Genomic DNA, 144,179 nt, shown 5'->3' with positions numbered 1-144,179 from the left:
CAGGGCGATCGCCCCCTCATGGTCTGGAGGAGGCACAAGCCCTCCTCTGGTCCTCCTGGGCATTCCGGCCGGGCTCCAGCCCCGGCCGGGGACCACAGTGGTAAAGGGACTGCTAAGAAGCTTGGTTGTGATGCAGTGTGAGCATAATGAATCGAATTAACAATGTAGAGTAATTAACCAATTGATACCATGTATTATACTGAAGATGGAAAGGAGAACACAGATCCAAAAGTGCAAAATTTTAAGTATAAAAGAGAAAACAGAAAAAGAGGACATACATGATGTAGAACAATCAATTTGCTCCAGTCCACTTTTTGCAATGGGAAACATGTGTCCAAGAGGGAAGTCCTTCCACTTTCACATCATGTGGAGTGCTAAGCAGTATCTCTGATGAGTACCCAAGTCCCAATTGGTATAAGTATGTGCGATTCAGGTACCGAAGTAGTTCTCCATGTTTCCCACATGTATTCATGCACTGTCTGTAAGGCACTTTGCAAACCTGAAAGAAAATATGCAAGATCATTATCAACTGTATGGAGAGTGACTTTACCTGGCAGCAGGTACATTCGCATGGGGCAGCTAGAAAGAATCTCAAAAGGAGAGAGTCCTATTTGACAAAGACTCCTTCCCCGCAGACTGGCCAGAGCCAAAGGCAGCGCCATGATAAGCCTGTTTGTTCACAGATTTTTGGCAATTTTAATTTCAAGGTGGCGTTCACACGCTCCACCATACCTCCACTCTGTGGATGGTATTTGCAGTAGTGGTGAACATCAGTCTGCAGCCGCTGAGAAAGTTCCTGTAACAAAGTATTTACAAAGTGAGTGTCATTATCAGTTTGCAATTTCTTAGGCAAACCCCAACATAGTATGATTTCTTTAACTAGCACTTTGGCTACTGACTAGGCATCTGCATGTCGACATGGGAAAGCTTCCATCCAGCAAGAGAAAACATCAATGATTACCAAGCAATATCTGTACCCATGAGATGGGGTTAGTTCAATAAAATCCATCTGTAGATGTTCAAAAGGGCCCTCCAGCATTGGTGTTACAGCCGGACTTACCTGCAAACCTTTTCCTACATTAAATCTTTGGCATAGTGTGCACCTTTTACAAAACTGATCAACCAAAGTGAAAAATCCCGGGGTGTGCCAAGATTGTTGCACCTGTGCTATCACTGCATCTTTGGAAGCATAGTCCACTCCACGTGCAGCCTTTGCAATACCTGGAAAGGAAGCTTTTGAGAGAAAAGGATTTTCGGATCTTTTTCTGCACCGTCTTTCTGCCACATCTTTATCTCCTTTTCTGTTGCTACAGTTTGTAGAGATAAAAACACATCCTCGGGTGACTCTCGTTCCTCCTCTTGTAGAAATAAAGAGGTTAGTGGTGAGGTAGGATCCCAGGCTGCATTCTTTGACCACATGTCTGCTTGCACATTTCCCCTCACACACTGGATTAGTTTTTCCTGTGTGAGCTTGACACTTCACTACTGCAAGTGCGGCTGGTAGCTGTATGGCATATAACAGGCTTTCGACCAGTGTGTGATGCTGGATCAGTTTTCCAGTACTAGTTTTATAACCCCTTAATTTCCACAATGAGCCATGGTCATGGCAGACCCCAAAAGCATACCTAGAATCGATGTAAATAGTCACTTGTTTGTCTTTGAGCAGTTGACAGGCCCATATTAAGGCATGCAATTCAGCAGCCTGTGACGATAGATTTGACTTTAATCTTCCTGCTTGCAGCAGGTGCATATTCTGGATAATTGCATAACTAGTATACAGACTTCCATCATTCAATCTTAAGGAACACCCAACTACAAACACTGTTGCTCCTTTTTCTAGCGGGGTCTCTTTTAAATCATCTCTATGTTTAGTGACTGCTAATATTTCTTGTTCACAAATATGTGGCTCCATGTCTATTCCATTGGTAGGAGCGTCGCAGGGTTCAATGTATTACATCGTTTGAGCATAACGTTAGCAAGGAAAAGCAACACATTTTGATAATGAGTTGCCCGAGCAGCTGTCATATGAGATGTTCTTGCCTTTACTAAGATGGAATGTACAGCATGTGGCACCTTAACAGTTAATGGACTCATGAGAATAACATCTGAGCATGCTAACACGGCCTCTGTTGCTGCAGCAACTGCTCTCAAACAGGCCGGAAGTGCAGCAGCCACTGGATCCAGTTTCTTAGAATAGTATGCGACCGGTCTTTCTCTATCTCCATGTTGTTGAGTTATTATTGCAGTCAAATACCCCCTTTCTCATCCACGAACAGGGTGAAAGGACAAGAGTAGTCTGGAAGTCCTAACGCAGGCACAGACATTAAAATTTGTTTTATATCAGTAAGAGCCTTCTCAGCCTGCTCGTCCATGATATTTTTCAGTCAAGACCAAATTAGGAGAGGTCGCTAAATCTTGGAGTGTCTGTGCTCTTTCAGAAAAATCTTGAACCCATTGCCGGCAGTACCCCAACATTCCAGGGACGGACATAACCTGCCACCTTGTAGTAGGACGAGGTAAGTTTTTAATTGCCTCGATCCTATCATTAGACAGTGCACGTTCCCCTGCAGTCAAATCATGATCCAGGTATTTCATTTTCCTTTTAATCAGTTGCAACTTTTCCGGGACTCCTGCCCATTTTCACTAGGAAGACCAACAAAGCCTTTGTGTCTACTTCACATTGTTCCTGAGTCTCAGAGCATAACACCAAATCATCCATATACTGCACCAGGACACTACCCCTCTTTGGCCAATAACCTTCCAAATTTTTGCTAATTCTTGTCCATACACACACAGAGCCTTTGTATATCCCTGCAGCATCACAGTCCAGGTCCAGTGCTTCCCTTTAAAAGTGAATGTGAACCAGAACTGGGAGTCAGGGTGAACAGGAATAGAAAAGAAAGCATTTGTGAGATCAATAACAGAAAGCCACATAGCAGTGGACGGGGTCAGTTTCAGAGTGCCGAGTAAGGAGGGAAATTGACCCGGAGACTTTCCCTCCATCCTCACAATTTCCTAGGCTTGCCATTCACTATGCTGGGCAGGAATAGGAGGCCATAGGTAAGATTGACCCTGACTATCAGCAGGATGCGGTAGTAGCTGCTGGCCTTGGCGTTGAGGATAGTCACAGCGAAAATGTCCTGGTTGGCCACAGTTATAACAGACATTAGATGACAGGCTTTGTCCCGGTCCCTACGCTTGGAATCGGGTGCGTATACATGGCCACCATGACCGCATCCACAACCTCTGCCTCAGGGTGCCATGTTCACAGAGTAAAAGTGGACCTGTGCCGCCAACAGCTTTTGGTGTGTTTTTCAACTTTATCTTTCATGTTTCTTTCAGAATGTTCTGCATGGCATTTAACTTCAGCAAAATCTGCTCTTTCCCAGCCCAGACAAGTAGAACGTACACCTCTCTGGAAATCAGGTATCAGTCTGTTTACTTTATAGGGGAACCATTGCTTTGTCACGTTCGTTTCCATCTGGTAACCCTGAATGATTTTCCATCAAACCTCAGAGGCAATGTTCCCATTCCAATACTTACTCATCCTCCTTTTGCTTGGCATATGTCAATCGGGACCAGTCAGTGCTTTTCTTATATTTTTAATTTATCTGTCCCTGTAACTGTGTCCACTGGGTATTAAATTGTTCACCTTCATTTCCCTGCCGACCTTGGGTTTCATTCCATTGCCCCTAATGTCATTCCAGCCTTGTCCCAACTTTCTCCTAAGAACTTGAGTCCATTCTGCAGCATTCGGTTTATACATATCATCCAGTTGTTTCACCGCCATCACAAACTTCTGTCCCCCTACTTCTTTAGGATTCTGTAATTCCTGCATCACTTCTTTTAACTCTTGTAAGTCCCAGTTCCTATGTACCAACATAGTGAGACGATTCTGGTCACTAACCAGCTGTTATGAGTTAAACCTTATATTGGGTACTTCTATTAGTGGTGCCTGAAACAACGGACCCTTTCCTGACCAAGAAGGAGAAAGTGTGAGTGAGGACTTGGAGCTTTTTAGGTGTTTTTGTTTGGCAGCAACGGACGAGTGAGTCACACAGTGTCTCTGTTGTTCTACTTCACTTCCCTCATCCTCTTCATCTTTAATGTCTTTGTCTTCCTCATCATCACTGCGTCCTTCATCAGCCCCTTGAGGTGGTAGCACATTCTGTTGCTAAATCAGGGTACAGTCTATTCTTTTTCTTCTTATTCATATTATTTTTATTTACTTGTTCTTCCTTCTTTTGTCCTGACATTTGGGGTGGTTTTTGCATTACCAAGAACAGTTTTTCTTTTTCTGCCATGATTTTCATTTGGCTCTGCAGTCCCTCATTGCGTTTCTGCATCGCTTTCAGAGCTCTATCTTTAATGATCAATTCCCATCTATCAAACATTTTTATTCTATATGGCCCTCGACCAGAGCACTGTCGTGCATGTCTACATAAAATCTTCCTAACTTCTTGTATTCTGTCACTACACTGGTTACCTGTGTCATTCAGAATTGACTTTAAAATTCTTTTTATGGTTTATAAAGCCTTAAATGATCTCGCCCCATCTTATATATCGGAATGTCTGACACCTTATATTCCATATCGTAACCTCAGAACCTCAAATGAGTGTCTGCTTAGAATTCCAAGAACAAAACTTAAAAGAAGTGGTGAGGCGGCCTTCTGCTGCTATGCACCTAAAATCTGGAATAGCCTGCCAATAGGAATTCGCCAGGCTGATACAGTAGAGCACTTTAAAACACTGCTGAAAACACATTACTTTAACATGGCCTTTTTATAACTTCATTTTAATCTTAATTTAACTTAATCCTCTATATGTTCAATTTCCTCAAAATAACTATTCATGGTGGCTCTAAAATCCGTACTGACCCCTACTCTCTTTTCTGTTTCTTTTTCCGGTTTCTTTGCAGTGGTGGCGCAACTCAAAGCTTCATGATGCTCCAACAATGATGGACGGATTAAAAGGCAGAAGTCTACGCAACCATCATCATCATCAAGCCCTTCCGTGAGAATCCTAAATCCAAAGAGGACTGTTTCATTTATGCCCAGAGGGGACTGGGTGGTCTCATGGTCTGGAATCCCTACAGATTTTATTTTTTCTCCCGCCGTCTGGAGTTTTTTTGTTTTTTCTTTCCCCCCTGGCCATTGAACCTTACTCTTATTCGATGTTAATTAATGTTGATTTATTTTGTTTTATAATTGTGTCTTTCATTTTTCTGTTTCATACTGTTTGTATGAAAATGTGCTATATAAATAAATGTTGTTGTTGTTGTTGTATTTCACTCATTATCATCATTAGAGCCTTCTACTGGCCACCTGCCCCCGCTCTGTTTATTCCACCGTTTACATTATTTTTTAAAATCTAACCCTGTTTTCTGTTCGTCCCCAGCTTTCCTTTTGGTACATTTTCCGAAAATAATCCTCCAAACAGAGGCTCCTTTTTCACACCCTGTTTTTTAATACATTCCCCATCTTGACATTCCCAATGTCGCTTCACTCCAAATCCCTTCCTTTCCCCGGATCACTCTCTGTAGTTTAGCTGACTATTTTAACAGTCAAACTGGTTACCGCTCCTGGTTTCCACAACAGACTTAACCTGTTGTGTCAGGAATATAACCAGACTATCAGAGTGAAGAATCTCGCCCTCCCACTTAACGGTGCTTTGCCTGACTGTGAGGTGCTTACCAACTATGTGTTCTTCCCACTCCCCCCCTTATTATTAAAAGCCTTCTAAAAAGACTCTGTCTCATTCCAGGGAGTGTACTAACTTAGCATTCCCAGAACATCTCTCGGACGGTAAAGCAGTTGTACTCACAAGTCACCGATCTTGTTCCTGTCTGCAATTTGCACCTTCACTTGGGTTCTCCGGCAGGAGGGCGACTGAGGCTCATGGCGTACAGCCCTGGGGACGAGCCAGTTCTAACTTTTCCCAAAGCTGGTCTCACAAGTCGTAACTACTTCACTGGCCCTTTGTGGATCCATCCCTCGTGCTCAGACCCGGAGCCTGCAGCCACCACCTGTCCCCGTTCGGGTGCCAAATAACTGTGAAAGTAAAAAAAAACTTCCCTGAGGAAGACAGGACACGTTCAATCAATTAGATTTTTATTCAGTCTCAGATGAGTATGTGGATTCAACCTTGCAAGGTAGAAGAACAAAATTAAATTTTTTTTCCATTGGTTTTTATACTTTTTTTCTTCCTCTCCCTTCCCCTTATTTCTTTAAAGATAAACAAAATATCTTTTACTTAAACATTTTATTTAAGTACGCTAATCGGCCATCTGTTCTTATTTTTTTTAACTTGTCAGATAGACCCTAAAGAAGGAAAGGTCAGCTCTCTTGTGTCAAATACAGTGGTGTGGAAAACTATTTGCCCCCTTCCTGATTTCTTATTCTTTTGCATGTTTGTCACACAAAATGTTTCTGATCATCAAACACATTTAACCATTAGTCAAATATAACAAAAGTAAACACAAAATGCAGTTTTTAAATGATGGTTTTTATTATTTAGGGAGAAACAAAATCCAAACCTACATGGCCCTGTGTGAAAAAGTAATTGCCCCTTTGTTAAAAAATAACCTAACTGTGGTGTATCACACCTGAGTTCAATTTCCGTAGACACCCCCAGGCCTGATTACTGCCACACCTGTTTCCATCAAGAAATCACTTAAATAGGAGCTGCCTGACACAGAGAAGTAGACCAAAAGCACCTCAAAAGCTAGACATCATGCCAAGATCCAAAGAAATTCAGGAACAAATGAGAACAGAAGTAATTGAGATCCATCAGTGTGGTAAAGGTTATAAAGCCATTTCTAAAGCTTTGGGACTCCAGCGAACCACAGTGAGAGCCATTATCCACAAATGGCAAAAACATGGAACAGTGGTGAACCTTCCCAGGAGTGGCCGGCCGACCAAAATTACCCCAAGAGTGCAGAGACGACTCATCCGAGAGGTCACAAAAGACCCCAGGACAATGTCTAAAGAACTGCAGGCCTCACTTGTTGAAAGTTGAACTTTTTGGAAGGCAAATGTCCCGTTACATCTGGCGTAAAAGGAACACAGCATTTCAGAAAAAGAACATCATACGAACAGTAAAATATGGTGGTGGTAGTGTGATGGTCTGGGGTTGTTTTGCTGCTTCAGGACCTGGAAGGCTTGCTGTGATAGATGGAACCATGAATTCTACTGTCTACCAAAAAATCCTGAAGGAGAATGTCCGGCCATCTGTTCGTCAACTCAAGCTGAAGCGATCTTGGGTGCTGCAACAGGACAATGACCCAAAACACACCAGCAAATCCACCTCTGAATGGCTGAAGAAAAACAAAATGAAGACTTTGGAGTGGCCTAGTCAAAGTCCTGACCTGAATCCAATTGAGATGCTATGGCATGACCTTAAAAAGGCGGTTCATGCTAGAAAACCCTCAAATAAAGCTGAATTACAACAATTCTGCAAAGACGAGTGGGCCAAAATTCCTCCAGAGCGCTGTAAAAGACTCATTGCAAGTTATCGCAAACGCTTGATTGCAGTTATTGCTGCTAAGGGTGGCCCAACCAGTTATTAGGTTCAGGGGCAATTACTTTTCACACAGGGCCATGTAGGTTTGGATTTTTTTTCTCCCTAAATAATAAAAACCATCATTTAAAAACTGCATTTTGTGTTTACTTGTGTTATATTTGACTAATGGTTAAATGTGTTTGATGATCAGAAACATTTTGTGTGCCAAACATGCAAAAGAATAAGAAATCAGGAAGGGGGCAAATAGTTTTTCACACCACTGTAGACGTGTTCCTAAGAGACTGAAAATTGACTTTGGCCAGCTTACTGGACCCTGTCTTATGACAGACGCCTTTATGAATAACCTGCCGTTATAGCAAAACTTTATATCAGCTATTAACCCCAAACAGCATGCAGGCAGTTAATTTTTCTTTCACAAGTACAAACTGTGATTTAGTGGTGTCCTATTAAGGGAGGTGAATATTTATATAATCAGTTATTTTGTATTTTCTGTTGGTCAGTGTCAAAAAAGCCAGATTAATCCATTGTGATGCAATGCTGTATAAAAATAAAATGTAAAAACTTCTAAGGGGGTAAATACTTTTTTATAGGCACTGTATACCTCTGCCATATTTCTCATGCTATTCTTTGACGGCATAAATTTTATCTTAATTTTCAGGTAATTTGGTTTAGTATTTACTAACTGATATACACGGCGTTGCCCAGGAGGAAAATAAAGTGTTTTTTTTGTAATTGTTTGGGAAAAATATAATTAAAAAAACAACTTTAAAAATAAAAATAAATTAACAAACAATGAAGACTCACTAATGTGCTTGTCTTGCGGTCTTGTATGTATGTTATCATCTAGTTGACACTCAGAACTGGCCAACTCTGTTTAGTTTCAAAAGCAACAGGCATGCTGTGGTGCTCAAACATAAAGAATGCTGGCAGTGTCCTCCAGTTCTCCCTCTGGTGGTCAATCCGAGTGTCAACTGGATAATAACATGCATACAAGACCGCAAGATCACCCGCCACCCTACCAAGAAGGGGTGGATTAGGGTTGATTTCACCCTACAGTATTTTTAGTCAACCAATAAGAAACGAGTACCAAGTTTCTTGAAAATCGCTCCAGCTGTTCGGAAGTGATGCTGGAACATACATACATACACACATACATTGACTTTTATATATAGAGACTAGCAAAATACCCGCGCTTCGCAGCGGAGAAGTAGTGTGTTAAAGAAGTTATGAAAAAGAAAAGCAAACATTTTAAAAATAACGTAAGATGATTGTTAATGTAATTGTTTTGTCATTGATATTGAGTGTTGTTGTCATATCTATCTATTTATATATATATATATTTATATATATATATATTTATATATATATTTATATATATCTATATATATATATTTAGCAAAATACCTGTGATTGGCAGCGAGAAGTAAAAGAAAAGGAAACATTTTAATAATAACGTAACATGATTGACAATGTAATTGTTTTGTCATTGTCATGAGTGTTGCTGGCATATATATATATATATATACACACACACACTGACACATATACAAACATATATATATATATAAATATATATATATATATATATATACACAGTTATATATATATATATATATACACATATACACACATACATATATATACATACTGTATATATACACACACACATATATACATACTGTATATACACATATACATATCTACATATATACTGTATATACACATATATATACAAATCTACATATATATATCCACATATATATATATTAAGGTGGGACTCGATTAAAAAATTAATCCAATTAATTAGAGGATTAATCGTATGTAATCGCACACGTAAATTTGCCCCAAATCGCAAATGTTTTTTTTTTTTTATTTAAAAGTGTTTTAGTGGGCGACAGAATCAAATAATAGACATGTACATGAATATTGTAAACTGAAGCTGTTTTAATTTCTGAAAAAAAAGCCTTTAAACTGCATTTGAATTCAAAACAGAAACAAAAATATCATCCCTGGTTAAAATTGGGCAGACTTAAAAATAAAGTGGTAGTTTAAGTACTTTAAGTAGATTTTCAGAATAGTATTGTCTTTAAATAATAATAACCAAAATTTCAACATAAAGTACAGTTTTCTTCTTAAAAAAATAAGTCAGAAACATAAAAGGTAATTTGACCAACTTAATCTTTAAACTCTGAGTAACCTTAGCCAAAATTATTTTGTACATTAGGCTAAAACAGTGTGATCATTGAACATTTTGTAATTAGATGTAATCAGAATTACTAACGGTCACGGAAGTCCAATGATCCCCAGTAAGAGCCACAAAGTCCGCTTTCTGTAATGCATCTAATTTTGCTTGCTTTTCAGTGTGCACAAAACCATGCTTTTATCAAGGCTTTCGGGAAGTCGAAATGATCAGTCGTGAAGCGCGCTTTATTCCGACTCTAACATTTTTGTAGCTGTGATGTGTGCATCAGTGTAATGGATGTACCAGGAAATCATGCATTGACAAAAGTTCCCGTTTGCTTGGAATTGAAAGTGTGATTAAATGCGTTATTTTTTTAACGCGTTATGGAGGACATGCATCGAAGCTCCTCAGCTGTGCTTGTGCTAATAAAGGGAAACATTTTAAAAACAATGTAACATGATTCTGCGTTAACCGAATATTTTTTCATACGTCCCAAACCAAGAAGATGCGAAGGTAAAATGAATCGGATAGCGCGCGTACATACTCAGTGCATCCCCTCTCGGGAATCGAACCTCGAATGTCCGCATTAGAGGCGAAGACTCTACAATTGCGCCACAGCGTGTGGCTTGTCTATGCGAGAGTATGTACTGTAGATCGGGATTTATATATACATTTAAATATATACCCGCGTATCGCAGTGGAGAAGTAGAAGTTATGAAAAGAAAAGGGAACATTTTAAAAATAATGTAACATGACTGTCAATATACAGTATTTGTTTTGTGAGTGTTACTGAGTGTTGCTGTCATCAAGGATTTGATTATCATTATTTCTTTCAATCAGGTTCGTATTTGTAGGATGTGTTGTGTTCAAGTTACATTCCGTGTTTGTCAATCGTTGTAAAGATGACAGGTTTCATTCATCGATTCGTTTCTTACTGCATCAATAAACAGCTCGTCTTCTTCTTTATCGAGACCTGACACACTGCATGCACGGGTTTTTTACACTGTCTTCCTTGAACGCGACATTGACTTTTCCACCGTGTGCTTTGTTTCCACAGTAGCAGCATTTATGAATATGCCTGTATGTATCAGACGCTTCATATTTTTTGCTGCCTTTTCAATTGTGTAATTCGGTTTTTGTTCAGCGCTCTTTGGAACTGTTGCCTTTTATCTGTGCACTGCGTCAGTTCACGTGAGCCGCTCGGTGTACATGCAGCGAAGTTCCCCAGTTGTGCTGGTGCCATCTCGTGCTATGTCCATGGCTGTATTTAATGTTACCAGTCCTGACACTTAAAACTTTCTCTCGCAGTTTCGCTGAGTTTGTGTCAAACACCACCCTGACCATCTCATCTTCCTCTGCATAAGCACAGTCCTTAACCCGTGAATATTTAGTGGGAGTTTGCTATTGGATTGCGCTGACGGACGGCCTTATATGGGCAGGCACTAAATTACAAACGCCAGCGCAGCTTGTCTATGAACTTAATTTAAAGTGTAGGTTTACATCGTGCTTTGTTTCCGAAGTAGCAGAACTCATCAATATAGTTGTATATGTCACTCGCTCGCTTCTTATTGTTTCGCTGCCTTCTCAATTATATAATGCATGTTTTCTTCAGCGCTTTTGGAGGTCTTCCTGATTTTCTACGTACTGCGTGATTACGTGGGAGGCGTGATGATGTCACACGAAACTCCGCCCCCACGGCGTTCAAGCTCATCTCCATTACAGTAAATGGAGAAAAACAGCTTCCAGTTATGACCATTACGCGTAGAATTTCGATATAAAACCTGCCCAACTTTTGTAAGGAAGCTGTAAGGAATGAACCTGCCAAATTTCAGCCTTCCACCCACACGGGAAGTTGGAGAATTAGTGATGAGTCAGTGAGTGAGTGAGTGAGTGAGTGAGTGAGTGAGTGAGTGAGGGCTTTGCCTTTTATTAGTATAGATTAGAATGGTTAACAAAAATAAGTATTTTTTATCATCATCGAAAACTGCATTTCACAAAATTCTTTACAAAGGCAAACTCAGTCACTCAATCATCATGCACAACCAATTTTCTCTTTAATTCAGTTTAGGATGCCGGTGGCCTAGTGGTTAAATCTGGGAATATGGGTTCAGTTCCTATGCATAATCATTGATAATATGGAGTCTATACATTTACACCATGTCAGTTCAGTTAAACTCATTCTAGTATGCCACTGTTCACTACATATATGCTCACATTTATGTATAAAGAAAATATTATTAACCATACGCCATCTGCCTAAATTGATGCAAAATGAAGTTAAGTAAATACCAAAGCAGATATTAATCTAAACCATTAGAAATGAATCTCAAGGATATGTCCTGCAGTGAACTTGGACCCCTCCAAGTTTTAATCCTTCTCTGTGACCAGTGCTGCCATGATAAACTTCTGCTAACTGTGAGGCTTCCTTGAATCAAGCAGGTCAGAAGATAGAAGGGTGAATGTATGTAGCCAATAAGAGTAGCTCTTAGAAACCTGGGATAATAATTGACTATCTCTGTAAACAAAGAGAATCTGTGGCCTCATGTTGTACACCCCAGGAAATGATCCTAGATGGAAATGGGCTTATTAGGGTCGTGCTCCAACCTAGAAGGTGCAAAGATGTATGGTACTGTGTTATTAGTATCCCTAGTCATGGGTTTTGGCCCTTACACCATACAGAATGTTAACCCCCTGCCCCAATTATACCAATGAATGGTAGCTACAAAGTGCCTATGAAATTAATGATGGGGAGAACCTTCTCTTCCTAGCCTTGAATCAACTACTTGGTGTCTAATAGTGTAGGCTGCATCCAACAGCATGCTACCTTTATTCATGTTAATAAAACTAGTCTCTCTGAGATAACTCTGAGTTTCTTCTTCATCAAACATATCCCATTATCAATAATAAAATAATTTACTCCTTTTGTGCAGATGTTACATTTTAAATTGGCTCCCTGTGTGGGCGAAGATTGTAAAGGAGAACTTTCTTCTGGAAATTCACTTAATGTACAACATAAAAGCGTGTTGGAGATCACCATTATTAAAAGGCTGAGAGTGGATTAGAGCTGCAGGTGCATAGCAAAATCACTAGTGGTAAATTAACACTGAAAGTGTATACTGTATATGGAAACACTCTTTCTATATATACATTTTAAGGGATCCTTCAACATTGTGAGAATTAATTAAATACTGGCATTTTTGCTATATAGGAGGTAAGGAAGGCTACAGCAGCACACAAAAAAGGTGATAAAGGGTGGTAAAGAAGTATGAGCTGTGGTTAGAAACTACAAAGTACAAGCCATGCTAGAAATAAAGGCAAAGTGAAGGGGAATGGTGGGCAGTGTGAAGACCACAGCCTAAGGTGCAGGTTTTTGATGGAAGCTGAGGGGAGTGTACTAAAGCAGGCTGCTGCCAAACTTCTATACATTGTTGAACTCTAGGTATCTTGTATAAATGAGTGTTATACAAGAAATATATTTTGTAGAAAAACTCCACTCATGTTAAACGTTTCTTAATTTTGCCAGGAAAATTACATGGCTGTGTAACTTTCCTTATATTAGAAATTTCTGTCAATTCAGAATACTAAGAGTGGGAAGGTGAAAGGAGGTTTATCATGTGGGGAATGACATATGGGACAGCGTATTAACACACCAGCTACAAAGTGTGAGCCACTTGGAAGCAATTTTCTTAGATAAATGTGAATAATAAGAATAATTAGATTTCCCACTGAGTCTCATTCACAACTTATGTGAATTGCCGTGTTCTTCTTGTGGGCAATGCAGCAGCTATTCATCTTTCCTTCTATGAGATATTTTAAGATGTTGCTAGGAATACAATGTTTCATGAGATTTTGATCTACTTGCCATAGATTTTAAACTAATACATTTTGGCTTAAATGTATCTAATGGGTAGCATATACAATTGGTAGCAAATAAAAAACAATTAGGGCTATTAGAGCTCATTAAGACACTAACAGCCCTGCTTTGCTATCAGTATAAAGATATAGAAATTCATCCTTCAAGATGAATGGTGAAACTAATATGGTTAAGAGGTAACTGAAAAATAAAATTCAGAAATATTTGCTTGAATATTAATCCTGTAGATATTTAAAACAAATGTAACCTATTAAATGCAATAATGCTCATTAGGAGAAAGGGCCAGAGCAATTCAATAACATTTACGTGGTGTTACGAACTTGCAATGCTTTAATTAAATTATACAAATCAAAAATGCTGCAATACATATGTTTAACATTAATCACAGTGATTGTTAGTTAAGCAATAAGATTTAGCTCAGATAACTTCCAGTTAAATTACAAGATGAACAACAGGCCTAATGCAGTTGTTATAAACAGAAGAAATTTGGAAGTGTTTGACTTAAAAGAAATCTATTGGGTATTTAGAGCATGAACAATTTAACTTAATTTAAGTCTTTAATAGCTATTCTTGAGTAAAAGTAAAGATATCTTGCTGAAAACTAAATCAAGTACAAGTTGCCAATGAGAAAACAACTCAAATAGGATTTTTAAACTGTCTAATATTAAATGTACTTAAGTATTAAAAGTAATTATAAATGTAGGATTCTTATTTTATATATAAACATCTACACGTGGAAGTGTGTGTGTCTGTCCGGCCCAGAAGTAAGAGGTGGAGTCGGGGTAAAGGCTCCGCCTACAAGGAAACAGAAAACTAAACATCTACGCATGTAAGTGAGTGTGTGTCTGTCTGTCCGGCCCTGAAGTGCGAGACTACTACAGCATAAAGCTCAGAGAGCCGGCAAGGCGATCCCAAGTTAACGAGTCGGAAGAAGAAAACAACTCTGTTACCAAAGTAAAACTGCAGAGAAAAGAGAGAAACTCTTAAGCAAGGCAAAAACGGTATCCCTTTTACTTTTCCTCCCACAGCTAATACACAAGCGAGGCGAGCACGTCAGCAAATCGAATCCTCCTAGGAGAGAGATGCCCAAAGTAGTTCCTTTCAATTACCTGACATCTCTATATTTCAATTTTTTTTTCTGACGATTTCAATAGTTTCTAGGACCCCAGGTTTTTTACAGCACTGCCTTACACAGTTAGTTTTATATATTGAAATAAAAAGACAAGAGACAGCATAAGGTTTTTGCACACCCATAGTCAAATGCCATAAAACTGGGGGAATAAAATAAGAAAAAGATTAACATTTGTTTAGTTGTGAGGTCTTTTCAGACACAAGACTAGAAACAGACTGCCTGTAGATGGTGGTGGAGCCAGATAAGGAGAGAAAGAGGCAGGTTTAGGTGACCGGAAATTGGAACTAATTTCATGACTTGATCATTGGATCTGCAGAGGAAAAAGAGGAAAGACATTAGGTGACAGCCTTTGATCAGGGTGGAATTACAGACAAATGAGTGGTTGGGTTGTTTCCCAATTGCACATATATGGCAATATAGTCAAAAGTTCTTCCAAACTAATGTATTCCAGACACTAAGTATGATCCAAGTAACTGCAACTTGAAGCATTGACATTCAGAATGAGAAGACATCTTTATGATAATATCCTAACTGTGGGAGAGCAAAATAGGAGTAGCAAGCAGCCTTCTTATGCTTTAAGAAGGAGGTAATCCGTTCCTGAAACCCCCTTGGTATAGTGAATTTTAGTCACACAAATACCTAATCTCAATTAATTTAAATGGAAAATATTTGCAGGCACTCCCTGACCCCAAAATGAATTCAATTTTAATTCAAATTACACCAAACTACATGAAAATTGGTAGAATTCACTTAACACTAGTCTGAAACAAAATCATACCAGGTAAAAAAAAGTCACTGCACCTTATAGATTTAGGTGTGCTGAATCCATTTCTGAAAATAAAATCTCTCTACCATATTCCCATACCTTGAGATATCGGATTCAGGAAAAAATGTAGTTTTGAAAAGAATTGCCAATTCTTTAAAAATGTGTTACATTTGCATGGCAAGTATTTTTCCACACACAGAATATTTGAAATATACTGTAGGTTGAGCTGAAAATGTCATCTTTATTTTGCTGACAAAGAGCACCCTTAAATCTATAAAGAACACCTAAAATTATATTTTTGCACCTTAAATCTATAAAGAACACCTAAAATTATATTTTTTTCAGACCATTGTAAGAACAGTAATCATCAAAACAAACTGTAAGATGCTGCTTTTCATTAATTATTTAATAAAGTATTTGTCCAGACTTTATTTCTTTATGTTTTTCCTGGGCTTTTCAACTAGTTCATGATCTGTTTTGTAGCTGTGATGCCCAGCAAAATGTGAGGACAGATGTAAGCAACACATGTAACAATGTGAGTGAATCACAGCCCGTGAGCACACAAGTACACCTCAACGCAGCCTGTGGCAGTGGCAGGCTGTAGTGAGGATGGTGTCTGAATGCAGTGGCACCAGTTGTGCACTCCCAACCTCCAGATCTGCCCGGGTTCGGAGCCTTCCATGAGAACAATATCTGAACTCCAGATCAGCTCTGAGAAAGACTGAGACTGAAACTGTGCATCACTAGCAGAGAGCCTTTCCCCAAATATCCAGCCTGTCCCATTCTGCGGGCTGCAGCAAGGTGACTTGGAATGACTACATAGATTCATAGATTACTAGGTTTAATTGCCAGCAGTGCATATTTAAAAATCGTTTCTATCGATTCTTTTCATACACAAATTTACTAAGACAGGAGAAGCATGTATTATAGATAACTAGCTGAAGTATCCGGCGTTGCCTGGGTACATTTGCAGAATGGTGTAAGGAAAAAAAAGGAAAGGTTTATTTGCTTTTTTAAATGGTGACCCCGTTGTTATTGCCAGCTGTCCCATCCATCATCCACATTGCCTCTCTATCAATTTCTGCTCTTGTGAGTCAAGAATTTGTTCTTTTTGGGTCTAATTGGATTCCAGAATTGCGGTAACTCCTGCAGTAACCATGAATACTGTCATTCCTAACTCGTCCTCTTAGTTCAAGGTAGATAGTTAGTCCTTAAATTATAAAGAAAAGCAGAAAAAACAACAACCCTTCAATTCTTCTTTGTGTTGTGCTGCACGTTCACTCTTGATCAAGCCTCATCCAACACCTCCTGCAAAATTCATGATACTCCTTGATGTATTACAGTAGATAGAAGCAACATGTGGCATTGCCTGGGTAAGTAATGCTAAGCTTGGTACCCCAGTCAAAAGTTTGGGTTCCTATGAGGTGTATTTTGTCCATATGTTCCTAGAGAACAACTATGCAAAATTTGATCCAGATCGGTCAAAGGGTGTAGGATTGTATAGGAACCATAAAGACAGACTTTCTTATTTTCAATGTATATGTGTATACTAGCTGTGTAAGCCTGTACTGTAAAACGCCTGGGGTCCTAGAAACTATTGAAATCATCAGAAATAAAAATTTAAATTTTGAGATGTCAGGTAATTGAAAGGAACTACTCTGGGTGTCTCTCTCCAAGGAGGATTCGTTTTGCTGTTGTGCTCACATTGCTTGTGCATTAGCAGCTGGAGCAAAAGTAAAAGGGATACTGTTTTGCCGATGATAGCAGCTAAGCAACTTTGTCTTTCTTCTGAAGTTTCATTTTGCAGACATGCTGGCCTCGCTTGTGTTATTAGCTGCTAAGAAAGTTTTCTGTTTCCTCGGTGGTGGAGCCCATACCCCTACTCCACCTCTCACTTCCAATCCGGTCAGAAACACACACTTCCACATGAAGATGTTTATATATAAGATATGTATATGTAAGTATGCAAAGAGAAGTCAAGAAGCAAAATGACACCTTTCATTGGCTAACTAAAAAGATTACAATATACTAGCTTCATGAAGATATAATACAGAAACTGGAATCCCTGTGTTAATATAGACACCAGGACAGGTGCAGCATTGGAATACCTTTAAGTGGGTCAACTTAAATGTAAAAAATTAATAAACTTCTCCAGGCTAAGCTTCATTTAACAAGAGAGGAGAACAATGTATAGCCAATATCTTTTGGAAAGATAACTGTCCATAAAAGTCTTTTGAAGATTTTGATGAGTTTTCCATTCAATGTGGATCTGTAGTCGGGTTAGCTGGGTCAGTCAGGGAGATGTAAACAATCCTCATATCTTGTCATAAAACTCTTATCTCTATTTAAACAATGTTGTAATGTGTTAAACTTTAACATGTTTAACTTCCCATTCCTTTTTCTCTTGCTGAGTTTTGAAGTTGCCCATAAGCACTGTGACTTTAAAGTCCTTCTCACAGTGTCTGTAGCTGCTGAAATGACCTCCTACAGAAACATCCCTATTGCCATGCCTAAGGTGGAACCTGTGTAAATTCATTCTTTTGTCCAGTTTTCCCACATAGAGGGCAGTGTTGGGACATTTCGTACAAAGAATTAGGTAGACCACATTAGATGATCTGCAGTAAAATGATCCCTTTATGCAGTGTTCTGGTTGGCAATGTGGTATAACTACACACTCTGCATTATAAATATGAGCGCACATTTTACATTGTTTCTGTAGGTAGGGAGATGTACCATCATCTGTTGGCTGACTCAGGGAGCTTCGGAAAATTAGTTGCTGCAGGTTTGGTCTGTATACCAGAAGGGGAGGTTCTGGGAATACATCCCTCAGTGTGTCATCATTATTAAGCATTAAGTTCTTTAATAATTTTTCAAAGTGCTTCAAGATGTGGGTTATGTGTGACAACAAGGGGCATGTATGTATATATGTATGTTTATATGTATGTATATATGTGTGAGATATATGTATATATGTTGTGGCTAGGAGTGGTAATGAAGGATGAACAACACAGGAATATTTGGGTTCAGAATTTTTAAACAAAGCAAATTGCCACTCTGGCAGTATTTACGTTACTTCCAGGCAGCCATCAATCCTATACAATATATCACTTGGGAGCTCCATCTCACAGTAGTCAACTGCCCAGTTTTCTCCAGCCAGATGACTTCGTATGTCAGTGAGCTCCTGAAGGGGTCGAGCTAGATTCTCTCATTGGGCGGTTTCTCTGAGCTGCGGGAAGAGAAGGAGAAGAGTATGTCAGTGACAGCGCCCCCACCTGCCATGGTGGGCTAACACATACCTTGTCCAAACCAGTGAGGAGGTCCTCTAACACGCATGCATGACTAATATATATATATATATATATATATATATATATATATATATATATATATATATATATATATATATATATATATTGTCACAAGAACAAGAAGACATCATAATGTGCCTTGGCTGCAAAAATGGTTGAAAATAATTGTGAGTTGTTCACAAGACACAAAACAGAAGTCCAAAACAGAACTGCCAGTAAGGAGAAAAGATGGCAGCTTTAAAGGCTAGGACAGGAAATGACATCATCGGGGCCAGAACCAGAAGTGATGTTGCAGGGACTGGAAGTGACGTCATCAAAAGCGGCAGACACTGGAGTGACGTCTTCCAGACCGGAAGTGACATCATCGGAGGCGCCAGAACCAATGCGGGATTTCCAGAGAATGATTTGCAAGAGATTGAGAAAGGTAGTTAGTGCACCTTGCCGCCCTCTGGTCCGGCGTGAAATTATTATTACTCAGACCCTTTAGCTGTCTCCTTCTCACACATGTTTGGCAATATATATATATATATATATATATATATATATATATATATATATATATACCAACCCCCCAAATCAAATAATGACTTTCTGAACGACTTTGCTGTTTTTCTTACACACTTATCTACTGTTTCATCAAACATAATACTTCTGTGGGATTTCAATATACTGTACATATGGATAACATCAATGTCCCTATTACTAGAGACTTAACATCCTGCCTTGAGAGTTTTGGATTCCAGCAGCACACTGATGTTCTCATTCATTCTAAAGGACATATCTTATACTTGATTTGTAGTTCTGGAGTTACCCCACTTGATTGTACTGCAGATGAACTCCCCATAACTGATCGTTTTCTTATTTCATTCAATGTTAAACTTGCACTTTCCAACACTAAGCTTTCCCGTCTCATATCTTTCCATAATATTAAGAATATTAACTTTCTTTCCTCTAGTATTGACTCCCTTATGTATATTCATAATTTATCCACTCCTGAAGAACTGGTTTCACACTATAACACTGGACTTAATGGTATTCTTAACTATCTCACTCCGTTAAAAACTAGATCTGTTTCTTTCTCATTTTCTGCTCCCTGGTTCACACCTGAACTTCGGCTTTTGAAAGCCAAAGGACGGCAACGGTTGTATAAAAAAATGGGACTCTTTGTTCACAAAGAGATGTACAAAAATGATATATTTTATTACAAGGACTTTATTGCCCAAACTAAATCTAACTATTATACTCACATTATTTCTTTCAATAAAGGTAACAGCAAGTGATTGTTTTCAGTGCTTAATAATTTCACACAACCCCCGAATTCTTTACCTCCTCACCTTTATTTAACTGATTTTTGCAATTCCTTTATGTCCTTTTTTTAATGAAAAAATACAGAGGATACACCAGTTTTTCGGTTCGGATTCCTGCAGTACTTCATTTGAATTTCATCCACTTACTCACTCATTTTCTTCTTTTCAGCTTCCTACTTTCTCAGAAATCTCAGTTCTGGTCAAAGCCTGCCTCCCTTCTCTGGTCCCTCTTATTTCTGCTTTAATCCACTCTTCTCTTACTACTGGTACTGTTCCTTCATGTTTTAAAATTACTGCAATAACCCCATTATTGAAAAAACCTGGTGCCAATCCTACTAATTTCAGTAATTTTCGTCCTGTTTCTAATCTACCCTTCATTTCCAAAATTCTTGAAAAAATAGTGTCTATTCAACTTCACTCTCACTTATCTCAAAATAATCTGTATGAACAGTTTGGTTTTTCGCCCCCTCCATAGTACAGAAACAGCATGTATCAAAATTACTTATGGCAGCTGATTCTGGTTTAATTGCTATTCTCATCCTCCAGCACTGTTACTTCAGTTGTGCCCCAGGGCTCTGTTCTGATCCCCCTTTTTTCATTATTTACCTCCTTCCCTTGGCCATATCTTTCGTAAATATAACATTAGCTTCCACTGTTATGCTGATGACACCCAGCTCTATCTCACTAGCAAACCTACTGCTTCCTTTCCACCCTCCTCCCTTACTGATTGTATAGCAGAAATCAAATCCTGGTTTTCTTCAAATTTTCTTCAATTAAATAGTGACAAAACTGGGGTTCTCCTCGTTATTGCAATATCAACATTACCAAAACTGATAGGGGAATTATCAATAACAAATGAAAAACTGTCTCCCCTTCCCCACAGGTTAAGAGTCTGGGTGGCATCCTTGACAGTACTTTATCCTTTCAGTCCCACATCAATAATATCTCCCGGTCTGCATATTTCCACCTGCATAACATAAATCATATTCGCCCCTCAATCACTCCCCACACCACTGCTATCCTTGTTCATAGCCTGGTCACTTCTCATCTGGATGATTGCAATTCCCTTTTCTTTGGTCTTTCTTGCAAATCTCTTTATAAGCTTCAACTGGTCCAAAATTCAGCTTCCTGCATCATTATTAGAACCCCGTTATTCACCATATCACTCCCGTCTTGCAGCAGCTTCATTGGCTTTCAGTTATGTTCCGCATTCAATTCAAAATTCTTCTGTTAATTTTTAAGGCTATCCACAACCTTGCCCCTCCATATCTGTCTGACCTCCTCCATGTTGCCATTTCCTCCTGCAACCTTAGATCCTCTTCATTCATCCACTTGACTGTCTCCTTCATCTGTCTTACCACCATGGGGAGCAGAGCATTTAGTTGCTCTGTTATCCAGCTCTGGAACTCACTATCATCTGAGCTTAGAAATATTGAATCATTTTCACTTTTCAAACCTAAACTTAAAACTCATTTGTTTAAGACTGCTTTTTCTCTTTGACTACAATTGCTCTGTCTGATTTCAAATGTATTTTGCATTTTAGTTTTTTTAAATTGTGTGTTTCATCTATTCTTCGGTGTCCTTGAGTGTTTAGAAAAGTGTTTAAAAATGTATTATTATGTGTGTGTGTGTATATATATATATATATATGTATATATATATATATGGCCCCGGCCGGGCTGGAGCCCGCGGGCGCCCAGGAGGACATGAGGAGGGCTTGTGCCTCCTCCAGACCGCGAGGGGGCGTCCGTCCTGGTTCTATTGGGAGCCACGGGTCGAGGGCATGGAAGCCCTACCCTGTAGGGGCCCGTGGTTGCCGCCAGGCGGCGCCCGATGCGGTTTATCCCGTCGCGGTTGCGGTTGGGGCTGGAGCCCGGCGGGGACGCTTGGAGGACGGAGGAGGCGAGTGCCTCCTCCAGACAGAGTGGGGCGTCCGTCCTGGTTAGGCAGGGGCCTCGGGTACAGGGCTTTGAAGCCCAGCCCTGCAGGGACCCGTGGCCACCGCCAGGCGGCGCCCAGTGCCTAATTATCCGGGAGCCGACACTTCCGCCACACCAGGAAGTGCGGGGAAGACTTTATGTGGCGCCGGAGAGCTGCCACGAAGGCAGCCGACACTTCCGCCACGCTGGGGCGTGGCCAAGGAACAGATGGCGGAAGCACCTGGGGCTCATCCGGGCATTATTTAGGGCGCCTCCCTCCAGTCATTGGTGGAAGTCGGGAGGCAGAAGGACTGAGCAAGAGGAAGGACTGGAGGCGGCCAGGAAGGCACAAGAGACTGTGGGCCTGGACTTGGGAAATCGGTGCAAGAAGGCACTGGGGTGCACGTGAGCCATTTTGTAGATAATATTAGTGACAATAAATAGTGTGTGGTGAAACAATGTTGTCCGTCTGTCTGTGCCGGGGCCAGCCTTCACAATGGCGCCCAACGTGGGGCCATCCGTCTGGTGCAAGGCGGGGACCACATAACGATAAATATTTTGTGAGCGGCCCGGCAGCAGCGGACCCACACACTGGCCGCGGGAGCGGCCTTGCAACCCGCTGGGCGTTTACCCGAAACCGCCGCGGACTGAAGAGAGGCCATCCCGGGTGCGGAGGGAGCGGGCCTCGCTGGGCGCAGCGGGCTCCGAGAGCGCTGTTGAGATGGACAGCCAGGCGGCGTTGCCGCTGAAGGCCAAACCGAGGCAGGGGCCTCGCACGGCGGATTCGGGAGGTGAGTACCCTGCCCTGCGGGTTGGATGTACCTTGTTCTCCGCAGGAAGGGACGAACGGATCCGCGTCTGTGGCAGGAGCACGCCGGCCACGGGCTGTCGACAGCGCCGGCGGCCGCTGAGGAGGCAGCGAAATCGAAGCGCAGCTGCGGTGCGGCGAAAGGCACGTCTTCGCAGCCAGAACAGGGAGACAAGATGGCGCGGGCGGAGGTCCCGCCCGCTGACAGGCACGGGATTGGCGGTGTGTCTTGTGTGCCCGCCGATGATTGGATAGAGGCGGGCCCAAGGAATGCCAGTCTCGTGTCAGAGAAGAACCCGATTGGGCCAGAGGGAGTGGCCCAGAGGAGGCAGGCGTCGCGTGGAGCTGATGAACAGGTAAGCCCACCGCGTCTGTCTCTCTCTCTCTCCACCAGCGGCTCGGCGTGTGTCGGAGGAGTCCCTTCGGCCCGCCAAGCCGTCCTTAGAGGAGCTGCTACGTGTTCTCGCCGCTCAGTGTGAGCAGCTGATGGAGATGGCGGTCGCGTCGGAAAGACACCGAGTGAGGCGGAGGATCGGCGCGGCGCTGGAACCGGAGGCAGGCAGAACACGGCGGGAGTGGTGAGTGTTGCCGTTCCCGTAGAGCAAGTGGGGGGTAGCGAACATGGCGTGACCGACACGGACGACCGGCTCCGGTAGGCGACCTCCCAACAACGGATGCGGCGGTGCAGACAGCTAGCGGCGAGGAGCTTGAATATGCAGGGGCTGGTAGGATCGGGGCTGCTGAGTGCCCTGGGTCCTAGCGCCCTGCGCTCAAGCCTGCAGCTGTCTCCTGTCGCTCTGCCTGGACGCAGACGGGGCTGGATTTGAGCTTTCGCTGTGCTCAGACCCAGACCGTCAGCGCGTCCAAGAAAAGAAGGAGGAACCGAAGGGTGAATGCGGTTCCTCCGATAGGAGAGGACGGCGCTGGGTGCGCGTCCGAGAAGGCCGTCCTCTGTGCGGGCAGAGGAGATCCCTGGGCGGCTGGGCGAGCCGCCTGCGAGAGCGTGCCGCGGACAACAGGCGGACGGGCATGGAACCTGCGACGGAGGACTTCAGCAGGCAAGTCAGGGGCTGTCGGAGGGGCAGGAGCACTGCGGTGCGGAGACCGGCAGGGCACTCGGGTGAGTGTCCTGGCAGTGCTTCTGGCCCTCTTTTCCTTTATTTTATAGGCCGAAGCCCCGCGAGCGCTGGGGCCGGCGTCGACGGGACCTGCCCGCCTGGAACGGGCCGCTCCGCGGGAGTGCTCCACGCCGGGAGGCCTACAGTGACCCCGCTGGGGGGAACAGCGGGGGCGAGAGCGGCGCAGACCACAGGGGGACGTTTGCGCCGGCGAGGGTGCGAGACAGATGTCCCAGGGTGCCGTGTTGGACCCTGGGGACATAGTAGGACCCTCGCTGGGGACGTGCTGCCCTTCGGGTTGTGCCGTTGGACCCGTGTCCTCGCTAGCGGTGGGGCACTGTGGCCCCGGCGGGCTGGAGCCCGCCGGGGCCAGGAGGACATGAGGAGGGCTTGTGCCTCCTCCAGACCGCGAGGGGGCGTCCGTCCTGGTTCTATTGGGAGCCACGGGTCGAGGGCATGGAAGCCCTACCCTGTAGGGGCCCGTGGTTGCCGCCAGGCGGCGCCCCGATGCCGGTTTATCCCGTGCGGTTGCCGGTTGGGGCTGGAGCCCGGCGGGACACCTGGAGGACCGGAGGAGGCGAGTGCCTCCTCCAGACAGAGTGGGGCGTCCGTCCTGGTTAGGCAGGGGCCTCGGGTACAGGGCTTTGAAGCCCAGCCCTGCAGGGACCCGTGGCCACCGCCAGGCGGCGCCCAGTGCCTAATTATCCGGGAGCCCGACACTTCCGCCACACCAGGAAGTGCGGGGGGGAAGACTTTATGTGGCGCCGGAGAGCTGCCAGGAAGGCAGCCGACACTTCCGCCACGCTGGGGCGTGGCCAAGGAACAGATGGCGGAAGCACCTGGGGCTCATCCGGGGCATTATTTAAGGCGCCTCCTCCAGTCATTGGTGGAAGTCGGGAGGCAGAAGGACTGAGCAAGAGGAAGGACTGGAGGCGGCCAGGAAGGCACAAGAGACTGTGGGCCTGGACTTGGGAAATCGGTGCAAGAAGGCACTGGGGTGCACGTGAGCCATTTTGTAGATAATATTAGTGACAATAAATAGTGTGTGGTGAAACAATGTTGTCCGTCTGTCTGTGCGGGCCAGCCTTCACAATATATATATATATATGTATACAGTAGTACCTGGAGATACGAGTGCCCCAACGTACAAGTTTTCTGAGATACGAGCCATCACTAGGTCAATTTTTCGCCTTGAGTTACAAGCCAAAATTTGAAATACGAGCCATCAAAGAGCATTCCGAGGAACTGACGACAGAGGAGTTAACGGAACTATAGATGCTGCAACATACGGAGGTTCTGCAGGAGATCGGTATCGCGGAGGAGGTTTCCTCATAAAGTGGGATAAAGGAAGTGTTTGCAATTTGGGAAAAAGTTTCGAACTTTAAAGAAAAGAAACACCCTGAAAACGTTGCAACTGGTAGGCAAGTGTCATTAAATAGCACCGCTGCACTAACGCTTGACTTTATTGAAAAGAAACCCTGAAAAAAATTGCAACTAATAGTACAGCGGAGCTATTTAATGACACTTGCCTAACACTTGACTTTATTGAAAAGAAACATCAATGAAAAAGTTACAACTGATAGTGCAGCGGAGCTAGTTGAAGGCACTTGCCTAATGCTTGAGTTTATTTAAAAGATAACCCTGAAAAAAACTGCAACAGATAGAGCAGCAGGGCTATTTAATGACACTAGCCTAACACTTGCCAGTATTGAAAAGAAACATCGTGAAAAGTTAAAACTGATCGTGCAGCGGCTCTATTTAATGACACTTGCCTAACACTTGACTTAATTTAAAAGATAACCCTTCCGTACAGACTTTTTTCAAAACATGGCAGGATCTAATCAGTAATATTTTAAAATAAGTTTATAAAGCACAGAGAATTTATTAATTTAGGTATATTTACAAGCCTTAAATTTTACGCCGTTTGGCTTGCTCTCTCTCTCAGGGGTGGGGATCGATCTGTTCTTAACATAATTCTTCTTTTTGTAAAAACTTGATTACTATGTATGGATTGTAATAAAATTAATAAAAAAAAAAAATAAAAGATAACCCTGAAAGAAAATTGCAACAGATAGTGCAGCCACGCTATTTAATGACACATGCCTATTGCCTGACTTTATTGAAAAGAAATATCCTGAAAAAGTTACAACTGATCACGCAGCAGCTGTACTTAATGACACTTGCCTAACGCATTTTAGAAACATTCTGAAAGAGAGGATGAAACAGACCTCATTGGACAGGCTTTTATCGAAAACCCCTGCAGATGAAAGTGAGGAAGATGCGGCGAAAAGGGCAAAAATCAGTGAATAACATTCAGTTATTCAGTTCAACCTTTCTACACCACCTCTGTTAGCATCTTCAACTTGTCCGATCTCCAAGGTAAATGCTGTACATTATACTGTACTTAATAAAACCAGTTTATTGCAGTACATTCGATTGTATTGTGTTTTTATACAATATTCGTTATTTATAGGTACATTTTTCTTATTTAAAAACATGTAGCAAAAAATTGATGGCATTTCAGTTCATTCAATCGGGAAAATTGATTTGAGATAGCATTTTGACTTAAGAACGTGGTCATGGAACAAATTAAACTTGTATATCAAGGTATCACTGTATAAACAGTATATATATATATATATATATATGTATATGTATATATATATATATAATATATATATATATATATATTGTAATAAAATAAAGAGTCCTTTCAAATAGAAAAAGATTTGGGGTTTTATCCCCGTATATTGTCGTCCAGACAGCAATGAAAAGAATGATTCAAATATGACTTTTCAGTACACAATGAATGAAATACTGTTACAAAATGGCGTTTATATAGCAGATGGGATGATGGGAGGAAGTGGTTGGCAGGAAGTGACGATTGGAGGCGGGACCACGGAACCAACGTCACCAGGAGTAGACTGGAGTAATCGAGTGGGAACCGGAAGTGACGTCATCGCGGCCATTTTAGATTTGTGAGTTTGGAAATGTTTTATTTGTCTTCCGGTTTTCTGTAGATACAAAGAGATTCAGGTAAGTACCACGTGATAAACCCTTGTCTCGCGAGATTTCACTCACCTTTAGGCTTATTGACTGCCTCCAACACACACGTGTGTGACAAAATATATATATATATATATATACTGTATATATACTCAGCAAAAAAGAAACGCCCTTTTTCAGGACTGTGTATTTCAACAATAATGTTTTAAAAATCCAAATAACTTTATAGCTCTTCATTGTAAAGGGTTTAAACAATGTTTTCCATGCATGTTCAATTAACTATAATCAATTAATTAACATGCACCTGTGGAATGGTCGTTAAGACCTTAACAGCTTACAGAAAGTAGGCATTTAAGGTCACAGTTCTAAAACGCAGGACACTAAAGAGACTTGTCTACCGACTGTGAAAAGCACCCAAAGAAAGATGCCCAGGGTCCCTGCTCATCTGCATGAACGTGCATTAGGCATGCTGCAGGGAGGCATGAGGACTGCTGATGTGGCTAGGGCAATAAATTGCCATGTCCGCACTGTGAGACGCCTAAGACAGCGCTACAGGGAGACAGGAAGGACAGCTGATCATCCTCGCAGTGGAAGAGCCCGGATCTCAATCCCATTGAGCACGTCTGGGACCTGTTGGATCGCAGGGTGAGGGCTAGGGCCATTCCCCCCAGAAATGTCCAGGAACTTGCAGGTGCCTTGGTGGAAGAGTGGGGTAACATCTCACAGCAAGAACTGACAAATCTGGTCCAGTCCATGAGGAGGAGATGCACTGCAGTACTTCAAGCAGCTGGTGGCCACACCAGATACTGACTGGTACTTTTGATTTTGAGCCTCCCTTCATTCAGGGACACATTGTGAAACATTTTTAGTTTATGTCTTATGGTGTTGACTCTTTTAGTGTTCATACAAATATTTACACATTAAGTTTACTGAAAGTAAAAACAGTAGAAAGTCAGAGGACGTTTCTTTTTTTGCTGAGTATGTATATTGACTGAGCAAAGTGTTATGTTGCGTGATACTTCATTTCATAAATACACACAAACTTTTTCTGTAATGGTGCAGAGTATCCAAACACTCATTTCTTTATTGCATTTACCAACAACAACTCAATGCATGGAATTGGGTACTTATCCACACAAAGAGCTGGGTCGAGTGTGACCTTGAAATCCCCACAAAGTCTAATTGTGCAATCCTTTTTGCTTACGTGCACCATGGGTGTGGCCCAGTCACTGTGCTTCACTGGTGAAATCACTCCCAGCTCAGTCAGGCATAAGAGAGCATAAGGGACGTTTCGTGGTGGACAGAATTTGGGTGCACTGATAGGTCTGAGAGTCAGTCTGGCTTTAATTCCTTTCATTGTGCCTAGCTTTTTAGAGAAAACAGCTGAGTGTCTTTAACACAGAGTCCAAGTTTTCTTTTTCTCTTTGCTCAATCGCATGCACCATTTTTAAGTCTTTCCAGTTCAGTTTAATAACTCTCAGCCATTCTCTACCAAACAGTGGGGGTGCGTCTACTTTCACTACATACAAAGGCAACTTAGCACACTGATTATTTAATTTGACGTGCACTTTGATAACCCCTTCAGGTGCCAGCGGCTCCCCAGTGTATGTCTTTAGCATGACATCCGTGGGTTGCAGAGCCATGTGGCTCAGTGTGCTTCTGTATTGCTCCCAGGGAATCTAAGACACTGCAGGCCCTGTATCCAATTCCATTTTGATTTTCTTCCCGTTTACTATAGGCAGCACGGAAATTCGTGAATATTTGCCTTGTTGACACAAAGAATACAGTCCTAACTCATTGTCAGTATCAGATTTATTTTCTTCATTCTCACTTTCATCTTTCCCTGCCTCGACATGATGAATTCTCTTCTTATTTTGCATCCTTCGCTTAACTGCATTATCCTTCTGAGTAAGATTTCCCTCTTTCCATTTCTTTTCTCTGTCCTGATAGCTTTTGGTTTTGTTCCTACACATGTTCTTAGTGTGGCCTTTTTTCCACACTGGTGGCAGTCACGGTCTTTATACCAGCAGTCATCATCAGTATGATTCATTTTCCCGCAACGGCATTTGTCACAGTTTTAAGAAAGCACTGCATTCACTTTAAGGGAAGCAGTTAATGTCTGCTGCACGTCACGCGCTGCCATCTCCGCAGAAACTGCGTAATCAACTGCTTTCTGAAACGTGAGATCTTTCTCAGTCAACAGGCGCTTCTGAAAAGTTTCACACTTTAGTCCACACACAAACCTGTCTTGTAGTACATCTTCCAAATATGCACCAAACTCGCAATGTTCCGAAAGACTTTTCAGCGCCACTACGTACTGTGCTATCGTTTCCCCTTCCCCCGATTACGCTTGTGGAAACGGTATCTCTCCGCTATCATGAGTGGTTTCGGGGCGAAATGGGCTTGTAAAACCTCCACAACACGGTGATACTCCATCTCCCCTGGCTTCGTAAGGCAGTACCAAACTGTGTAGTAGTCCGTACGTTTTAGGTCCCATTACACTAAACAACAGAGGCAATTTCCTCATGGCCATAATGTCATTAGCCAGTATGTAATGTTCAAAACGTTCAATATACGTCGTCCATTGCTCACCAGCGTCCTTGAAGGGATCCATCCGTCCGATTACTCCAGCCATGTCGTCGGCACCTTGCACTCCACATTAGACTCAGAGGCGGAAAAGAAGCTCCTTTAAACAGTCTAAACCAGCTCACTCGCTAGCCACTACACAGCACGGTCGGTTCTTCTTGTTGACACAACTCATCGCCAATTTATGTTATGTTGCGTAATACTTCGTTTCATAAATACAAAGAAACTTTTTCTGTAATAATGCAGAGTATCCAAACACTCATTTCTTTATTGCATTCACCAACAACAACTCTAGTGTGCACCAACATATACTGTATCTTGCTTGGTGCCACCTACTGGTTACTATCGGCACTGCGAAACATGTAGTTTAATACAATACATAACACAAAGAATTGTGAGTATTTCTGCAGTCATTTTATTTTCTAGTTTATTATTGCCGTAATGAATGTGTCTAGCAAAATATATTGGAGTAAAAGAAGCTATTTGCATTTGAAAATGCAGTGAAGTGAAAATAAACAGAAAATTAAATACTCAAGTAAAGTGCAACCAATGGTATGACATGGTGTGTAGGTGCCTCAGTTCGGCTAATTGACTTGCTGAAGCCAGGCCTGTATCCAGTACAAAATAACTTCCATATAGTCAAACACCATCAATTTCTTAAACTATCCAAATTAAATTTATGTGTTGTGTGAAATATAATTACCAATACCCACAACTGTATTTTTACATGGGGCATTGATGACCAATGAAACATCTAGTCCACAGAACAAAGTGCTCAAGGTTTTATAGAGTAACAGCAAATACAGACCCTGTGTGCATTCAGTATTCCCAGATTATAAGTGTCTTGTCTTTTAATAGCCATCATGTTTTGAGCCACAACTCTTCATTAGGGCACAATATGCTAAAGAAAAATGTACTACACTAAAAATCTAATAACATCAAACATAATGTTCTTCACTTATACAACAAAAATAATTCTATCAGTATATTTTTTTAATCCTCATTTTATTTTGCTTTAAAAGGAACTGTTTGCAAGGAATAAAAGAAGACTGAATAAACAGTAAATCTCTACTCAATAAAGAGGAAAGGTAGAATATCAAGTGCATTACAGCTTACATCAATGCAACAACTGTATTTAAAGGATATCTCTGCAAACATCACAAGAATAGAAATGAAAAGTCATTTTTATGAATTATGTACTGAAAAGAAATATAACCTTTTTTAAGCTATTACAGCTTCTTAGGAAATAAAGTCATGTCCATACTCTGTTTATCAATAAAATGCAAAAAATTACAGAGCCACAAAAATCTGGTATATGTTAGTTGAATGATGGGCCAAATGTCATACCCAGTTATTACCTGTGTGTTATTCTACACAGTTCAAAGTGTGTATACATTATTTTTTTTCTGTGAGTAGTCTGGTTCTCCTACATCAGAAAGATGCCTGTATTAAATTAACTGGCAATTATGATTAGCCCCATGTGAGTGTGTGTGTGTGCAGGTGATGATGAACTGACGCCCCAACCAGGGCAGCTTCAGGTCTATTGACATTCTGTAATATTCAGGGTAGGCCTATCCTAATTAAAGTGAAAAATTCACATTAGGAAGAGAACAACTTGATATTTGGAAAAATGCTGAGACTGATGCTTTATTAAAATATATATAAATCAGACATTTTAAAACATGTGTTTGGATATTCATCACTCTGATATTTACAGAAAATCTAAATGAATGAAGAATAATGGATTCTCTTATGTGGTAAGAATTTAGAAAATTCATATAAATTTAGATTAGAACAAGGAATACATGACACTTAATTTGGGAATCCAATATAAGTGGCTGTCATTATCTGTGTGCTATAAACCATACAGTTAATTCATAAAACATTTAGATCCCATGAATTTCTGCACTCTTTATTGTATTGTAGATTTAAATTTAAATTGATAAATTTATCATTTTTGTCTTTTAGTCTACATTAAATGATCCATAGTGAGAAAGTAAAAAAAGGTATGCAAATGTATTTTAAAAAATCAAAAACTGAATTCTCACTCCTCTAAGCATTCATACCCTTAATTCAGTTTCCAGAAGGCTGGAATTACACCTTTGAGTCTTCTTGAGCAAGTGCTGCATGCCAAGATTTGGACAATTTATCCACTTCTTCCTGTTAGATCTTCTCGAGCTTCCTTAGATTGGATGGGAAGTAAACTGCAATCTTTGGGTTTCTCCATAAATATTCTATGGGGTTAAATTTAGCCTTTTGGTGGAGCAACTCATTGACAGTAAAAGACTTATCCTAAAGCAAGTCCAGTGTTATCATGGCTATCACCCTAGTCTGAGGTCATAAGCACTCTGGAGCAGTTTTACTTCAAGGATTAATGTTTACTTGAATGCATTCATCTTTCTCAGTTCTGACAAGTCGCCCTGTTCATGCCACTGAGGAGGGCCTCTAAAGCGTAATACTGCAACCAGTAAGCTAGGGATGGTATTAGGCAACTAATAAGCGGTGCCTGTTCTTCATGCTTAGAGACAGTGCTTAAAGTTCTGTCAACATTTGTCTTATCAGATTAAAGAATCTTTTATCCTCATGCTCTTATTCTTGGGCTAAATTTATATGATAGTTTATGTGCCTATCATAAATGCTTGACTGATGGAGTACTGCTGTCACCCTTTCAACAGGTACTCCAATCTTGGTAGAGGATTTCTGAAGATCTGATGGAGTGACCATTGGGTTTTTGGTCACCTTGCTGACCAAGGCCTGTCTTGCCTGGTTACTCAGTTTGGCTTAGTAGCCAATGTCAGGAAGGGTCCTGGTGATTCCACACTTGTTCTATTTTACAATTATTGAGGCAAATGTGCTTCTGGAAACACTCAAAGCTTTTAACAGTAGAATTCCTGAAGCCTACGAAAAAACTCGTAATCCTGGCACACCTTAAATCCCTTCGCACCTCTCCCATCAGCGTCTTTTGTTTTGTAAATGCATCGATCAGCACAAGCAGCAAACAGCCTGCTGTCCCATCTCCCGCCTTGATGGTGTTCAGCTCAAGCAAAACGTTCTCCCAGCTCAAGCCATAGTTTCTTATTTGCATGTGATGTGCCTGGAGTTGTATAGGGTAAATAATACTATATATAGTTATTTGGAATACTTGCATGTCATGTGTGTTTCATGTCTACAAAGATCTGGGCAAATGTAGGATGAAAGGAAATGCGAGAAATACAAGAATTGCTGAACACATACCTAAAGCAGAAATGTTTTCCATGTTATACTAACAATGACAAAAAGTGAATAATGTGTGGATGTCTCTGGGATAGACCATTGAGAATGTAGTTTATATGGCATCTAGATAATGCCATGGGGGAGGCAGGTACAGCAAGGGCTGTTTAGAAGCAGAATGGGTGCCATGACATACCACAGTGTGATTGTGCAAATTACTGTGTTTGAGACCTCAAATCGAAACAAATAACTATGGAGAAAATATGGCTTCATCCCTTTTGGTGCTATGACAAATAATGAAGAAATAATCATTGATTAACTCTAGAACTGCAATGCTTTACCAAGAGGCATCTGTATAACTTTGTTTTTACTAATAGTCCATCAACTTGATACCCTCAAAGTACATCCAAACAGCTCTGCCCCTACAAACCAGCAGCAGCAGTCATTTCTTGGCACACCACTATTTTACTTGCACATATTTTGAATTAACATATTAGAAAATAGCTTTCAATCAAAAAATATATATATATGAGAGTCGCAATGCTTCTCAGTGTAAAACCACTGCAGTATTTTTTTATGAAAAGCAAATCAATTATCATTCAATAACCACTGAAGTACAAACTAACATTCTTTGTGTGTAGATAGTTTAAATTGAATTGGTTTAGCATTCTTTACTTGTTACTCCATGTTATGTGAAAAATAGTGTAATGCCATTTCAAATGAGTTTATATGAGTTTTTTAGGCTAACTGAAATAACATATATTAGATTTGTCTGTAATCTTTGTCACATTTAGTGAAACAATGTGATTGATTATAAGAGCGACATTTGTTTTCTGTGATTATTGTCTAGTTAGGTGACAGCAATTCACACTTTGGAAGCAAGGTTCAATAACACAAATAACAGTATCAAAACAGAGATTTACCTGGGTAAAGAAAATGTGTAAATTCTATCAAGTGTACGCTGGAAGAGAGAAGAAGCAATTCATGTTTTGGTACTGATATTCAATAGCATTACAGTACTTGAGGTGTTAAATAGAGGTCTTTTATGTAAGAAAAATATCCGTATCCTTTCTCTTATTAGAACTTTAGACTTTTGACAACATGGTCGTTTTCAGTGTAAGGGGGGCTGGAAAATGATCCCAAGTCTAAAGCTAAAAAAGAACATTAGAACAATTGTGAGAAGAGCAGAACATTCATGCCAATAAGCTTGTTCATCGTATTCACCTAGACTGTCTAAAATAATATCAAGTTAGGCCACTAAAGTCTTGCTCTCCACAACACTACCTGGTCATTTATTCCATGTGTCTATGGTTCTTTGAATGAAGAAGATTTGTTTAACATTTGTGCAAAATCTGCTTTTAACAAGTGTTCAACTGTATCTCTGTGTTCTTGTTCAATAATTTATTTTAAAGCAAAAGCTGGGATCCACTGTGCTAGCTTCCTTCATAATTTTAAACACTTTACTCATGTCATCTCATAATATGTGTTTGCTTAAACAGAAAAGGTTCAACTCCTTCAATTTCTTCTCATAGCTAATACTTATTAGTCCCAGAATCATCCTAGTCACTTTCTTCCAGACTTTCTCTAACTGTATGTTTTTTATTTGTAATAAGTAGACTATATTTCCACATTTACCTGGAAAACAGTATTTACATATGTCTTTCTTGTTGGAGTTTATGTACTGCCTCAATCAAATGTTGACTGCTGAAACATTTATTCCACTAATACCTGTATTTTACAGTTATTATCTTGGGTGACTTTAATAATTCCATCTTTGTACCTGAACTCTTCAAATACATACAGCAAGTAAAATGTGCAACTAGAGAGGGGAAAACACTGAACTACTTCTAAGACACTGTATCTTACCATGCCATTCCACAGGCTTCATTGTGCAACTCTGAACCATGCCCTGATATTTCTTGCTCCTTCATATAGACAGAAATTGGAATCAGCTAAACGAGAACTAAGAACAGTGCCTAAGTGGACTATAAAACATTGGAAAGACTACAGGATGGATTTGATTCTTCTGTCTGGGAGGCTGTATTATCATGGTATTCCCCTTGAATTCCCCTTACTTACTCTCTTCAGGGATAAGTGAGCTTAAAAGATTTGTTATCAGATTGGTCTACTCTTGCATCTTGCGATTAACAGATACACATATAGATATACACATACACTGAGGCCCTAACTACAAAAGTGGCATATGTAGGATGTATACACCACTCTCTATTACTTTAACCACATGACACTCCACTCTGTAGTACTTAAAAAGACTTGCTTATTTTCGGCACGAAAAACGTACAATATCTTGGATATTTCTTAAACCTAAATATTACCTTTGGTCTCCAAGAATATATTCATAACATACAAAGGCTCAACATCCTTGGTTACAGGCCATTTATCAACCAATGGATGTCTTACTTTACATTCTATTCAGCTCTTATCTGCAGCCCGATAAAACTTCACATTATGGATCATATGGCACTCCCTTACTGCTCCAGATGCTCTAAATATTTACTTTATTACTTCAATCACTCTAAATATAAAGACAAAGTATAGAAATTTAAAAAGCAATGTGGTATTTATTAAAGAATTATAATACTAGTAGGATAAAGTATAAAAGAAAATATAGATAGTAACACAGTATATAGTCTTAAAAAGCTTACTGAAAGAAATAAGAGATTTCAAAGATGAATGTCCCAGGGCAGCTTTTTGTTTCAGCAATTGGTGAAATGCATGAGTTATGTCCTCCGATACTAAGTTGAAATTGTCACACGTGTCTTGGTCTCTTCTGCTGATGTTACCTGTTTGTTGTCAATGTTTCTTCTTCTAACGTCACTCTCAGACAAGGCATATTTATTTTAAAATTCCACATGGGATTCCGGAAACGTGATGTAGCACACCTTTGATTGACTGGTTGTTCGTATGATAAATGGCTTCACTTACAGTCTTTCATCTTTAAAGTATGTCTGAATTCCTTCATTTCCCAAGCTGTAAACCAATTTGGCGATTCCTAGTCCCGGAGCACCCATTTGTTCGAAGGTTATAAAATAATCAATACAGCCTGAGGTATCATCCTGGTCTTCTACTTTGTTTGCACAGATGTTTTAAAAGTGAGGTACACTTCAGGAAGAGGAGATGCCTTGATGTTAATTATCTCCTTAAGTGTTACGTTCATCCTGTCCATCTTGAGCAAAATATTTGTTTTAATGTGATACAATTCAGGAAGAGAAGGCACTTTGATGTTAACTGTCTTTGTAAGATTAAGTTTATTTTTGTGAGGGCAAAAAATAAAATAAAATATAAAATATTAAAATCCAGGACACTACAGAGATATTCAAAGATGTCATTAGGTGAGTACAGTTACTTCTTACAAATGTTTGTGTGAGGAAATCAGTAACCAACTAAAGCAGTTATCAAATACAATAATTACAAACCATTAATTTCTAAATATCGAAAAAGGTTATGAGGAAGTAAAGAGGAAGCTTATAAAGGTAGAGACAAAGATGTGTACAAACAGGGTAAATATCAACTAAACAAAGACATTTAGGATGTCAAAAGCAAATATAAGGCCAAGCTGGAACAGAGTTTCTCCACAAATGAATGATTGTCTGCCTGGAATTCTTTAAAAAGTGATTACTGGTTACAAACACAGCATAGAAGAGGGGTAGTAACAGTATTACTTATATTTTTGAAGACATATTACAAACAAACAGATATGCATTATTCACAGCTAATCAGCAGCTCTTGTCAGGGTATGCTAGACTAAAATAGTGAATATTCAGACTGAATTGGTATCTCTTATAATAGCAGGCAGATCATTCCACAACTTTTGGGCCCAGGAACTTAAAACTTGACCTCCCAGTGGTATTTTATTAATTCTTAGAATCTTAAGTATGCCATTATGGGTGCACTCTGGTTTATAAGTATTAATAATTTCAGGTTTATTTATTTATTTATTTAAGGCTTTATATACAGCAACATTTATTTATATAGCACATTTTCATACAAATAAGATGTCAAAGAGAAAGTTACAAGAAAAGAAAAACAAATAAGATTAGGCAATAATATTAAACATAAGTAACAAGGAACAATAAAAACAAATCTAAATGACCTTAAAAAACAGATAATTGTCAACTTGAAGAGTAGTGTCCTTACATACAAAGTAAGTTTCTGTGGATGAGTCTGGTGATAAGTTCAGATGGGTGGGAGAAAGCAAAAAACAAACAAAAAGAATTACAGTAGCATTATAATTTGATGTTAGTTGTTCCAAATTGTTTTCCACCATTACACATCTACAAATTTTGATTCAGAGTTACAATCTAAATGTCACACATTCATTGTTCTAAATCTATAATTGTACCAGTGTTATAATACATTTTTACATTTTACATTTACATTTCTTTAATATTTATGTCACTATATCTGGACAACACTGTTAAAGGATCCATTCACATGTGCATGCTAAGTTTTGCACACAGGGGCTCAGCATTTAGAATTGCCAACCAAGCATTGGATTAGATAGCCAAAGACAACTGGAGGATTGTATAGTCAGCCTAAACACAGAATAGTATTTCTGGCCTCTGTCAGTACAAAATCTTCTTTCCTTGTTGGGAGAATGAGAACCGGCATGTAGGCATTATGCTATTTCTGAATTTTGTGGAGGTGGAGTTCAGCCCTTTCCTGCCCTTGTTTGGAGACCAGAGAAAGAGCATGCGCGTGGAGCAACCAGTATATAAGGATGGACCTACTGCCAAACCCTTTGAAGCTGTTTGAACCTCCGTTTGAAAATCCTCTCAGCGTGGTAACGAAAAAATGGCAGACTACATAGATCAAGATTCCCACCTTGATAAGTCTGTCATAAAGCTTCCCGTTTGTAACCGCATCAACCGTCAGTAAATGTAAGCTAAAGTATATTTTTCTCATGTGATTCTTATACCGCCGTAATCACGATGGGAGGGATATCGCCTTTTCTGTCATATTACTATATTGTTAAGTTACTTAATGTGCTGCAATTTCAAAAGAACACGTTTCCGGAGTGCTAATGCCTCCAAAGGAAACAACCAGTAAGAGCGGAATCAAACATAATTAAGTAGTGATCAGAAATAACTTCATTTAATGGTGTAATTTTTACATTTTGAACTCCATAATTAATAATTAGATCTAATGTATGTACAACATTTGCTAAAAATGACAGTTTCTACATCAATGTGCATAGTAAAATCCTCAATCAACACTACTTGGTCATAATTTATAACAAAATTGGATAAAAGGCTGGCAAATTACAATCACTGTCTTATTAGAAATGCCAGACATGTCACACCTGGATATTATCACAGTTCAAGCCCTGGATGAACCCTGAATGGACTTTGCATGTTCTTCCAGTGTCTGCTTGGGCTTCCTCTGGGTCCTCTTTCCTTCCACAGTACACAGTGGGTTAGGTGAATCGCTTTCCTGTGAACCTGTCCTGGATAAATGAGTTAGGAAAATGAATAGATGGGTAGAGTTATAGTGCAAATTGTGAGAAAAGTGTATTGTGTTTAAACTAAATATTTATACATACACACTCACTTAACATATTATTAGGAACACTTGTACAAATGCATCTAATCAGCCAATCATGTGACAGCAGCACAATGTCTAAAATCATACAGCTACAGATCAGGGGCTTCAGTTAATATACACATTAAACACCAGAATTGGCAAAAATGTGATCTCAGTGATTTTGACCATGGCATGATTGTTGGTGCCTGACAGGATGGGTGGAGTGTTTCTGAAACTGCTAATCACCTGGAATTTTCACACACAACAGTCTCTAGAATTTACTGTGAATAGTGTGAAAAACAAAAAAAAAAAACATTCAGTGAGCAGCAGTTCTGTGGATGGAAATGTCTTGTTGGTCATGGAACTAGTTTAGAGGAAAATGGCCAGACTGGATTGAGCTAACAGAAAGGCTACAGTAACTCAGATAACAACTTTGTTCAACTGTGGTGAGCAGAAAAGCATCTCAGAATGCACAACACATCAAACCTTGAGTTTCATGGACTAAAACAACTAGAAGACCATGTTCCATTCCATTTTACTCGTATCAGCCAAGAACAGAAAGATGAGGCTACATTGGGCACAGGCTCACCAAAACTGGGCAGCTGAAGACTCAAAAAATGTACTCTGGTCTGATGAAGCTCAATTTTTGCTGAGGCACGCAAATGTAGGGTCAGAATTCAGTACCAACAGCAAGAATTCATGCAACCAACCCGTGGTGGTGTAATGGTTTGCTGAATGTTTTCTTGGAACACTTTGAACCTTTTAATTCCAATCAATGATCATTTGAATGCCACAGCTTCTTTGAGTATTGTTGCTTACCATGTGCATCCCTTCATGGCCTAAATGTACCCAACCTTCTAATGGCTATTTCCAGCATGATAATGCACCATGCAACAAAGCAAACAACTCGAACTGGATTCATGGACATTATAATGTGTTTATTTGTCTTCAGTGGCCTTCCCAGTCATGAGGTTTGAATACAGTCGAACACTATTGGAATGTGGTAGAAAGGGGGATTTGCAGCATGACTATGAAGCTGACAAATCTGCAGAAATTACTATCAGGTCAGCACAAAATCTGAAAGGAGTGTTTCCATCATCTAGAAGACTTCATGCCATGAAGTATCGATGCTGTTTAGAGAGCAAAAGTAGTCCCTTCCCAGTTTTAGCATAATGTTCCTAATAATTTGTTAAGTGAGTATATATACTCATTTATACATTTGGAGCTTAGGTTCACATAGTTGGTTTAGTCTATTCACTTACCCAGTACACTACCAGCTGGTATATAAACAAATAAAATAAATAAACAAATGGCTTTCAATCTTAATAAATGAGTGGATTAAAATGGAGAAAATAATGTACCAACTGAATTAACTCCTGTGTACTAAAAGCTATGCATCTAATTAGCATGCTTGAGAATGTGGTATAGATGAAAAGCTCAAATTATAGGTCATTTTTAACTGGGCATGCGAAAACATACACAGAATGAGCTGATGAAATGATGTGCTCCATAACAAAGATAATTATTTTCTTTTTCTGAAGTTGTCTTACATTAAATCGTGAAGTCCTCCAGACATTTGAAACCTTTGTAGTTTTTTTTGGTTATTCCACTTTCACTGTAAAAATATTATTTAGAAATTAGAATAACATCTATTATTAATGTGAAACAAAATCTGTTTGCTCGATCTGAGATGTACTGAGTTGATGCTTTTAGTTTTAATGTACAATTTCACATGTCCCCGCTGTGTTTCCTTAGTTGAGATTTTTCACATATGTGCAATGTGACAGTTTGTTATTGGCCGATGAACAATAAAATGGCAATATAAGATAACTTCCCCACAGTACAGTACCTCACACTATCAAGCAGGGAAATGTTTTACTGAAAGAGGCTTTGAGTCACCAAAGTCTATGCAAGTAACTAGGCTTTTGTGATTAAAGTCATAATTTGTGGGTTACTGTGTGTTCTGCTGTGAAGAGGCACAGCTACAAGGAGTATTCAAAGCTTGTAATAACTGAATGATTTTTGCTTAAAGTCACACCAGGGAAGACCTGGGATCAATTTTGTACAACAGCTTCACATTAATGAGTTACATCATGGGGCCTGAGCAGCAAAGACCAGTTCAGCATTTTAATTTCTAAGTTGGCATGGATTCCCTGTACAGCATCAGTCTCCATCCATTACTATCTATTGATGTGCAACAGGAATTAAGAAGGCGGCAGGGGCTTCATGCTTCATAAATGCTGAAAACCCCATGAAAGGCAATGTGTGTAGAAGGCACCATGGGAGTATTGTGTTTATGGAGTTTCAAAAATGGAAGATGGGTGCGAGGTCTGCAGAAACCTCAAGAAAAGACAGGCCAGGACCTTCACAGGCTAGCCCAGAAAAGGCTCACCTTGTCCAGCTTACTCAGAATTGCTTCCAGCCTAGCACACCCCAGAAATAAGACTTTGAAAATAAATTTAAAAAAAGAATATAAAAGTCCCAAAATGTATAAAATGCTCTACATGAAAGGGGATTACTATAAACCTCTGGTTTGGTAACAAAAGGGTAACAAATAATATTTATAAATGGAACATTTACTAACAAAAATGGAAAATACAAAAAAATGATCAAAAAGAGTAAGAAAAGAGTTGTCTAAAAGAAAATCCTAAAGCAGGCAAGTCCAAAACCACAATCTGTGACCAAAAAGAGACAGGCGCAAAGTAAATTAAAGAAACCAGTAAATTCAACAAATAACAATACTCACGAGAAAACAAATCTTCACAAACATAATGCTCTACATCTAGATCATAACATAAAATACATAAAAATATGAAAAATCATACATCAAAAGTTATAATAAAATATACATAAAATCAGACCATTGCATAATGGGGGGAAACAACTCATTTGTGTATCAGCTTCAAAGACTCCATTAAAGCACACAGAATGTTTCATGTGCTTTACTATCCAAAATGTTTCTGTCTTCAACAAATATTAGTAAATTAAACATTTATCTAAAGAGCAGAGTCATGAGATAACTGATAGCATTTAACACCATTTCTGTCTATTATTTTATACACAAGGGTCCAGCTCTCATCTCAGGGTAATGTCTTTTTGTTCAGAATCTTATTATTAGTAATATTTAAAGGAATACAATATGAAGCCAGTAACATGTTGAATTTTAATGTGACAATATGTTCATTCAACTGTTCATTATAAATTAATGTAAAAAATAAACTAGACACATATTGGATTTGTAATAAATAATTACTAGCTACAAAAGTTGTTTACCTTGTACTAATTTCTGACCAGATAACCACAAACCACTCATCTCTATAAAAAATGCATGAAAAGATATCAGAGGTGGGACAGGCATGGGGGCTTCAGAAACATTTTGTTCAGGACATTAAATTCCTCCGTAAAGAGCAGGGTGAAAGAGGTAAGGGTTAAATTGAGGTTTGTTGGAGCCAGGGTGTCCAGACAAGGAGTATAGTGGAGTGAAGGTCAGGAAAAGACAGGAAGGTTGGGCCCACTTTCTTATTTTAGAACAGTGTTTAGAACCTGTGGGCTTTTCAAGTTTGCCTTGGCAGACTCCAGATGAAACGCTGTCCCAATGATTGTGCTCCATTCACAGCAGCAGCATCACAGGAGGATCGTCGCCAGTCGTGGGCCCATTCTGATGATCATGCTGGATTCACCAAGGAGGACAAACATTGACAATTGCTTTGACAACAGTGTTCGATTCAACAACGGTGACAAATCCACTCCCCCAAATCAGACCACTAGGACAGCATTTTTTTCTCTTAAGAAAAATAGCAAAAGTTAGGCCTCTTATATCATTGAAAAATGCTGAGAAATTAATTCACGCTTTTGTTTTCAGTCGACTAGATTACTGTAACGCACTCCTCTCAGGACTACCCAAAAAAGACATAAATCACTTGCAACGAGTGCAGAATGCAGCTGCTAGAATCCTAACTAGGAAAAGAAAATCCGAACTCATTTCTCCAGTTTTGATGTCACTACACTGGTTGCCTGTGTCATTCAGAATTGACTTTAAAATTCTGCTTATGGTTTATAAAGCCTTAAATAATCTCGCCCCATCGTATATATCGGAATGTCTGACACGTTATATTCCAAATCGTAACCTTAGATCCTCAAATGAGTGTCTCCTTATAATTCCAAAAGCTAAACTTAAAAGAAGTGGTGAGGCGGCCTTCTGCTGTTATGCACCTAAAATCTGGAATAGCCTGCCAATAGGAATTCACCAGGCAAATACAGTAGAGCACTTTAAAAACTGCTGAAAACACATTACTTTAACATGGCTTTCTCCTAACTTCACCTTAACTTATTCCTGATACTCTGTATGTTCAATTTCCTCATAATAACTACTCATGGTGGCTCTAAAATCCATACTGACCCCTACTCTCTCTTCTGTTTCTTTTTTCGGTTTCTTTGTGGTGGCGGCCTGTGCCACCACCACCTACTCAAAGCATCATGATGCTCCAACATTGATGGACTGAAAGCCAGAAATTTACGTGACCATCATCATCAAGTCCTTCCATTAAAACCCTAAATACAAAGAGGACTGTTTGATTTATGTTAGGTAGATTGCCCAGAGGGGACTGGGCGGTCTCTTGGTCTGGAATCCCTACAGATTTTTTTTTCTCCAACCTCTGGAGTTTTTTTTTTTTCTGTCCACCCTGGCCATCGGACCTTACTCTTATTCTGTGTCAATTAATGTTGACTTATGTTTATTTTTTATTGTGTCTTCTATTTTTCTATTCATTTTGTAAAGCACTTTGAGCTACATGTTTTTTTGTATGAAAATGTGCTATATAAATAAATGTTGTTGTTGTTGTTGTTGGGTCATGAACGTACTGGCAAGGGATAGCACTAGGTTGTAACACCACATAGGGTTGAGAAACATTTTTTTAGTAGTGACACCACAACTCGGACAAAGAGCAAGTGGTACGGCTTCATTTTGTACAGTGCCGCCATTGGAAAACTATACACAAAGAGCACTTTCTAGATCAGGATGGGCAAACTTTTTTGGTGATAGGCCAAAATGTCAATAATGACACATACAGTGGGCCATATAAAATCTAGGTGTGCCTATCAACCAAGGTGATCTATTGCATGTCAATGCTTCATGAAGTGGTTTAATTATAAAATATTTAATATTAAAATCTATTGAAAGCAATACTGAAACACAAATAAGAGGGTCATTTCAAAGTATGTTTTTATGACATGTTCCTGGCAATGAACCCAAAACTGGTCAAGCAAGCAAGTAATATTACCTGAGAGGCTAGATGTTGTAGAGATTTGTATCTGTTAGTGCAATTTTGCATATTTCTTAATAATTTTCATTTATGAAAAGACCTGTTTTCACTATATGTGCTTTCAAGTTTATAGTCATATACAGACAACAATGGAACATGATGTTTGACATGTATGTATGTATGTATGTATGTATTTTCCAGCCTATTTACAGAATGTAAGTGTAAAAGTGACTAGTATTTTGAAAACAACTGTTGTTGTCAAAGGGATTAGTATTCAGTAGTTCAGTGGCCTGATAGCATGTCCCTGAAACCACTGGTGTAGGTCTGGATGCACATGTACTGCCTGCCAGATGGCAGAAGCATGAAGAATATGTAGCTGGGATGGCTGCTGTGTCTTCCTCCTGCAGTGCAGTCTGTAGAGGTGCTGGATGGCAGCTCAGTCCAGGTGATGTTGACCACCCTCTGTAGAGCTTTAAGGTCCAGAGCATTACAGATGCCATACCAGGTTGTGATACTCTCTATGTTACATCAGTAGAAATTAGTGAGTATTCTGGGGTCTATGCTAAACCTCCTTTAGCTTCCGTAGAAAGAAGAGCTGCTGCCTTGCTGCTTTTGTGATCACACCTATATGGTGTGACCAGCTTAGATCCTCATTGATATTGATCTCTAGAAATCTGAATCTAACTCTCACCATCTTTATTCCAACAATGTGAATTGGGGTGTACTCACCATCCCACAATCTCCTATAGTCCACGATGAGCAGCAGTTTGTTGTCCTGACACCATGATGTTGGGGTTCTTACCTCTACTCTATAGGCAGACTCATCTCCATCTGATATGCAATATTGGCTGTGTCATCTGCAAATATAATGATAGTGACCAGTCCTTTCCACTTGTAATCTGCCTGTCAAGAATTCCAGGATCCAGTTGAACAGGGAGGCACTGATGTACAGATCATGTAGCTTCATAACTAACCTGGATGGAATTATGGTTATTGAAAGCGGAGCTGTAACCGATGAACAGCATCCACACATAAATGTTTTTTTGATCCAAGTGGAAGAGGGCAGTATGCAGCGCAAATGCTATTGCATCGTCTGTGGATCAGTGTGGCCTATAGGCAAACTGCAATGGATCACATGTAGCAGGTAGTAGGAATGTGATGTGATCTTTAACCATACACTCAAAGCACTTCATGACGATGGAAGTGATTGCTCCTGGATGATAGTCATTAAGACTATCATAACTCACGTTTGGTTTCTTTGGAACAGGAATTATGGTGGTCCTCTTAAAATATGTGGGGATTACAGAAAGACGCAGGGAAAGGTTAAAGAAGTCTGTAAAGATATTTGACATTGCGTGGGTGCATGCTTTTCAACCACAGATGTTTTCGTAGGCTTCAGGGATTCTAATGTTAAGGAATGGGGGAAAAAAGAGTATGGCACAGCTAGAGCAGGCCATCCACAAAAACTGAGTGGTCATGCAAGAAGACTAGTAAGGCAGGCCACCAAGAAGGAGTTGCAAGTTACAATGATTGAGATTGGACAGACTGTACATATGAATGCTGCTCTCACAGTCATACAGATTTATGAAAGAATCACACAGAGAAAGCCACTATTAAAAAAAAGCACATTTATGACAACTTGGCACAAGACACCTGGGTAATTACGAAGTCAACTTGAAGAATGTTGCCTGATGAGAGCAAAATTTATTTTTTAGCCATCAGACTAAACACCATGTTTGGAGTAAGCCAAATGCTGCACAACATCCCCACTGTGAAGCACGGTGGTTATACTGTATCATAATACTGGTGGGATGCTTCTCTTCAGCAGGCTCTGGAAGGCTTCTGAGAATAAAATGAACACAGACAAATATGTGAGAATCCTACAAAAAAACAGATGTACTCTGAAGGAAGTCTGCACCTTGAAAGGTTTGTTTTGCATCAGGAATACATCCCAAGAGAGGGAGAGACCTGTGCACACAGAATCAAGTCAGTCATGGCTGACAAAGGAGACCAGTTATTTTGAGTTTTATATGTTTATTCAATTTAGAAAACTTTGAAGGGATTTGTTTACACTTTGTCTTTGCAGTCTCTTTTGTTGATCAGTGTCAAAAAAAAAAAGCCAAATCAAATACAAGGTGATTCAATGTTGAATAAGAAAAAATGTGAAAACATCCAAGTGTGAATGTTTTTTAGGCAATGTACATTTACAAAATGGAAACTTATACATTGTCATAATCACAGATATATTCTAGATCTTAATTATTTGCTTTTTTTGTACTGAAGTGAGAGCACGTAACATCTGCGCCAGTAAAATAATGACAAGCAAGAAGGTTTTAATTAGTAAGGCTGATAACGAGGTATAAGGCAATTAATTTGTCAATGATAAACAAGAATAATAATTGAAACACAATATTAAGAAAAGTTAACTATATTTAAAACCTTTCTTTTAAAATTATGTACAAATAGTACATACTTAGTAAAATAGTAAAAAAAAAAGAGCTCATTGAACAAAATTAATTGGATTTTCTAACATAATTAAGAAAGTAAAAATGTTCACTGGTAGAGCACTGTAGTCAATTTGGAGCCTGGCACACGATGTAAAATCACCAGAAAAACATGAACAAAAGAAAGAAATTAGTGCTGGAAGCAAACAAAAAATTCCATAAAGATTTGGAAAAAAGAACTAGAAATATGTAAAATTATATTGCATGTAATTTATGTCTACCTACAACATAAGTGCACTTTACTAAAACCCACTTAATGCACAATATTGACCTTTATTATTAGTTTTTCTACAAGGGGAAGTGGTGAGACATATTAGAATATATTCTTATCTACAGTATACTGTATTGCAGTATTCACTTTATTAGTAATTTACATATTCCTTCCTTTATAACAATAGTACCACATGACAAAATGAAAAACCAGCAAATGATGCAACGTCTGCGGTGAGCTGGCGCACTGCCCGAGGTTTGTTTCCTGGCTTGTGCCCTGTGTTGGCTGGGATTGGCTCCAGAAGACCCTTGTGGCCCTGTAGTTAGGATATAGTGGGTTGGATAATGGATGGATGGATGCTTCAATGTCAGTCTGTCAGGCAAACTGCAGTTTGTGAGACTCAGTAACTGTGCATCTGTGTATCTGATATGAGCAACACTGGAGCACCACAAGGAACAATCCTGTCTCCTTTGCTCTTCACACGTTGGACTAATATAACATAATAATATATAATATAATATAAATATAACACCAGGTCATGTCACTTGCAGAAATTCTCAGATGATTCTGCACTTATGGGGTGTAATGAGCTGGTAACATCACTTCAGGAGAGGTCCATTGAATAAACAGGTTAATTAAAAGGGAAGACTCAGTTATGGGACACACTCTGGACCCCCTAGGAGGCAGAAGCAAAGGAGAGAATTAAAATAAAACTGAGTACCATTATGAACAATGCTGCAACACACCTGCATAATGCCTTACCATGAAAAGTTTTTTTTTATTTCCTTCCTTTTTAGCCATTCTGGTGTGTACATCTTACATAGAATTAACACCATTCTGAATAAACTTCCTAACAACAACCATTTTAAACATGCAGAATTATTACAAAATGAAATCCAATGATATAAACTGCCTGGAATTCTACAGCCTTCCAAAAATCCATAAAACCCATTTGAAATTAAGACCAATGGTCTGCATAACAGGTGGGCCAACATATAACTTATCCAAAACACTTTTTCCAGTGGTCAAACATTTAACTTACAATTCGAATGATTCAGCCTGTAATAGTGCCAAGATGAAGAATATATTTTGACAGATAGGGGGCGCTTTCACTCCCTTGAACCCTCAGGCTTGACTCCAGACACCAGGTAAAAGTCCAATAATCGACTTTATTAATACAGCACAATGCACAAAGCACTCTCCTCCCCACTATATTCATAAATCACAATACACAATACTAATAAACAATGATCCTCCACTCCCAGACGCGTTGCCACCCTTCCACCCAGTTCAGCTCACTCGTCTGGGATTTCCCACAGTCCTTTATAGTCCTCGACCTGTAAGTGTTTCGCCCTCTCTCTTAATGTGATTAGAAACACTTCCGGTCAGATAAAAATCCTTTTTCTTCACCCCGGAAGCACGTCATTCCCCTTGTCCATGTGATTCCGACGTACTTCAGGGGCGTAGGGCAAATAATATTCTTTGCTCCTCCCTATCCAGCAGGGCTGTGGATGAAAACTCCATTGTCCAGGATTCCCTGCTTGTCTTCAGGGCACCTCCATGCTGCAGGGAGGGCTCCATCTGGCGGCCTGGGGGTATTGGCCGGGATAAACGACTAGCCGTATGCCACAATATCCATTGATGATGATGAAATCATGGTGTCACTTGATGTTGTGTCACTATACACCATGATACCAATTCAATTGGCCACCAAGACATTACTCTTAAAATTAAATAATGACCCTACTGTATCGGCACAAACGAAGCTGACCACAAATTACTTAAATTACTTTTAGCATCATTTTGCCAGAAAACTCATTTCCTTTTTAATGGGTAGTACATGCCAATGGGAAAGGCATGCCAATGGAATTTCCATTACCAGGACTCCTAGCTGAACTAGTTATGCAGTGATTTGAAAGCTGAGCTCTAGCTCAGTTCATATAAACTTAAAGATACGCTACATCAATGATACATTTGTCATATTAAAAAGCAACCAGCTAAATGAATTCCACAGCCACATCAACTCAATATTTCCCGCAGTTCTATTCATCATGGAAATAGAAAGGTACAGATGCATCAACTTCCTGGACATCTGCACTGAAAGAGGTAACAATGCCACTTTGATTAGAAGTGTGTATTTCAAAGAATGGTATGCAGACAAAATATTACACTTTTGTAGCAGTTACCCATTATTGCATAAATTAAGTTGCGTTAAGACATTATTCAAAAGAGATATACACAAACTATAATACAAAGGAAACTAGAAAAAAATGAAAGACATTATCTTTATTGTTATCATCAAACTGCTACTCCAAAACATTTATCAAACAGTGCTTATGCTGCAGACATCCCAGACCTCGGCAAACAAATGGCACCAACCCAATCTCTTATTCTACCTTATCACCATGGTGTATTATCTTCTCCAGGTCAGGCATTAAAATCGCACATAAACTGGAAAACCCTCTGCGTACAATTCTCTTTACTGCCAAGAGCAAGAAGTCTGCAGCAGAGACACAAAATGCAGTATACTATGCAGTACATGCCCAGCTGTATAAGTGGGAAAAACATCCAAAACACTCGCAACAAATATACAAGAACATCACAATGCTATATGGTTGGGGAACATGCACTGTACAACACATTGCCACACCCACCACACAACGAAAAAGCACATGATCCTGGTGGGCAACCCCCAAGGCAGACACGTGATCCAGTCCCACATTCCAGAAATTACCATATACAGCATCTGCTGCAGCCAGGTGTTACATGGGCATTCCCTTGGCTTAGTCCAACCACTTGGCCCCTCGACAATGAGGATCCAGCGAACTGGATCACCCTCGGGGGAATCGCGCCAGATGGCCGCAGTGTTATAACTGACGCTCCCTCACAATGCAGGTAATGTATCTTATTCTGGACTTTGTGAGCAACCGCTATTTCGACACAAAGTCAATCCAGTGGTACCCAAGGATTCTCCGAAGAGACACAGTACCGAAAGAGTCCAGTCTTCATCTCAGGTCACTGGGTAGCATCCATGTCTCGCAAACATATAGCAAAACAGGAAGCACTAGGATTCTAAAGACTTGGACCTTTATCCTTTTGCAGAGAAATCGGGTGTGCCACATACCCCTTTCCAGCGACCTCATGACCCCCATGCTCTCCCAATCCATCTACTGACTTCATACGAAGAGTCACCAGAGACATGAATGTCACTGCTGAGGTAAGTAAACCTCTCGACAAGGTCAACAGTCTCTCCACAGACAGACACGCTGCTGATGGATGTGCCTAAGAGGTCAGTAAAGTCTTGATTCATGGTTTTTATCCAGGACACTTACAAACCTAAACACTCAAAGCTCCTCAGTCAGTCTCTTGAGAGCCCCACTCAGAGTCTCCATTGACTCTGCAAACAAAGCATATGCTATGCAGGTGTTGAAAGCTCACAAATAAAATACTACTTATGTCTTTCCTTTTGTGGATTTCTTTCTATCTGTCCAAAAGTGTATATATTCTTGACATAGTAAATTCGTAAATTCGTCATTAGATACGGGGGTCTTCCCAGATTGTCTTAAGACTGCTGTAGTTAAACCCCTACTTAAGAAAACATAATCTCGACCCCTTGGCTCTTGAAAATTTTAGACCCATCTCTAACCTGCCTTTCTTAAGTAAAGTTCTGGAGAAGGCAGCCATTATGCAGTTAAATGACCATCTCAATAAACATGCTATTCTTGATAAATTTCAGTCGGGTTTTAGAACAAATCACAGCACAGAAACTGCACTTGTTAAAGTAGTAAATGATTTGCGGGTGAATGCAGACAGAGGCCATTTATCTGTTCTCATCCTCTTAGATCTGAGTGCTGCATTTGACACCATTGATCATAATATTCTTAGAAATCGCCTTAGTCAATGGGTGGGCCTCTCTGGCAGTGTCTTAAATTGGTTTGAATCCTACCTGGCAGGGAGAAAATTCTTTGTTAGTTGTGGTAATTACAACTCAAAGTCACATGATATCCAATATGGTGTTCCACAAGGCTCTATCCTGGGTCCGCTGTTATTCTCAATCTACATGCTTCCGTTAAGTCAGATTATCTCAGTTTACAACGTGAGCTACCACAGCTATGCTGATGACACACAGCTGTATTTATCAATAGCACCTGATGACCCCGATTCTCTTGATTCACTAACACAATGTCTGACTTCTATCTCAGAATGGATGAATAGTAACTTTCTCAAGTTAAACAAAGAGAAAACTGAAATCTTAGTGATTGGCAATAATGGATACAATGAGGCTATTAGAAATAAACTGGATACATTAGAATTAAAATCAAGACGGAGGTAAAAAGCATAGGGGTAATTGTTGACTGCAATCTGAATTTTAAATCGCATATTAATAAGATCACTAGGACAGCATTTTTTCACTTAAGAAACATAAGTGAAGTTAGACCTCTTATATCACTGAAAGATGCTGAGAAATTAGTTCACGTGTTTGTTTTCAGTCGATTAGATTACTGTAACGCACTCCTCTCAGGACTACCCAAAAAAGACATAAATTGTTTGCAACTAGTGCAGAATGCAGCTGCTAGAATCCTAACTAGGAAAAGAAAATCCGAGCACATTTCTCCAGTATTGACATCACTACACTGGTTACCTGTGTCATTCAGGATTGACTTTAAAATTCTGCTTATGGTTTATAAAGCCTTAAATAATCTCGCTCCATCTTATATATCGAAATGTCTGACACCTTATATTCCAAATCGTAACCTCAGATCTTCAAATGAATGTCTGCTTAGAATTCCAAGAACAAAACTTAAAAGAAGTGGTGAGGCGGCCTTCTGCTGCTATGCACCTAAAATCTGGAATAGCCTGCCAATAGGAATTCGCCAGGCTAATACAGTAGAGCAGTTTAAAACACTGCTGAAAACACATTACTTTAACATGGGCTTCTCATAACTTCACTTTAACTTAATCCTGATACTCTGTATGTTCAATTCATCATAATAACTATTCATGGTGGCTCTAAAATCTGTACTGACCCCTACTCTCTCTTCTGTTTCTTTTTCCGGTTTCCGGTTACTCAAAGCATCATGATGCTCCAACAATGATGGATGGATTAGAAGCCAGAAGTCTACGTGACCATCGTCATCAAGCCTTTGAGAACCCTAAATCCAAAGAGGACTGTTTCATTTATGTTAGGTAGAATGCCCAGAGGGGACGGGGCGGTCTCATGGTCTGGAATCCCTACAGATTTTATTTTTTTGTTTTTTCTGTCCACCCTGGCCATTGGACCTTACTCTTATTCTATGTTAATTAATGTTGTCTTATTTTAATTTCTTATTTTGTCTTTTATTTTTCTTTTCTTCATTATGTAAAGTACTTTGAGCTACTTTTTGTATGAAAATATGCTATACAAATGTTGTTGTTATATATATACTCAGCAAAAAAAGAAACGTCCTCTGACTTTCAACTGTTTTTACTTTCAGTAAACTTAATGTGTAAATATTTGTATGAACATTAAAAGAGTCAACACCATAAGACATAAACTAAAAATGTTTCACAATGTGTCCCTGAATGAAGGGAGGCTCAAAATCAAAAGTACCAGTCAGTATCTGGTGTGGCCACCAGCTGCTTGAAGTACTGCAGTGCATCTCCTCCTCATAGACTGGACCAGATTTGTCAGTTCTTGCTGTGAGATGTTACCCCACTCTTCCACCAAGGCACCTGCAAGTTCCTGGACATTTCTGGGGGGAATGGCCCTAGCCCTCACCCTGCGATCCAACAGGTCCCAGACGTGCTCAATGGGATTGAGATCCGGGCTCTTCCACTGCGAGGATGATCAGCTGTCCTTCCTGTCTCCCTGTAGCGCTGTCTTAGGCGTCTCACAGTGCGGACATGGCAATTTATTGCCCTAGCCACATCAGCAGTCCTCAAGCCTCCCTGCAGCATGCCTAATGCATGTTCACGCAGATGAGCAGGGACCCTGGGCATCTTTCTTTGGGTGTTTGGCCTGGATTACTGCAGCAATGCGGCGTGGCATGGAGTCGATCAGTCTGTGCCACTGCTCAGGTGTTATGAGAGCCCATGTTGCTCTGATAGTGGCCTTCAGCTCTTCTGAATTGTTGGGTGTGGTGTATTGCATCTTCCTCTTCACAATACCCCATAGATTTTCTATGGGGTTAAGGTCAGGCGAGTTTTCTGGCCAATCAAGAACAGGGATACCATGGTCCTTAAACCAGGTACTGGTAGTTTTGGCACCTTGTGCAGGTGCCAGGTCCTGTTGGAAAATGAAATCTGCATCTCCATAAAGTTCATCAGCAGCAGGAAGCATGAAGTGCTCTAAAACTTCCTGGTAGACGGCTGCGTTGACCTTGGGCCTCAGAAAACACAATGGACCAACACAAGCAGATGACATGGCACCCCAAACCATGACTGACTGTGGAAACTTTCTTTTGCAGGTGTTTTGAGTTAATTAGCTGATTAAGAGTGTGGCACCAGGTGTCTTCAATATATATATATATATATATATATATATATATATATATATATATATATATATATATATATATATATATGACGGACAGCCGGGTCCCATGCCCGGCCGGGACACCTCTGCTGCATACGTCCCGGGGGAGCCATCATGAACAAGGCAGTACCTCCCCTGGGGCGCTTGGGGCAGTCTCCCTGGCCGTGGATCCCTCCTCAATCTCCCCCGTGGCTCCATGGGACTTTGAGTCCACCACAGCAGCCCGATTGGGAGATGGGGTGGCCGCTAGGGGGTGCTGCAAAGAACCAGCCACCACACTGGACGGTTTATCAGCCCCACCCGGAGGGGCAATTAAGACCAGCTGGTCAGGCACCTGGAACACTTCCGGGTGGGGTATAAAATGGCCCGCCTCCCAGCAATCAGGGCGAGAGTCGGGAGGAATGAAGACGGAGCTAGAGCGAGGACGGGAGGCGGCCAGGAGAAAGGCACAAAGACTGGAAGAGTGTGGCCTGCACGGTAGAGACTTGTAAATATTGTAAATAAACGGTGTGTTGGGTGATGAACAAGATGTCCGTCTGTCTGTGTCCGAACAAGCGTTCACATATATATATATATATATATATATATATATATATATATATATATATATATATATATATATATATATATATATATATATTTTTTTTTAATTAACCAGATTCCACAAAACATAAATAAGCATTTCATTCATTCCTGAAAGGCTGCAGTGTCTGTAGGCTTTCATTCTAACCCTTTCTTAATTAGTGACTAGTGTCCGCTGCTAATTAACTTCTTTTATCTTATTTGTAATTAACTTGCTATTTACGACCCAGACTCCTTAATTGTCTCTTTTTTTCCTTAATTAGCAGTCAAACAATGAGACACAAAGTGAGCCAACACAAGCTAGCCTGTGTCCATCATACAATATTTGAAAATAAAGAAATGTGATGGTCTCAGTAATGCTGATCTGCTCAGGTTCAGAAAACATTTTGATGGTTCTCATAGAAAAAAGAAAATCAACTGTTTCAGAAATGTCTTCTGAGACAAATTAAGAGTACCAACAAGCCATGGAGGTAAACTACAGGTTTAATTGACAACAAGGATTGGCTTGTAATTAAGAAAGTGGTTGGAGAGAAAAAGGTTGTAGTTAGCTAGTCATCTTTTGGCTCACTTCATATCTCATTTTTGTTTGGCTGCCATTTAAGGTAAAAATCATAATTCATAGGACAGAGTCTTTAAAAATAAACAGCAGAAACTGGTCCCTGATGAAGAATGTGGCAGGAAGGGAAAACCAGCAGCCACTGCGCCCCTCCAGGATTGGAGTTGGACACCCTTGACATAAAGACATCTGAAATTATGCTACAGTAAATAATAGTAAATATCATAAAGAAAATAATAATAATAATAAAAAGTCAGAAATCCAAGGCATTTTCTTTAATATAAAAAAGGGAGCAAATGTATCAACATTCAGGTTTATGCAAATAAATCAAGAACATTTTGTGCAAAAAGAGAAAAGTATTATTAATAAAATGTGTTGACACTTGCCTATTGAAGCTTTAATACACTTTACACAGTCTCAAACATAGTAACAATAAAAAAGCCATTATTTTATTTATGATTAATAAAAAAATCAAAACTATCAAATGTACTTCACCTTGGAAAGGGAAATTTAATTTGCTTCAATTTCTGTGTCCTGTTCCTTTCCACTCTACTCCTATCTATCCATTTCTTGTTTTGCCTCCATTTTTCACACCTTGGCATACCTCCTGTTTCTCCATACTCACTTGTGGCGTTTCCATCTTTGTCTTTCTGATCTTCTTTCTTTAAGACTACCACCTTCCTTCTGGATTTTCTATCTATGCCTCTTTTTAAGTGCATACTGTACATATGTCTAGTTAGTTTGTCACAGTTCCTTCTTTCCTCAAGGCTTGTACCAGTATTAAAAAAACAACTTTTAGCCTACTCCTCTAATGCCCAACTCCCCATAACTAACATCATTTTTGTTTACATTTTCAAAATCTTAATCTCCTCTCATTTATATCATTATTTAACTGACTGTTGTGGTTTAGCCATGGTTATGACCCGGACCATAGTTTCCTTGATCTTTTTTAATTGGCTTTTCTGTTTTTTGTATGGCTATGGTCACTCACCTCTATTACTGAGGCATTTGATTGTTCCCACTGGTGTTGTTCAACTCAATTTCTGCATAATTATTTTAATAAGTGTATGATTTTAATTTAATGCGTTATGGTTTTTCTTTTCTGCTCTTAGTTTTGTAGATTGGAAGTTTGTTTGCTTTGTGTTGCCTCTCTGAAATGACACTAACCTTTTTCCTTTTTTAAATTTAGATTTTGTTCCATTTTCGAAAATCTTTTGAATTATTATCATTATAAGAACTATTTTACTTTGCAGGCCATGTTTCACAATCTCGCTGTTTAGAGATTTCAACTGTAGTACTAGGGTGTTGTACCGTGTTAGCCATTATGAATGTAGAGAAAAGCCAAGCAAAATGACACCTTTTATTGGCTAACTAAAAAGATTAGGCTACAATATGCAAGCTTTCGAGGCAACTCAGGCCCCTTCTTCAGGCAAGATGTAATTATAATTATATTATATTATATATGTAGTATATTATATATACAGTAGTAGAAAAAATCCAGGAGGATAGTAATATGTGTCAGCATGGATCTCACCACATAACTTAAGTGTTTTTTCTTGTTTTAGGAGGTTGTATTTTAATTGTTATTTAGTAAATTGTTTTTTATGTTTTATGTATCATATATTCTTTTTACTTGTATCTGTTATGTATTTGACTTTAAGTTATATCCCTTTTGTTCTGTGGGTGCTGAGGAATCACTTTCAGTCATAATGTTCTCTTTGGGGGCTAAGGCCTTTCAGAATGTCATTGATTGTTGAGAGATTAGGATCTGTCAAGGTGAGGTGAATTTTATAAATGTATTATGCCCTTTTTGCTCTTGTTTTGAACTTTTATCACTTCTGTTTTTTTTTTTTTTTAACTTGATGAATTTAAACACTTTGTTCAGATTTTCATTCAATGATTTGGGCCATTTTTCCAATGCCACTTTGTTTTCTTCTGACGGTGTCATTGCCTATTCCTGTTGTCAGGAATTTCCTAATCGGGGTTGCAATCCTTCAATCACAATGAAACAGGATACAAAAGTGATTTTAGGTTCAGTTCCTTATCTGCTTACAGTGCAACACTTTTCCCACATTTTGTTATGTTACAGCCTTTTTCCAAAATTGATTAAATTCATTTTTTCCTCAGAATTCTATACACAACATCCCATAATGACAACATGAAAAAAGTTTACTTGAGATTTTTGCAAATTTATTAAAAATTAAAAATGAGAAATCACATGTACATATGTATTCACAGCCTTTGCCATGATGCTCAAAATTGAGCTCAGGTGCATCCTGTTTCCCCTGATCATCCCTGAGATGTGTCTGCAGCTTAATTGGAGTCCACCTGTGGTAAATTCAGTTGATGTGACATGATTTGGAAAGGCACACACCTGTCTATATAAGGTCCCACAGTTGACAGTTCATGTCAGAGCACAAACCAAGCATGAAGTCAAAGGAATTGTCTGTAGACCTCCGAGACAGGATTGTCTCGAGGAACAAATCTGGGGAAGGTTACATAAAAATTTCTGCTGCTTTGAAGGTCCCAATGAGCACAGTGGTCTCCATCATCTGTAAGTGGAAGAAGTTCGAAACCACCAGGACTCTTCCTAGAGCTGGCCGGCCATCTAAACTGAGCAATCAGGGTAGAAGGGCCTTAGTCAGGGAGGTGGCCAGAACCCGATGGTCACTCTGTCAGAGCTCCGGAGATCCTCTGTGGAGAGAGGGGAACCTTCCAGAAGGACAACCATCTCTGTAGCAATCCACCAATCAGGCCTGTATGGTAGAGTGGCCAGACGGAAGCCACTCCTTAGTAAAAGGCACATGGCAGCCCACATGGAGTTTGCCAAAAGGCACCTGAAGGACTCTCAAACCATGAGAAACAAAATTCTCTGGTCTGATGAGACAAAGATTGAACTCTTTGGTGTGAATGCCAGGCGTCACGTTTGGAGGAAACCAGGCACCGCTCATCACCAGGCCAATACCATCCCTACAGTGAAGCATGGTGGTGGCAGCATCATGTTGTGGGGATGTTTTTCAGCGGCAGGAACTGGGTGACTAATCAGGATAAAGAGAAAGACAACTGCAGCAATGTACAGAGACATCCTGGATGAAAACCTGCTCCAGAGCGCTCTTGACCTCAGACTGGGACGACGGTTCATCTTTCAGCAGGACAACGACCCTAAGCACACAGCCAAGATATCAAAGGAGTGGCTTCAGGACAACTCTGTGAATGTCCTTGAGTGGCCCAGCCAGAGCCCAGACTTGAATCCAATTGAACATCCCTGAGAGATCTTAAAATGGCTGTGCACCGACGCTTCACATCCAACCTGATGGAGCTTGAGAGGTGCTGCAAAGAGGAATGGGCGAAACTGACCAAGGATAGGTGTGCCAAGCTTGTGGCATCAGATTCAAAAAGACTTGAGGCTGTAATTGCTGCCAAAGGGGCATCGACAAAGTATTGAGCAAAGGCAGTGAATACTTATGTACATGTGATTTCTCTGTTTTTTTATTTTTAATAAATTTGCAAAAACCTCAAGTAAACTTTTTTCACGTTGTCATTATGGGGTGTTGTGTGTAAGAATTCTGAGGAAAAAATATGAATTTAATCCATTTTGGAATAAGGCTGTAACATAACAAAATGTGGAAAAAATGATGCACTGTGAATACGTTCCGGATGCACTGTACATAGATTCCAAAACCCTTTGTTGAATTTGAATGCTTTGTTGCTTTAATTTTGATTTCCTGACTGTAGTAGTTTGTGGGATTATCCTAGAAGTAAATCCAGGATGTATTTAAAACCATCTGATTGCATAGAATTGGAATGAGGAGACGTTGCTGAGAAAAAACTTCCAAGCAAAGTGTCATCTCCAGAAAATTGCAAGGTTAACAAAACAGTTTTGATAATAAAACAAACAAAAAAAAACATCCAAGTCGTACTCAAAAAGCAGGGCAATTGTATTCATACCTTTGAATTCAGTAACAAATAATGAATGCATAGGTTTTTAAGAGAATCCAAACTTCGACAAGCAGAAAATGCAAAAACTTGACCTTTATACCTTTAACCTGGTGATGTCATGTGCTGCCTACTTCTGGTTGACCTTATTTGGCGATGGCCAAGGCAATTAACAACCAACAAAATGGCAGAGCTCATAAGAAAAGCCAAATGGTATTGTTGGGCAGAGTTAATGTTAGCAGTATTTGAAACATATCTGGTACAAAACACAAAATTGACCATAATAGTCCTTGATGTCTAAAACCCGTCTCAGATTTTTAGAAGTCAAGGGGAAAAAAAAAATCAAAACTAAAGGCCAGTTCACGATAATCTTCAGCTTGGAGTAAAGTATGTGAAATGAATAAGAGTCAACCATTGGGAATGTTCGTTGTGGTACTGAGTTATGGAAAAAGGACAGCCGCCTCCAGTGGGAAGAGGAGGGGTTACCTTTTTAAATAAAGAGAGAAGGCAGCAGGCTTTATTATTATTATTTTTTTTTTATTTTTGCTTCATGAGCTCATCCCTTCTTCTAATTATTTATCCAATGAATCTTAAATTTTTTGTATATTGGCCTACATTATTTGGAGTTTGGGGATTTCTTCTAACTTATTTTAAGAATTGCATTAGAATGAGTACATTACATGTCAATAAGGTATACAATACTAGCTTGTATTCAAAATTAATGATGTACTCCTATCCACAAACACAGATATTAAACAGGTTGCTCACTGTGATCAGTAAATTACTATAATCTTGCTTGAAGCATAGACTGTATGCAGAATTGTGTCTTTAATTGCACCCCCACCGAAGTTAATAATTCCTATTTAAAAGTGGTTATGGTAGAGATATTAATACATGAAAATATGGCAAAGAAAGTACAGACTCAGCTTAGTTTTAATGTTGACGTGCATCCCTGATTAAAAAAAAGACCTGCCAAAGAAAATACACAAGCTACAGCAGGTTTAATCCCCTATTGTTAATTTTTTTTAAGACCCTGTCTCATAACAGGATCTTTCCATATATTTCTAAATTGTAGGCTTCATTTATATAATCTTAATGAGTTGGGAGTAGTTGTGGCCGCAATCTCATGCCAGACAGTTGTATAATCTAAACTTATTTCAACCTGTCTATGACCGAGATAATAATTAAGTTGTAGAGGTGGGCTTGGGTGTATGCTAGTGTTGAGAACCATTGGGCACTCAGCTAGAAGTATAATCCATACAATGCAGCTACAAGGAATAAGGAAGACAGGTGTTTTGGACCTCTGAAACAGAAAGGAAGCTTGTTTGTTTGATGTCTTGTGTTTTATTAGCCATGATAGAATAGGGAGGAGAAAAGGGGGCAAAGAATGTGGCTGAACTTTCCGTACCAGTAAAAGATTGTATAGCATCAGCTTTGTCACGCAGCACATTATTGATTTTCAGAAAAGCAGAAACAATACTTTGGAAATTTAAAACTGTGCTGGAAGGTCATTACAGAATCTTGTAATTTGTGATGCCCTGTAAAATCTAGTTATGTGGTCTGACATCCACGCACCCCACAAGAAGAGCAACTACAGTTGTCAAGTTTGAGATCCTCTTCGACCAGAAGTCATCTAATGTGCAACCAGCTTTACTGCAGCCTTAAGCTAAGAAAGTTCATTCACCAAGTGATGTTTATCCTCCACGTCTCCTTGACACCATTGATACCGCAAAAGGCAAAAACTGACTGATCTTGTTATATTTTTTTCTGAAGACAATGTTACCCCCCAAACCCTTATTTTCTTTACTCCCATAAGGGCATGATTTTCTTTCTTTAATAGATACTGCTCTTGATATGATCAAATAGCATAAAATAATAATGTAAAGGCATCAGAATTACTGCCAAGCTGCTTCTGGCAGTTCCCGCTTCTAATTATGCCATTTGTTTTGTCTGCTCCATTTTTTTATACTGCAAAAAGAAATTTTTTACTAAAAAAATATTCTTTAAAAAAAAGTTTTGCTAAAATTGCTTTACACATAATGAAATAAAGACAGAATTTCCTGATTTTAGGCTATTTTTGTACTGTAGCTATTGCATAAAGGATTACATAACATCACTCAGATGAATTCTGCAGCCCCCGAGACTGAGAAAGAGTTTTAAATGTGCACCTCTTTTCATTACAGATTGCTATCACCATATATAAGCTTCCTGCTGCTTCTGTATTTAAAGAGAAACAAAAAATCAGATGGACAATAAAACTTGCCTGAATTTAAAGATCTAATGTCAGGAATTTCCACAAATAATTTCATCACTTTGCTCGACCAAGCATCCAAGAAATAAATTTTAATATAGCATTACTACATATGCTGTATACATTAAAAGATTACCAAGTTTTTTTTTTTTGTTTTTAAGCTCGGCTGATAGGCTAACTCTGATTAAATCTAACAATACAGAAAGGCAACCTTTATAACTGCATGTGTGACTGAGGTGGTCACTTCTAACAACACTCCTATACTGTCACAATACATAAATCATGGTGTGATGGACAGCCGGTGTTTCAGTCCGGCTGGGACGTCCCTCAACAGAAGAAAGCAGCCGTTTCAGGGCATTACATCCCCCGGGACGCTAGATGGCAGCTCCCCTGGATGGAAATGGTTCTTTGGATTCCCGCAGGGCATAATGGGACATGGAGTCCGTCTCTTCAGCCCTGTTGGGTGCCGCCAGGGGGCGCTCACCAAGAACCCGGGGACTTTTACAATTATGCCATCCCGGAAGTACTTCAGGGTCATGAGGACGGAAGCCCGCAGTTCTTCCGGGGCACTTGACAAAAGAAGATGTGGTATTGACCCGGAGAAGAAATACTTCCGGGTCATGGACTTTAAAAGGACTCTGGGAAGCCCCAGCAGATTGAGCCGGAGTTGGGAGGAAGTGTGACGGAGCTGCTGGGTGGAGTATAGTGGAGGTGGAGGTGTTTGGTGCACACTTTTGTTATAATAAATTAATTTCTTGGACTTTTAACAGGTGTCTGACGTGTGGTCTGAGGGTTCAAGGGGACAATAGCGCCCCAATCTGTCACAATGGAGAAGAAAAAAAGACACACATTTACAAATGAAAACCACTCACACAGTTTGACTCTGTATTTTTTTTCCTTACAGTGACATCTTGCATTTTACTGATAAATATACCGAGGCATGTTAACATTCTCTCCATGTCTGTAGTTTGTGTTCAACCTCTTGCTGACCGATGGAGCCCATTCTTTTCCCAGCCACACCTGTACAAACTTAGCAGGATTTCACAAAGCAAAGACAAACCTAGAAAAATAAACAACTTTTTGTAGCTCACCGGCAGGCATTAAAGCCAAACGTTCCCATACCATAAACAAGAAATAAAAGTTGACATTCTGATACACTGATCTGCATAATTTTGTTCAGCTGGACTGAGTAACTGCACACTATACAAGGCTGATGATATATGGTCCAATATCTCTAAACCTTATTATAAGACCCCGACCAGTCTACCTGTTTTTTTTTATCCAGGAGCTAATTGTATCTTCCAAATGTGGGTATGCTACAACCAATTAATTCATTCTTCTATTCATTGTAATTCCCCTTTAGCCATGGAAGACCAATAGATGTTTCCACTTTAAATATTAGCCAAACAGCAGAGAATTGACATCACCTATAAAAATTAAAATTATTACACTCTTAACAATATATACAATCATTTCTATGGCTATTCATGTAAGGATGTATACAAGTATAAGCAGTTTCTTTTAGTATCCACGTGTCACTTAACCCATTTCTAGTTTATTCTGTTGTACACACCTGCTTTAAGATGTCATCACACATAAGAGAAAAATTAATCTTTCATTTTCCAGCAGGTATCAAATGGTCAGTGTCATGTTCGAGGTACTTTCTCCTTGACTTTTCCGTCAGGAATTTACCATGGTAACTGACCATGCAGCTATAGTGGAGGGCCATACACAAAGACATGAATCCCATGTTTGCAGATGATTGCTTGTGTCAGGGATGCCAGGGGCCATGACCAGGCCGGGACGCCAGGAGGGACCGGAAGAGGGTCAGAGCCCTGCCTGGATCACATGGGGTTTGCCTTCCGGGTTGCTTTGGGGGCCACGGGTCAAGGGCATGGAAGCCTTTCCCTGTAGGGGCCCGTGGTCACCGCCAGGAGGCACCCCAGTGTCTTGGGGACCTGTTACCCCAGCACTTCCGCCACACCAGGAAGTGCTGGGGGGAAGATTTATGACTGCGCCCGGAGAGCAGCCAGGAGGACAGCCGGCACTTCAGCCACGCTGGGGCGTGGCCAGAAGAGGATTGCCGGGAACACCTGGGGCTCATCCGGGTCCTGTATAAAAGGGGCCGTCTCCATTCATTTGAGGCTAAAGTCGGGTGGAAGAAGGACGAGGCAAGAGAGAGTGGAGGCGGCCCGAAGAAAGGCATTTGTGGCCAGGACTTTGTGTGTGATTTGGGGTCTTGTGCACGTGATTAAGGTCTGTGTGACCACTGGACTGGGTCTTTGTGACCAAATTATTGTAAATAATTGTGGTAAATAAACGTGTGGTGGTTTTAAACAACATGTCCGCCTGTCTGTGTCCGGGTCAAGTTCACACTTGATAATAATGCCATTTCAAAGCACATCACTGAATAGGAGCTGTACATTCCAATACAGATTTTTTTTGTGGTCCATTGAGCTCACAGTCCAATACAACCAGACCCTGAGCTGCAATGTTAGGGTTGAGGGCTCCATGTCACACAAGGCAAAAGTCCATCTCTTTCAGGTCTGATGCTTCAATGAAAAAGGAAAGTCCATAGAATCAGGTTGCACACCTGAGGTATTATCTACTGGGTGACAAATTTACCAATGCAACTTACTATGCACCAATAGTGGATGGCCACAGACAAAAGGTGAATCCCCACAGTATTAAATAGTTCCTTGACAATAAAATAAATTTAAAGGACTTTAATGAAAGGATGTTATCAATTCTAATTCAGAGGCTATTTTGCTGATCCACAGTTTCATGATCAGATAAGCCCAGACCCTGAGCTTTGCCATTTTAGAGATTGGGGGAAGTAGTGCTTTGTGTTATATCACATACAAGGGAAAAGCCCATCTCTTTCAGGGGATAGCTTAGTAGGCACACAGGGAAAGAGGTTGAGACTTGTGCAGTTTGTTGGCAACTTTGTATTTCCTTTTCTAGCCTAGAAGATTCTGACCATACTGAAGTGCCATGAACACACTCTGACTACGCAATTACAGATCTGAGGAAAAAAAAAAAAACACAATATCTCTGTTGATAAACCCTTTCAACTAATTTAAAACTGGGCCTTTTTTTAAAAAAAATTATGTCAAGCTGTGCTGAATCTAATGTGTGTGCCAGCGATCCAATGCATGTATCAGCTAACCCATCGAGCTGTGCTGAATCTAATGTGTGTGCCAGCAAATCAATACAAGTGTCCACAAACCAACAGAGTTGTCCTAAATCCAATACATTTTCCAGGAAACCAAGCAAGCTGTACTGAATCTATTGCACCATAAAACCAATATGTGCATTAACAAACTTATAGAGTTGTCCTCAATCCAACACTTGCACATGCCATTTGGCAGAGTTGTACTGAAGAAAATGCCATATATTCACAAGCAAGCTGATTGAGTTGCATTAAAGCCAATATATGCACTAGCATTTCAATGTAGTCATACTAAAAAATAATATTTTATTTCCTACACAGCGCCGCCTACATGTTGTAGGCCTGAAGTCTCTATTGTCCTGTAATTCACGTCCCTAACACTGCTTAACCTTTCATTAAACCCCTAGGTTGACAAACCCAACCCGGGTTAATCTTTGAAACCATAAAAAAGAAAATTAATATTAATAGTTTTATCTTATTTATTAAAGCACAAACCAAAATACAATAAAAGGTAAAATGCATATAACACCAAATATAATCCTTTACCTTAATGCTTGCTTTAACTGTTAGTATCCTTAATGCATTTAAACTAACAAAATATGTTTACAATAATTTAGCAGCAATGATACAGATTCAGACCTTCCTCTCTTTATTCAAAACGTCTCACTAATATCAGTTCTTATTGGATACTTATTTAGTAGATTCTAAAAAAAATTTCTAGGAACTCCCATTTGTGTCCATGTATTAAATTACAGCCCCAACTACTACCTATCCATTCTGAGGTGATGTAATATTTCGCTTTTTTCTTTCAAGTTTAATAATCCACAACACTAACTAAATTTTCCATATATTTAATTTTATTCTCACTCCTTAGATGTTTTTCTAATTAACCCATTATTTCGAAGCAAGATACTTTGGTAATAAAACATCTTTATTCAAAAGTTCATTTTTACCTGTAGCACACAAAAGAGGAACTGGTTCTTTTTTACTTTTTGATATACAAAGTATTGGGAAACTGTTGTAATCATCCAAAAATTTGACCTCAAGATTTTAATGAATCTTGATGTTTTAGCCCTCCTACCATTTTGGAATTATGTCTGTGTGTGTGTATGTAAATACGATAACTTGAGTACACTTTCACTTAGGCCAACCAAATTTTGCATATAAGTATTAGGCACAAAGCGTAGATTTCTATCACCTTTTAAACTAAACTGCTCAAAAAAATTAAAGGAACACTTTGAAAACACATCAGATCTCAATGGGAAAAAGAAATCCTCCTGGATATCTATACTGATATAGACTGGGTAATGTGTTAGGAACGAAAGGATGCCACATCGTTTGATGGAAATGAAAATGATCAACCTACAGAGCCCTGAATTCAAAGATGCCCCAAAAATCAGAGTGAAAAAATTATGTGGCAGGCTAGTCCATTTTGCCAAAATTGAATTGCAGCAACTCAAAATTGTACGCAGCACTTTGTATGGCCCCTGTGTTCTTGTATACATGCCTGACAACATCGGTGCATGCTTCTAATGAGATGACAGATGGTGTTGTGGGGGATCTCCTCCCAGATCTGGACCAGGGCATTACTGAGCTCCTGGACAGTCTGAGGTGCAACCTGGTGGCATTGGATGGACCAAAACATAATGTCCCAGAGGTGTTCTATTGGATTTAGGTCAGGAAAGTGTGGTGGCCAGTCAATGGTATCAATTCCTTCATCCTCCAGGAACTGCCTGCATACTCTCACCACATGAGGCCAGGAATTGTTGTGCACCAGGAGCCACTGTACCAGCATAGGGTCTGACAATGGGTCCAAGGATTTCATCCTGATACCTAATGGCAGCCAAGGTGCCTTTGTCAAGCCTGTAGCGGTCTGTGTGACCCTCCATGGATATGCCTCCCCAGACAATCATTAACCCACCACCAAACTGCTCATGCTGAATGATGTTACAGGCAGCATAATGTTCTCCATGGCTTCTCCAGACCCTTTCACTTCTGTCACGTGCTCAGGGTGAACGTGCTCTCATCTGTAAAAAGCACAGGGCACCAGTGGTGCATCTGCCAATTCTGGTATTCTATGGCGAATGCCAATCGAGCTGCATGCTGCTGGGCAGTGAGCTCAGGGCCCATTAGAGGACATGGGGCCCTTGGGTCACCCTCATGAAGTCTTTCTGGTTGTTTGGTCAGAGACATTCACACCAGTGGCCTGCTGGAGGTCATTTTGTAGGGCTCTGGCAGTGCTCATCCTGTTCCTCCTTGCCCAAAGCAGCAGATACTGGTCCTGCTGATGGGTTATGGATCTTCTATGGCCCTCTCCAGCTCTCCTAGAGTAACTGCTTGTCTCCTAGAATCTCCTCCATGCCCTTGAGACTGTGCAGGGAGACACAGCAAACCTTCTGGCAATGATACGTATTGATGTGCCATCCTGGAGAAGTTGGACTACCTGTGCAACCTCTGTAGGGTCCAGGTATCGCCTCATAATACCAGTAGTGACACTGACTGTAGCCAAATGCAAAACTAGTGAAGAAACAGTCAGAAAAGATGAGGAGGGAAAAATGTCAGTGGCCTCCACCTGTTAAACCATTCCTGTTTTGGGGGTCATCTCATTGTTGCCCCTCTAGTGCATCTGTTGTTAATTTCATTAACACCACAGCAGCTGAAACTGATTAACAACCCCCTCTGCTACTTAACTGACCAGATTAATATCCCATAAGTTTCATTGACTTTATGCTATACTCTGATTAAAAAGTGTTCCTTTAATTCTTTTGAGCAGTATATTTCCGCTAACCGGAAGTGGTACTGTTTCATTCATGCAGTCTTATTTATTCAAATTTACTTATATAATAATTGTTCAATATGTTATTAATTTGATTTAATTTGTTGTTGATGGTTCTTTATTGTACATAATATAAAAATATAATCATTGTCTTGCGGTTAACTCCTCAAATATTCATCGCCATATCTGAGGATACAAGAAAGTCTAGGGGAGACCACTCCTGATTTTTTAAACTGAGCTTCTTATCCCAGTGGTCAGCCCATTATTTAAAACAATCATCTTCACTGTTATGGTCTCTCATCTCAATTTTGGTTTTGTAATACTGAAGTACCTCCAGTCTACTGCTGATCCAAATCAGTTCTAAAGCTGAACTTTCATTAGTGGCTCAATGTCTGGTCAAGTATGTGTTCTTGACAGGGACTGGGTGAATATTGTTCCATAGATTTTTACTCTACCCTAACAAGTACAAGGCAGACTGTTTTTCTGAATGATAATTAGTGATTAGTGCTGGGGAACTTTAACCCAGCACAAACCAGTGTGTTTTTTTCCTGCCGGTCCCAAGCCCAGATAAATGGGGAGGGTTACATCAGGAAGGGCATCTGGTGTAAAATGTTGCCAAATCAATATGCAGACAACAATTTTGGATGATCTGCTGTGGCAACCCCTAATGGATGCGGCCGAAAGAAGAAGGAGAAGGTGCTGGGGAACTTTTTAAAATAAAGTAACTTAATTACATTATGTATTACAAAAACAAGTAACTAATATGTTCTATACAGCTATGCAGTTATTGTAGCTTCATTTGTTGAGGTTTTCCAAATAGTTCAAAATGCAGCTACCAGAAAGGCTTTTTAGCAGTTAGCATGACTAATTATACAAAAAAAAAACAAAAAAAAAAAAACTCCACAGTCCAACTGTCTTTGTTTTAAACACTTTAGTGAAATTCAAAGCAAACAGTTCACACAAAAAATAAAGAAGAAAGTTTATAATACACACACAAAAAGGGATTAAATGTCTACAGAATATTTCTTAATGTTTTCACAATCACTAGGACTGTACGAATAGTAATGTTAATGCAGTGTAATCATCAGAAAGCTATATGCCTTTAATGCCTTTCTATCTGACATTTCATGTTTCTTTATACAATCTGAGGACATTCTGTTGTCTAAATTTAGGAATATACCAGAGTATTTCAGTCATTCCATTAACTTGTTAGCTATTGGGGGTACAAATAATCTTCCACAATCTATGTGAATTCTATATTCTTTTCAAATGAATCACAACTAAGGAAAATTTACCATTAACATTAAATTAAGAGATTTGCCTCATACAGCACTTCATCATAAAATGTAGTGAGCTACAAACAGTGCATTATTTTTGTGTGCCTTTTTCTTCTTTTAAATGAAAAATGGCTCAGTGCACTGGAAAGCATTTCTTATTAGATCCAAACCCCACATATGATTCTTCGTGTAACTGACCAGAAACACGGCCAAACCTGATCATTTTCCTGTGTTTTATTAATATGCTTAGTCTTTTGTGTGCTGTGAAGTATATAACGTCCATCTCCTTTTTCTATCCCTAAAGAAAGCCCTGAAGATATGGCTTCTGTTACTGGACAGCATGCAGGACTCTATTTTCATCTTGGCTGTATAATTAAGCTTGGGTGCTGCTGTAATAATTACTGTCCCCCCACCCAAAAACTGTGCTGATTAAATTTACCCTTTCAGCAAATGCAGGATTAAATGTGAACTTATGCTCAGTTCTTTTCACTTGATTGCATGCTGCTCATGTACTTAACCTCTTCCTCACTAGCTAAACTTTATAAGTTTGTGCTTCACAATTCAGTTTATTCACAGGTCACTCAAGGAAAGAAAATAAAAGTGAAAAAAATGTCCTTGTACCTCACAGAATTTTGTACTGTATGTACACAATTTAAGAAGTTGTGTCTTCAGATAACAGAGTATAAGATAGGGCAGTTTGTCATGGAGCAAATACCCCAAGTAAAACATAGAAACTCCAGTATCTCTAAGCTGTATTTGATTATTATGCTGGTCTTTCCAATATTATATTAATTAGTTTTGTTAATACAGTAATCCCTCGCTACTTCGCGGTTCACTTTTCACGAATTCACAACTTCGCAGGTTTTTAAGTATAGTAGTAGTATTTCCTAATCTAAGAACAACAAAGCAAGTTCGGTGACTAAGTGCGTTGTAACACGGGCTGTGATTGGTACATGGGAGGGAGACAAATCACAGCTTCCCGCTTTCTAATCGGGCCCGTGATTGGTGCTTTGACTGATGCCCAGATCCCACAGCATCTCCCCTTGTCTCTCTGTCGCAGCCATTTCGCTTCAGGCTTTCTCGCCGAGTGGTTTACTTTACACTGTACTGTGCGTGATTTTTTTGTGGTTTCTTTGTGTTGAACTTCGCTTCAATTTTCACCCCCTGCAATGGCTCCCAAACGTGGTCCTTTTTCCAAGGTTGGTGCTGAGCCTAAACGCCAACGAAGAATGATGACGATCACTGAGAAGGTGAAACTTCTGGATATGTTGAAGGAAGGGAGAATGTTCGCGGCTGTGGCAATCAGTCCAATTTTGCAACAAGGTCGACGACGTCATGACCGCCTATAAGCTGCTCTTCGACTGGAAAAAGAAGCAGCGACAGCAACTGCCGATCACAAAGTTTTTGCAGCCTCGCAAAAAAAGCCAGTTCCTACTACTACGGATACACCTTCGGAAACCGTGGAAGAGGTGCCCCAGGAAATGTTAGGTAGGTCCCTGTTATTAATAGAGTAAAGGCTGGGTTGTAAACAGTACAGGGAGGGTTTAAAAACGTCCAAATACATGTTAAATAATTAAATAAATATGGTGTCCCTACTTAGCGGAAATTCACTTATTGCGGTTGGCCTTGGAGCCTAACTCCCGCGATAAACGAGGGATTACTGTACTATATTATATTTTGTTAATATAGTTCTGTTTTGTAAATAAATATGACTATTTGTTGAACTAATTTACTGTATATCATTTTTAAAGTAGCTGTTCTGTTATCTGTCTTTTCGATTATCCATCACAGCCTTGGTCCCGACCCTTGACGGATAATCAAGGTTTTACTGTTTATGTTTTAGGATAAGGTTACTCAAAACCGTTCCGCAATAAAACATTGTATCCTGTTTTTCTGACTTAAAACTCACAGACAGGCGGATAACAAGCCAAAATTGTAGACATGTTTTTAAATCTCAAGATTAATGCATCTGGATGTGGCAGCCTAGACTTGTTTGTCAAATTGCAATAGCCTTAAATTTTAAATTCCTACTATAAAGGTTCATCTGGAAATCTTTTATTTAAATTCCTACTATAAAGGTTCATCTGGAAATCTTTTATCAAACTAAACACTTAGATCAGTTTTTAGAGCACATGCATTTTCAGCTCAGATCTATGGAAGTGAATTAATTGCTTTACTTAATGAGAACTACTTAATAAGAACTAAATGAGTCACGGTCCAGTGGAAGATGATTTTGTTAAGTGGTGTGATAAGTCTATTCTACAACCTAATGTTACAAAAAGTAAGGAACTGTTAACTGATTTTAGAAGACAGCATTCACCTTCTTTAAAGAATTATTTAATACCAGACAGTAGAGATTGTTAAAAGTTGTCATCAGTTATCTTATCATTGGACAGTCATAGCCACAAATCTGACTTGTAATAAAAAAAAACAGAAGCAGCTGGAAAAAATAAAACAAAAAAGTAATAAGGATCCCAATAATCAAATGTGACAGATCTCCTTAATAAGGAGATACAGTATAATAATAATAACAATAATAATAATAATACATTGTATTTATATAGTACTTTTCCCATGCTCAAGGCAGAGGGAGGCTGTATATTCTCAGACAGAACTCACCCACACTGTTCATAAATACTACAATAATCAAGTCAGAGGTTCAAGAGTTTAGGATATAAAACAACTGGTTCAAATACTTCTTCATTCAAGTTTATGTAATCTTCTAAAAATTGTTCTGGATGTTCTTAGTAAATCTCATTCTTGGTAAACTCTATAGGCTGTGGCATGTTTTTTTAGCCTCACTTCGCACTCTCTGTGCAATGCGGCCGCAGAGAGCTTAAACAATGAGGGTGAGCTTTCTTGAAGGTTTTTACTGGATGTACCGCGTTGTAAACTGAAATATATACAAAAGAAACATACAGGTATTTACAGGTGTAGAACTAAAGACAATAAATAAGATTTACAAAACAATACATAGCAGACAGTATACATTAAACAATAAAGCTTTAAAAGACACGTACAAGGTGAGTGATTTCCACGGTCGGATTGAGACAAAGAAAAGCAAGTAGACACAGGTCCAAATTGCTGTGTACCACAACTAACCAGACCCAGGGGTATATATACCTTAATAATACATTTCGGACGTGAGCAAAACAAGAGATTAAGGGGTATATTGTATTTAAATGTTCATTATGGGACTTTCATGCTTTACGTGAGTTTCATAGACATTTATAACACCACTGTGAGTGTGGGACGTGACTGACAGGTGTCTTAAAAACTGACAAGAGAAAGGGGAAGCACAGTTCAACAAATAACAGTAATAGTTAACAGCATGTAGGGCAGAAACAATGTTAAAAACCAAGGATGGCAACTGTTTAGGTTAAGTTAGACAGACTTTATTATCCCAGAAGGAAATTTGTTTCCATCAAAAAAGTATAAAAACATAAGATTGTTACACAGATTCAATAAAAATAACAAAGATACAACAACTGACAACTGGAAACAAAAATTTGGCACAAATCTGGATGTCTGGAACCAAAAGTCATACCACATTCAGTCACTTGGATCACACAGATGGTCCATTGCAATATTTGGTCAAAGAATTAAACCTCTTGACCATTTCAGTGTGCTATGTAAATTAAAAATGCAGCCACATGAGAAAAACAAACATTAATTATCTTTTATATGTTTGTGTAACACTTAAGTTCTACTGATGTTCCCATCATTTTTGAAGGTATCTTTTTTTTTTTTAGATCATGCACAGGTACACCGAAGTAGAATATGTGACTTTGGTCATTCAATGAATGAATACAGTGATGACACTTTTATTAATTATTGAAAATTGAATAGAGCTGCATACAAAAATCTTCCAGTGAGATGATGGGAGTTACTTTTATCAATGCACTGGTGTGAGAAGACAGATGTCAAGTCAAATGCCTTCTGCTTCTTGGATAGTGAGGAGCAGATAGTTATCTTACCACACTGACTGGAAACACTTTGTATCTCCTTATTCCTATACAGTCCATTTGAGGACACTAATGATAGTACTTACTGTAAGGGGCTTTGCTAGGGGGATGACTCAGATAACCCACAAGCAGTTTTAATAAGACAGATGAATTAGGAGCCAATTCTTTTATTAAAGGAGACTATAGAAAAGCCTGCATTAGGGCTATTATGAAGATGTGGCTCTCTGAGACAATCAAACATGCAGAGCTCATGATGGATAGCTTAGGAGCACCAATGAGAACAGATGGAGACACCTGCACTGCTGGTAAAGGGCACAGTGGTGGAGTCTGTCTGCACATAAATGAACAGCTGTGAATAGTATAAATGAATAATCATTACAAGAACAGTGTTCTGTAGGCATTGATATGTTCTCAGTTTTTCACTGACTGTTCAATTTGCCTTGTTAATTTCCACAAATATTTGCTGCAGTTATATACAATTGGCCCTAAAGCAAATCCTGCAATTGCAACAGAGTCAGTTAATGCAGTAGAAAGTTTGCAGTTGCTCTCCGCAGATGCACCACATTTTTTCTTTGATTTCAATCACTGTTACCTGAACGAAGCTCTGACAACCTTCCATCAATAGATTACCATCTGTCCAAGTAAACAAGTAAAAATAAAACTCTTGATCTTTGCTCTTGGACAATTAAGGGAGAATACAAACCAGTTGCTAGGCTCTTCTGATCTCATGTTTACCTTCTTGAAGGAGTACACAAAAGGACAATTGAGTTCTAGAGTTACAATTCCATTCCATTCTAACCCTAAAATAATAATAATAATAAAAATCTGTTCAACAATACAAGCAGAGATTTAAATTTACTTTCTGATGTTAACAGTAGCCATATTACTTTGTGTACAGACATTCTTATTCTATCTATCTTAACAACAAACAAAGGGCTCTGTGTTCATAGCGACCAGCAGCAGGAATATGCCTCTCCACGTTTTGTTAAATCTTTTGTTACATTCTTCTTTTATATATATATATATATATATATATATATATATATATATATATATATATATATATATATATATATATATATAGTAAAAGAAAAACTAATCAAACTGGTTATGTAGCTATTTGAAAGTTGGTCTGTAACTAATTTTAGACCTAAACTTTGGATACACTACACCAACAATATATTTGTCATATTAAAAGCTAAATAAATTCCACAGCCATATCAATTCAGTATTCCCTGTAATTCAGTTCAACATGGAAAGAGAAAGGAACAGACGCATGAAGTTCCTGGACATCTGCACTGAAAGAGATAATGATGCCATCTTGATTACAAGTATGAATTGCAAAGAATATTATGTGGACAAAATATTACAAATTGGCAACAATCACCCCTTATCACATAAAAAGAGTTACATTAAGACAGAATTCAAAAGGACATACAAAAACTTTAATACAAATGAAACTAAAACGAATGAAAAACCTTTTTTTCCATCTGTTTTCATCAAATAGCTACTGTGATCCTCGCCCCGGACACAGACATGCAGACACGTTAATGTCACCCACAAACACAGGTTTATTTTCCACCTTTTATAGGAACCGGATGGGCTCCAGCTGCTTCACGGCAATCTCCCGCGGACACACCCCCGTGTGGCGGAGGTGCCGGCTGCGCACCCGGAAGCCGTCCGGGTGTCCCCTGTCGTCTTCCCCCCGGCACTTCCTGGTGTGGCGGAAGTGCCGGACTCCTGGGATAATCAGGCACTGGGGCGCCACCTGGCGGTGGCCACGGGTCCCTACACGGCTGGGCTTCCAAGCCCTGTACCCGAGGCTCCCAGCATAACCAGGACGGACGCCCCTTATCGGTCTGGAGGAGGCACAAGTCCTCCTCTGGTCCTCCTATCTACTCTATAACATTTAACAAACAATGCTTACGCAGGAGATGTCCCAAAAACTCAGCAAACAATTGGCACCAAGCCCATCTTCCATTCTACCTGGTACAGTCTTCCTTATTTATGTGGCGTATAAGAAACCACAAAACACATCCTCTCAAGGGGCCTAATGCATAACGCCATGTGCAGAACTCACACAGTGTTATAAACAACAAAAGGAAGATGATTGACTGAAATAGTGTGTCGGAGAAACTCGAAAGCTCAAGTTCACAAAGTCACACAGTGCCCGAAATAAAAAAGAAGTTGTGGCCGTGAAAAGGCGAGTCATAGCCCACCGTCTGAGTGTCATATGAAAGCTTATTAGGGTACAGAGAAAAAAAAGGCACACAGTGGGAAAAAAACACAAAATGTCAACTTCAGTCTCGAAATTTCCACTTTAATCACGTAGTTTATTTTGTCATTAAAGTAGAACATCATAAATTTCATCTTAAAATCTTTTAATTAACCAGTTATGTGGCACGTTAAATGCTTTTTTTTGTATGTGTTCTTCTATGTGCTCTATGTGTGTGAATCACTACGTGCTTCCAGGCTTTCTCTTCCTCCGACAGCACACAGAATCCATTACATTCGTGATATTACAGCTCTCGGAATAACTAAAATACTGAGATGTATACGTGATATCATTTTCATGATGATAGGAGTTAAAGCACATTATTAAATGTTGGGATATGGTGGCGCAGTGATTGTGCGTGACCTTCGATGAAATAATTTATTGCAGCAGTACTCACGGGCGGCTCTAGGCTTGTGGTGGCCCTGGGCAAAGAAAGAATCGGTGGCCCCTTCACCCGCCAATGTCAATATGGTATCTTATGCACGGTGGATGGTCACGTCCGTTGCGGACACTGCATAGCCGCCTTGTGCTCATGACACATGCGTTTAACTTTTGCCAAAATTTTTAGCTGTGTTATTATTTTCTCTTTCTGTTTTATATTCAATATATATTGGCGTGGATGCCCCTGGGATTTGGCAGCGCTGTGCAGGTGCACAATTTGCACATGCCTAAGGCTGCCCCTGCATTACTGTCTCTTTCAAACGTACTAACCTCCAATTCATGTCCTTCCTTTTCTTTCTCCAAGTAACCGATCGCCACACGATCAGCTCTGTAATAGACGTTAAGCCATCTGTAAGCTTAGAACACTGATTCTTCATAACTTTAAGGAACATTGAAATATCTTCGTAGTACATGTTTAATTATTCTATCCTTCATGCCAGTCCCAGTAAAGCATACAGTGCAAGGCAGGAAGCTGAGTGCCAGATCATTGCTAGGGTAGAAACACTGTGTCCTTTAATTATTAACAATATAGATTATTTAAATGAAGTTAAAGTTTTATCAGTATAACATAATAAACATATTTTGCTGCATTTCATTTTTAAAATAATATCGTCATCATATGTAAATACACGCTTTATAAAGTGGCTCAGGTTGTGCGATATTATAACTGTAGTGCAAGTTTACAGTGAGGTAATTGTACTTATAAGTACAAACAGTTCTACAAGAAGCAGTTGATGGACTGATTGATTGCCTTTAATAGTTCTTGGGATGAAACTGTTTCTGAACCGCGAGGTCCGTACAGGAAAGGTTTGAAGCATTTGCCATGTGAGAAGCAGTTCAAATAAGAAGCATGGCTGGGGCAGCGGGTGCTTGCTGCTGTGTACCGATAATTCTCTTTCCGATCAGCTGCTCCGAGTGGTGCAGTGAAAGTAATATGGAAAAAGATGATCTGCTATGGCAACCCCTAACTGGAGCAGCTGAAAGAAGAAGAAGAAGGTGCAGCGAGAGTAATATCGTTAAAGCAGTTATGGTATTTGGAATAGTTTGACCATTCCATGGACCATTATATAGGTACAGGTTAATTACAATCAGATGCATTAAACTAATAAACACTATGCGGTTAATTTCAGTGTATTTATAAAGCCGCGTCAGTAATGTGGATCTGAATAAGAAAGATAAACCACACAGGAACAGTAGTACTGCTTTGACGCTTGGTGCCGCTAGTCTGCAAAACCGAGTGGAGGACTTGCGTACACCAGGGTATAGGGTACCGTGGAAATGTGCATGGCTTTACACCAAGTTTAGGTTTTATACATCACGATTTGAACATAGAAACATTCTTACACTACATTTCTGTGCGTACGCACTGTTTATACATGAGGCCCCAGGTCAGGCATTAAAGTAGCACATAAACCGGGAAACACTCTGCAGACAGTTCTATTTACTGCCAAGACCAAAAAATCTGCAGCAGCAACATGAAGAGCAGTATATAGTATACCATGCAGGGTATGCCCAGCTGTATAAGTGGAACAAACATCCAAAGCACTTGCAATGTGTACACGAGAACATCGCAATGCTGTCAGAAGGAAGGACCCACGGTCTCTGATATATGCATATACCAAGCTCAACCAGGCAAATATTTACCTGGGACACAGTGCAAGTAAGATTCAAGGCAAATCCTAAGAGAGCCAGAATGCTGGCTGAATCGTGGCTATCAAATGAAAACGCCATTAACAGAAACTTGGACATGAACCCAGCAATTGAATGTTTAAAATGAAGAACATCCAAATAATAAAAAAAGACTTCAAGACTAGCACCCCTAAACCCCGCATTACTAATCCGCACGCCTCACCTCCCCCTTCCTTATTTGCTATATATTGTCTTGATTCCTTTATTTCTAATCATTTTTTTCTGATGATACCTGGCAGGTGTCAAAAGCTCGGTAATAAAAAGACTACTTCAAGATATGTGATTCATTTTCACCCTTTGTGGATTTCTATCCATAAATATGCAAACCTTATCACAGACCTTCACTTCTATGTACATATAAACAAATATATACATACATACCTACATACATACAGTTTATATTTGCCTACTGTGAGCTGAAGTCGAAAACAATGGAAGAACTTAAACCCAATTAAAGTAAAATAATTTCTTTATTCTTAATTCTTGGTGAGTAGAGAGAATGTGAGACTGCCTCTTTCCAACTCAGTCGACTGATTTGGGTTTTAGCAGAATACCTAAAGTAAAAACGTTCTCTCTTTTATATCCTAGAAAAGGAAAAAAACCCCTAGCAGTTCATTCTGAGGTTATACATAGCTTAAGGTTAAATCTTAATTTATGACATAGTGGAATGTCCTAAAACATGAAATAAACAGCCATTTGCATTCCTAAGGAATACACCCTTGTATTTGCACCCACTTAGAATCAATTTAAACATTCTTATAGTCCATAAAGATCTTACATTCTTCAGGGTCTTCTGATAGTATCAGAGGTCAGCCTTTCCTATAAATGATAAAAGTTAGTCTCTTAATGCTGTGCACACAGCCCAACTCCTTTTCTGCATAAATCAGCAACAAATCATATAGCTCTCTACAGCATGATCAACTCAAAACACAGTCCTTGATATCTGTGAGTTAAATAATAATGTTTTCTCTTCCTCACTACCTAATACTTTCTTTTTTTAGGCTTAACAGTGTTGCAGCTAAGTAAACAAATTCAGTTTTAGAATGTTTAGAAAGTTTATTCTTATCTTTATCGTTTGGAGTTACTTTCATCTAACCTTGGGTCTTTTGCTACCCCTTCTAAACATCCTACACGGAATTCCTACATCGGAGAGTGCCTGTTTCAATGGAACTTGACTGAACACACATATCTACAACCCAATTTCTCAGTGAATCTCAGTACTATTATTAACACAATAACTTGTTATAATAGTTGCATAATGTGGAAAGAACGAAAAAGGGGGAGAAAGAGGTGGTAATCAAGAAAGACTAAAAAAACTGTATGGAGTTTGATACACCCTTACCAACTGTTATAATGAGAAATGTTCTGAAATAAAGTGGATGAACTTCATTCACGTACACGTTTTCAGACCGATTACATTATGCATGCATTATGACATTTACAGAAACCTGGCTAAATTCCAATTGCTGCCATCAGGCTGTAGATTTAGGTTTCCAAAGGTAAACAGCAATAGGTTTAAGAACTCATTTATTCTTAGAGCTATAAGCATTTTAAATTATGCTACTTGTAGGAATGCTGCTAAATGTTAAATTTTTTATTACTATTTTGTGTACTTTTGAAAGCAATTATTCTTCTTGTACTAATCCTGAGTGTGTGTTTATGCAATAACATTGGTTGTCAAATGTTTTATCTTTGTTTATCTATTGGATCTGTGTGACATTGTCTTCTGTTTTTGTACAATTTTCCCTCTGGGAAAATAAAGTCTACCTAACCTAAACCGTGGGTCAACAAATCAACAATGTCATTATTATATGAAAGAAAATGTCTTTTAGAAATAGCATTACTAATGAGGCACATGCTGCACAGAGGATTTTAAAGCTTGTAATTTAAAAAGCTAACCTTGATTAGAAGGATGAAATTTAACAGAAATCATCTACACAATTTGATCTCTGCTCAATCATGCATTAAACCCTCAGCTGGCCAACATCAGTCAAAAAATTAAAAATTATACAGCGTTTTTGATTTTAAAAACGACTCTGATTTAAACAGTAGATTAATTAATTTTACTTAAGATTTGAGCAGTTTTATTTTTCAATTATAGCAACCGTCTGAGTGTCTTATGGAAGCGTATTAGGGTACAGAGAAAATAAAAACAAAATAGGGACACCGTTGAAAAAAATGTCCAAATGTCAACTTACGTAGTTTATTTTGTCATTAAAGTAGAATGTCATAAACTTCATCTTAAAATCTTTAATTTACTACTTTCTCAGATGACATCATAACTAAAGTAGCATGTTAAGTGCTTCGTATTCTATGTGGTCTTTTATGTACTCTATGTGTGTGAATTACTACATGCTTCTTAAACGGGCTTTCGCTCTGTCAGATCTGCTCCTCTTTAGATTTCAAAACATCAATAGTAAAGTTAGTTTGTCTCACCCGTTCGTTTAGCAGCTGGCTCTGTGCCTTCTGTAGGATTTTTGTAGCTCAGAGACCCTTCACTGACGATTTCATCTGTAGACTTTTAGGTGTAATTCCACTCTGTCTACATCTGAGGCTGAATCTCACTTGGTTCCTGTAATCTGCCATTTTACGTGCTGTTTGCTCATACTCACGTACTCTGTGAATGGTATTCATGGCCATTGGTCAATGGACAATTTGCATATCATTGATCACATGGCTCATTGTTAGTTAATGGTGCTAGTTCGATCATTAGGCCAAGGTACTGTTTGTAAGGTTGGAGAAACCTGCAGTCAACTGAGATCGAGGATGTCACTTGGATGAGTGATGAAACATATTGGAAAAAAAAACTATGTCCAAAGAATCAACTTTCTAGAATTTCCTTACCTGGATTATTGAGCATGCATCAAGATAAATTTTACATAATGTTTTTTCTGCTATAAGGATATATATAGTAGACATTTCTTCTTTCTACCTGCATTATTCCTGAAGATACAGTAAACATTGTAGCACACTAGATTTTGTTAATCTATTGCAAAATTAATTTCCGACCTACTACAGTAACCTCAGAACTATTTATTGTTTTAGGAATTACTATGTAATGGGAAAAACATAAAAAGGATACATACAAAGTTTTATGCTATGAAGCAATTTCCAAACTCACAGGTCTTCACACCTGAGAAGACAAGAGTAAGGTGTCTGCTACTCTGGGTGCATCCAAGCTGTCTTTGACATCCTGCAAAGTGTTTTAAAGGATTTATGCTGTTTGTGCAGTATTCAAGTGGTTGTGGGAACATAATGTATATTTCTAGATGACCACACATTCCCTTTTTGTCAGGTAATTTGCAACAGTTTTAGGGAAATAATGACTTTGCAATGAATTTATTCCATATACCATTTATTAGCAACACTTCCTTTCCTTTCATTCATTCATTAATTCATTTCATTATTAATTGCTAGAAAGAAAGAAGCAGTACTGATAGAGTTTGAATATGACACCCAAGTCGTTCTCTGTCTTTCAGCATTTCAAAAAGGTACTATGGTATTACAAGAAACTGTTTCCATATATATCACACTACCTGTTACCTTAGCTCCTTGTAAGAACTATTGATTTTGACATATCAAAACATATCTAAGGACCTAAACAATAGACTTATTTCAAGACTGTGAGATATTAGCTTTGAGGAAAGATTGAAGAACTTAATAGTTTTCAGTTTAAGCAAAGATTAAAAGGTGCCATGTTAGAATGGTTTTAAAATATGAAGCTATTAGTAGAGTAGAAAACAGATGTTACTTTTAAATAAGTTCTTCAACAAGAACACAGGGACATAGATGAGATGTCATTAGGGTTAAAGTGCATACTAATTTTAGAAAGTATTTATTCACACAGTTAATGACAGATACATGGAATAAATTATCACAAGTGTAGGAAGTAGTGGTAATTTGCAGTCCTTTATATCCCACTTAACAGTTTTTAAAACATTGAAAGGTGAAAATAGATTGACAAGCTGTGGTGGGCTGAAGAGCCCATTTTTGTCAAAGCTGTTCTTCAGTTCTGCATGTTATGTGCACAGTTTATGGATGACATGTCTTGAAATTTCCTCATGACGAAATGGATGACATGTCTTGAAATTTCCTCATGACGAAATGGGAGCAGCTATGTGCACATCTGAATGGTAGTAATTTTGCTACAAATGTTTAATTTGTTTTATAAGTTATACAGACTTTTAGGCTATCATTATATATATAATATTTATCTTTTCTGTTTTTAAACATTATATTAATATACATTAATCTGTAATATTCTCAAACACACATTTTATTCAGGTCCAAATATAGTTTTTCTGACTTTAGGTGCTAATCCACCTAATTAATATCAGTGGTAATATTTACCTTCTTATTTGATGCTTTTAAAACTAAACAACTGTATAAATTCAAAAAGGACAGCAGACCCAAAATACTTTTCTTGTAAGATCTTAGTAGTAATTTTGTTTTTTGCAGTATTCTTTTCTTTATTAGGGCAGGTGCATACATTGAATTCCTTTTTGTGATAGATTGTTAATTAGACTAATAATGTTATCAAAAGCTTCTTGGGAGTTTAAGTTAAATAATTTTGCATGCTATAATGCACTAACATAACTAGAATTCGAATAGTCTTAGTAACTCCATCCATCCATTATCCAACCCTCTATATCCTAACTACTGAGTCACAGGTGTCTGTCGGAGCCATTCCCAGCCAATACAGGGTGCAAGGCAGGAAACAAACCCCAGGCAGGGCGCAAGCCCACTGCAGAGTCTTAGTAAATAGTAAAAAAATTAATGTGAAAAAAATGACCTTAATCCAATTTAAAAAAATGATTACTATCACTGATGCACATCAAGTATATAAGTTACATAAAAGATCAAGAGTCACATTACTTATCCTGTTGATTATAACTTTCATTATAATTGTATAAGTTGCTACAGAAAGGTTTGATAGTCATAATTAAACTTTCAAAGGAAAGACCTCAGAAAAAGTTTGTTCTTAGTACTCCTTAACACTAGAATTACCAGAGCCTATGAGAAAACTCGTAAATCCGACCCATCTTAAATCCTTTCTCACCTCTCCATCAGCGTCTTTTGTCCTGTAAATGTGTCGATAACAGCAAGCAGCCTGGTATCCCATCCCCCCACCCACCGCTGCAGTTCAATTCGCAAAGAAGTTTCTCAGTGTTTATCTTCGAGTGAAGTGCTGGAGCTTTATAGGGTAAAAAAGTACATCATCATTTGAAATACATATACTGTATTTCATGTGTGTTCTGTATCAACAACAATCGATGTAAAAATGTTGTATGATGTACAGCCAGCGTTTCAGTCTGGCTGGGATGTCTCTCAATAGAAAGAAGGAGGAAGAGCAGCCTTTTCAGGGCACTACATCCCCCTGGACGCTCGATGGCAGCTCTCCTGGACAGAAATGGTTCCCCGGATTCCCACAGGGAATCATGGAGCATGGAGTCCAGTTTTTCAGCCCTGTTGGGTGCCGTGGGTGCTGCCAGGGGGAGCTCACAAGGAACCTGGGGACTCCTACTGTCATTACGATCCAGAAGTACTTCTGAGGCTACTTGAGCAAGGAGGATGTGGCGTTTGACCCGGAGAAGGAACAATTCCGGGTCAAGAACTATTTAAAGGACAGGTTGAAACCCAGCAAGCTGAGTTGGAGTTGGGAGGGAGTGTGAAAGAGCTGCTGGGTAGAGAGGAGGATTGAGATATTGTTATTGTATTGTTATCGATTTATTGTTCATGGTGGTGGAGGTGCTTTGGGGCACTTTATTAAAGAAAGTAATTAAAAATAAACTTCTGGGTGATTTTACCCTGTGTACTGCATACTGTCTGTTGAGAAAAAAAGTGTCCAATAGCGCCACCAAGCGTCCACCTATTTACAGTCGTTAACACAGAAAAGTTTTTCATGTTTTAGTAATAACTGACAAAATGTAGACATGAAATGTATAATGTGTGAAGCCTGAAATAGAAATAAACACTTTCACAAAAGGTACAAGTATAACAAAACAAGTGCACTTTTATTCAAGAATTTAACAGAAGAAAGAAAGAAAGCAGGTTACGGTAGGCAGATGATATGACAGCTTGTGTGGTGCAATGCTAAGAACTGCTGCCTTCCAATCAAGAGGTCACGGTTTTGATATCTGCCGCTTCCTAATTTTACCATTTTGAGTAGGGAGCTGCTCTTATTGTTAATATCATAAAATAAAAAACATACAATTGATTTGCGTCTGTAAATTTATAGTACTTGTCAAAGTTAGTGGTGTTCTTTCAGTTGTATTCTGTCACTCACGTACAAGCTTACCATATCCCCCCACAATCCACCCCCCAAATCTGACGCCGTTTTCAGATAAAGACGTGGTATAACAAACAAGCTTGTTTTGTTATACCCCTTCTTCATTTGAGAACTGTGTCAGATCTTGTGCGCGAACGAGACTGGGACTTTGAAAACTGTGGACGTAGATGTGAGTGGTGTGCGTGACTGAGAATGACTGTGGAGGTGAATTTTTTTTATTCAATTTTATTCATGAGTGTTCCTGCTCATGCTGAATTAGTATGCACCTTCTGATCCATGATGTCAAAGCCGCACTGACAAAAAAAGAGACACTTGATTATATGACATTTTGGAATAATTCATTTTATGACTTGTATTGTACATTTCGGAAAACGTTGTTGCACTAATGCAACATTATATTCATTTGCATACCTTCATGTGGTTGTAGTCAGTGACAGCGTTTTTTTTTTCCCAATCTTGGCCAGTGTCCACATGTTGCTGCATGTTGGTATTTCTTTTGAGCTCCAGGAGATGTAGAGGACAGAATAGTACAGACAGGTCAGTTCCACGCTATATACAATCATCAGATTCTAACAGTTCACACACACACACCCAAGGAATGTCCTTCCTACATTTACGACATGTGTATAAGGTGTGAAGCCTGAAGTCCAAATATCAAATAAATACTTTCACAAAAGGTACAAGTATAACAAAACAAGTGCACTTTTATTCAAGAACATAACCAAAGAAAAAAGAAAGCAAGTTATGGTAGGCGGTTGATACGACAGCTTGCGTATTGCAATGCTAAGAACTGCTGACTCCCAATCAAGAGCTTCTGGGTTCGATGCTAGCAGCTTCTCAAGTTTACTGTCTTGAGTAGAGAGCTGCTATTATTGTTAATATTATACAATAAAAACATATATTTGATTTGCATCTGTAACAGCTGCACTACTGACATCCACAATTATTCCCAGTCAAGTACACGTCTTTATCTGAAAACAGCATCAGATCGGGGGTTTGGGAGGACAGGGAGGTGTTGTGGGAGTGTGAATGTGAGTGAGTACTATAAATTCACAGCGGCTGTTACAGACGCAAATCAAATGTATGTTTGTATTGTATGATATTAACAATAAGAGCAGCTCTCTACTCAAAACCATAAACTTGAGAAGCTGCCAGCATTGAACTCAGAAGCTCTTGGTTGGGAGTCAGCAGTTCTTAGCATTGCAATACGCAAGCTGTCATATCAACCACTTACTGTAAGCTGCTTTCTTTTTTCTTTGGTTATATTTTTGAATAAAAGTGCACTTGTTTTGTTATACTTGTACCTTCTGTAAAAGTGTTCATTTCATATTTTGTATTTCAGGCTTCACACATTATACATTTCATGTCTACATTTTGTCAATTATTACAAAAAAAAAGAAAAACGTTTCTGTGTTAACGACGTTTTTACATCGATTATTGTTTATACGGAACACACATGAAATATCTATGTCTCAAATGATGATCTACTTTTTTACCCTATAAAGCTCCAGCACTTCACTCGAAGATAAACACTGAGCTCTGAGAAACTTCTTTGCGAATTGAACTGCAGTGGTGAGCAGGGGATGAGATAGCAGGCTGCTTGCTGCTTATCGACATATTTACCGGACAAAAGATGCTGATGGAGAGGTGAGAAAGAATTTAAGGTGGGCCGGATTTACGAGTTTTCTCATAGGCTCTGGTAATTCTAGTGTTAAAAATCTAGGAAATGTTAGGGCTATATAGGTTATATTAGTACTATGTTTTACTGTTTCTTTTTGGTTGTCTTTGGTTGTCTTGGTTCAATAACAAATGTTAATCTCTGTAGGACTTCAGCAGTTTAGTGTTTCATTAATCTTCTTTCTATGCCTGTTATTTTCTTTTGAAGGGAAGGCCTAAAACTTAATACAAAAATCACTCAAACATCACTAATTGTGTTGGTAAATACCCTGAAACAAAAGGTTTCAATTCAAACAAACTGATCAAATAATGGAAAAGTGAAACATAAAAACAAAAAATTAAGGCAAAAGGAAACCATCAAAGGAAAGCTAAGCATTTAAAAGACCTTATAGTTAAACATATAGGAAATCATTAAAAATCAAAACAGTGAACCCCAAAAAACAAAGTCCAACGAACCCAAAATGTAAAATGAAAATCAAAAGCTCTAAACAAAATGATAAGTAAAGGGTGAAACCTGAAAATGTTTCGCAAAATTCCAGAGTGAAACTAGTACCAAATAAAAAATCATAATCTAAAGCAAAGTCAAAAACCAACAAGATGAAATTTCTGCATTTTTTTCCCCAAAAATCAACTCTAGAAGAGAACAGGTTCTATAGACACTGAACCTAAAGCTAACTAATATTACAGGACAGGCAAGAAGTAATCATAAGTCTTTCATAGGCACCTCAGGTAACTGGAGCCCTAATGACAGCAGCACCTTAAAAACCTAATTTGGGGTTAAGACCCCATATTATATTATTAAATATTAAGTAGATGCAATATTTCCATATCTGTATATTTTATTTCCTTTGTGCTGTACCTCTTTCTCAACTGTTGACAACTTTTTAAATATTGAAAGTACCTTTCAGAATTGACTTTATGTTATTTACATTCTTTAATTTTTGACTGTCTTTCTGCTTTTTATATTTCCTTTTTGATTTCTGCACGTTCATATGATTTACAATAAGAAATTCTGTTTATCGCCATTAATGAGTTGGCTTTTCTTCAGTAATATATTATTTATTTAATCATCCATTGTGGGAATCTATTAGTTATCTTGTTGGTTCTAATTTTCATTATAATTGTATGAGTCAGTGTATTGTTTGCTAATGCATCATTAGTCAATTACTGTATTTCTTTACTGAGACTGCCACAATTCTCTGATATATATCTCGTATCTAATAGGCTATGCCTTCAACTCTTCTCCCTCATGCTCGCTAGCAAAATGGTTTTATTTATTGTGTGCCTTAGTTTCCAGAAGCTTTGAGTCTCATGCATCGCTTCATTAACTCGCCTCTATCTAAAACAAGCCAACTGCCTATTTAATCACCCAATAATCCCTTTCACTAATACAGTCTTTAATAATAAGTGTTGACAGAAGTTGCTTTGTGTGCTAGGCAGGATCATTAGTGTTTATGATGAGTTAATATGACTTACAGGAAGTATTATTTTTGAAGATTAATTGAGTAGCAAAGCTTTTTTAAAAATCATGTGTAATATTTAAATTGATATATGTATTACATTTTGGACAAATCTTCTATACTCATTGCATATACAATACAGTAAAAGAAAATTATTTCTTTACTAATTCTAAACAACTTTCACAATGACTTTTTTATTTAAATATGCTAATCGGTTTTCTTACTAAATACATTTAAAGCACAGGTCATAAATGACAAGGGTCCCAGGTAGCTCATTTCCCACCACTGACTTGCTGTGCAGTCCCAAGTAATTTGATTCATCAGTCAGCATTCCATTTGCAGAATATAGGAATGAGATCTGGTGCAAAGTGGGTTGGCTGTTTCTTGGAGAAGCACTAAATTAATTAAGGAAGTTGCTGCTTCTGTCTCCATGATTAACTGTCTGTGTGACATGAAATAAAATGCCATCTACAATGGGCCACACTGAACATGCAGGTATCATTTTACTGCACCTGTAAAACATTTTGGGATGGTGTTCTCAAACAAAGGCTAATTTAATATACATTTTATTCTTAAAGCTGTTTGTGTATATTTGTCACTGCCAGGTTACTGCCAGAGTTTGTTTACTGGCTTATTTTTATTGTCCATTTTATTGTTATTTTTGTTGCTTTTGAATTATTATTTTCCATGTGTTTTTTGTTTTTAAGTATTTTTTGTTAATATCATTATGTTTATTTATTCATTTTGTATTGATTTATTTCTATTTAAAATAGATACATTACTTTTTTATATGTGTTTGGCCACTATTACATCACCTTAAACCATGATGTTTCTGGTTGGGATTGAGAGCCTCAGAGTGTCATTGAATTTGTTGAAAAAATATTATTATGAGTATTGTGTTGATTTTTTTTTTTTGGTGTTGGATTGTGGATTTGGGCTGGACTGATATGGACTGCCTTATTTAGCCTTTTTTCATATTCTGTTCTCTTTATTTCCAAACCTAGAAATTTTATGGTATTCTATTCCTTGAAGAGCATTTTTTGTATTACATAGAACATTTTATGTATATTTTTCACCTTAGAAACTCCCTATTTTTTGTTGGTGTAGGCTGAAACCTGGCTGTTAAGTTTTTTGGGCCAGGCCTATCATTAGGGACACTAGTGAAGGTCTTGGTCTGATTTGTGAGCATTTTTTGGCTCCCTTTCACCATTGTTGCTATGCTTTTATCTGTGAATTCCAACAGTCACAGCTTTATTAATGCAGAAATTTGTTTAATTTTTCAGATGCAAAATACAAAAAAGCCAAGCTAACTGAGGTTTTGCTCCAGGAGTGGCATAAAATCACCTAAGAGCAACGTGAAAGACTGGTAGATTTAACAAATTCTACCTAAATTCAAACATTAGTATTGTGTTGTTTAAAGTTTAAAATGATTTTGATTTCTTGGCATTATTCAATGTCTATAACACTGCATCTTTTTCATTATTTGGGGTAAATTGTCAGTTTCTGCAATTAAATGCTGTAAGTGAATTATTTTTATGTGGAATTTGGGTGAAACGTTGTCAGTAGTTTATAGAATAGAACAAAAATGTTCATGTTCCTCAAACACACACTTATAAATAGTAAAACCAGTGTTATCCTAATTTTTTTACACATATATATGTGTGTGCATATATATAGAGTATATATTGTCACAAGAAACAGATAAAGGTTTGGGGCAGCCACCCGTATAATATGGTATCCTGGCTGCAAAGTCGTTTTTATCAAACAAAAGCACTAATGTGCATCCAACTGAGTCCAGAACAAGACTGAGGGAAAAGGGAAAAGGGCAGGCTTTTAAAGGGGAAGACAGGAAGTGAGGGCATAAGGATCGGGTACGTGTTCTTCATTCATTGGCTCGGTCCCGGAAGTGATGTCAAGAGAGCCAGGTGGAATCTCCCGGGAATGGTCTACAGGAAAGGGAGAAAAAGAGTCAGTGCACTCTGCCACATCCCGGCATGCCTCAGAACTGCCTTCACTCAAGCCCTTTAGCTGCCTCCCATGCGCATGTGTGTGACAATATATACAGTATATATATATATATATATATATATATATATATATATATATATATATATATATATATATATATATATATATATGTTGTAAAAGAATGAATCAACAAACATAAAGGTTTGGGGTTTCCCAAATGTCATCAATGGTCAGTACATAAGTTTAGTACACAGTTGACAGTTCAAAGATGGCGGAGGAGGAACATTTATGGAGGAGGGGCCGGAAGTAGAGATGTGTGCTGGGTAGGAGCCGAGATGGATGGTGGGATTGCTGACGTCATAAGGAGTAGACAGAGGAAGGGTGGAAGTAGCGTAGGGCGGGTAGTGATGCAGGCAGATTCATGGCGGCGGTGCATCTTTCTTTCTGCGGGAGACAAAGAGAGAAAGGTTAGTACCCCGCCACTCCCTCCTGGCATATGATTTTACGATATCATTTAGGTCCGTCCGCGGCCCCCTACTCGAATGTGCGTGACAATATAAATATATATATATATATATATATAGTGGAACCTCGGTTCACGAACGTCTCGGTACACGTACAACTCGGTTCACGACCAAAAAGTTTGACAAACTTTTGCCTCAGTTCATGACCACACACTCGGTATACGAACAAGCCAGTTTCCCTTTCGGTTTGTGCGCGCCGAAGATTTCCGCATGTGTTGCATTGTTCTCGGTCAGACGTGCCTGCCTGCTGTTGAAAGAGGGGGAGGGTGCGTGCTGCTGAGAGAGAGAGCGAGCCTGCACGTGCATGCCTTCCTGCTGCTGAGAGAGAGAGGGGGAGGGTGCGTGCCGCTGAGAGACAGAGAGAGAGAGAGTGAGCCTGCACATGCGTGCCTGCCTGCTGCTGAGAGAGAGCGAGCCTGCATGTGTGTGTCTGCTTAGCTGGTTCATACGCGCCAATTACTGTATTTAAGCGGAGCCACTCCCTGTTCATTGTTCTCAGTCGGACGTGCGTGCTTTACCTGCGATCTCTTTGTGCTCAACAGTATTTTGTGTGCTTTTGCAGTTAACTATGGCTTCTAAGTAAGTGAAGAGTGGTGAGAAGAAAGTTTTGAAGAAAATTGAAATCGAAGTAAAGAAAGAGATTATTAAAAAGTTTGAGCGTGGCGTTCGTGTTACTGATCTTGCCGCCGAGTACAAGAAGTCAAAAATCTATGATTTTCTAAGATTTTCACTATTCTAAAGCAGAATGAATTTATTAAAGTAGCTGATGTTGCAAAAGGAGTCACAGCATTAACCAGGCAGAGGCTTCAAGTGCTGGAAGAGGTGGAAAAACTGTTTACCAGTTTACTCATTTACTAATTTGAGAACCCTCGTGCTTTTAAGCAGCACAATGTAAACAAAGCCAGATTGCCTGTAATGTGGAGGGCAAACACGAAGGGTTGGGTCACAAGGACTTTGTTTTTGGAATGGCTGCATGAGGCTTTTGCTCCCACCAGCTAAACAGCTAAAAACACCAGAAACCCAAGAAATCACAAGAGAGAAAACACCTGAAGGAAAACATCCCTCCATTGCGGAGCCAGACTCTCCCTCAAAACTGTAACCTCCTCTCCATCCAGTTCCTCCTCACTTCGTGCCAGAACTCGACTAATGCAAGGTTAATTTTCTTGGTGGTTTATGGTTTTTGTATTACGGATTTTTCAAAAGTTAATTTTTCAGTTTGTAGCGTGAATTGTTGCAATGTTACTTTTCTCTTTTTTCAAATGTTCGTTTTTTTCCCTGTGCTTAAAACTCATTAAAAAAAAGTGTTTACGTGGAGTGGTTCGTAGCGTGATTTGTTGCAATGTTACTTTTCTTTGTGGTTTATTAAATTACAGATTCATCTTTTTTTCCCTGTGCTTAAAACTCATTTTAAAAAAAGTGTTTACAGCAATCGGGCTGTAAGGCTAATAGCGTGATCTCCTGCACTGTTCATTTTTTCGTTGCTTGTGGTTCGGATTTGTTCAAATGTTCCTCTCTGTTCTGAGAGAGAGCGAGCGAGCGAGCACGTGCTGGAGAGAGAGAGAGAGCGAGCGAGTGAGTGCTGCTGAGAGAGACAGATAGAGAGCGAGCCTGATCGTGTAGCTGAGCAGGGAGCCTGGGTGTTTTGTGTCAGTGTTATTCAATGTTTTTACATTAGTTTACTATTACACTGTGCATTCTATGGTGTAATTAACTATATTTGTGCTTAATCTTTACATATATTTACATATTTACATATATATTTACATACAGTTCGTACGGTCTGGAACGGATTAATTGTATTTACATACAATCCTATGGGGAAATTGCTTCGGTTCACGACCAACTCGGTTTACGATCAGAGTTTTGGAACGAATTATGGTAATGAACCGAGGTTCCACTGTATATATTTGGTCGTAAACCAAACTAATTTCCCCCATAGGATTGTACATAAATACAATTAATCCAATTTTATTTAAAGATTTTTAAGCACAAAAATAGTTAATTATACCATAGAATGCACAGTGTAATAGTAAATTAGAGATGTAAAAACATTGAATAACACTGAGAAAACCTTGAACAGAGAAAACTAACATTGCAAGAGTTCACACTATAGCCTTATGAACTGCTCTCTGTAAACACTTTTTTTAATGAGTTTTAAGCACAGGGAAAAAAATGAACATTTTGAAAATTCGTAATTTATACAAAAACTAACCATAAACAACCAAGAAAACTAACCTTACATGAGTCGAGTTCTGGCATGAAGGAAGTGAGGAGGAACTGGGTAGAGAGGAGATTACAGTTTTGAGGTAAAGTCTGTGAAGATGCAGGTTCGCTGCATGCTCCCATCTCTCTTCCGGGAGCCCTTAAACCCGTCACCTTCAGTAATGTTACCGATAAGCACAACAGTGAGGCACTATAATGGAGCAATCGGATGGTGCAAAAAGTGCCAAGTGCTTTTATTAAAATCAACAAAACAACAATCAAAACAAAGTCCAAATTAAAGTGCGGTGCTTTCAGAATCCTTCAATAAATAAATGATCCCATAAAAACAGGAGTGAAGTGGAGGTTAAAATCCAATAGAAAAAAGTCTTCATTAAATACAGCAAGATTAAAACAATGCTCGAAGCATCTCTTTAAAAACAAGCCTGGTGCATTCTTTAACTACCTTCTTGGCCTTACTGCCTTCTTTAACTGCCTTCTCACGCTCTCTCTCTCTCTCGCTTGCTCTCTCACGCTGTCTCGCTCACTGCACAGGGAGAGACTGAACACGTGCGGAAATCATCGGCACGTACGAACCGGAAGGGAAACTGGCTTGTTCATCAACCGAGTGTGTGGTCGTGAACAGATGCAAAATTTTGGCAAACTTTTTGGTCGTAACCCAATTTGTACGTGGTCCGAGACGTTCGCGACCCCAGGTTCACACTGTATACATATATAAAAAGATATAAAAGTACTGAAAGATGTTGTTTATCATAGAATAAAGTATATAAACTCACAAGCCCGAAAACGGAGTCATTTTGACCCTGATTGGGGAATGTAGACTGGCATTGTTCCATTTTCAGTTCACCGACAAAAGCACGATAGACGTATGCGCCCCGACAAAACCGTGACGGACAAATGAGCGCCGGCAAACCCGCTAACTGGTTTTCGACAAATGCGCGCTGACAAAATCGCGGGAGAGGCCAAGAGAGTGGGACGCCTTTGCTGCAATTCTTCCTACATATGCAGGGCATGATCTTAAGGACTATCTGCGTGCCGTGCTGATGGCACGCCACGTCTCATAACATTGACTTCTAAAATAAACATTATTATATATGCTTTAAACTAGTAATTCATATTTAATGAAACTTTCGCGATTTTGACGGCGCGTTTTAATCGGCACTATTTTGTCGGCACATATATGTCTATTGCGCAAATGTCAGGTCACACCAATTTCAGGAACTGGAAGCACAAAGGAAAGGAGTTAAAATTTACCAATAGTAGCCATCTAAATCCCATTACACTATTAAGAAAGCTCACTTGTAAATCTGTGGACTCACAAATGCATTGTCTAGTCTAAACAGTAGCTGCCTGGACTCTTGAGCATTATGTTTCACTTCACTAAATTTACTGTCTTCACATGGGTGATTACAAAAGCATTTACCACTCTATTTTATTTGGTGCCCTTTTACATTTCCATCATTATGTAATTAAAAGTAACATTTTTTCAATTCATTTCAATACAGTCATTTTTTTATCAAAAGCAATGGTTTCTCTTGGTGTTTAATGGATGCAGTATCTTAGGTTTGAATATTGTATTAAATCACTGTAGGACTTTGGTCAGTAATCCGGGATTACACGTTTCAAAGATGTGTTAGTTATGTTAACCAGAAATTCTAAACTGGCCCCATGTTAATGTGTATGTGACTGGACCCTACAACATACTGAATTTTCATCCAGTTTGATATTTGTCAATCAGTCGACCCAGTTTTAGTTTATATAATGCTAATACATTTAACAGAGAATACTATAATACAGTTCAAAGAATCAAATTTTAAAAAGTGAAACTAGGATAATACAAACACAAGTGAAAATATACCAGAAAGATCCTATAAAGATTAAAAAGCAAAAGAACCACACAGAGGTAGTAGACATTTACATATCTTGCTGATGCCTTTATCCAAGGCAATTTACAGTACAACATTTATGATACAATTGGTTGCATTTCTTTTGGTTTCCTAATTGGAGCATAGGCTAGTGAATTGACTTGCTCAGGGGCACACAGTATCAGTAGCAGGATTTTAACCCACAGCCTTCTACACTGAGCACTGATATGGTAGGATTTACGTGAAATATTTTCTTCCATAATCCACATTAACTGTTTGCTTATCTCGATAAGTTAAAAATTCCATATCTTATGTTGGGTCAACTCCCTTTTTAACTAGCAGATTAAAATTGTACTTTTTATCTCTGTTGTGCATTGAGAATTAATCCCGTACTAAGTGACAAAGATGTAGAGGTTAAAGCAGTTCCGCATTACCCACTTCAGTTGTTTATGTCTGTCCAGTGATCACATTGTATTCAGAGCTGAAAAATCTTAGTGCTAACTACTGTGAGGAAAAATAGCAAGTGAAACAGTCCCAACGCTAGAAGCCTTGTGGTATCTATGGTAACAAATAATTGGATAGCAAACTGCTTAATAGACAAGGAGTCCTACCACAAAGAGTTCCACTACAACAATGGCAGCAATTTATTTTCATATAGCGCTTTTTACATTATTACATGGCTCAGGGCACTGTTTAGACCATGAAGCACAAAAGAATCAATCACTTTGTAATAGGCCAGATATTCTTCCAGGGTGCTGACATTACTTAAATTCCTTCAGGATTATTGTTTCTATGTTTAATTGTCAGCAATCAAGTCACCAAAATACTTGACAAAGTCCAAAACATGAAGAATTTGATTGATACATAATTCCTTGAAGGTTGTATTGTCATTCAACATAGCTCCTGGGAAATCATTGTACCATCATAAATATAACAATTATGGCATGCAAATTGATGGCAAAATTTACAAAACTGTACACTGCCACATTGCTCTTGCATATTGGAGAAATAAAAAATGTAACACATAAAAATGAAAGTGAAAATAAAGCATAGTCTGTAAATGTCAACATTTAATAAAAATAGTACTTCCTGTGCTTGAATAATTGCATTCTATCCATCCATTCATCCACCTACTCAACAGCTGATTTTTATTTTCTTTATTCTGCTTATCTTTGTTGGAGTGTCCCATAAAATTAGTTCAGGCCCATGTTCCCCGCCTGCTGTTCGACCTGCCTTAGGAGTTGCAGGACACAAACTAAAGACCTTTGAATACAGGACAATCTTCTCAGGTACTGTGTTATGATTTCGCAATGCAAAACTGGCAAGAAAGGGTTCAGATGTCAAAATACAACAAACCCTGACCAGAATTTCACTTTTGGTCTCAGAAGAAGGCCTCACCTATGAGACTGCAGACTTAAAAAAAAACAAACTTTAAATAACAACAAAAACATTTATTTCTTATACATAGAATGTAGCGCAAAGAACGTTCGAAAGAGTAAGTTACCAAAATAATAACAATGTTGAATAACAAAAAATGTGTGTATATACATATATACAGTATATATATATATATATATGTATACACAGTATATATATATATATATTGTAAAAGAAGAAGCAACAAACAGCATAAAGTTTTGGGGTTTTCCGGCCCCGTATATTGCGGACACTCCACAATGAAAAAAACAGGTCAAAGATATAAACAAAAACAGTTCATATGCATGACGCCGTTCAGAGGCTTCGGCTGCCATTTTATAGGGGAGGAGCCGGAAGTGGAGGAATGCTGGGAAGGAACCATGAGGGAGGATGGGACTGCTGACGTCAAGGAAGATGGCGGAGGAAGGGCGGAAGTGAACGTACTGCGGGAAGGTTACAATGGCATCTTTTTCCTGGAAGACAAAGGAGAAAGGTTAGTACCCCGCCACTCCCTGCCGGCGAACGTCTTTTGAAGCGGTTTAAGATCCGTCCGCGGCCTCCTACTCGCGCATGCGTGACAAAATATATATATATATATATATATATATATATATAATAAGTAGAAAGGTAGAAACCTTTTATATAGTTTTGTATTCAAAGACTCTAAAGATGAGTATGATAGGTCAGACGACAACAGGGAAAAATAAAACACAAAAATTCTGCACTGGTTCCATGCCAAAAGACCACCCAGCCCTACTAGGCATTCTACCTAACAAACATCTTCTTAAGTTACTTTTTTCCAGGCTTCGTCCCAGGGGATTCCATACAGTGGTAATTCTGAACACTTTGGTGACCTGACTTCATTCAAGCACCACAGGTTTATTTTTTTTGTTTTCTTACTTTTATCGAGTTATTTTTGTATAAGTTCGACTTGATTGTATACAATGTTATGTTCTTCATATATATATATATACTGCTTAAAAGAATTAAAGGAACACTTTTTAATCAGAGTATAGCATAAAGTCAATGAAACTTATGGGATATTAATCTGGTCAGTTAAGTAGCAGAGGGGGTTGTTAATCAGTTTCAGCTGCTGTGGTATTAATGAAATTAACAGCAGATGCACTAGAGGGGCAACAATGAGATGACCCCCAAAACAGGAATGGTTTAACAGGTGGAGGCCACTGACATTTTTCCCTCCTCATCTTTTCTGACTGTTTCTTCACTAGTTATGCATTTGGCTACAGTCAGTGTCACTACTGGTAGCACGAGGTGATACCTGGACCCTACAGAGGTTGCACAGGTAGTCCAACTTCTCCAGGATGGCACATCAATACGTGTCATTGCCAGAAGGTTTGCTGTGTCTCCCTGCACAGTCTCAAGGGCATGGAGGAGATTCTAGGAGACAAGCAGTTACTCTAGGAGAGCTGGAGAGGGCCATAGAAGGTCCATAACCCATCAGCAGGACCAGTATCTGCTCCTTTGGGCAAGGAGGAACAGGATGAGAACTGCCAGAGCCCTACAAAATGACCTCCAGCAGGCCACTGGTGTGAATGTCTCTGACCAAACAATCAGAAACAGACTTCATGAGGGTTGCCTGAGGGCCCAAATGTCTACTGCGCCCTGTGCTCACTGTACAGCACCGGGGAGCTCAATTGGCATTTGCCATAGAATACCAGAATTGGCAGGTCCACCACTGGCGTCCTGTGCTTTTCACAGAGAGAGCAGGTTCACCCTGAGTATATGTGAAAGATGTGAAAGGGTCAGGAGAAGCCGTGGAGAATATTATGCTGCCTGTAACATCGTTTAGCATGACTGGTTTGGTGGTGGGTCAGTGATAATCTTGGAGGCATATCCATGGAGCGACTCACAGACCTCTACAGGCTAGACAACAGCATCTTGACTGCCATTAGGTATCAGGATGAAATCCTTGGACCCATTGTCAGACCCTACGCTGGTGCAGTAGGTCCTGGTTTTCTCCTAATGCACGACAATGCCCGGCCTCATGTGGCAAGAGTATGCAGGCAGTACCTGGAGGATGAAGGAATTGAAACAATTGAATGGCCTTCACGATCCCCTGACTTAAACCAAATAGAACATCTGTGGGACATTATGTTTCGGTCCATTAGGCGCCGCCAGGTTGCTCCTCAGACTGTACAACAGCTCAGGGATGCCCTCATACAGATCTGGGAGGAAATGCCACAAGACACCATCCGTCGTCTCATTAGGAGCATGCCCGACGTTGTCAAGCATACATACAAGCTCGTGGGGCCACACAAGATACTGAAAAGCATTTTGAGTAGCAGAAATTAAGTTTTTGAAAAAATGGACTAGCCTGCCACATCTTCATTTCACTCTGATTTTAGGGTGTCTACACAATTGAGCCCTCTGTAGGCAGAAAACTTTTATTTCCATTAAAAGACTTGGCATCCTTTTGTTCCTAAGACATTGCCCTGTCGTTATTTGTATAGATATCCAACTTCATATTGAGATCTGATGTATCTAATGTGTTTCTTTAAAGTGTTCCTTTAATTATTGTGAGCAGGCTCCACCCCCAGCCGGGATGCCTGAGGGGACCGGAGGAGGACTGGTGCTTCCTCCCGACCACGAGGGGGCAACCGCCTTGGTTTTGTTGGTGGCCTCGGGTAATGAGCTTGGAAGCCCAACCCTGTAGGGGCTTGTGGCCACCGGCAGGCGGCACCCCGGTGCCTGAAGAAACCTGGAGCCCAGCACTTCCGCCACACCAGGAAGTGCTGGGGGGAAGAGGAGCAGGAACACCCGGAGGACTTCTGGCTACACAGTTGGTGCTTCCGCCACACGGGGGTGTGTCGGCGGGAAGCTCCTCAGGAAGCACCTGGAGCCCATCCGGGTGTACATAAAAGGGCCCGCCTCCCTCCAGTCGACAGCAAGAGTCGGGTTGGAAGTGGATGGAGCTCGGAGGAGAGGAGTGGAGCCGGTCTGAGGACTGAGCAAGGCATTGTCGTGTCGCCAGAACTTGAAGGGGTGATTGGTGCTGCGGCACTGGGTTAGTGCACCTATTTGTAAATAAGTATTGTAAATAAACCCGTGTGTGGTGAAACAACATGTCTGCCTGTCTGTATCCGGGCTGTACCCCACAATGGCATTCCAGATGGGACTTCCTGCCTGATACAAGGCAGGGACCCCAAAAAAATAATATATAATTATATACTGTATAAAGCAGAGAAAGAAAGCAGGAAGATGACCAAACTGTAAATTAGTAAAGATCTCAGATCAACAAAGAACATAATAATTATATGCATGTATAGGTTTTATGAGAGTACTTAAATGTAGCTAGGAAAAAGCCTATTTAAAAAAAAGTGTCAAAAATGTCCTTGAAAAGACAGGAAAACTGTAAATCTGTTTCTTCAAAATCTTTAAAAATTAATAATTTAATATTTTTAAACTTGGCTTTTTCATAGCTACATTTTCATTTTACTTCTCTTAGACTATACATCAGTGGTTCTCAACCTGTGGGGCAGGCCCTCCTAGGCAGGCGCGAAGTAACAAAAAGGGGGACGCGAAGATGTGAAAAAAAGAAAACAAGAATCAAAAATCTGAAAAAAACATCTGTTGAAACCAAAACAAATTAACTTAAACTACATTCTGATACTAGAACAATAAATATAGAGTTAGATAAATGTCGATAAAAGTTAAGTAGGTATAATAAAATATGCATCTACATTTCAAAAAAAATGGGTGGTAGGGCGCGATTAAAACTGTTATGAAAACTTTGGTCGCAAATACTTAAAGGTTGAGAAACGCTGCTATACATGGATAGAATTATCATGTTCTTCAATGGATTTGCAATCTTTACTAATCTCTCATTTTCTCTGCTTTCTTTACCATTTTTTTCTGAGAGAGCACTTTGCACCACCACCACCTGAGCAGCCAGTTGTGATGTCTGTGTGGATAACCTAACTTTGCACGAGACCCACTGCATTGAATCCCCTGCAGTGAAGCCTAAATAACTATAAGGAATAACTTAAGTTAATTTATGTTTAGTAGAATGCTCATTTGGGACTGGGCGGTCATTTAGCATTGGTACTGAGGAAGAGAAAACATTATTATTTAACTCACAGATATCAAGGACTATGTTTTGAGTTGATCATGCTGCAGAGAGCTATATGATTTGTTCCTCATTTATGCAGAAAAGGAGTTGGGCTGTGTGCACAGCATTAAGGGACTAACTTTTATCATTTATAGGAAAGGCTGACCTCTGATACTATCAGAAGACCCTGTGAAGAATGTAAGATCTTTATGGACTATAAGAATATTTAAATTGATTCTAAGTGTGTATAATTAGAAGGGTGTATTCCTTAGGAATGCAAATGGCTGTTTGTTTCATGTTTTAGGACATTCCAGTATGTTATAAATTAAGATTTAACCTTAAGCTATGTATAACCTCAGAATGAACTGCTAGGGTTTTTTCCTTTTCTAGGATATAAAAGAGAGAACATGTTTACTTTAGATATTCTGCTAAAACCCAAATCAGTCGACTGAGTTGGGAAGAGGCAGTCTCACATTCTCTCTACTCACCAAGAATTAAGAATAAAGAAATTATTTTTACATTTAATTGGGTTTAAGTTCTTCCGTTGTTTTCGACTTCAGCTCACAGTACCCATGCAGATTTTCCTTTTTTCTCCACCTATGGAGTTTATGAAGTTTATCTATTGCATCTCAGAGCCGTCAAAGACTTGCTACAGTTTGTATACCCCTCAGACCCTGCAGTCAAGGCTGTTACTTAATTAGGGATTTCACCTAACAGCTTAATGAATTTAAAAATGTAACTGATATAACACAGGGAGAAATACTTCAGAAACAATTACTAAACAACTAACAGTAAAAAAAAATTACAACAGAACATTTAAAAAAAAAAAATACATACGAGGTGAAAACCAAACTCCTAGGTGAGCCCAGAGCATAAATAACCCTATTCCCAGTTGAAATTACTTTGCGGTTGGTCCAGCATGCAGGGTCAGTTTTTTTAATACCATCTTTCTCTCATTAACCATGATATTATGGGGAGTCTTCACCAGCTCGAATCTGCTAAAAACACAGTGAAAGAAACAAAGAGCAGGAGATCACATTGCAGGAAGTGGAGACATGCAGAAACATCACAAAAAGGCAAGACAGCAGAGGCAAAAAGTTTTCTTAGAAGATGAGTATCTGTTTTATTTCCTTTCCATGTTACTCTTTGTTTTATAAATCTGTGTTTAACTAATACTTGTTCTTAAGTGGTTTTTGTTCTTGTCTTTTAGGAGGCATGTGGCTCTTCAGACTGAAAACTTCTGAGCAGAGTGAAGATGGATGTATGTTTGACAAGCCTGTGGGAGATGAAAGGTGCCACTCCCGTGACATGGTAGAAGTAGCTGCATTTTGGGAATGCCCTGGAAGAGCCATGCATATGAAATAGTTGAAGTGGCCACCATAAAGAACATGCTGTACATGCCCCTGGTGCACAACGGGGGTGCTACAGTCCTGTCCAATCTTTTTGTTATTAATTACATTACAATTAATAAATTACAGGTTAGTAAAACATGTAATACCACAATTTGTTCAAAGCAAATCTGATATTTCCATAGTTGAGGACCCCAAAAGTGTGCAACAAACTTTGAGGTGTATGTATAACATAAAAGGCCAGCACTTTACTGCTACACCTTTGACCTTCATCCTGTTTACCAAAACTTTGACCTCAGTTCCTGTCATGGATTTCTGATTCCTTCAAGAGTTAGAGTTTTTTTTTTGGAGTGTAGTTCCTATGCATTCCTGTAGCATATCTAGTGGCTTCATTATTTCCACTTTCATTCAATGAAAGTCAGTGACTTCAGATTATATCATTATGCTGAACATTTTACTGAAATAAGATAAATGTTGAACAAATAAATACCCATTATTATAAATCCAAAAAGAAGAAAGGTCCACAAATTAATTCAGCAAAGATTGGACAAAATATGTTTAAAAAGAATGTATCCTCTCCAAAACTACTGACAGAGATCCAAAATCTTCTCCTTCGCTACGACCTCCACGGGGTCCACAGTGCATCCTGTTACTGAGGCTGCCCTTTTAATTAGCCTGCCGATTCAGTGGGCTGCTGCTCTTAAATTGATTTTACCAGCCCACCACACCATGGCATAAAAAATTTTACGATGATGTGAAGATGTGTGTGAAGGGTGTCACTTGCCACATTAAAGGAACACAGTTTCCTAAGGAAAAAGAGTCTGCTCTTATCTTTCTGATATAGTTCTATTTTGTTTCAAGACCAGTCCAACCTGTCATTTATGCTTTGTTGATGTTAAGTTGCAACCAACAAACAAACTTTTCCACCTGACTCATATACTCTGTCTCATTATAATATCTTAAGCTATTTTAAGTTATGTTGAACGTGAAAGAGAGAAACAGCAGAAAAAGATTTGGGGTCACCACTGGTTAATCCCTGTTGAATAGTAGCAGTGTTGACAGGCATTTGTGGACACCAGGGTGTCGTACAGCAGCCCAAAACCCATACACAATAGACACAGAGCCCAAGTTCAGCACGCACGACATGTTTATTCAGCTGTAGGAAATGCCTTTGTCTCATTTCCCACAGTACCACAGTTCCCAAGCACAGTACAATACCACAACTTTTTCTCTTCTTCTCTTTCTTTTCTCTTTCTCTTCTCTTTCCGTCTCCACTCCTCCTGGAAACAAGTTTCATCCACCTCCTCCTGACTCTGGCTCCTGGAGTAGTGGCTGCTGGCTCCTTTTATAGGGTACCCAGAAGTGCTCCAGGTGTCCAGTGATCTTTTTCCAGTGAAATCTCCAGGGTGTGGCAGAAGCCCATTGTAGCACCCTCTGGTAGCACCCACGGAACCCAATAGAGCTGTAGTAAACTCCAGCTCCCAGCATGCCCTGCGGGAATCCATGGTGCTGTAATCTGTCCTGTATCCTCCTGGGGGAAATAAAGCCCTGAAAGCACTATCTCCCCTGGCCTATTCATCATACAGGCAACCCAGCTGTAATAATTTACACCACACTGTGTAAATAGCAAACATCTCAGAAAACACAGAGATGTGGTCTTTACTGTTGCTGCGGGTCAAGGGATGAGGATTTTTTGTCACTCTCTGTCTTTATGGTGTCTTTATGGTGTCCAGAGTGGAGAAAAGGGGTTTGGAAGGAACGATGGTTCCATCATTCATCTTTGGGCAGGATTTCCTTTATTCTGGGAATGGGAATGAAAACTGTTACTGTATAAAGTGTAACGCTCTCCAGTACTTCTGGTGCACAGATGAATCAATCCCTGTAAGGCACTCACAATGCTCACGTGCCTGACACTGAACATGATCAAAATAAATCATGTTTCCCAGAATCTACATATCTTATATGCAGTATAAACAGCTATGTGTGGAAGTGTGTCTTTCCAGCCCAGAGTGAGAGATGGAGTTGGGGTAAGGGCTCCGCCTCTGAGGAAACAGAAACTCACTTAGCCACTAATAATGCAAGCGAGGCCAGCACGTCAGCAAAACGAAACCTCAGAAGAAAGACAAAGTCACTCAGCCGCTAACATACGATATCCCTTTTACTTTTCCTACTGCTGCTAATGCACAAACGATGCAAGCACATTGGCAAAATGAATCCTCCTAGGAGAGAGATGCCCAGAGTAGTTCCTTTCAATTACCTAACATCTCTAAATTTCAATTTTTTTCTGACCATTTCAATAGTTTGTAGGACCCCACACTTTTTACAGCCCGGGCTTACGCAGCTAGTTTATTTATATATGTGTGAATGTGTCTCGGTTTGCATACCCCAATTTTTTTCCCACAGCCCCAAAATATGTACTGTACCTTTCGAGGTTAACTGGTGGTGCTAAACTGCCTCTAAGTGAATATGTTAGTGTGTGAGGCCTTTGAAGGATTTCTTCCTGGAATAGGCTTGCTTCTCTGTGACCCCAAATTGGATTAAGTAGATCTCAGAGTTTTTGGTTTTAGTACTTTGGCTAGTGTCGCTGTCTCATATCTCCATGAACTTTCTTCTTTTGTGCACAATTTCCACATTCTCTGAGTATTGGCAGGTTTGTAACTCTAGATGCCCCAGTTTTATCATTAAGTTAATTTGTGTCTCTGAATTAACATAATGGTAATGATCATGGGTAAGTGCCCTGTGTTTGACCTAGAATGATTTCCTTCCCAGCACCCGATGCTTGCGCCTTGTATTGTATTGTTAATTGCATTGTAAGTTGCTTTGGGTAAAGACCTCTGCTAAAATAATAATAATGTTTCTTGCCCTGCGATGGGCTGGCGCACTGCCCAGGATTTGTTCCTGTCTTGCGCCCGGTGCTGGGTGGGATTGGCTCCAGCAGCCCCCCGAGACCCTGTGTTAGGATATAACGGGTTGGAAAATGACTGACTGACTGACTGAATAATGTTTCTTGGATTGTCCCTACCTCCCTGTGACTCTGCAATGGAAAAAGTAGATTTAATAAATGGATGGGTATTTGTTAAAACAACTTTAATACTTATATATTGTCATGTCTCCTGTTTGAACAAAGAAAACAATGAGAAGTAGATAGAAGGCAGTGCAGTGCAGTACTCACTAAAAGAAAAATAGGTACCAGACAGAAAGAAAGTCCAAAAAACTAAACAACAGGTTTATTTTGAAAGATTTATCACAATCCAAGGAAATTATAATTTCTTATATAACAGTAAGAAGTCACTTTCACTACTCATGAGCTGAAGTAAACAGACTCACCCGCCAGTGTAAGGTGCTTATATAAACTCTGGACCGCGGGGCATAGGCAAAACAAACTGGAACATTACAATTTCTTACACGCCCGAATACAAGTAGTACAACACCTAATGAGTCCAATACTACACATACAGTATGTACTTTTTCAAAATCTTAAATTATGTAACATCATTTGTACCTTTTGCAAAGTGCTTTGTGATCATTTGTCTAATTAAGAAAAAAAGAATGCAATCCAGCATTTATTTCCGTTTCATTCATATTCTCTGCTGTTACTAATGACAGTTATATAAAGACTTCTGAACATTTTTAAAAAGCGCAAAATTTGCCGTCTTTCTTTGGCCAGGCAAAAAAGATGTATTTTGTTGGCTCATTAACAATAACAGAACTCCACAACAAAATATGCTGTGCTTGCTTGTTTCTGTCTCAACATGAACCTGTCACACTAAAAGTGGCAGATTAATGCCAAGTAAATTGCAAAATGCACAAGCTTCTCTCTCTGTATTGTTATATTTATTTTTAGTTTACAATACTCTCCTTCTATTCTTTTTTTTTTTTTAATCTATTTTTTTCCATTACTGGGTAGCAGGAAATCTGTCCTGGGAGAAAGGAAAGGAGCTATTCCAGGATGGTATGCATATTCAGTTTTATTTGACAATTTTTAGTCTCATGACTTAAACCACCATCAGTGGGTTGTTGGTAATTCATTTACAACACATTGAAAATGTGACTGAGCTTCAAGCAGAACTCTAAGTCACAGATATAACTTTTTTAAAATGAATTTTAACTTATTTGCTAAATACCTTTTTTAACACTAGAATTACCAGAGCCTACGAAAAAACTCGTAAATCCGTCCCACCTTAAATCGCTTCTTAAAATCATTCACAGCTCTCCACCAGCGTCTTTTGTCCTCCAAATGTGCTGATAAAAATCAGGCTGCAGAGCAGCCGGCTATTCCATCCCCACCAACTTAGAACGTGCACAAACTTCTCCCAGCTCATGCCTTGATTGATTTTCTGGGAGTGAAGTGGAGTTTTAGAGTGGAAATAATAGATTGTTGTTTGGAACACATGCATTTCATGTCTGTTCCGTTTCTACAGTAATCTGTGTAAAAATTAAAATATTTTTCTGGAGTTTTTTTGGTTTTTTTGTCTCCCTGGTCATTGGACCTTACTCTTATTCGAAGTTAATTAATGTTGATTTATTTTTGTTTTCTTATTGTGTCTTTTATTTTTCTATTCTTTATTATGTAAAGCACTTTGAGCTACTGTTTGTATGAGAATGTGCTATATAAATAAATGTTGTTGTTGTTGTTGTTGTTAACACATTGTTAAAACAGAAACTTTTTTATATTCTACTAGTAAATAACAAAATGTAGGCATAAACTATATAATGTATGAAGCCTTAAGTATCACACAAATACTTTCACAAAAGCTACAAATCTAACACAGAAATTGTGCCTTTTATTAAAAAATATTGACACCTGTTCATTATGACTGCCTCTGTAGTGCAATAGGATCAGTTGCCGACTGGGAATCGAAAGGTCGCAAGTTTGATCCTGCACCACTCCGTTTTGAGAAGTAAACTGCTCTTAGTCTTACTATTTTAGAATAAAAACATACATTTGGTTTCAGTCTGTAACAGCCAGTGTAATTTATGATACTTGTAAAGGTTAGCTTTGTTTTTTTTTTAGTCAGTTTTATTATCTCGCCGTGTACACGAGCCCAAACACACCTCACCCCCGCATCTGACACTGCTGTTTTCACATAGACGCGCTGTAACAGAGGTAAACTCTGCTCCCTCCTACATCGGAGGAAGAATGCACATACCATTGCTTGCATACTAAAGTGTCAGCAGGCACTATTCGTGGCATTACACACAGTTTTGAGCATGTCCTCTGCACACTACTTGTGACTTTAGGCTTTAGGAAGTAAGTAAATAAATAAAGGTAAATCGTGTCATAAAATGATTTCTTCAAAACGTCGAATGTTATTTATTTGGCACGTATTTGGCATGTATTTTTTGAGCATGTCCGTGCCAAATAAATAACGCTGTTCATTTTCAAATAATATAGCATTTCTCTCTATGCTGTGGTTTCAATTACACACCTGAAAGAAAGAGACAATATATGTGAAAACATCATCGCACAAATGTAATATTATTTGAAAACAAACAGCGTCCGATCAGCTGTAAAAGTATGGCATTTCTAAATGTTTGCTTTTTTTCAGTCTGATTCTCTCAGTCAGACTGTATATTTGTCTCTTATTCAGTGCACGCAAATACAAGCAGGTAGCCAGATGCTGTATGCTACAACATGCTGGCGGTGATCAACGCACATTTTAAAAAAAGAAAGAGACAAATATATGTGACGTTTTGAAGAAATCATTTTATGACACATTTACCTTTATTTATTTACTTACTTCCTAAAGCCTAAAGTCACAAGTAGTGTGCAGAGGGCATGCGCAAAACTGTGTGTAATGCCACGAAAAGTGCCTGCTGACACTTTAGTATGCAAGCAATGGTATGTGCATTCTTGCTCGATGTAGAAGGGAGCTGAGTTTACCTCTGTTACAGCGTCTATGTGAAAACAGCAGTATCAGATGCGGTGTGAGGTGTGTTTGGGCTCGTGAACGTGGCGAGATAATAAAACTGACTAAAAAAAAAAAAAAAACAAAGCTAACCTTTACAAGTATCATAAATTACACTGGCTGTTACAGACTGAAATCAGATGTATGTTTTTATTCTAAAATAGTAAGACTAAGAGCAATTTACTTCTCAAAACGGAGGGGTGCAAGATCAAACTCGCGACCTTTTGACTCCCAGGCAGCAGCTTAGTCTATTGCGCCACAGAGGCAGTCATAATAAACAAGTGTCAATGTCGCATGTTAAGGCAGCTTTTTGTTTCTGCAGTTATATTTTTGAATAAAAGCGCAATTGTTGTGTTAGATTTGTACCTTCTGTGAAAATATTTCTTTTGATATTTGGACTTCAGGCTTCATACATTATATAGTTTATGCCTACATTTTGTCATCTTCTAGTAGAATATAAAAAACATTTCTGTTTTAACAATGTGTTTACACAGATTACTGTAGAAACGGAACAGACATGAAATGCGTGTATTCCAAATAATGATCTATTATTTCCACTCCAAAACTCCACTTCACCCCCAGAAAATCAATCAAGGCATGAGCTGGGAGAACTTTGTGCATGTTCTAAGTCGGTGGGGGGATGGAATAGCCGGCTACTTGCAGCTTTTCTTTTATCAGCACATTTAGATTAACAAAAGACGCTGGCTGAGAGGTGAGAACGGTTTTAAGAAGCGATTTAAGGTGGGACGGATTTACGAGTTTTTTCGTAGGCTCTGGTAATTCTAGTGTTAAATGTGTATAAAGCCTAAGAGAAGCACTGTGTTCAATTATTTTACAACTACAGTCAACAAGTCAGACAGAACAACTTGAAAGTAACCTTATGAGAAGGATCTTGTAGTCATAGTGGACTCAACACTATCTGTATCCAGACAGTGTTCAGAAGCAATCAAGAAGGCTAATAGGTTATTAGCTTATATCACAATGTGTGTAATACAAGTCAAGGCAGGATATTCTTTAGTTATATAACACTCTATAGATGCCTCACCTGGGGCCTCATGTATAACTCATTGTGCAGAATTCACACTAAAACATGGCATACGGACAAAGCTAGAGGTGCATAAAACTGTGTAAGCAAACTTCTAATAAAACTGTGTAAGCAAACTTCTACACACTTTCCCTTCATAAATCCCAATCAACATGAATTTTAACTCACATGCACAAGCCTACAGCCCTACCCCGACTGCTCCCAGAATTTCATCTATTTGAATATGCAAATCAATATAAATAGCCCCTTCTGTGCAGTGTTTTTTTGGATGACAATGGCAAAAGCATAAGAATTTCAGCGAATGTGAAATGGAGTTCCTTCACAGTGAAGTGGAGGCAAGGAAAGATACTATTTGGTGGCTTGAGCAGTGGTATAAGCAACAAAGGAAAACTGATGGAGCGGCACAGCATGGTGGAGGCACTGAAAAGTTCAAGTTCACGAAGTTGTACAGTTCACAAAATAAGAAAGAACTGGTTAGATGTCAAAGTCAACTTGAAAAAGCCAATGGTAGCCTATCATTGAGTGTCAACACCACTGGAGGAGGTAGTGGAATTCCAGGACTTATACCGTTTGAGCAGTGAGCTGCTGCAGTTATTGGTGAAACACTTATAACTGGCATTTTACCAGTTGGTGAGGGGTAGTTTTAATTTTTGTTTGCTACCATTATCCATACTCATGTAAATAATTTGCATGTTTAATAAGACAAACAAGCAGGCAGCAGATGCGCTATTATTGTTTATTCTGTTTCAGACAATACAGTGGCGTAGCGTGAGTGTCAGCCGCAAGGGGCGGAGGAAAATTTCAATGCCCCCTTATTTAGGTATTTCAATTTAAAAGACTAAAATATACAGTAATTCTTTGCCGCCCCCTAAAAGTGCCACCCGGGGCGGGCTGCCCCCACTACACAACACCACTGAGACAATATTAAAAAGGGTGTCCCCCATGCTGGGGACGTGGCTCCAGGTGGTTATGGTGCTGCTGTCCTAAGCCCAGCTTCAGGTGCTGGCTACACACACAAAAACTGCCTCAGAAACTGCTTGGCAACCAACTGGTCTGGAGTCACAAAATGCAATAGTATTTGCTGCAAGAGATGTGGAGAAAGGAATTAAGGAATTTAAATGCTGTACTATGGAATGTTGATCACAAATTAAATGAATTTGTTAAAAACTAAATGCTACATCTTATTACCTTTTTTATATCCTGCTAATTACATTTAAATGAAGTTGTAACGCTATCTAATTCGGCTGATCATTTGGTGGGTCAGGGTAAGGTTTATCATCTCTTCAGGTATGGGAAGCCACGATTGTGGGCCACATTATGCAGTATGCTATTTACTTGCACAATGTGACACACTTTCTGTGGACTATTGAGTAACACTCCACCAGTCCTATCTAGGTAGCACCAATGGCCCTTAAGCTGCCCTATAGTACTTTCTACCACTCCATGAGTCCAAGTGTGGAGGTCATTATAACGGTCATTGTTCAGTCAGTGGGTTGGTAAGCAGGGTGAGAAACCATGTCTTTAGCGGGTACCTGTTACCTAAGTAGTCATGTTATAAGGTTACATCATACAGATAACTTTCAATTTGACATAAAGGATAATATTAAATGGCTTATCTTATCGAGAAGGCAGCCATCACACACAACACCATTTTCAAGTTTGTTCCCAACACTACCATTTCTCAGAATTAATCAATCATGAGTTGAGCTAGGCCATTTTGCCACAACATTGATGAGGTGCATTTTCACATTACATGTAATTTGCACATAAATAGAGTGAAAAAGTTTTCCATATTTATATATAATATGCTACCATGGCTGTTCGTTTGTCTGTCCAGGATTTTAAATCACTTGTAGCTCATAAACCGTTTGAATCATTGACTTGAAATTTGGTACACATGTACTAAGTGACGTCTACTATCCACTTTTGGAGTGATGATTGATGTCCAAGGATATTCCTCTTTTTATTATTTTGTTTTATTGTAGAATCAACTCTCTGCAGTGGCCAGCAGGGTGACTGTGCGCTACATGTGTACGGGCACTGTTCTCATCCCTACCACCTTCGCCGTCACTTCTCCTCCCTCTTCATATCTTAAATCATTCTTGAGGCAGACTGAAGACTTAAGTGCCAGCTTAAGTCAAAAATTAAGGAAAACATACTAAGTAATTGCAGCACAAACACTGACTTACTCAGTTTTAACGTGAAAAGATGCCAATGAAAGAAGAGAAGAAGAGGGCCACTAGGGTGGAGAAAAGAAGAGCTGCTCAGGAAGCAGCAAGCGCATCAACCTCTGAGCAAACGAATGCTAAACAGAGACAGAGAAAGTGTATGAAAACTACAAATGCTCAAGTCAAGTGTATTCATTGTACGTTATCGTGCAGTGCGCCATTACTGGTCTACATTATAATGTTCATGGCAAGGGCAAAGAGAATAATCGAGATTATGCACCCAGTTCTTGTCCCCTTCTTCAGCCTTTGCCAGCCTGATGTTGTAGCTCCAGAAATGGCTCTCAGTTTGAATGTACCATAGTAGTTCATGATGAGGCCCTTGATCTTTATGGGAATGTGGTGTTGGTCCAATGTAATCTCCACCAATTTTGTGGGATATTGACCCTTACACATTGGTGATATCAAGCCAAAGCACAACCAGATCTCCCTTTTCCTGATTACCTAGGTAAGTACTCTGGTGTGTTCAGGCAAACCATTTGCACCAGAAATTTGGCCCTTCTGTACTGAAGTGTCCATGTTAGCATTCTTAAGGAGAAAGTGTATCATCTGGTGTGACAAAAAACTGAAAAAGTGAAATGCTACAGAAACTCCAGAGAAGAGTGATTAGACTAGAATGATTTTGGGACCAAGAGGATTAAGCTTTGAGGAACGATTGAAGTATTTGCATCTTTTCAGTTTAAGTAAGAAGAGATTAAGAGGAGGCATGATTGAAGTACTTAAAATTATGAAGGGAATTAGTGCAGTAGATCTGAGATGTTACTTTAAAATTAATTCTGCAAAAAGAACTTGAGGACATACTTGGAAACATGCTTTCAGGAAATTTCACACAAATGTTCAAGAACCATCGACAAATGGATTAAATTCCAAGCAGTGCAATTGACAATCAACGCGAAAAGGATGGAGTAAGTGGATAGAATGGCTTGCTGGGATGAATGGCCTGTTCTTGTCACAACTTTTCTGATGTTCTAATACAAAAGTGAACATTTCAAGTACAACAATTTGGTAACCTCAAACTCAGAATGACTTGCTTCAGAGGAAATGGGCAAATCTGAAATTGTGATGAACATGCTGTGGTCTGATCAACAGTGACGTTGTCTGTCAACCAAGGCTTCATGTAGAGGATTGACAAGTACTTGAAGAGCAAGTGTTTTCTGGATGCTTACATTATAAGACCTACAGATGAATCAATGACCCTCAGAATTCAAGGCTCACTCAAGGCTACTGAATTTCACTATCAGGCTATAGCCAAAGGTTTTAGGCTCCCCATAACAATGAGAGAAGATCATTAATCCATGAATGCCAACTCAAAAAAGTGCTTTATTTGCTTATTTAGGATCCATACACCCACAGTGCTGTTTCTTATTGGTGTTATAGAGATCCGTAAATTGTTTTTTTTTTCTATTCTTTATCTATAAACCCTTACTGTTTCAAAATATTCGGCTGGCATATATAATATATAAATATTAGCAATTCTTATCTTATTTTTGTCAAAGTTTAATTTATTAATCAAAAAGGTTTTTTGAGGTTTCCTAATTTAATTACTAATAAGGCATATTGCATTTCCTTTGGCTGCCTTAACATGTCTATTTTTTAATGTTTTTTTGCTATGCTTGTGCTTTTAGCTCCGAAACAAGGTGCTCTGCTATATTAATTGGAACCATAGGGGATTTCAACCTGTACTCCTCCAGGCTTTAACATTTAATGTCATATTTTGATTAGTTATAAGTACATTTTAAAGAGTCTAAGGCTGCCTCCACACTATTGCATTTTTGTTTAAAAATACAGAAATTAATCTCAGTTGTTGTATTTCCTTCACATGACTCCAGTATTTTTAACTCTCAAAAACAAAGACTTTTGTAAATGCTTTCTAGGGCTGCATACTTCAGAAGGTGCTGATTCAGTGTTGCAATACTTGTAAGAGCCAATCTTAGAAAGTTAAAGTTTTGAGTTAAACTCATATTAATGTTTGCTTAATTTGAATAGAATATACATTTCTTTCATAGTCATAACTTGTGGTATAGTCTTTTTCCCCTATAAGTTAGCAAGAGATAGAACCTTCTTACTATAACTGAGTAACAGTGTGATAATAAGCTTAGTTGTGGTAAGAACCCGTACATAGGGACTTAAAAGACTCATTTCAAGCTAGAAATGGGATAAGCATACCGTTTTCTGACTGTTTAGAAATGGTTCTGAAATGTTTTGAAATGGTTCAGAAATGTTAAGTAAATGGTAACGATTTGAGATGTAACAAGATTATGTTTAGAATTGAACTTTTCTTAACATTCATTTTTCCTTTTTTGCTTATTTAATTTTCTTAATTTTGTGTGAAATGTTTTACTTTGAAACTAAACTTTTAAAAACGAAGATATTTTGTCTGTGGAATCATTTCTGCGCGTCAGGCTTTTGTTGAATCCTATTTTTTGAGTTGAAGCTGCAGAACTTTGGTCATTTTAGGAAAATGCAGTTACAATACGAATGGGTAAAAATGCAGACTTTAACTGCACTCTGATTTGTTTTCTGATTTGATTGACTCTTACTCATTACAGTGTCTCATTCCCTGATTGGTCAACCTTCACAGAAGAAAGCCATATTCCAACATAGCAGACATAGAGGAGTTGCTTTCCATGCTGCTTGTTGTGTTATTTACTTGTATGCATCTAAGTTTTGTACACTTTGAATGCTGCATACAGTTTTGCGATAAATCCCTTCCTTTGGACAGCAGCATTACCGTCCCCTAAATTATTTTCAAATCCAGGCAGGCATAACCAGTGTTGGCAAACATCTGTGTCATATATGTTTTCAGTCGTCTTAGTATGGATTGAGATACTTTAATAAATGAGGTGAAAACATAGTTTTTAAAATGAAAACGTATTAGGGTGACATAGCTTAAATAATGCATGTTATGTAACATAATATTCTTACACCATTTAATCCAGGTGAGGGTAAGGGGGGTGTCGGAGCACATTAGCGTTGGGTATAAGACAGGACATAGCTTTGGATAAGGTACCTGTCAATCACCAAAAAATTCACACACACAACCACTTTAAAATGGCCTGTTAATCTAACATGTACATCTTTTCAGATGTGAGAGAAAACCTAAGTACCTAAGGAAAAGACATGCAGACACATTTAGACTTTACAAACTACATGCAGACAGTGTCAAAGCGTGGAATTCCATAACAGTATCCTGTACTGGTGGCACCACTAGCAACAATGCCACCATATAGAATGCTAATAAATGTGTTTTTAAAACCTAGTTTTACACCAGGACTTTGATGTAAATGAAAACATGCACAATAAATGGGATGCCTTTACACATCTGTATGGGGCAACTTTCAAGAGTTTTTATATTTTTGAAATTTAAACTATTAATATTTTTATTAGGGCGGCACGGTGGCTCAGTGGTAGCGCTGCTGCCTTGCAGTTAGGAGACCCGAGATTCGCTTCCCGGGTTCTCCCTGCATGGAGTTTGCATGTTCTTCCCGTGTCTGCGTGGGTTTCCTCTGGGTACTCGGTTTCCTCCCACAGTCCAAAGACATGCAGGTTAGGTGCACTGGCGATCCTAAATTTGTCCCTAATGTGTGCTTGGTGTGTGGGTGGGAGAAAGAGAGATGACAAATATGCACTGACCAAAGAATACCATGAAATATGTATGCAAATCGTAAACAGTAACTGTAAAATGCATTTTATAGCACCACTAAAACAAAACACCTAATGCAAGGAGAAACACCTTTCACAAATACAGACAACACAAAGCCACGTAAAACAATACATTAGCCTTATTGTCTGAGGGCTAAAACTGGTCATTCTTCATGGCATCTGTCTGTCGGAGTCTCTCCTGTTTTGGCGATCATTGCAGTAATTTCCTGCAGCACGAAGGTTGCCCAAAACAAGCTATGTTCAGCTTTATTGGCATATGCACCCATTAATAGTGACATACGGTATAGACAGATGCCTCTTTTAGAATTTTTTGTGAGGGACTGTACATAATAAATTGGTATAAATTACAAATTGTGGCTTTACTGCTTAATTTACATGCTTTGTGTTTTTTCTCCATTTGTGCATGGTGTTTCTTTTGTAGGGTGGCAAGTGAGAAGGCAATGTGAGTTCCAAAATAGCTGGGCTGCTAACCGGGTAAACCTTTTTTAATTTGAAACAAAAACAAAAAACAAATTTAAAAGATGTGTGATGGTGCGAACAAACAAAAGCAGGAAATAGCCTTTGATTCCACTCTAGCTGCATTTCTGGGTAGGTCTAGTTTGGAGTTGTTCCTGACAGTCAGCCTCTCATATCCAAATGAGACTCTTACCTGTCTCCCTTTTATATCAGCTGGACTGGAAGTGGCCGGGGCCTGTGCTGGCTTCGTTGCCATCAAGGGGCGGTGTCTCAGAACTGTGTTTGATAAAGTAGACAAGACTTTTAGCGATGGCACCCAACTCTTATCCTGGGGTGGTATCACATACCCTAGGTGAGCCTGGAAGGTGACTGTCTTGAGTGCATGTGTGACACACTTTGCACTATAGGGTTTGTTTTACAAGATGTGTTTGTAGTCCTATAAATTATACAGTTCAATAACCCTTCACTAATTGCATGCATTTGTTTCTTCATGCATTTGTCCTCTATGGATTTGTCATGCTTCCTTTTCTCTGTACACTTTTGTTGTGTAACCCGCATATTCAGATACTGTATGTTAGAAATTCTAATAGGTGACAGTCTTTATATTGGAGTAATACTGTTCTGTACAAATAAGTTGCTCATTTGGCTTTGATTTAGAATTACTGTATTTCTTAATCATTTTTCATAAACAGGTTTACATTGAAAGTGCACAACTGCTCCAGTTTGTCATTTTTGTCACAGAGTTGGCATAATGTCCCTATGAAATTAACAAATCTGCAGCCAAAAGAGGACTACTTAATCTCTGCGAATGTATTTGTATTGCCCAGTAGGCACTATGTCTAACCCTTATAGCTGTAGTGTAAATATATGCCCAAATTCATCATGTAATTCAGTCAGCTTCATTTGCTGATTCATTTCTTTTCAGGCCATCCATCTGTGATTAGGATTGCTTCTTTTGTATTGCAGCTGCTCTTCAGATTGAGGAATTCATTTGCAGGAACACTTGAGCCGTGCTGCCAACTACTTCAATTGTACCCTTTCCAAAGTCTAGCCTGTTTCTTGTGAAAGTAAAAATAATAAGAAAACAATTACATAAGCAGATAGATAGATAGATAGATAGATAGATAGATAGATAGATAGATAGATAGATAGATAGATAGATAGATAGATAGATAGATAGATAGATAGATAGATAGATAGAGTGGTGGCTCTGGGGTTAGGGATCTGCACTGGCAATCGGAAGGTTGCCGGTTTAAATGCCAAAAGGGACTCTGCTCTGGTGCTGAGCACTTTGAGTAGTGAAAAAATAATTGCAAAGAATTATTATTATGATAGATAGATAGATAGATAGATAGATAGATAGATAGATAGATAGATAGATAGATAGATAGATAGATAGATAGATAGATAAACCACTGTTAACAAAACTACATATGACATCTCAGCTAGAGTTTGCCAGAAGACACATGGGAGACACTAAAGTCAACAGGAAAAAAAGCTTTTTAACCAGTATGGTTAAAATGAAAATGACCTTTTTTGGCCATTAGACTAAATGCAGTGTTTGAATACTGCACATCATCAAAAACACACCACCTCCACCATGTAGCATGGTGGTGCTAACAACATGTTGTGGAGATGCTCCTCTATAGAAGGCCTAGAAAGTTTGTGACATTAGAGGGTAAAATGAATATAACAAATTTTGGGGAAATCCTAATGTGGTCTGAAAGAAACCTTTATCTGGGGGTAAGATTTGCTTTCCATCAAGACGACTCTAAACATACAGCCAGATCTATAGAGGAATGGCTTCAAACCAACAATGTTAACCTCCTGGAGTTGTCAAGTCAGAGTGCAGATCTCAATCCAAATGAGAATTTGTGGCTGGGCTTGAAAAAGGCTGTTCATTCATGATCCCCATGCAAACTTCCACAGCTTGTTTTACAAAGAAGAATGGTGAAAAATGTCACTGTCTAGATGTACAAAGCTGATTTTAGGAGCGAGAGAGACCTGTGCATACAGACTCAAGGCTGGCATGGCTGCCAAAGTTGCATTTACTAAATACTGACTTGAAGGGATGAGTACTTATGCTATCAAATATTTAGTGTTTTACATTTTGCAAAGACTTGTTTGTCCCTTTGACCTTAAATATTCTTTTTCTATTAATCAGTGGCAAACAAGCCAAATTAAATCCACTGTGATTCAATGTTGTATAGCAATATAATTTTAAACCTTCCAAAAAGGTGAATACTTTTTATAGACACATGCTAGCCTAAGATAAAGAACTGAGTGCAGTGACAACACAGTTTATGTGTGGATGGAACAGTAAGAAGAAGGTATCATGAGTATTATGTTAAGTTAAGAATTAAGGCAAGGATTAAAGGCAGGGTTTTTTAAGACAGTCTTTAGACCAGCAATAATGTATGGAGCAGAGACATGGGTTGTAAAGGGAGTACAGGAAAATAAGTTGGATGTGACAGAAATGAAAATGTTGAGATGGATGTGTGGAATTAAAAAGAAGGACATAGTAAGAAATTAGACAATCAGACGTACAACAAAAGTGGGAGAGATATCTAAGAAAGTACAGGAAAGAAGGTTGAAGTGGTATAGACATGTAATATGAAGGTTCATTAGAACATTAAAACAAACTAGAAGAGAACAGGTCATTCAGCTCAACAAAGCTTGCCAGTCCTATCCACTTAATTCTTCTAAAATAAATCATCAAGTCGAGATTTTGAAAGTCCCTTAAGTCCTACTGTCTACCACACTGCATAAAGAAAAACTTATGTTTGTGTGAAATTTACCCTTAACAAGTTTCCAACTGTGTCCCCGCATTTTTGCTGAACTCATTTTAAAATTACAGTCTCGATCCACTGGACTAATTCCCTTAAAAATTTTAAACACTTCAATCATGTCTCCTCCTAATCTTCTTTTGCTTAAACTGAAAAGGTTCCACTGTTTTTTTTTATTGATTTTATTAAAAGAAAATAACATTCCATACAAGCAAGTCAAATTTTACAGTACTAAGCTCAAGTCAAATCAACCCCACCTATGAGGAAGAGACCTAGGCCAACAGAGTAAATCTTTAATAGTAGGAAAAGTAAATAAATAAATACAAAATAAATAAAATTTAAAAGGGAAGATAATCTGCTCTCTCAATTTAAATGCTTATTCTAAAATGTTATTGATTAGATCCTGCCAGGTTTTGTGTGAGAATTAGATTTTTTCCAATTTCAAATAGTATAAAACATCAGTTACCCACAGAAAACTTAAAAGAGGAGAGTTAGGTTACTTCCAGTTGAGCAAGATAAGTCTAATAATTAATAATAATTATTTGCATTTATATAGCGCTTTTCTCACTACTCCAAGCGCTCAGCAATTGCAGGTTAAGGGCCTTGCTCAAGGGCCCAACAGAGCAGAGTCCCTTTTGGCATTTACGGGATTCGAACCGGCAACCTTCCGATTGCCAATGCAGATCCCTAACCTCAGAGCCTATGTGCCAGTAGTGTAGTAAAGGCAATCACAGTTTGTTTGTCCTTTTTCCACAAGCCCATCTGGAAGCCCACCAAACACAGCTGTTAATGGATTAGGAGGGATTGTGGCATCAAGGCTGTCTGATAGGCATTTAAAGATTTTGGTACAAAATTTATGTTAATGTGGTGCAGGCCCAGCTCTTTTAATGTTTCCTCATCAATCATCCCCACCAGCCCTGGAATCAGCCTAGCCGCTCTTTTCTGAACTTTTTATAGCACTTTTATGTCCTGTTTGTAGCTCGGAGATCAAAACTGCAAACAGTATTCCAGATGAAGCCTCACCAGCCAATGAATATGTGGGCAAAAGAGTGATGGGGAAGAAGGCCAGAGCAGAGGCTGATGGATAAAATGAAAGATTTGAAGAAAAAGGGCTTGACAAGGGAGGAAGTACAGGACCCAGCTGTATGGAGAAGATCGTTCAAGCACACCAACCTCAGGTGGAAGTGGGATAAGATGTGTGGAAGAAGTTGCTAAACAGTGCTGTGGAAAGCAAAGTGAACTTGGTAAATTAAAGAAGTGGTTCAGAAAGTCCCTGATAAAAAGGACTGAGGACAATCCACCATTAATAAATAATTAGCTGAACCCAGAGAAACAAGAGCCAATTTAAATACATCTGTGCACATGCAAAGGATTCATGCAAGAAGTGCAGTTTTAGGAAGAAAAATTGAAGAGGTGGAGAGAGAGAAACACTTTAGTAACACATATACCACAAGGAAGGAAATATAAAAAGTCAATAGTCAAAATGCCACACAACCAGAAGAATAACCTCCGCTATACTCACTCTGGATTGATTTAAATGGCTCCTTTTCTAACAGGTGGGGTGGGTGAACCACTTGTTCACCAACATGTTAAAAGATGCTTACTTCTCTTTCTCACTCTGAAGCTGGTCTCTCTTTCTCTTTCTTTTACAAGTCCTGATTCCAAGTTCAGCTATATTCTGGTAGTGTAGTAATCTGTCTGCCAGGCAGTAATATAAAAATAACTTACACTTAGAGAGAAAAAAAAAGACCTGTTTAAACCGTCAAAGCAGTGAGGACGCTGCACGCACCAGTCAATCAAGATGAGCTTTTCTATAGCCACCTGTCATTAGCAAAGAGAAAGGTGCCGAGTGTTCAGTTTAGTTAACAACAACAGCAACATTTATTTATATAGCATGTTTTTATAAAAATGATGTAGCTCAAAGTGCTTTACAAGAAGAAGAAAGAAAAAGAAAAACTATAAAAATTAGACAATACTAATTAACAAAGAATAAAGTAAGGTCTGATGGCCAGGGAGGACAGAAAAAAAAAAGCAAAAAACAACTCAAGATGGCTAGAGAAAAAAAAACAAAATCTGTAGGGGTTCCGAGGCTACGAGACCACCCAGCCCCCTCTAGGCATTCTACCTAACATAAGGGATCTCAATCAGTCCTTGTGGTTTTCAGGGTTCACGTGGAAGAATTAGACGATGATGGTCATGTGGACCTCTGGCCTTCAATCCACCAATGGAGGGACATCACGGTGCTTTGATCGGGTGGTGGTGGCGCAGATCGCCACCACAGAAAACCGAAAAAAGAACAGTAGAGAAAGTAGGGGTTAGTACGGATTTTGGAGCCATGAAAAAAAAGATAATTAAGTACGTATAGGGAATATCAGGGTTACACTAAAATGAAGCTATGAGAGAGCCATATTAAAAAGTAATTTTTTAAAGTGCTCCACTGTATTAGCCTGGCAAATTTCTATCAGTAAGCTATTCCAGATTTTAGGTGCACAACAGCAGAAGGCCGCCTCACCACTTCTTTTAAGTTTAGCTTTTGGAATTATAAGCAGACCCCCTTGTTTGAAGATCTAAGGTTACGATTTGGAGTGTAAGGTGAAAGGAATTCCAAGATATAGAATGGAGTAAGATTATTTAAGTCTTTGTAAACCATGAACTGTATTTTAAAGTCAATTCTAAATGGCACAGGTAATCAATATAGTGACATCAAAACTGGAGAGATGAGCTCGGGTTTTCTTTTCCTAGTTAAGATTCTGGCAGCTGCATTCTGCACGAGTTGCAATCGATTGATGTCTTTTTTGGATGGTCCTGAAAGGACAGCATTGCAGTAATGGATTGCATACATGCATTAGTTTGAGAAGGGGATCCTAAGATAAAGGCCCAAGAAACTTACAAGAAAAGTAACTTACTTTCAGAGAGGTCGTTGACTTGTTCGGGGAAGCATGTTGTGGTGTATTCGTGCTCATGCTCGTGCACACTCGTTCATGTGCTCACAAGGCCACCAGCCTATTTAATACACGCCTTGCAAAGGTTGAGCATAGCACATACACAGAATGCACTGGCGCCCACTGTGAAAGGTGAAATGTCCAGTGGGACGCAGGATTGGCTGTGTGATTTGTTCCCCAATATAAAAGGCACTTCCTGCCTATGGGGGACGTCCTCAGATTCAGTCAGAAGGAGAGTGTGGTTGGTATAGCTCATCCTACAGTACATCAAACACAGTGGCTTGTGCCTTATTTGTACATATTTTCTTTTATATATAAGTATAGATATCTCCTAGTTATAGTTTAGCTTTTGTGGAGGTATTTATATAGAGTAAATACTTTTGTGAATACATAGGACTGTGTTTTGTGTAGTTTCTTCCTGAGCACATTTTCTTTATTTAGGAAGACTTCTGTTTTTGTGTATATACAAAATTTTTGTCTTTGATTATTTTTCGTTTTTGGGACTGGTAATTCAGTGTAAATAATTTCCACTATTTTTTGATTAGGACTTTGCTTTTTGTGTTTTTTTTGTGTGCACCTGTAAATAAACCTATTGTTTTGAAATACCATCTTCTTGTGACTGTGTTTACATGTCTGACAGCTCTCAAGACTGATCCCAGTCAGTCCTAAACTACAAGATGTAGTCTGGTGCCAACCTTGCCACTACACAGGATGTCACAGGTAGTTTTAAGCTCTATGTGTGGGTGACTTCAGAGGTAATCCATAAAATCCTTGTGCCATGAAAACCCTTTGTTGTCATTGTGGCTCCAGGTGTTTCTGCAAACCGTAGCCTCACCTCTTAAATTAAGAAGGCAACCCCAGCTAATATGTCAATCACTAATCAATAACTGTAGAGTCTACATATACCACAACAGGACCATCTCTCTCTCTGACAGGTCAGGGGACTATTGTCATTTCCATCAATTGATTCCTAGGAGTAACCATCAATTGATTCCTAGGAGTAACCACTCATGCACACTCATTAATCATATATGACTACCTGAGGGGTTAGGAACATGAAATGGTGAAGGAAATGTACCCTGTTCTTGCCTTCATGTCATCTAATCCAAGTTAACATTATGGAGAAGTTAACCAAGGACTGTCATGCTTGCCTTCAGGAGATGGGGATGAAATGTGTCCTGCTAGCTTTGACAACATAACAATTAATTAAATTATTTAACCTTGAGAGGTAGCGCTGAAGTCATAATTCATGTACTATTGACCTACTGCAATTTAAGTTGCCTACCCCATTCCCATTTTTAATAAGGCTTTGCTGAGTAACTGAGCAACAAGGTGTTCTCTACTCCTCCAAAGATGGGGAGGGTGCAACAGACAATCTTTGTAAATTATCCATAATTGACCATAAGATCTGACGACTGTGTGTATAGCAAGAGAACTTAGTGGACATTATGGCAGAGAAAGAATATTTATTTTGACTTATTTCACTTCAAATGTCACAAAGCGAAAAGGACTTCAAGCTAAGCTGCTCTAAAGCAGAATAAAGTTGTTATTGCTCTATTATCCTTGAGTTCCCAAAAAGCATGGGCTTTTCTAAACAGTTAAATGTGTCCTTATCAACTTGATACTGTTCATGCGCAATTGCTATAGCCCTAAAGTAAAAATGGACTGCATTCTTCTAACCAGTCTATAAGTATGACACGACTTTTGTCCCTGTTTGATACATTGTTTCTGCTTCAGAGTAAAAGGTAAAACGCTTATTTAAATGTAACCTTTGCAACATGATGGTCAGAGCTTCAGGCAGGAAAACTAACCTTTGAAAAATGAATATGCTTTTGAAAACTCTTCTTTTTCTTTCAGAATATTTCCATAATATTTTATTTTGAAAAGCTAGGTCCAACTGTAATTTCATTCATGTGGAAAATAAAAAAACATATATTAAAAGAATGTTATTGCAAAGATCTAAAGAAGAGGATGCCATGACATTGCTAAATGTACGGTTTTGCTACTAGATCTGCAAAATTGAAAACTTTGAGACTTTGGAAGATAACGGAACTACTTGGATTACCTTGGAAAGAAAATCTCGATCAGATTTCATTCTGTATGCTTTGCTCTGTGCTCCTGTCATCAACTAATATTGTTGATTTACTAACAATCTAGTTGATCCTCACTTTCTCAGAAAATAGAACCAATGTAGGAAATCCTTTCTGCTGTCCCAGTGCATGATAATTATATATTTTGTTCTTTTTAAACTATACAGTTCAGAGCAGTTATTAAGTATCCTGACCTTCAGAGGCCTCTGTATTGTCAATTTTTTTTTAAATTTGGAAGCCTGCAACAGACAATTTCTTTTATTCACAAGCCAAAATGAAACAGATCAACTTTCCTAATGTTCCGTCTATACTTACACTTGAGTACATTTTAACCAACACTGAGGAGAATATCAGCAGTACTTCTAGACTTTGTTGACTGATTTAACAGTGCAACTCAAACTCAGACAATGATGGGAAAGGAACATGCCAGTCAAAGTTACATGCAAGAAATGGAGTTCAATCATTTTTAATATAAAATTAATCTGTACAAAGTGTGGGATATTTCCACTTATGATTTTGCATCACTTACATTTATCCAGATTAAACCTATTCAAACTATATCAGGGACTTGTCCCTAAGTGTGAATAATGCCATCAAACGTTAGCCTCATTATGTCATACGTTTTTGGAGTTTTTCTAAATTAAGACCGATCTGGGAAAAACTATTCACTGGTTTGTCAGATATTGTAGGACTAACAGCTACTTTATTTTTTAATGCCATTATTGGGAGTAATATCAGGTATAAATATCTTCTTATATAATAAGCTACGATGGCTGTCCGTTTGTCTGTCCAGGATTTTTAATCACCTGTAGCTTGCAAACCGTTTGACCTATTGACCTGAAATTTGCCACACATATACTACATGACCTCTACTATCCGCTTTTGGGGAGATGATTGACCTGAAAGGTTATTCCTCTTTTTATTTTTATTTTATTGTAGAATCAACTCTTGGCAGTGGCCAGTAGGGCGGCACATACGTATGGGTGCCATTCTCATTTTCTATAACCGTCGCCATCACTTCCCCTACTTCTTCATATCTTAAATCATTGCTGAGGCAGATTGAACACTTAAGTGCCAGTTTAAGTGAAAAATGAAGGAAAACATACTAAGTAATTGCAACACAAGCACTGACTTAGTTTCAACGTGAAAAGATCCTGACGAAAGAAGAGAAGAAGCAGGCCGCTAGGGTGGAGAAAGAAGAGCTGCTCAGGAAGCAGCAAGTGCATCAACCTCTGAGCAAACGAATGCTAAACACACAGAGAAAGAGGATGAAAACTATTAATGCTCAAGCCAAGTGTATTCACTGCATGTTATCATGCAGGGCACCGTTACTGGTGAAACAATAAGCCCTCTGTGAATTTTCTACACTATATTGTCAAATTATTTTGCTCAATCCTCACCCTCCCTTGCAAATACAATGTGAAATCAATATCTTCCATCAATCCATCCATCAGTTATCCAACCTGCTATATCCTAACACAGGTTCTCGGTGGTCTGCTAGAGCCAATCCCAGCCAGCACAGGGCACAAAGCAGGAACAAACCCCAGGCAGAGCACCAACCCATTGCATTGCTTGCACACACACACACACACCAAGCAGACATTAGGGACAATTTAGGATCGCCAATGCACCTAACCTGCATGTCTTTAGACTGTGGGAGGAAACCAGAGCACCGGAGGAAACCCACGCAGACACGGGAGAACATGCAAACTCCATGCAGGGAGGACCCGAGAAGCAAACCCAGGTCTCCTTGCTGTGAGGCTCCAGTGCTACCACTGCAGTTGTTGTAAAATTCTAAATTTTGTTCTAAAATAAGAGTGCTAAGCCTTGTTGTGTTTCCTGTTTACCAGTTGATGTTTTAATATATGTGAGGATTCATTTTAAAATAGGCCTTTTGTTGGCATTGTTCTATAAATTGAGTAAGGTGAGGATTTGTGTTTTAAGGTTAATTTTGAGCTCAATAAATTGAAAACAAGACATTCCTCTATTCAACTGCTGCCTATGTACATATATCATCAGAGGATATTTAGAGGATCTGACTGTTCTTCACTAATTATGCCACATAACACAGCTCCTTTTAGGCAACAGTTTTCTCTTAGCTTTTACAAATGTTTCCTAGTAGGGCTTCCTTCAACTGCTATCTAACCTCTCTAGCTACTCCAGAAGGCAGCTACTCAACTGGTGTTCTCTGTTCCTTCTAATACTTCTTTGTTTTATTCTCTTCACTGGTTTCCTGTTGCTGCAAGGATCCAATTTACAACTTTTGCTTTGACTTATGGTTCTCTGAATGGTTCTGTTCCTCAATATCTCCAATCTTTGTCCCTTCAAGAAATCTCCATTTCTCTATCTTCAAAGATGATAGTCATGGAGCCCAGATTAAAATGCAGAATATTTCTTTATTTGCTCAGAGTTATGCACAAATGTCCATGGATTGAGCAATCAATAAAGTATTTTTGCCTTTTACCATTAAATTATCTAATACATCACGTCATCTGACTCTTAATATTGCAAACTTTATTACCAGTTCCAATCAACTAATGCCATAAGTAACTTATTAATATTTTTGATTGCACCATTATTTTGAACAACACTTTGTTATTAAGGGCATTCTGTGGATTGCCCCACTGATCTTAGCACCACTTTATTGGAGGGTGTTTTAGGTTTCCTGTATGTTTATCCCCATTTTCTGGGGAGGTGTTTGTTACTCATTTACCTACTTCTAACCTTGGAATATTATTTTGGTAGCTTATCTAAGATGAGCTGATAACTCTTGTGCTTTTGGCTTTAAATTACATTTACTTAACCCTTGAGTTATATTTAACCATTTTCTTTATATTAGTAATTTGTTCTGTTATGGCTTCATATTCCATACATTCTTACCTTTCTGCTAAACGTACCTCATCTTGCCAGACATGCCAAGAATGAACAGTGTTTCTCCGTTCATGATACAAAGCTGTGTAATAATCTTTGTTTGTCTATTCAAAATGCACCATATTTATTTATGATCATACACCTTTTCATTAAATATTGTGGAACTGCTTAGTGCCTCTTCTACAGGATAGCTGCTGCTGTACTGACAAAGAGTTTAGGATACTGATTTGCGTCTTAGTCTAGCTGCAGGTATAATTACAGAGTAGTAGTATTACTACCTCTTGCTTGATTTTTTTTTTCAATTTTTATCTTGTTCTCCATTGCTTTTGACACCTGAACCTTCTAACTATTCTTGTATATATTACAACTTACTTTGTAATTCACCTATGCTAAATAATATTAAAAATTAACATAGTTGTTGGTTTAACAGGGTGTTTGATATATTGTATTTTATATATTTTCTGTGTTGGGAATTAAAGAGAGTGTGGCTGGGAGGGAGACGTGCCTAGGCAAAGCTTGTTCATAGGCATAAATACTAAAGTAGAGATTTAGTATTTAATGCCTGTTTTCTAATATGCATATGACATGTATTTGTTTTGTAATGCCATTTAAATTCTCAATCAAATAAAATAAAATGTCAACTTGTATCTTTCTAGTATTTTATCTTTCTGGCATTGTAATAGGTGTCTGGACTGCTTGCACAAATCGTCAGCTGCGAAAGAGAATGGAATCAGGAGATGGTACTGACGGGTGAGAATTCAAGCAGGCAGTCATAACTAGGAAGACTTAATTTAAATTAACAAAGGTCATGACGAATATTCAGAATCATGCTCAAAGAATAGAATAGGAAATCATAATCCAAAAAAATGTACATTTAACTAGGACCAAAAAAAGTGACATAAAAAAAGACGCTTAAGGTTATTTGTTTGTGAAATCAAATCTTGGGTGACCAGGAACTGTAAAATGCATTGTGCATTGCACAATTACACTCATCAAGTCTATCAAGAGCATAGCAACTATCAATTAAAAAATCGCAGTATGGTGGCACCTATAAGAAAAAGAAAAAAGCTCTGCTGGAGAAAGCGATTCATATTTTATACTGGTAAAATAAAAACACATGGGAACAAAAAATAAAAATTCCAAAAATATTGGCTAACCTTCAAAGTCCCTTAAAATACACTGTATTAAATAATATTTAGAGGTCAAGGAACAGTTGGAAAAAATAAATTGAAATTGTAAGCCTGGTCATGCCAGTGTCAATATTAGCAGAGACATTACCTCTTTTATTGTCGGGGTCACTTAAAAGTCTTCTTCTATATTTTGCCAATACCTTTGCAAGATAGATAGATAGATAGATAGATAGATAGATAGATAGATAGATAGATAGATACAGTAGATATCAAGTTAAGTAGTACGCAACCTTGCCCACAATGCTGGGACAGGCACTGGCTTGGAGTGATGAAGAAGTATGTTAAGTATGAAATCTTTTACTGTACATATTTTCTTTTGTACTTTATATTAGCAGGTACTGTGCTGTATTCTTTAAAACGTACCTCTGTACCTTGCATGTTTTTGTGTTCTCACTGAAACTACTGTAGCTCATTCCCTCAGTCCTCAATGTTTTTGAATAAAATATTATCTTTCCTCTCACAATGCCTCAGAGGGACTCATAAAATGTGAGTCCAGGCAGGTAAAATGTCTTGCTAAAGCAAGCACACTTTGTCAGAGTTTAAACATGAAAACCTAAGGTTTCCCAAAGTATGATACCTTTTAGCCAAAAGGCCAAAATGTCATGCACAATATTTTATAATTCAACTTTCAAGAAATTGGTTTGTGTGGTAGCTGAATACAGAGAGAATTATTGAAGCCACTGAACATGATAGTACAGATAATTAATTCATCATCAGCAAAAAAGGAAAAATACCAACAAAACACAGGCAAACAACAATTCCATATTACGTAACTGGAGAAGATAATAAGAATGTCAAAATGTAGCTGACCCTACCAAACTATGCACTAATTCTTTCCTGACATAATATAATAGAGTATAAAAAACAGTGGAACCCACTTTTGTTGCTTAATCTAATGATAGATGGTGTTGTCTTTGTTAATGGTACCTTGCATACTGAGGCCAAGAGTGGCTGCCTGGTTAGTACAGCTGCAATGAAGCCAAGAGAAGAGCAGCTGTTTTTAAAAACTATTTGTATAGACTATTGCTAAAATTCTACTTAAGATAAATAAATAACAGCAGATATACTAATTGAGAGTAGCTGATCATACCTGCTCCTCTCGTTCCATCTCCTGCTGTGCTTTCTTTTCTCATGACCCATGTGGAGTTTGTATTTTTAAAAGTACCTTATTTATAAATGAGGGTGGCATGGTGGTGCAGTGGTAGTGGTTCACGTCCCAGGTTCTCCCTGTGTGGAGTTTGCATGGCCTCCTTTGGTTGTTCCATTTTCCACCCAAAGTCTAATGACATACAAGTTAGGTGAATTGGTGCTGCTAAATTGCCCCCAGTGTGTGCACCCGGCGAAGAACTGATCACCTATCCAAGAATTGTTCCTGCCTGGCACTCAATAGGATCCAGATCCCCTGTGGCCGTGTTCAGGATAATCAGGATTGGAAAATGGATGAATGTGTAAATTGTGTAAGAGATTAAACAGAACTGAAAGAAGTATTAATAAATTTACATAAGTGAAGACTATTTTTCCACAAATGTGGTTCATTTTTACTGTCATGCAAATTTACCAGCACCTTAGAGAGAATCTGGTTGAGTAATAGGATGAATTTCTGTTTTGTTTAATTTTTTTTGGCAACCACTCGGTTCATGCCTTTATTTAACTGATTTTTAAAAAAGTTTTTGACAAAGTTTTGGTATAATATGATGACGTCAATGAGTTTATGCATGTTTTTAAAATTTTCTATATATCATATCATTAATTTACACTAAGTAGATATGATTTTATAAACAGCATTATCACACACATCGATCAGTAACTGAAATATTCAGCCAACACACACAGACTAAGGATGGATGGAAATGTCAGCAATGGCTGAGTCATTTCATTTGATTCAGTTTGATATATTTTTATAGAGGGCCTTTTCCATTGATGGGGTGGTGGAAAAATATGGTGGTCAATGCTGTTACCCTACAGATGTTATGTCTTTGCTTCAAAGCACTTACTTGGTCAAAATCTGTGTGGACTTTATATGTCTGCAAGTCCATTGAGACTCTAGACTACTGAGTAATGAAAAAGGGAAAATAATATACTTTGGGTATAGTCTATCTCAAACACAGTGGATAGTGGCCACTTTCTATAGGTACATCTGCTTATGGCCAGCTCCACTAAACACTCATTCATGACTGCAGCACACTCTATATATCATATGAGGATGTGGTCAAGGGGTTTATTGGTTCCTCGACCAAACAGAGCACCTAATCCTGATTATGACTGATGATGAATGATTGTTGGTGCCCAATGTGATGCTTCACGCATCTCAGGATGACCTGACCTCCTAGGATTTTCATATAATGAACATTCTAGAGTTTACAGGGAATGATGTAATAATGTTTATTGTTAACGCGACAGGTCAATGGAGAATGGCCAGACTCATAAAAACTAACAGGAACACTGATAATAATCGATGGCAGCTGTTTGACGATTGTTCGGTGACATTCCATGGCCTCCGAGATCCCCAGAACTCACTGTTTGCGATTTTTTTCTGTGGGGAAATCTTCAAAGCCAAGTGTACCGCACACGTCCTACAACCATCGATGAACTACAAAGGAGGTTTGAAGAGGAAATCGCTGGCATTCTTCTTCACATGTCACATCGAGAAATGCAGAATTTCCATAACAGGATGCCAGAATGTGTACGGAAAAATGGACAACACCTTCATGATGTTTTCTTCAAAATATAAAATGAATATTGTTTGAATATTGATTACCATCATTAACTGCATATCCTGTACAATACATTTCATCATTAAATGTATTTTGTAATGTATTTATTTGTGCATTGAATGTCAGTTTAAAATTTCCTGTTTCCCTGCACCACCCTGTACTTCCAGCACCACCACCTTCTGGTTCCATGAACACAACAGTGACTTCATCTAACTCAAATGGCCTGCACAGTCCCCAGATCTCGGTCTAACGGAGCACATTTGGGATGTGGTGGAACAGGAGGTATGCAGCAGGAATGTATGGTAGAAAAATCTTCTGAGGCTGCATGATGCTACTGAATCATCACTAAACAAAATCCCAAAAGAATGTCTCCATAATTTTGATGACTCAAAGATTACAGGTGTTTCAGGCAAAAGAGACACAATCTGTTGGGATCGCCTTAAGGGGACAGATAGCAAGTGCTTTACATCATCCTACTGTATGTTATTATAAAGTGCATGGTCACAAAGTCGGTGGTTTATATTAGAAATTCTTTAGCTTTGCAGAAGGGAGCTCTTACAATATGCCATACCAGCATGCTTCAAAAGCTGATGTTGATTCAGATCAGTTTTTAAATGCCTGAACTATACATACAATATATGGAATGACTTACAAGATTATATGATTGTCTAAATCATCACTAAATATTAAAATAATTAGCTAGTAAACAAACATATTTACTGTAATGTTCAAATTGTAGTTTTCTATTTTGTGACGGGCAGTTTGGTTAGCAGCATTTTCCACTGTTAATGACTCTAAAGGATGCAATATCACAATTTCACAAGAATGGTACCAAAAATCTGACACTACTTCTTAGAATTAAATGGAGAGAAAACCACCCTTAATTTCTTCTTATAATTAGCATAGACCTGAACCGAAACACCGCAAAGTAAGAAACAAACAACCTTCAAGGACACTCCTGCCAATACATTGTAAGGGAATATTGACTGAACCCATTCCCAGATTAGTTAATTAGCATCAAGGCATGACACAATTGGAAATAAACAAAAAGCAAATAATCAAAAGACATTGGAAATGGGGCTTCTAGGATCCAGCTTTCAAAAGAGATGAATGATTTATTGAAGTCTTTTAAACAGCATTTGCATAATGCTATAAAGTATAAATAAATAAGGGAACTTGGGGGGGGAGGGCGTTCACATAATGGAAAATTTTCATATGTGACAATGCATATAAAAAATCAGTTCTTTCTTTTTTTACTCATACATATTTTGCTTGGTTTATATTTTATCATCATAATATTTTGCAAGATTATTCCCACCTTCCGACCATGGAAGTGTCAAATGAAAGCTGTAGGTGCCATTTAATGACATGCTAAAGCACTGAAATTCAGCTGCTTATACTGACTACAGTGGTGATAAGAGATGAAATGAAATACCGTGTGCAGCAGATATGTTAAATCATTTATACTGTTCATTTTTTCAGGTCCATAATGGTTCCCTAAAGTAAAAAGAAAATCCTGCTTAGCTCTAAAAATCACAGTCCTAAATGCCTGAACTGTATTCAGAAGAAAGTGATATGGTGTGATAATTACAATCAGTTCTGTTCGGTTACAGAAATATGAAATTAATTACTGTTGGCCCTTTAATGCTCCTGTTGCCTCTGCTATCGATTTCAGCTCTACATACCCAGAAACAGAACAAAGCAGTTCTAGAAAATGAACTATCATCATAATCAGTGGTCTACTGTCCAAAACTCTTACTTTCAAAATGTGAACCAACATTTCTTTTCATTACCTTTGTGTTCACATTTTTCATAATGACATCTTTCAACAGATTTTTTCTTTGAGGAATGTGCCATTTATTTTATTTTTCTCTTGAATTAGTTTTCCTTTTCCAAATCTTTTTGTCTTTGTCTGTCATTTGTAGGACACATTAATTGCACTCATTGATCCTATAGTCTCATCATTCTAATCCCTGCACGTTAATCAATATTGATATTTCAGATTCATTTCATTTGTGTCATTCTTTCTTCTTTTCATGTACATATCACTTCCTGCCCCTTTCTAATTTTGACCTCCTTAAGATCCTTGCCCCTTGCTCTTACAAATCATGGTGTCCTGGCAATAAGAATTCCAAATTTAATCTTGATTTCTGTATCAAAAGAATCAAATTAAAAGACAGTTGATCTGCAGGACCATCTCATCTACGGTGAAGCTCTGCTTGTTTTCTCAAATACATTTTTGCTATACTCTCACATTTAGAGTTAGGTTAGACAAACTTTATTAATCCCATCGAGGAAATTAAGAAGCAACAGCAGTAGAAACATAAAAACAAGGATGCAGACTCACAAGAAAGGCAATACAGCCAATCAATAGATTGATAACAAAATTAAAAATGTATATTGTGCAGATATTTCAAAATGAACTTAAAGAGTATTTCAGTGAGAAAGCATTGAATTGCCTGAGAGCAGTGGGTAGAAATGCTCCCCAGAGGCATTTCTTAGTACACCATGATGGAATAAGAGTGGCTGAAAGTGCTCCAAATGGGAGTGCCTCCAGGTGGAGAGAGAGAAGGGTTTTCATAATGGCATCCAATTTTGCCACTATCACTATATTTCCCACAATAGCATCTAGTGTGTCCAAGGTTCGCAATGTGATGGAACAGGCTTTCCTGATATGTTTGTTCAGGCTTTTGAGCTCAAGTGTTTAAGAACTTTTTTAACTAGGGGCCAACTTTCCTGGTCACAATTTATACTTTTTCAAACAATGTGGCACAGGGAAATGGGAAAATTTGGAACTACGTGTTGGTGATGCTGGGGCATTGGCAGCTGTTTGGGACCAATGTGACCTCATTCTTTGCCATTAGTTATAATGGAGCAGTGGAGGGGTACACAACAAGAGTTCACTGTGAAAGCCTTTTATAAGAATGGTGATTGTGTGATTGCTGTGCAACTGGAATTTCAGCAACATTACCAGTTAGGACGTCATGTTGTGTCCCGTCTGCTCATGCAGTTACAACAAGGGTGCGTAAGGGTGCTTCTTTTCAGCTCAAGTGGCTTCCTCAGGAGACCGCAGCATAGAACAACACACTGGTTGGCAAGTAGTGTGGCTCAGTAGGTTAGGTTCACTTTATCCATCAGGTTGCCAGATCAGTCACTGCCTCTAACTCAATGTTTGATTGGGATAAAGGTAATTTTCCTCTTTCCAGTTTAAAATGACATTGCTAAATATTAATACTACTGGTGCAACATGGAGAACCCGGTTCCTAAAATAAAAAGGAAGTGAAAACATTTTTAGTGTGTCCTTGGGGATTATCAATAGTCTTTTATTAGTTGTGGTGGTTCATATAGGGCAAGCTGGACATTTCATTATTGGCAACACTTTCTTTCATTTTCAGCTTGAAAAAAATACCACCTCAATGCGAGCAAATTGACTTTCTAACTTACGGAAGCAGAGCCCTTCAACAAAAAAACAAGGATGAAAAGATATAAACACACAAAAATACCACATACCTTGTGAATTTTTGACAGTCTCCTCATTTGTGGGCATACATCTCTCTGCTGTTGTTGTTTTAACCTCAATAGTGTTATATTCAGGTTTACTTCTTACTTACCTCTCACTTTTTTTTCTGCTCCAGTGACTTTTTATCTTATTGTTTTTTCTTTCTTTGCCCTGTGTTTTGCCACTGCTGGAGTTGTTTTCTGCACTCTTACAGCTTGTAGCACTATATATTGCTATCATTGGTCAGTTTACAGACATATTTGTCAATCTTTGCCTCATGTGCATTCTGCATCCCATGCTTGACACTCAGCACATGGTGCTGCTGTTCTTATTCTTCCTGTTCTTCATGCTCAGCAGATGTTGCTGCAGTTCATTTCCTTTCTGCCCCGTCTCCTCTCAAGCAGTCTGTCAAATGTAAGATGTAAACCCGATAACTTTGAAGAGGTTGCCACTCTCCCAGTGTTTTGCTTCACCAGCACGTATCACATCATAAGCTTTCAATTAAGACCAAGGTTCTAGCCCCAATGATTCATGAGTAATTGCGTGACAGATGGACACAAGTCTTTGCGATAGATAGATAGATAGATAGATAGATAGATAGATAGATAGATAGATAGATAGATAGATAGATAGATAGATAGATAGTGTGGTGGTCAAGGGAAGAATGGTTAATAAAAAGTAACTGTTCTTAAAACAAATATATTGCATGATGGCATTAAAACTATAGCAAAACAAATGCCACATTGTCAAGTGGCCTTCATTTGTTAGGCTTCTGCTGGTAAAGCACACTCTTGTTAGGAGCTCCTATCACTGGGCTGGATCATCTCCTTGGTCAAGGACACCTCCTTCTTGGCACTCGTCCTTTTGAAGCTCCAGGAGCAGAAGGGGTGGGGTCAATTGCCCTCACTAGGCATTTTCTTTGGGCTGTGGAGGAAGAAGAAGGTTGTTAGTGGCAGCGACCCCTCTCAGGCCGGGGTGGTATTACATACAGTACCTGGAAAGAGCTTTGACGGTGTTTCTCAGACATGCATGCATAACAACAGATAGATAGATAGATAGATAGATAGATAGATAGATAGATAGATAGATAGATAGATAGATAGATAGATAGATAGATAGATGCTACTTTATTTGTTCCAAGGGGAAAAATTAGAACTATATAAATTATCAACCATTTAATTTTTTTTTTTCCCACACCATTCTTATTGCCCGCAATGCTTAGTAGTTTTATATTTGCTATAGTACACAGGAGGAGAGTTTTTGTTTTTATTTTTCATGTGTTTACATATCCAGTTCAAGCTTTTCCTAGTTAAGCAAGGTGAAACCGGAGTCCAATTCCTTGTATGTGTATATACGTATACTTGGCCAATAAAGCTGATTCAGATTCTGATGTACTTGTTCCGCTTTGTGGAAAAGATGCCAGCAGTGTGATGTGCCTGTTTCCTGATGCATTAAAAACAGGCATGTAAGTAGAAAATCATTTTTGCAGTAGTTTGTTTGCCATCAAACACCTGAACACATGGTAGTTGATGACACTAAAGCATGTGCAGCTTGCAATTCGTGGTGTGCAGTTCATGTACAGTAACTAGTCTGTGTATTATTTTCATGTTATTGCAGCTTGACCTTTTCATCTTAAAGCCAATCCTAAATTCCTAAATTTGAAGTGTTGCTCTTTCAGTTTAAGCAGTTCATAGCCTATAGATTTTGCTGGCAGTTTGTAATTTGAAGGATCTAAATTTAGAAAAAAGAAAACAAAACTGTTGCTGTTGTTCTTTCCAGAAACTCCACGGATGTGGAATTATATTTTTTAACTTTTATTGAATTTAATTAAAGCATGTAACATTCTATGCAATCAAGTCAAACTTAACAAAACTAAATTCAATTCAACTCCCACCCATGAGAAAGAGAGAAAGGCCAACAGAAAGAATAGAACTTTTGTGAGTAGTAAAAAGATAAAGGAGTCTTTTCCCCCAATATAAACGATTATTCTAAAATATTATTGATTAGATCCTGCCAAGTTTTTAAAAAGTTTTGTACAGGTCGTCTAAGTGAGAATTAGATATTTTTCCAATTTCAAATATTATATAACATCAGGTACTCACTGACTTAAAAGAGGTGAGTTAGGATTCTTCCAGTTGAGCAACATAAGTCTATGTGCCAATAGTGTAGTAAAGACAATCACAGTTTGTTTGTCCTTCTCCACTTAAAGTCCATCTAGGAGAACACCAAACACAGCTGTTAGTGGATTAGGAGGGATTGTGAATTCTTGTGAAGTGTACGCCCCATGTACAGAGTGAACAAGAATAGTCCTCATGGAAGGACACCACAGAGGAAACAATAGCATGCCAAAATGATCTTTGTTGCATACTAAAGGTTTCCAAAAGACCTGAAAGAATGTGATGTGAACAGACAAAACCACTGTTCTGTGGCTAAACCATGTAACACTATGTTTAGTGGAAATAAATGCACTGCACTCCAATGCAGTTTGGAAATCAAGCCAGGAACCAACCCTGGATTTGGATGATAGTCATGCCAGGCTAATTTGGAGTCATAACTCAGCCTGGCGTGCAAGAGGCATAAGTATGCAACTTTATTTCCAATTTGGGAAGAAATAGGGTCATTAGAGGGTCATTACTGCCACATGTGCAGAGTCGAGTAATATTCTTCCTTACAAGTGCTAATCAACATACAACACACCATCAGTCTCCCACAACCATGATTAGTGAGAATTGACTGAACCTGTCATTTACTCAAAATATAAAAGTGGTATAATATTTCCTATAAAACCACAGGCAAGCTAAACAGAGCAAAAGTATAGTGACTGATAACTTTATAAATCACTGAGCTGCAGTCCCTCTACCTTGAAGTAAATGCAAATTTTAACTACTTTTCTGCCTCCTCTTTGTCAAGCAATGATTTCATTTACCCTGATAATAAACCCCAAGCCACACAGACATGATCGAGCCACAGTGTGTTTTCCTCCATCATGACCACCAAACACCACATCAATTACCCAAAGAAAAAAGGTCAGGCTTATAATTTACAGGTCGCATTCTTGTCAACATGTCTGTGAGTGATGGCTCCCTCCCAAAAGCAATTTAAAACTGCAGCCGTTTTATTTGTCTCACTTCAACAAACAAATAACATTGGGGCCAGAGAAGCAGGTGCACAGTCCCTGCTAAGAAATGTGTTTTTTTTTAAAGCTTGTTTTAAACCAGGACTTTGATGTAAATGAAAACATGCACAATAAATGGGATGCCTTTACACATCTGTATAGGCCAACTTTTCAAGAGTTTTTATATTTTGGAAATTTAAACCATTAATATTTTTATTAGGGCAGCATGGTGGCTCAGTGGTAGCGCTGCTGCCTCGCAGTTAGGAGACCCGGGTTCACTTCCTGGGTCCTCCCTGCGTGGAGTTTGCATGTTCTCCCCGTGTCTGCGTGGGTTTCCTCCCACAGTCCAAAGATATGCAGGTTAGGTGCATTGGTGATTCTAAATTGTCCCTAGTAGGAGCTTGGTGTGGGTGGGAGAAGATAGAGATGACAAATATGCACTGACCAAAGAATACCATGAAATATGTATGCAAATCATAAACAGTAACTGTAAAATGCATTTTATAGCACCACTAAACTATACTATAGCACCTTTCACAAATACAGACAACACAAAGCCACGTAAAACAATACATTAGCCTTATTGTCTGAGGGCTAAAACTGGTCATTCTTCATGGCATCTGTCTGTCTGTCTCTCCTGTTTTGGCGATCATTGCAGTAATTTCCCTGCAGCACCAAAGGTTGCCCAAAACAAGCTATGTTCAGCTTTATTGGCATATGCACCTATTAATAGTGACATACGGTCTAGACAGATGCCTGTTTTAGAATTTTTTGTGAGGGACTGTACATAATAAATTGGTATAAATTACAAATTGTGGCTTTACTGCTTAAATTACATGCTTTTTGAGACCAGGGTTCACAGTCCTTTCTGCTTGGAGTTTGCATGTTCTCCCCGTGTCTGGATGAGTTTCCTCCAGGTGCTCTGATTTCCTCTCAACGTCTAAAGACATGACGTTTAGGTGGATTGGGTTTGTGTGTGTGTTTGCTGCAGTTTGAACACACAAACTGGCATCTATCCAGGGCTTTGTACCTGCCTTGCACCCTGTGCTTGCTGGGATAGGCTACAGCCACTCTGTGACCATGTTCAGGATTAAGTGGGGCTGCAAAAAATGGTATGTTATGGTATTATGTTTATTTTTGGCACTCTGGTTGTTATTCCAGCCTCAAAGCCCCAGAAAACTGGAGTCAATATTTCTGTGGACGTTACTACACTAGTTTTCAGTTTTCTCCAGACATCCAGACATCTCAAAGATATCCATGTTACACGAGTTGTTGAATGGGCCAGCATGGTGCCTTACCACATCAAGTTCAGCTATTTGTTCATTCAAGTGAGTGTGAGTGTAAATTGTCAACTGTGAGTTTCTGGCTGTGTTTGTGGGTACACTGTAATGGAAGAGCATTCTCTTCAGACTGAATCCTAACTTTGCAGCCATATTCATGGAGTCAAGTCTAATAATGAATAGAATCTTAAAATTACAGATCAGATTTCTTAATTTAATAATAATAATGATTATAACAATAATAATAATTATTATTATTATTACGCATTTTATTTATATAGCACATTTCCCATGCTCAAGGCGCTTAATGAATTACAGTATTTATCCAATCTATAATAGGTACCACCAAAGCCATACTTTAGGATTTTGCAGGGGACATTATATATCAAGACCAAGAGTCACTGGGGCAATAAGGGACGCAGACACAGTTGAAATAAAAAGTTTATAAAAAGCATTTAAAGTTTATAAAAAGCATTTAAAAAAAATGTTCCTTAGAGAAAATATAATAGTAAATGCACACAAATACTGCAATAATTAATTAAGATCAAAAACAAATAAAAAAATGTTCAGAAAAAAAAAATGAACACATGGTACATACCTAACACAAGACCCTTCAAAACAGAAAATTGTCTTTTTAATGAGGTCATGTGGCCATTAAGTAATAAGAATGCTTATCCTGCTTTCTCTCTCCCTATCCAAAATGAAAAAAGCTGGCTTGCCCCGGCAAATCAGAATAACAGTCTTTTCCCCTGCCTGTAAAACAACCTGCAGCTAAATTCTTTGCATACTGACCTTCTCCTGGACTGAACTGAAATACTTGGCAGGTGAAATTACGACTCCAAGATTCTGGCCTTATAGAAAGAGACACAAAATAAAAGTCTTGTATCTGAAATTAGTAAATAAAAATCAAAAGTTAAAATAAGCAAATGTTTGGATTTACCCAAAAATCCAGCATGCAATGTCTCTGTTCTTTTGCCCATTTTAACCTTTTCTTTTCTCTGTTGCAGATTAAAGCTGGTATTTGGTGTTAACTATTTAAAGAAGAGGCCATCTGCGAATCTGCTTCTTATACTACACACTGATGTCCTTATCCTCTTGTGTCGTTGTGCATCAAGGCCACCCTCTTCAGTTTCTGTCGTATTTAGATCCAGTTTGCCCTCTTCTCTCAAGTGGACAACTTTGCGCAGAATCTTCATTTTCTTGCCAATCTTTCACATGGAATATCCTTTATCTCATCACAATGAGTGTCAGTTTAAACTTAACAGATCCCCCATGAGCTACTCCATTGTAACGTTTATTTGCATCTGCAGACTTTGAAAGGTGATCTTCACCTCCCGTTTTCCAAAACTGTACACATTTACATGTGTGTCTGCTTACTTTGAACAGAGATGCCCCACTTCGTCCCTGCTCTCTAAAACTGTTTACATATACATTTGCATCTGTGGACTTTAAAGGGGGACCACATAAAACTGACAAAAAACACATATCAGCTCCACAATGTGTATTCCCATATGGGCAAAGCTGGCAGCTTTTTTTTTTTCTCCAGTGCCTTCAATACCATCCAGTCTTCCTTTTTAAGGGGTAAGCTCACAGATATGCAGGTGGATGAGCCTATGGTGTCCTGAATAATGGACTACCTATCAGGCTGACAGCAGTTTGTGAAACTCAAGGACAGTGACTCTGATATGGATGTGAGCAACACTGGAGCACCATAAGGAACAGTCCTGTCTCCTTCTCCCTTCATTCTGTACACCTCAGACTATAAATATAACACTGGATCATGTCATTTGCAGACATTCTCAGGTGATTCTACACTTATGAAGTGTATTGATAAAGGGAATGAGACAAAGGATAAGAGTCAGGTGGAGAAATTTGTTCCTTGGCGCAAAGAGAATTGTCTGCAGTTTAACATGAGCAAAGCCAAAGTTATTGCACTGGTTATTGACTTTTGCCACACAGAAGAGCCTTTATGTCCTGTAACTAATCAGGGAGTAGATGTATAGGTTATACAGTACTACAAGTACTTGGGGGTCCACATTAATGACATGTTGGACAGGTCTCAGAACACAGAGGAACTAAATAAGAAAGGGTAGAGCATACTCTTCTTCTTTAGGAGACTGAATTCTTTAAATGTTGGAAGTGACATCCTTCTCGCCTTAATTAAAACATAAAGGAGTGCCATTATGAACAATGCTAAACATCCTTTCCCTGACACACAAACACTGAGGCCTTTCAGCCAACGTTCAGCAGAAATGTGTCAAGAAATGTTTCAGCGGGGATTTCTCTTTTACCAAAAGCAATATATCTGCATAATGCCTCACTGTGACTGTGACTGCCAAGTCAGAAGTTTTTATTATTACATTTTTTAAATTGTATTTTGAATTATTTATTTTAAGAACTTCTGTAAAAAGCCAAATTTCCCCTGGGTGCAAATATCTATCTATCTATCTATCTATCTATCTATCTATCTATCTATCTATCTATCTATCTATCTAAAAAAGAGGTACTACAGTAAACAACTTAAACAAATAACAATTATCCAATAATAATAATGATATAAAATTAAATTGATTAACCATTTCAAAATAAAAGAATACACTTTCCTGTGAAATTGGGTTTTGCATTGACCAACAACAAAAGCCAAGTCACTAGGAAAAGCAGGAATTGACCTAATGCAGGAATGTTTTACTTCGGGGCAAATGTGCATTGTATGTTCAAAAGTAAGCAGCTCCAGTGACCTAAATAATATTATTATTATCTGACATGTTTTTTTTTATCAGAGGTGAATTACAACATTTGAGACACATTAGTTTTTTTTTCAAACTGGAGCACTGGTAGGTAAAGTGACATTCTCCTGGCCAAACAGTGTCAGTACCAGGATTTAAATCCACAATGGCAGGGTTTGTGTATGCATCTGTAAATGTACAGAATGCATATACTGTATCAGTAAAAGTGTCTGTTCAGTAACCTTATGACCATTGGATACAAATGCCCTAAGTCTAGTGCTCCTCTACTGTTTGTGAGTACAAGAATGAAAGGGTGAGGAAAGGAGTTGTACAGGATTTAATAATCTTGTGTGCTAGTAATATATAGCACCTTCACCACACCTTCACCACTACTATACAGCACTTTACAGTTTTGAGCTTAGCGGATACCATTCCAGGATATGATGAACCACTGTGGATGGACACCATTGTACATCCATAGGTTTTAATGAGGACAATGGAGAAATTTGAGTTTTCCTCTGATGTCTAAAGAAATAAAGACATGGTGAGCCTTTTTGACAATAGTCAATATATGCTATCCCCACTTCAGCTTATCACTGATGATAACTCTATCCATTTTGAAGCTGTTGTTCTTTTTTAAAGCATCTCCCCGATGCAGATAGCAGTATACTTTCATTTTTGCTTGCTAAAGGTTATGACCAATTCCTAGGTTTTGCTGTTTTAAGAGTGAGACTGTCATCCTGGAATCACTGTGTTTCTCTGTAAGCCTTCTGATCACCAATTGCAGTATGATGATGGGATCATCAAGGAACTTAAGGATGAAGCCAGAGTTGTGCCTGGCAGCACAGTCATAGGTGAACAAGGAGTACCGAAGGAGGCTTAACACTAGAATTACCAAAGCTTACGAGAAAACTCGTCAATCCGGCCCACCTTAAATCCACTTGCACGTCTCCATTCAGCAACTTTTGTCTGGTAAATGTGTCGATAATCCAAAGCAGCAAGCTGCCTGCTATACTATCCCCCCCAATATCGCCGGAGAAACTGCAAAAAACTCTCCCAAATGAAGCCTTGTTTATCAGTGATTCAGGTATCTAGGCTAAAAAAATATATTGTGTCCTCAAAGATCTGTGTAAGTGTAGAATGACAGAAATGTTGAACACATACGTAAAAGACAAACTTTTTCCATGTTTTAGTACTAACAACAAAATGTAGACATGAAGTGTATAATGTGTGAAGACTGAAGTCCAAATATCAATTATGCACTTTCAGAAAAGATACAAGTATAACAGAACAAATGCGCTTTTTTCCAAGACTATAACTGAAGAAAAAGAAAACAGGTTAGTATTGCTTGTTGTCCTGACTTCTCCGTTAGTATAATGGTTTGAGTCTTAACGTCTTCCAAAATAAATATTTTGAGTAGTGAGCTGTTCTTATTGTTACTATTATACAATAAAAGCAAATATTTGATTTGAGTCTGTAACAGACAGTGTAATGTATGGTACTTGTAAAGGTTAGCGTTTTGTTTTTATTCTCTCAGTCGCATTCACGCTAGCCCTGATCTGACACTGCTGTTTTCAAATAACAGTGGTGAACTCAGATCGAAGAAAGAGAACAGAAGCCCTCCCTGCAAGAAACGTCCACTCACATATAAGAACAATGCAGCTGCACCAGGTGCAAAGACGAAAGATGGCACAGTTTGGATACAGGACGAAGTCTGCCGTCATCCTGCCAATCACCTGTCCTTCAAAGAAACATCTACAATGCTACACCGTCCAGAGCTAAACACTAGCGTGGTGTAAAAAGTCTAACTGCATTCTCGTACCATTACTCGCATACTAAAGTGTCAGCAGGTATTTTTCATGGCATTACACGGGTAATTTGTGAGCATGCCTTTGTCGATGAAACAGAGGAAGCTCTGCAGTATACTTGTGACTTTATGCTGTAGGACGATAAGTAAATAAATCAAAATAAGTAACATTGGATCTGGCTTTTATATAAGTAACATATAAATGCTTCTTACGTAAAGACCATCACAAAACATAATCACAAACATGAGTTTGCATGATACGTTGGCGAGCTTGTGCTGTTTTGTAATTGGCAGGATGACGGCGGACTTTCCCCTTTACGCCTCTGTTTTCTCCGATATGAATTCACCTCTGTTATAGCGCATCTTTATTTTAGATTGGGGTAAGCGTGAATGCGACTATGAGAATAAAACTGAATAAAAAAACACTAACTTTGACAAGCACTATACATTTACAGCGGTTGTTACAGACGTAAATCAAATGTTTTTATTGTATGATATTAACAATAATAGCATCTCTCTACTCAAAACGGTAAACTTGAGAAACTGCCAGCATCGAACCCAGAACCTCTTGATTGGGACTCAACTGTTCTTAGCATTGCACCACGCAAGCTGTCGCATCAACCGCCTACCGTAACATGCTTTCTTTTTTCTTCGGTTATATTCTTGAATAAAAGCGTACTTGTTCTGTTGTACTTTTTGTGAAAGTGTTTATTTGATATTTGGACTTCAGGCTTCACAACTTATACACATGTCGTAAAGACGGTCCTTGGGTGTATGTGGGAACTGTTAATATTTGAATCTGATGATTGTATATAGCGCGGAACTGAACTCTCTGTACTATTCTGTCCTCTGCATCTCCTGGAGTTCAAAAGAAATACCAACATGCAGTAACGTGGACACTGGCCAAGATCGGAACAAAAAAACAAATGCGGTCACTAACTACAACTGCATGAAGGTATGCAAATAAATATAATGTTGCAATAGTGCAACAACGTTTTTCGAAATGTACAATACAGGTCATAAAATGAATTATTCCAAATGTCATAAAACCTAAGTTTCTCTTTTGGTCAACGGCTTTGACATCATAGATCAGAAGGTGCATACTAATTCAGCTTGAGCAGGAGCACTCAAGAATAAAACTGAATAAAAACAATTTGACATCCACAGTCATTCTCAGTTATGCACACCACTCACATCCACATCCACAGTTTTCCCAGTCTCTTTCGCGCACAAGATCTGACACGGTTTTCAAATAAAGATTGGTGTAACAAAACAAGTTTATTTGTTATACCACGTCTTTATCTGAAAACGGCATCAGATCCGGGGGGTGTGTGGGAGCTTGAACGTGAGTGAAAGAATACAGCTTAAAAAAAAAATACTAACTTTAACTAAATTTACAGACACAAATCAAATATATGCTTTTATTCTATGATATTAGCAATAAGAGCAGCTCACTACTGAAAATGACAAATTTGGGAAGCAGCTGGTATCGAAACCACAACCTCTTAATTGGAAGGCAGCAGTTCTTAGCATTGTACAACACAAGCAGTCGTATTAACTGCCTACCGTAACCTGCTTTCTTTTTTCTTCGGTTAAATTCTTGGAAAAAAAAGTGTGCTTGTTTTATTATACTTGTACCTTTTGTGAAAGTGTTTATTTCATATTTGTATTTTAGGCTTCACACCATATGCATTTCATGTCTACATTTTTTCAATTATTACTAAAACATGAAAAACGTTTCTGTGCTAACTACGTTTTACATAAATTGTTGTTGACACGGAACACACATGAAATGTATGTACTCCAAATGATGATGTACTATTTTGCCCTATAAAGCTCCAACACTTCACTCAAAGATAAACACTGATCACTGAGAAACTTCTTTGCTAAATGAACTGCAGCAATGGGCAGGGGGATGGGATACCAGGCTGCTTGCTGTTAATCGACACATTTACAGGACAAAAGATGCTGACGGAGAGGTGAGAATGGATTTAAGGTGGGCTGGATTTACGAGCTTTCTTGTAGGCTCTGGTAATTCTAGTGTTAATACACTGGGCTGTTAAAGTCCTGAATTGATCAGAATGGAGGATGCTGCTTGTAAGTATTTGCTGAAATATGGCAGTATCCAGTTGCAGATCCAATAATACAGTAATACAAGTCAATTATACAAACAAGAAGGAAAAAAGATTGCAGATGTAAAGTCACTCTACCATAAATACTAGGTTAAGTGAGATTACATATTCTGTCAGTCTCCTATATAGCAGCTTTGACAACAAACACAAGGCAACTAATCAAACACTTGAGACTGCTATAACATAAACCCTGAAAAAGAACTAAATTACAAGATAAATAGTAGTGCTATGCAATCAAAAAAGAAAGCGCAATAGTTCAAGAAAACAATTATCCATAATCAATACTGTAAAATACATAATGTTTATAAAAGACTCAGTACACATAGACTAAGCTTTTAGATGATTCTAAATACAATCTCAGTAGCCATCATCTGTACCAGCAAAATCAGATTGCTTGACACAGATAAACCGACATCAGTACTAAAGGCTCAGTTGTTATCTGTAAGAAACAAGATGGTATACACTAGGTGTGAGCATTTCAAGGGGTTATTTTGTTAACTTCAATCATTATCTATAGCAGAAGTTTTAATTAGATTTTCTTATGATTCTTGGTGTATTACAATTCCCAATTCATTTTAATACATTATCTTTCAGTATTTGGTGAAGCAGTGGTGCAGTATTTCATGCTGCTAGCACCTCCAGAGGCCCAGGTTCAGTTTCCCGCACAGGCCCTGTTTGCATAGAAATTGCATGATACTTCCATATCTACAAGGGCTTTTTAGGGTGATTTGCTTTTCCCTTATATCCTAAAGCTATGTGTGTTTAGTTGATTGACATCTCTAAATTGGCTTATTGTAGGTGTTTGGATCAACTTACTGCTGTTCACATGGATTTACTCCTTGGGACTCTGAATTGCTTTCTTATTTCTAAGATGTGCATGTTAGATTGATTGACATCTCTAAATTGGCTCAGTGTGTGGCTGCGGATGTGAGTGTGTCCTGTGAAATACTGGCCTCCTGTCTGGCATTGACTCTCAATGTTACTGGGATAGTTGTTTTCTATTTTTTTTTTTTTACGGTAATCCACTAATTTCATCACTTTAAAATAACAGAAATGTCTCACAGTTGAAAACATGTAGGAGTATATAAAAATAAAAAAATATATCTACAATGGTTTGAGGATGGAATGTTAATGATAAAAAAGAGAAGACATGGACGAGATTGTACCATACCATAAAATAAGAAATGTTAATGAACACTTATTTAATGAATAGCACACATCCCAAAATTGCATGTCTAAGGATTTGCATGCCGCTTTCCATGGCTGGCTTGGTGCCCTGCCAGTTAGTTGTTGACAAAGTGGAAAAAATGTGTTTTGAAGTTTTTTCAAGGATCATAAATTGAAAATCCTAAGAATACATTTACTTATTTGACTACACCTTTATCCAAGGTGACTTACAACACGTATGATACGTTTATTATTACATTTCTTTTTGGTTTTCCAGTTGGAGTACAGGCAGGTTAAGTGACTTGCTCAGGGTTACATAGTGTCAGTAGTGGGATTTGAACCCATAACCTCAGGGTTTGAAGTCCAAAGCCTTAACACTAGAATTACCAGAGTCTATGAGAAAGCTTGTAAATCTGGCCCACCTTAACTCTTTCAGGGCTGATATCGACTTTTGTCAACATTCAGGAGCAAAGGACAGCAAATCAGCTGTAAACAGCAAAAAAAGTCACATTTACTTTTTACTTTGACTCTCTTTGCTAGAAGAAAAGTTACATAGCTTTGTCGATTGAACCTCGATTCCCTAAGCATGCATGAGTAGCGAAGAACAAACAACCTCTTAAATGGTACTGAAATCTGGCGAGAGACCAAAGCAAAAAGCAAAATACTCCATGGATGTTTTACGTAATTTCGTTGAATAGGACTCTGATTTGTTGGACTCCGAGTATGATGCAAGTGATCTGGTGATGGATATCAAAAGCGAAAGTGAGGTACCAGCATCATCTGATTGGTCCTCAGCTGATTGTGGTGCTAAAGAGTTTTTTGTAGCCGATGCGCCTGCAGAAGCGTTTGCCTGGTAGGACCACCGCTTATGATGTCAAGAGGTACAAACCAGGTTGCGTCACACTGCGACCACCACCACCCACCTGCTGTCCGAAGACAGCCAGGCACCTGGCCCACCTTGCATTCCTGCTGTCCAGCGACGTCCCCCACACAGCCACTGCTGACAGAGATACCGAAAATATGCCAACAGCAGCCATAGCATATAGCAACAGATGTTTTATGTTGACTTATGTGTGAAACCATTGCTATGTGTGCTTTTCAGAAAACTGAGTTTTTTGGGAAAAAATATTCAGCTCTCAAAGAGTTCAATCCATTCTCACCTTTCCGTCAGTGTCTTTTGTCCTGTAAATGTGTTGATAAGCAGCAAGCAGCTTGCTATCCCTTCCCCCTGCCGACTGTTGCAGTTAAATTCCCAAAGAGGTTTCTCAGTGCTTAGTGTTTATCTTCGAGTGAAGTGCTGGAGCTTTATAGCTTTATTTAGAATACATACATTTCATGTGTGTTCTGTGTCAACAACAATATATGTAAAACGTAGTTAACACAGAAACGTTTTTTCATATTTTAGTAATAATTGAAAAAATGTAGATATGAAATGTATAAGGTGTGAAGCCTGAAATACAAATATGAACAAGTGCACTTTTATTCAAGAATTTAACCGAAGAAAAAAGAAAGCAGGTTACGGTAGGCAGCTGATACGACAGCTTGCGCGGTGCAATGCTAAGAACTGCTGCCTTCCAATCAAGAGGTTGCGGTTTCGATATCAGCTGCTTCCCAAATTTACCATTTTCATTAGTGAGCTGCTCTTATTGTTAATATCATACAATAAAAATATACATTTGATTTGCATCTGTAAATTTATAGTTAAAGTTAGCAGGGTTTTTTTTTCACTTTCAAGCTCCCACACACCCCCCGGATCTATCGCTGTTTTCAGATAAAGATGTGGTATAACAAATAAACTTATTTTGTTTCACCCCTCTTTATTTGCAAACCGTGTCAGTTCTTGTGTGCGAAAGAGACTGGGAAAACTGTGGACGTGGATGTGAGTGGTGTGCGTGACTGAGAATGACTGTGGATGTTAATTTGTTTTTATTCAGTTTTATTGTTAACTGCTCCTGCTCACGCTGAATTAGTATGCACCTTCTGATCTATGATGTCAAAGCCACGCTGACAAAAAAGAGAGACTTAGGTATATAT

This window comes from Polypterus senegalus, chromosome 8 (assembly GCF_016835505.1).
Source record: "Polypterus senegalus isolate Bchr_013 chromosome 8, ASM1683550v1, whole genome shotgun sequence".
Classification (NCBI taxonomy): domain Eukaryota; kingdom Metazoa; phylum Chordata; class Cladistia; order Polypteriformes; family Polypteridae; genus Polypterus; species Polypterus senegalus.
This window is presented reverse-complemented; position numbering follows the sequence as displayed.